The 144,179-nt window shown below is 43.2% G+C and overlaps 1 protein-coding gene across 3 annotated transcripts; it reads left to right on the top strand.

The window, feature by feature from the left end:
• The first annotated feature begins 33,729 nt into the window (after positions 1 to 33,729).
• Positions 33,730 to 128,256, top strand: CNKSR3 (CNKSR family member 3). Of its 3 annotated transcripts, none has more exons than XM_030556615.1 (13): positions 33,730 to 33,954; positions 80,953 to 81,116; positions 86,764 to 86,966; positions 88,315 to 88,402; positions 95,558 to 95,599; positions 97,514 to 97,633; positions 99,457 to 99,516; positions 111,010 to 111,078; positions 111,865 to 112,011; positions 119,412 to 119,536; positions 121,611 to 121,819; positions 122,275 to 122,364; positions 122,933 to 123,056. In XM_030556615.1, exons 1-13 carry the CDS (start codon positions 33,903 to 33,905, stop codon positions 123,010 to 123,012), a joined length of 1,449 nt encoding a protein of 482 aa, XP_030412475.1. In that variant the 5' UTR covers positions 33,730 to 33,902; the 3' UTR covers positions 123,013 to 123,056. The 3 variants fall into 3 exon arrangements, with proteins under 3 accessions (XP_030412475.1, XP_030412474.1, XP_030412476.1); XM_030556614.1 differs by lacking the exon at positions 122,933 to 123,056 and adding an exon at positions 123,806 to 128,256 and having other exon boundaries at positions 33,735 to 33,954; XM_030556616.1 differs by lacking the exons at positions 33,730 to 33,954; positions 80,953 to 81,116; positions 86,764 to 86,966; positions 88,315 to 88,402; positions 122,933 to 123,056 and adding exons at positions 90,390 to 91,053; positions 123,806 to 128,256.
• Positions 128,257 to 144,179: the final 15,923 nt, after the last annotated feature.

Genomic DNA, 144,179 nt, shown 5'->3' with positions numbered 1-144,179 from the left:
TTTTTAAATGAATTGTTACATTACATACATCATTGTTAAACCCCTCTTTTAATAAAAAATAGAGCAGCAGTTGATTTAGAGTGTTGCATTCAAGACAGGAAGTCTCTGAACATTGTGTTAAAAATGTGAAACAATATCTGCTCTGATTTACTCTATAGCTTTTTTTAAAATGGTGTTATACCTGCAGAGTACATTCTGTCTTGGAGTCTGGCCCTTCTGGGCGTCACAACAATCAGCACCTGTGAGATTTCATACATTTCATTCAATCTGTTGATGTGTGGGATGATTTTCTCTGGCTTGTGATCGAATGTTTTTAAAAGGGAATTTTGTGTTTGTAGTAGATAGGCCCAGAGGTTGAAGTTCTTGGCTTACTCCTTGAACAGATACAGGAGTCAGCTGCAGTGCTTCCCCAAGCTACCAGACAATCTTTTCAGGTTGAGTTTTCATGTTCAGGTCCCCATTCAGGAAGATACTTAGGCATATGCGTAAATTTAAGGGCGATTCTACACTGGCGGGGGAGGGGGGCGGTCGATGTAAGATATGCAACTTCAGCTATGAGAATAGTGTAGCTGAAGTCAACGTATCTTATTTTGACTTAGCTCCAGTCCTCACAGCGCAGGATTGATAGCTGTGGCTCCCCTGTCGACTCCGCTTCCACCTCTCGCCCTGGTGAGTTCCCGAGTTGACGGGGAGCGCGGTGGGGATCGATTTATCACTACCTGCCGATCTGGTGGGTATGGTGGACATATCCTAAGTGTCTGTGTAGTCTCAGTGAACTCAGTGGACTATCCAAGTGCTTAGATGCTTTGCTGAATCAGGGCCTCAACTGCGGTTGAGTGGGTTGAACATAGGAGTTGGAGTCAGGAGACCTCAGCTCTGTTCCTTACTCTGCTTCTATCTGACTATGGCCAAGTCAGTTACTGTTTATGACCATACCCGTCTCATTTGAGGTTTAATTAATTAGAGCCTGGGATGAAAGATGTTATGTTATGTCATGACATGACACAGTGAAAACGAAATGCCCTTTGTGCTTTACTTGATAATTTGTTTCTATATCTTACATTGTCTGCATTATAATTGTTTTTTATGACATAATTGGTTTTGTACTTATATGGAAGTCCTAATTTCCTCACAGCTAACTGAAAATAATTAGAAAAGTACTATAACTTTGCCAGTGAACATACATTTTCATAATGTAAACTTCACCTATTTTCAACCTTATAGCAATGCAGTTGTTTTAGCCTTATGTATTATATAATATATGTGGTATGTGGTATACTCTTCTTGTGATGTGTAGTGCTTTGGCTGTTCAGTTTCCATTAGTGCAGAAAGCTCCAGGCATCAATTTTTAAAATATAACCCTTGACCTGTATCTGCACTACTGCAGAAGCATTTGAGAAGAAAATTAATACTGAACTATAACTGATAAAAATCAGTACCTTTTACATTTTAATCTTGAAGCAAACCCAGAACTAAACCTAATGACAATCTATGTCACATGGCCACTAGGAACCCTGATGGACAAGGTGGAACATGAAACAGCCTGGAATTTAGAGACGGTGCAGAGAAGTCACCAAAAAATTAAAATGGGAGAAGTTTTCATTCGTAAAGATGGCTGAACTATTCTTCTACTTTTTAGTGTAAATGAGAATCATGCCTCCCTTGTGGACACAGAGATCCACAAATGTACTTTTAGATGAATATATAGTAGTTATTGGACTCCTTACAACCAGGGATGTGTCCATGGAGGCGGCGTAGTGCAAAAGTTCTAATTATCCACCAGCAGGCAGGCAATGCGTGTAGCAGAATAACTGTCCCATTATCTTATATTACTGGACCTGCATTTATCAATTGGCCTTTCTGTACCTGCATTATATATAAGCTCTTTTTCCTGACCTTTAAGCCTTGGCCAACTCTGCCCCGGCTCCCGGTATACATCTCCAATCTTATTTCCTACTACTATCCTTCATTCCTCCAACACATCATGCCTCACTGGCCCCTTTATATGCTTCCCCTACTCTCTTCTCCGTTCCTTCTTTCACACTGTCCCTTGTTCCTGGAATATTCTCTCCATCCTCGTATAGTAAGCTGCATCCTTTTTCTTTCAGTTCCCTCTTTAAAACACACTGGTTCTGCAAGACCCAAGATCTTTACTGGTCGAAATCTACAGCTCACTAAAACTAAATAACACTTCCCTCCCCTCTTTCTCCAACAAAAAGTGACTACTGCGTCACTATCCAACTCAAGTATGTGCTTTGTGTTTCATATCTATTGCTGTCTTAGACTGTATGCTCCTTGAGGCACAGTTTGTGTCTTACCCTATATTGTGTACCAGGCCAAGCACACTGTCAGTATATTACTAATAATAAGAGCAGGCACAAAAGTCAAGATATCTGAAGATAAGATTTCTCCATTTCAAAATCAATGCTCAAGTACAGGAACTGAGAGTCACACTGAAACAACATAAAGAAATCATGTGAAAGCTTTATTCATATTTATTTAGAAAAATATATTTTTTTAAATAATCCATCTAACTTCTCGCAGCAGAATACAGATAAAATTTATGCTGTTAGTGCCCTCTGGCTTGAATGGTTAGGTCTCCTTCCTCCCCCACCCAAAGTATGCAAATAACTAGATAGCTGGATAAATAAAAATAGAACAATGCTTTTAAAGGCATCTGGATATAATTCTGAACATAATGGAATTGTACAAAGAATTATCTGTCCACAGAAAACTTCAGAAATGCTGTCTCCTATCTGAACCTCCATAAAGAAGAGCTGCCAAGTTTCAAAAACAGCCTAGTAGGGAGATTTGGAGGAGATTGTAAGTTCTTCCTGTTCTGCAGGAAATAAAAAGTGAACGTATAATGCAAATAAAAATACAGTGGCAATACAAGATAGCTGAAACAAAACCAGAAAATTTAACAGACTCGGAAGATTTTAATATCAAAAACAGCCCATCCACAAGTAGACTAAGGACAAGATTTGAAAAGATTGTTAGGTTCCTAGTGGGATTTTCAAAAGCTTCTGGCTGCCTAACACCCAGTGCTTTTGCAAAATCCCACTAGATGCCTAAATACCTTTAAAAATCTGGTCCTATGTGATTACAAAGGAATGGACAACCTGAATGGATCAGCAATGCAGGACCATAATTAACTGATGACAGATGATGGAAGTTTTCCAAAAGGATCAGATTTTTGGCTCTGTTCAAATAAACTCTTAAAAACTTGGCTGTTTATCTATATCTCTTGGGTGGGATACTAAAAAACTGGGCCTATTTTTTCTCCCACTGTAATCAATGGCAAAACTTCTGTTGACTTCAGTGGAAGCAGAGTTATGCCATCATTAAGAGCTGTTGAAAATGCCACCTTTTCTATCTAAAAAATGGAGCAGTATGGTGAATGCTACAATAAGGGCTCGTTGGTTTGGTTTGAATCCACTTTGGTAAAGACAAGACCCAGAACAGAAGTTCTTTATGTTGCATATTGGTTACTGGGGTGTTAGTGAATACATAGGTATAGGGCATATCATGTTAATACTGTATTATACCCAGCATGTGGCAGTTACATTAACCAAATTATATTGTGTTTTTCCCACCACTCTATCCACTTTGCTCACTTATTTCAAGAGATATCTATCCCACAAAACTCTGCAATGCTCATTGTGGCTTTTGACATTAGCAAATATAAAGCCTGTTATAGGCAAAATACATTTGTTGCGTGTCCTAGTACAGGCACTTTCATGGGCAACTGATTTAAAATGTAGTATCCGAAACAGAGACAAGGAAAGGTACCGAATAACATGTTAAGGAACCGGTACAGACTGGTGAGTTGGCTCTTCGGTGATGTACAAAGTACTTTCTAACTTGTAAGCTACTGACCTATAAATATAAATGGTTTTGAGGGTGCCTTTGAAGCACACCTACTGTGTAAGGTGAACAAGCTGTGAGATAAGAATTGCTTCCCAAAAGCTGGGGTATGTGTGTCCCTTTCACATTGTACTACTTTGTCTTAGACAAAGGCTAAATTTTGTTATTCAGTCTCTTGAACATTTTTCATAGCAAAGCCCAAGTGTAGTCAATCAAGTGGCTATATTTTTAGCAACAGAAGTTTCAGAAGTGTTCGCAGGGGTTGAACAAAGAAGAACATACCACATCACCAAGTATCAGAAGCGTCATGAACCACAATGAAACCATGACTTTCAGTCTTCAGTGATAAGCAATTAATTTTGCTTTGAATTTCAGCAAAGGGCCACACACCAAGAACAGGTTCACACAATACCCTGTGGGTTTCAGGTATATATATGAACTCCACATGTTTTGCAGTCTGGTGTGAAAAGTTCACAAAGCTCCAATAATGAATGCATATAGGCAGGAGCCCACTTGTTAGATTCAAATACATTAATCATTTTGGGCATGATTTTATTCCCATTCACTTCATAGGGAGCAGAACTGGGCCCTTTAAATGATTTATTGAAAATACCCTGTGATCGGATAGTCTTCGCCTTATGAGTAGTGGTGTCTAGGGGTTAGCCCACCTCCATCGTGGTGTGGCCCTTTAAGATTTTGAAAAGGGCTGATGTATATACAAAGACCTAGGAGATCTTGATAGAGAAGAAACTGTCCAGGGAATAAGTAGTGTTTGGGAGGAAATCCTGTCACTGTTTCTTTAAGGGCTTGGGAAAATTCCCAAACCTGAGAGGAAAACATTATGGGCCAAGAAGGCCAGTACTAAAACCCTCACAGCTCTAGAAGGAAGGGCCGTTAAACACCCCTGAATTTAAAAGGGAGCTGTATTGAGGAAGGTGGAGGAACTAAATACATTAGACCCCTGAAAAAGAGGAATATCGTTTAAAGACTCTTGAGCAACATTTCTCAAATGTGACCATCGTGGCCGCATGCGGAAACCAGGGGCTTTTTGTGCAGCCACAGCAGCCTTCTAGGTGGTGATGGGGGAAGTGGGGGCTAAGCATTAGCCCCTGCCCCTCCCTCCGTGTTTGCTCCTGGATGTGCAGTGCCCTACACTGCCTCTGGAGAGAGGTGGGGCACAACGCTGCAGGAGCAAGGTGAGTTCTTGACCCACTTTGGGGGAAGGAGGTTTGGGCGGCAGGCTCCAGGGGTGGGACTTCAGGGACCTGGCCTTGCGGCCCCAGTCTCCAACTGTGGGGCAGTGGGTATTGACCCCCCTCGGCTATGGCCATGTGGCTCAGGCCTCCAGTTGTGGGGCTTCGGCCTTCAGCTGCATGGCAGCAGGCGCTTCCCCCTAGCTCCAGTCTCAGGCTCCAGCCACAGGTGCCGACCCCCAGCCCCAGCCACATGGCAGCGGGCTCCAAGCGCAGGGCTCTGAGTACCAATCTCTGGCTCTGGCCACAGGGCAGCAGGTGCTGACCCCTGGCTCCAGCCTTAGAGCTTCAGTCAGCCTCTGGCCCCCAGTTCTGGCTGAGTGGGGATGGGTGCTTGCCCTGGGCTCCAGCCACATGGCCCCAGCTCCATGTGCTGATCCCCTGCCCCAGCTGCCTGGCTGCAGGCGCCAACCCACAGCTCTGTTCCCAGGCTCTGGCCACATGGTGGTGGAAGCTGGCCTTGAGTGTCGATCCCTGGCTGCACAGCAGTGAGCACTGGCTCCAGCCATGCAGCAGCGAGTGCTGACTTCTATTTCCAGACACGCACTTCTGGGCTCTGGCACCCAGCGCTGGGCTCTGGCCATGTGGCAGTAGGCACTAGCCTAGGGTGATCAGAAAGCAAGTGTGAAAAATTGAGACAGGGGTTGGCAGGTAATAGGTGCCTATATAAGAAAAAGCCCTGAATATTGGGACTATCTCTATAAAATCAGGAGGTCTGGTCACCTTACACTAGCCTTGGGCGCTGACCCACAGCTCCAGCTGTGAGCTCCGATCCCTGGTTCCAGCCACACAGTTCCTGTCCGTCACGGTGGGCTCTGGCAGTGGGTACTGAGCCCCAACCCTGGCCACATGGCAGTAGACACCATGCCCTGGCTCTGGACACGCAACAGTAGACTCATCATTTATCCTCATCACCCTTGGCTCCCGCTGCCTCACAACCCAGTATCCATCCTCCTGCCCTCCCCAAGATCCTACTGCCTCCCCCTGCCCTGCATCCATCACTCCATTGCCTCTGGCCCCAGCTGCCTCCCTCTTTGCCCCCCAGCCCCATCCAGGGCTTAATGGATCCTGCGGCTTGCTGAGAAACATGATATCAACAAATGTGCAAGTATCACTTTTCGCATCAGACTTACCTGTGAAAACTGATACTTGTATGTTTGTTAATATCACTTTTCATAGCCTCCCAGGTAACTACTAAGTGTGCTGTGAGATTAACAAAGATACAAAGATCGCTTTTCACAGCAAGCCCCAGGACCCACTAAGCCCTGGATGGGGGCGCAAAGGGGGAGGCAGCATTATTTTTGTATTGAGTCTGCCAAGAAACCCTACAAATACACATTATGATTATTTGGATGTGAATCTGTGCATATTTAATTGTTTTTCCTAAGTTAATTATTTTAGGGGAAAAGTGTCAGTGTGGCTACAGTGAGAGTTGGTGGCCGCATGCTGCGGCTACCAAAAATGTGTTGCAAGAACCTCTGCTGGAGGGAAGTGAGGGGAATGTGCCTGCAGAGACTTGCTCAGTCAGCTGAGGGCACTACAGGGTGGGCATGCCCTATGGCATACCTCAAAAGCGTTACTCCCTATTATGGATAAATGGCCTGAAAAATTATAGTGTTAAATGGTAAAATCATTTTAAAGATTCCAAAGTGCCTGAGAGAAAATACATCTTTAATTAAAAATGCTAAGTGGGTGTGTTTTTGCTTTTTTAAAAATATCTAAATACAGTTCTAACTTTTCATGGCCAATTTCTAACCTCAGAAAAGTAACAGTTTGTATTTTGAAAATCTGACAGTCCCTACACTGTGCTGATACAAGCAGGCATTGGTACAGATATAGGGCCACACAGATGCTTAGTGCAATCCAATAACTTCAGTAGATTACACCAAAGATTAATTTGCCCCGCTGATTCTGTGTGGGGTGGATACTGCTCCCTTTGAATTCAATGGTAGGACTCGTGTTAACTTCAGTGGGAGCAAGATCAGATTCTATGTCTTTAATTCAGAGTGAGACAGACTACAGCTGTAAGATGCTTTGGTTTATTTGGCAAAGGAAGACAGGCATTACTCAAATATGTCTCTTACTTTTGTTTCATTTTTGTGTTCATCTGTATTTTTGGCTTATGTCTGTGTGTGCGTGTGTGTGTGCATGTGCGTGTGTGTATATGCGTGCGCATAAATATTGTCATTGGAAAAGCTAGCTATTGTATATGAATATATATGATCAAAAAGACTTGAGAATGCATTTTTTCTATTTTTAATTTAATTTCTTTCCCACACAGAAAGGAGAAAATATATATTACATGACAATAGCTCTGTATGTGAAAACTGTACTTTGTCCTACATGAAAATTACTAAAATATGAAAGGAAAATGCATTCTCAGGTCAGACTGATCTTGTAACAATTCTCAAATAGTGCATTAGTAACTGTTTACATAAACCATAACAACTGTTCACCAGTTAAAGACTTTACCTTTCTTCACACAGAAACAGCAGGGAAGCAGACATGTGGCAGAGGAGCTTGCTATTCCAAACAACATAACTGATCATTTAAAGGACCATCTGGAAAACTTGCCTACAGATAAACTGCTGATTAAGGCTACAGGATGTTTAACACTTAACCACAATACTACACAATTATCACACAACTTGCAGGGAAAGGGGCACAGTAGCATCAGCAGTTATTGGTTCACCTTTTAGTATTGCTTCACACCATGGGCTTAAATGTTCAGATTTGGTTTTCACTTTGCCTGGCTAAATGGATTGTTCTACTGTATTTTGCATTATGAACCCAACAAAAAGTCTCTCACGCCACTGGTATCAGTGCTTATGGGATTATGTTCTCTTAAATCATTTAATATTATATTATGGAGGTTCATTCTTGCAGATTTAGAGTATACAGTGAATTGAAAGCAGCTCACCTTTGGTTTTTAACAAAAGCAACTATTTAATGACTCACTGAGTGGAAATGTATGATTACTTTCCCCTAAATGAGGTATTCCAGTTGAGAGCAATTCCTCAAAATTAAGGTTTGATTCAGCAAGGTATTTTAGCATTTGTAACTTTAAACATAGGAGTAGTTCCATTCCATGGGGACTGCTCACGTGCTGAAGTACCTTGCTGTATCAGCCCCTGCTTGAACAAAATTCCCAAACTTTCTTATGCTATGTCTACACTAGTGGGTTTAGAGTGGCACAACTGTACCGATGCAGCTGCGCTGTTGTAAAATCTTGCGTGTTGCCAATCTATGCTGACAAGAGAGACCTCTCTGGTCGACATAATAAAACAACCTCAAAGAGTTGCCATAGCTATGTTGGTGTTTTTTTCACACCCCTGAGTGACATTAATTTTGCCGACATAAGTGGTAGTGTAGACATGGCCTTAATCAACAGCATGGCTGGTTGCTTTACATTTTTTAATGTACATTTGTTTAAAATAAAGTCAATGAACAAGCAACTGTGATGAGAATTGTAAAATGAGGCATGATGGGGACCTCATTGTTAGAAAGTAATTATTTTAGAAGACACAAAGACGTGATGTGCCAAACCATCTCATGCCTCACCAAGCGAGTAATGCATTTTTAAACCTGTTTTGTTCAAATACTATACTGGCAGCCTTAACTATGGCCTTCTCTACCATGCACATGCTATCACAAAGAAAGGCGGGAAAAAAATTACATTGAGCACCATAAAGCTAGAATGTTATCAAAAGACAGGAAAATATTACTATAGAAAAGGATTTTCCAGTACAATAACACTGAATGAAAGAGGGACTTGTGAAGCCTTCGGGATATGTATTTTTTCCTATTGAGTTTTTCTCCTTTCAGAAAATAAACAAAGGACTAACAATATTTTCTAGGTAGCCCTCTGCTTTTTCAGGGCAAAAGGTACTGAGATTGCCGGCCATCATTTTAATTTGAACTATTTGATCAATACTCTCAATGAGAAGAGGTTTCTGTTTTGACACAAACATGCTGGCAAAATTGCCAGGAGTGAAGATAAGTTAGGACTTGATCCAAAACCCACTGAAATCAATGTCGACTCCCATTGACTTCAATGGGCTTTGGGGCAGGCCTTTAAAGGCCAACAGTGAAATCCTGACCACCCTGACTGACTCCCATTGACTTCAGTGGGCTTTGGGGCAGGCCTTTATAGGCCAACAGTGAAATCCTGTCCACCCTGACTCTCACTGACTTCAATAGTGCTGGGATGTCACCCCCAGAAATCTGCACGTGCAAAGGGGCTTGTGTTCACATAGTTTTCTTATATCTGACATTAAAACCTTGGGGGCATGGTTTGCAGAGTTCCTGAGCACCCACAACTCTAATTCAAGTCATGGCACCTTTTGAAAATTGGACCCTTGTTTATGTACTCTTGATATGTCTTTTGGGAGCAAGCTCCAGAAAAGATCTTAAAGAAATGTAGAAAAACTAAAGAAAACCAACTTAAAGTTATGTGGAAAATGCTTAAGGAGCCTCAACAGAGTTGTTGCATTTCTTAGCCATTTCTCATGTAATATTAACCTTATAAAGCAAAACAGTCAATGCACATTAAGGGGATGATGTTCAAAAGCCCCTAAAGAATTTAGGAGCTGAAGTCCTGCTGATGTTCAATAGAATTTATGCTCTGCACTCACTTATTGAATATCTCACTCTAAGGCGAACCCAGTCTTAAAAGTGTGTGTGTGTGCGTGTGTATAAGATATATAACTAAATATTGTGGTGAATTAGGTGTTCATGAAAGAGAAGATATATAATAGCTGCACAAGGTACACATTCCCCAATAGCTCTGCTAACATAACATCTTTTATAAAAGACAAGGGGTCTATCCAAAGCAGAGTGAAAATTGTGCTGATTTGTTCTCATAGAGTTGTGCTGTGGATAAATGTCCATCAGGAATCCTCCGGCTGAGCTGGCTGATCTCCTGAAACTGCTACATATGGAATGACTGCAAAGACTAATACCAATACCTTCTCTGTTTTACGGTGCTCTCTACATTAGCATGCACAATCCTCTCACAAATAGGTGGTCCCGCCAGAATGTGGTTGAGGCATGTTAGCAATGCAGCACGGGAAAAACTTCAGGGCCTGTTCCAAAGCCCATTGCAGTTGACTTCACCTCCATGCTGTATCCATTTTGTGGATATGAAGAGGCTTTTAAGTCTTGAACTCTGTCCATTTTCTGAACATGCTTTTTAAAAAAGTGAATTTCATCACACATGCAGAGATAGCTCCCAACTAATAAATGTCTGCGTGGTTCTGTTAATGTGGAAGAGCCAGAAACTCATGCTGAACCACAACTTTGACTCATGCCTGATGCTGACCATGGCAGTACTTGTGTAAGGAGTAATACACTGGATATGCCAGACATGCAATGTTTTAAATATTAAAACAATTCTGCCAATCCCTCTTGGCTCTTGGAAAGAATAAATGTCTGTTGTCTGGCTCGTGCTGCGATAATACATACTACAGACATATTGCACACACAAGAAGCCAAGGACTTCAAACAACTTTGTCTCATTATGGCCTCAGGCATAAGCAATGCAAACGCGGTTGATGTTGATGCTGAAATTTCTGCCCATTGGATCTCCCATCATTAAGCTGTTTTTGATGTTCTTGACCTATTCACATCCTGCAATTTTTCCTTTACGTCTTTCTTGTATGCAGTTTGGTTCTGAGGATTCTGTTACTGAGAGGGAAGTCACTGCTGTGGTTTTTACACAAAGGAAGAGAAAAGTTTCTGGCATCAACTTGATTCCTGCACAAGTATATAATTCTTTCCTTGTCTGGTGGACTCCTTGCCTGTTGTTCAACATTTTAATTATATTAGCATATTTGAAACAATTCCTCTAAGCTTAAGAAAGGAAATATAATTATCACTGCATGGGAGACAGGGAAGACTTGTAGATGTATGTGTTTACTGGAAGTAGTTTCCAAAGTTTTTTTTGCCAGATTTCTGTTATGAAAATTACTGTCCTGAGAGGAGACAGTAAACCTATTTTTGAAGAGTAGATAGGTTTCAAGAGGGACTATTGTACTTCAGATAGTTGCTTTACCCTTTATTATATGATTAATAAGGACTCCCTAAGAATGAACCAACAATCGTTTGTGACTTTTATTGCCCTCAAAGTAGTCATTGATTCAACTGACAGTCTTACTCTGGTCCAAATCAATAGAGCTGTGCAAGCCAGTTCCAGTTCATAGATAGACAGAGACCTTTTTTTCCTGTCTGTCTGCATGGACTTCCTCAGCCAGAGTTTCACTTTGAGTTTTAACTTTGAAATAAGGAAAGAACTGGCTCTTCTGCAAAAGCAAGAAGAAGCTGGAAAAATCTGTGAAACACATACAGTAAAATTACTGTATTTCACTATTGCTCTTCTGATTATTTTATTTAAACAGAGAAGTTTAAACATCTCAATGCTGATAAGTAAAAAAAGAACTAATCTATAAAAGTCAAAACAAACCCATGAGTTTAATTTTAAATTCCTATTTGAAGCAAAAGACAAATGTGTTATGGTAGTGATACTTTCACAGCACAAACAGAATTGCTGGTGCAGACTGATGCGCAAGTCTCATAACTAGGGAGTTCAGCTCCAGGTTCCTAAAGACTTCATATAGGACCTGAATAAGTCATTTAACCTCTAAGGGTACATCCAGACTACCCGCCGTATCGGCGGGTAGCGACTGATTTACTGGGGATCGATATATCGCGTCTCGTCTAGATGTGATATATCGATCCCTGAACGCGCTTCCTGTCGATTCCGGAACTCCACCAGAATGAGCGGCGGTAGCGGAGTCAACGGGGGAGCCACGGCCGTCAATCCCGCACCGTGAGGACGGGAGGTAAGTAGGAATAAGATAGGTCGACTTCAGCTACGGTATTCCCATAGCTGAAGTTGCGTATCTTACATTGACCCCCCCCTCCACAGTGTAGACCAGGCCTAAGTCTTTCAAATTTTCTCTTATCTGTAAAAGGAGGACAATACTTTCCTATATGTCTATATACTTGTAGGGCCCCATTGCTGTAGTACCAGAGTGCCTCACAAGCATGATCAGATTTAAACTTGCAACACCCTTGGTGAGATCCCTTCATTATAGGTGAGGAACTGTGCATAGAGAGATTAGGGGCCTTACTCTGGAAAATCTTGGGGCAAGTCTTCACTACAGCACTACATCGGTGCAGCTGTGCCAATAAGTACTTGGTGATAAGTGGGTGTGGACAGTGCAAGACTTGCATCGCTTGGAGGGGGGCTTTTTCACACCCCTGAGATGTAAATTATATTGACTTAGGCTGTGGTGTAGACCTGCCCTTAGGATATGTCTATACTGAAATTAAAACCTGTAGCTGGTCTGTGCCAGGTGACTCAAGCTAAAGGGCTCAGGCCAAGGGATTGTTTCTATGGTAACCAGACAGCAAGTGTGAAAAATTGGGATGGGGGTTAATAGTCTATATAAGAAAAAGACCAAAAAATCAGGACTGTCCTTATAAAATTGGGACATCTGGTCACCCTAGCTGTTTCATTGAAATCTAGATGTTTTGGCTTCAGTGCTGTAAGACCCTGCGAGGTGGGACAGTCCCAGAGAGAATATCTACACCTCAGATAAATTGACCCTTAGCCTGAGTCAGCTTGCATGGGTCAGTCATGGGTGTCTAACTGCAGTGTAGACATACCCTTGGACACATGCTTCCCATTGAAATTAATGGACCTATTGTCAGACCTCAAGTTAAGTAAGTGTGTAAGATGTTCTAGAATCAGGATATTAGCAACTTGTCCAGTGACTCGGTGGATAATGACAGAGCAAGGAATGGAGTCCCAGTTTAATGTCTTACCCACAGGGCCACATGTAATTAGTGAGACAATTCATTAAATTTGCAACATGGTTCGAGAGACGCTGTAGCAGTACAAAGTAGTATTATAAGAGCTGTGGATTTGCCTTTCATTGTAGTGTGTTTACTGACGTCTAGGTAAACTGTTTATAAACTAGTGGGGGCTTCTATTCTTAGTAATACTGCATTGTTTGGCTACAGTAATCAGTTGTAATATGTTTGTCTTGCGATCTCAATTACACTTAAACACACATCAAACCATGTGAGTCAGTGCAGGAAAACGTCAAAACATCTGCTCAGATTATTTGAAGTTTGTTTTAAATAGGCAATTGAAATATTTCCTGTCTTTCCCTTATGTTTGAATCCCCCCATCCTCATAAATAACTTTTATTTTTCCATGTAAAGCCCCAGTGGAAATAATTAAGTGTTTCCCCACAACTAGCTTGTATTCCAACAGACTAGAGTCTGGAAACAAATGCATAATAGTAAGAATGACAGGCATCTGAATTAAAATGTTTGCTTGCCTACCTGGTTTATCCCCTCCAGAAGAAGAGGAAGAAGAAATATATACTTGCGGGAGTGTGGGGGAAGCAGAGGTGAAGAGAAGAATTCTGCAGTATGTTTGAAAGCAAGCTCCTATATAATTTTAAAAAATCTATCTATTTCTAGCGCTGCCATCACCAGACCATCTCTAGTCACAAATACAAGAATTAAAGAACCATCAGCACTCTCGGTTAGATTGGCCTCCTGCTCTTCCATTAGTGAGACCTATTCCTAAGGTCTTCCTCTGAGTGAAAAAGAAAACAGACCAGCCAGAGATGACAGAAGGTGTTTCTGGCCACTGCTGTAATGTGGGAGCCCTGGTATTCATCAGTAAGGGTTAGGCTGTAGCATGTGCTGCTGTTGCCATTCTGGTGTGTGTAGCATGCTATAGGCAACACCAAGAGATGGCTTGAGTAGTCCCTTGGGCTGCCTAAATTATGCTGGAGGCTGTTTCAGCCCCTGAAATAGCCAATAATTGAGAGGGTGCAAAAGTGGCCTAAAGATATTCCCCCTCTCCACCCCCAGTGTTGTCATCTGTGCTTCACCTCTTGGAGGCACTGGGTCTACGTGGAGGGCAGAGTTGAGTGTGAGTCAACTCTGATAAATGATTGCTGGACAGACATCCCTGACAGATGGAGTAGGCATGGCTTCTGCTATTTTCTCAAGGTATTTCTCCATTTCTTCCAGCTCTTTTTCATCCAGGGGCATAATTCTTCTGAAGCTGAGGAAGCTGGCCGTGATGAGAGTGTCTTTCTTCTTATGTGTGGTCCAAGGGCTCGTCAAGCGACTGAGGGTCATGATGCCAGGGTGAATCCTGGTCCCACTGAAATCAATGGCAACATTCTCACTAACTTCATTGGGGCCAGGATTTTAGCCTAGGCTTCTATTTAAGGCTGATATTGACAGGCTGGCAATTATTCTGTACTGCCATTTATCCACCCCTGAAGGATGCTGGGAGGCTTAGTTAGTTGTAAACAATGTTGAGATCCTTGAATGAACAATGCTATATAAATACAAAACTATAAAAGAAAATGGTTTCTACTCAGTGATTTGAGACTGACTCTCTAAAATAACTCAGAGTTAAGCAATGGAAATAGATTATAAGGCAGAGGCCATTTCTACACTGTTACTGAGGCAATTTGCCATTAGAGTCAAGGGGATTTCACCTTGAGTAAGAAGTGCAGGAGGAGGCCCTCCATATTTTTTAGCTGTGTTTTGCAAAGTTTCAGCAGCCAATGTATCTATAAATAGCTATTGCAGCAAGCAGGTCCCAAAACTCACTACTGGGAGATTTAGTTGTGAACCTGCTGACTGAAACCTCTATTAAAGAAAACTAGGAAGATCCAGGTATAAGACCTACCTGATCCAGACTGCAATGAAGTCTATAGGAAATAAGTAGGAGAAAAACAGTCCTTTCACTGAAGAGCCTGGTAGTTCCATCAACAGCTTTTGATAAACATCACACTAGATTGCTGTGGTTATTGATGGCACACTCATAATTACTGTTCTCTTCATGGTAATAAATATAATTTTATGATCAACTGTAAACCCATAGAAAATGAAACTAATTTAGCAAAGGCAAGAAAAAGTCTGACCAGTCTCTACTTTAAAATCATAACAACACTTGGCACTTAGTCCTCTTCAGAGCATTTTACAAACATCAACTAATTAATTTTCACATTAAATAGGTGAGTGAGGTAAGTATTAGTAACCCCATTTCAGACATGGGGAAACTGAAGGGGTAAGTGATTTATACCAGTCTGTCAAGAGAATCAGTATCAAAATTGGGATTAGAGCTCAAGAGATCCTGATGCTTCCAGCCAAAGGGTCAGTCTAATACATCTCCTCCTTTCTCTTCATTGCATTCAATATTTAGCTTATGGAAAAACCCTTTATATTAACATTCTGATTTAACATGTATATTTTGGTCTTACAGAAAGAAATGTCATAGTTTTATAACTAAATAAGATTCAGGACTTAAAGTGAAATGACTGCATACATTTTGGTCAATTTTATTTTGCTGTTAACATCCCCCTACCAATTTCATTTCACCGTTAACATCCCACCCAGAACACCATGAGCTGAAATCCTCAGCTGTGGCCATATAGTACAAATTGCATCTTGGGAAGAAAGGACACAAAGGTGACTTCTGCACTCCCCAATGCTGGGCTGGCTGTGGGATGAGGCAGTCCCCCGGTTCAGTTTAGATTAACAACCCTCAAATTGCTCTAAATTCTGCCCACTCCCAACACCCCTAAAGGGCTGAAATGGTAGGTTGGGATTTCTGGGGCATAGAGAAAACATGGCCACATTCCCTTTACTGAAGCCCATGGTACCGCACAAACCAGCCACAGAGCAGTCCAGGATATTCTTCTGAACCTCTCAAAAGGAAAATCATTCCAATGGAATATTCCATATTCAAAGTGCAGACAAAACAGAGCTATTGCATGCAGTGTGGAACACTAACATCTTCATGTTGTAGCACATATACAAAACTTCACCGACATAGGGTGACCAGACAGCAAGTGTGAAAAATTGGGTCGGGGATGGGGGGGCAATAGGAGGTCATATAAAAATAAGCCCCAAATATCAGGACTGTCCCTATAAAATCGGGACATCTGGTCACCCTACCAACAGAGCACATGATGATTTCAGATATCAAGGTAGGGAGTGAGATATAAATGCCTATGCAATCTTGTCCCCCTTCTGCATATGTATTATAATACAGTCATTAATTACATGATCACATGCTAGTTTTTCCATAAGGACCAATCCCAGTTCTGAGGCTGATTCACTATGAGTCACTTAATCTCTCTCTCTCAAGTTTCCCAATCAGTAAAGTGAAGTTTCAAATACTTACCTACCTCTAAGGGTTGTTGTGAATGCTAGTTAATTAGGGTTAAATCCTCCTCTTATTCTGTGAGTGGTCCCATGATTTCACTGGGATTATCTGAATGAGTATGACAATGCTTGAAAAGCTCTCTGTAAATGCTAAACTGTTGTTTTGTTGTTGTTGTTATGAGGAGTAATAAATGACATGCTACAGTATGAATGGCATATGTTCAGGGAAATCATTCCCTGATGATAATCATTAATGACAAAGGGAGGCACATGATTTCTATTTTTCTGCATTTCAAAGTTTGCCAATATTTCTGGTACACTGCGAATCCCACATTAATAAATAGGTAAACCCTTTAGACACATGCAGTAAAATACAATGACGCTCTCTAAGACAAAGATTTGCTGAAGGAACAAATGGGATAAGGTCAAACAACTCCTACATGCAAAGATATACATTGTAATATGCTGACCTTTTAAAAAAAAAAAAAAGTCCAGTAACAACAACTTTTCTGTGCTCTGAACTGAAAACATTTACGTTTTTTTAATTTGGTGTGTGATGATGGGCTAGTCACTTAACCCTTAGGTTAAGTATGTCCACACCTCTAAACGGGGATAGTAATGCTTACCTACCTGTCACGGAGTCACCAGGCGATGCTCTGGAACTGCTCCCCACCAAGCCAGGCAGGACTTTGGGGAGCCTCCTCTCCCTTGGAGCAGACTTGTTCAGGGCAAGAAGCTCACACGGCTTCACCTCCTGGGTCTCTCCTTGGAGTATTCAGCATCCTCTGCCCCTCCGTGCGCTTCCCACAGCGAGCCCGCCTCAGTGGGGTCCTGGGGAAGCCACAGGATCCTGCACCCCCACTTTGCAGTCAGACGTGACTCTCAGCCAGCCAGTAAAACAGAGGTTTATTCGATGACAGGAACAGGGTCTAAAACAATGCTTGTAGGTACAGAGAACCGGACCCCTCGGCTGGGTCCATTCTGGGGGTCAGTGAGCCAGACCCCCACGTCTGCCCTCAGCCAGCTCCAGACTAACAACCCCTTCCAGCCCCTCCTCTCTGCTCAGCTCCTTTCCCGGGCCAGGAGGTCAACTGATCCCTTTGTCTCCAACACCTTCAGTTGGCACCTTTGCACGGGAGGGGCCCAGGCCATCAGTTGCTAGGAGACAGAGTGTCAGGCATTTAGGTGCACTGGCCCTTGCTCTGCCAGATACTTAAGAACTGCCATGGGGACACTGAGGCACCAACACAGTATTCAGAGAAAACATTAAGAACATTCCCAGTTCGTCACAACCTACCTTTGAAAAAGGATTTTGAGAGCTAAGCCCCAATCCTGCAATTGGATCTGTGCAGACAAAATCTTACGCCTATGTAGAACCTCACTGATTTTGTTGGGACTCCACCTGCAGGGATCTGATTTCCAGCTTCAGGGATTTTCAGATTACGACTAGATCAGGGGTTCTCAAATGGGGAGTCGGGAACCCCTCGGGGGTCAGAAGGTTATTACATGGGGGGTTGCGAGCTGTCAGCCTCCACCCCAAACCCCGCTTTGCCCCCCACCATTTATAATGGTGTTAAATATATAAAAAAGTGTTTTTAATTCATAAGGGGGGTCACACTCAGAGGCTTGCTATGTGAAAGGGGTCACCAGTACAAAAGTTTGAGAACCACTGGACTAGATTCAGTCTCAGCTCTGAGTATACGGCAGCCATAGCTGTATAACCTCTGGAACAGCGCCATGAAGGATCCAGATTCAGACACACACACAGTTCCTCCCGTGCTCCTCCCTTGCTGTGGCTGGGGGTATATGACATCATTTCACCCCTTTTTCAAGGTGCACTTGACCCGTTTGTTGGCTGTGTGGAGGAGGGAATGGAGCCATGGCTCTGCACTCCCGAGACCCTTCCTGCACATGTGTTTGTGGGTGGGACTGTTAGGCATTTGATGGCTGGGACTCAAGATTCCAGATCGACTCACAGTAAGGGGACCCCCTCAGGACTTGTGAGAATACTGTGCATCACAGCAGCCTGAGTTACAGCAGGCATTCAAAAATTCTGTGGGCACACAGTCTGCCATGGTGTCACTCCCACATGACTCCCTCCCACACCCAGAGCTCCAGTCCAGAAGCCATAATGCAGCTGCATGGCTAAAAGGGAGTCCTTATTCCCTCACACTCCCCTACATAGTCACCTTAGGGTTAGGGTCAGTCTAGCCCTAAAAGTGCTATATATACTAATTATAATTAAGCAATTATTATAATTCTTTTGAGAGAATACAGTTAAAATTAAACCTTACTGGAAAGAGATTAAACATAACTTTTAAATTCATTATATAAACAAGGACGGCACATTTTCAAAAAATTGTAAATTATAAATGGTGTAAATTTGCAAGTTTGATTATTTGCATGTTCAAAATCCCCATGTTTCCACATGCAATCGCAGAGCATACAAATTGGGTAATTAGTTCTCTATGGTTATCTGATCTGTACCCACACTTATACATGCAAATGCTTGCAAGACCAAATTTTCAAATATAGACACTAGGTTGATGCCACTGGGAAACGTGGCTTTCAAATACGCATCCGTCATTGTGGAAAAACTTTTATGAATGAGGACTGGAGGGAGACAGCAGACTATTGATCGGCATGTTTGTCTGAATGAAATCGATGCGATACATTTTGAGTGAAATTCATATAATTGGACAGCCCTTGTTTTGGCCATCACCAGAGGATTGAACTCCATTCTCCATGAATATACCAGATGTAAGCAAAGAAAGAGCACTAACATGTTTACTGACACCACAATGCCCCAAATGAGGTCCTAAAGACCTCCTTCAGCATCCTGAGGGTGAGCAGGTACAGTATGTCACACAGATACAGAGTCAACACAATCCCATCTTGTCTAAGAACACTAAATCAACCATTTAAAAAAACTGTCAGATATACAAGTGAGGAATAATTAAGAACCACGTGGGAATGTACCACCTTGCTTGTCTGCTGACAAGGGACCTGATTTGTATGCCTTAAAACGGGGGGGGGGGGACAGGGACGGGGGGGGCTTGATATCTAAGTGGGATTGGGCCCAAAGTTGATGACAAAGGAGATGCTGCTCTGCAGATGAATGCTCTAAAGCCAACAGAGAGAATCATTTGCTTTTCTTCTTACAATCTGGGGAGCTCAGCACCTGTGTAGGCAATACAGAATCATTGTTACGTTAGGTTAACCATTGTTAAACTGCTAAATGGGCACTGCAAGCCCCATCTGTTTATTCAGTCTTTTGCCTGAGGTGGGTTGGTTAGGAGAGAGTTGCTGTTTTGTTGTTTAAATTTAAATGAAATAGGGGTACTATGGGGAATCTGTAACTTCTGGCTTTTGTACCAATATGTGGATTTTAACTAATCGCATTGTACTCTTTCCAAAGTGCTTGGAGACTAACTGACAGGCACATGGTTCATAAACTGAATAGCAAATAAATGAACCACAACCTAACCGAAAAACTGAGCAAAATGATGGTTCTCTGATAAGTGAAAAATAATTAATATTGATAGGGGTTCACTGTGTTTGTTTGTGTGTGTGTGTGTGTGTATATATATATATTTTTCCTCCTCTCCCTCAAAAGTCTTAACTTTATGTTGTTTCTGTTTTTCAAAACTATATTTCTAAAATACTTTATCCCGCTATAAGCCTCAACAGACTCTGCAGCAGAGCGTATGCATATGGATCTGTTCACATGCATGCTGTTGCAGTAGTGTCTGAAAGCCACAGTCATGGACCACAACCCTATGTGCTAGGTGCTATACAAACACAGAACAAAGAAACAGTCCCTGTCCCAAACAGCTCACAGTACAAGTATCTGACAAGAGACAAAAGATGGATACAGTAAGATAGATGGGGAGGGCGGGGGATCACAAAAAAACAATGAGACATTATTGGACAGCATGATAGACAGTGGGCCCAGCATGTCAGCTGCCTAACCATTGTGAAGACAAAGTGGGTAAGGTAATATCTTTTACTGGACCAACTTCTTGAGATTGACAAGCTTTTGAGACATGCAGAGCTCTTCTTCAGGTCTGGGAAACTTAGGCCTACACTATAGAGTTCTACACTATAGTTCTACCAAGTTCTACACTATAGAGTTAGGTCAATGCAAGGCACCTTATGTCGACCTAACTACGTAAGTGTCTACACTAAAATTTCGCTCCCACTGATGTAATTCATCCACTACACCAACTTAACACCACCTCCATGAGAGATGTAGAGTCAATGGTGAGGTAGTTAAGTCAATGCTGTCTCAGTGTAGACACTGTGTTGCCTACGTCGACAGTTCAGTTGGTGCAAGCGCTCCTGATGAGCACGTGCACTGCTGACACAAGGAGCAAAGTATAGACACGTCACATGCATCCGACGAAGTGGGTATTCACCCATGAAAGCTCATGCTCCAATATGTCTGTTAGTCTGTAAGGTGCCACTGGACTCTTTGCTGCTTTTACAAATGTTGTAATTACTGCAGTGGCTGTCTGCTGACATAAATTATGTCGACTTGATTTTGTGGTGTAGACATGCCCTTACCCAGAGTGTCACAAGGTGGAACAGATTGTTCAGCATAAGTAGTTAACACACGTTTCAAGGGACCATTCAAGGTGAAGTGGCCTGTTAACACCCCTCCTATCATAGGGAGGAAAGAAAGGGGGTGAGTGGGTGGGAAAGCAACTGGGGGAGAGGGGTTGTAGATTTTTGTAATAGGCCATAAATCCAGTGTCTCTATTCAGTCCATGATTTTTAGTGTCTAGTAAAGTTATAAATTTAAGCTCCCAGGCTTATCTTTTGAAAGTGTTTTGCAGGTTACCTTTGAGGATTGGTCTGATAGGTCAGCTACAGAGTGATTGATTTGTAAAATATCAGAGGGGTAGCCGTGTTAGTCTGGATCTGTAAAAGCAGCAAAGAATCCTGTGGCACCTTATAGACTAACAGACGTTTTGGAGCATGAGCTTTCGTGGGCAGGAGCGGCCCCAGGGTTTCTGACACCCTAGGCGGATGGCCATTTCGCCACCCCCCGCGGGTCCAGTGGACCTACCGCAGTCATGCCGACAGACGGTCCGCTGCTGGAAAGGCTCCGGTGGACCTGCTGCAGGCATGACTGCGGTAGGTCTGCCAGAGCCTTTAGACCAGCGCACCGTCTGCCGAAACGACTGCGGCAGCTCCACCGGAGCCTTTCCAGCAGCCGACCATCCGCCGGCATGACTGCAGTAGGTCCACCGGACCTGCGTGCCACGCCGACCGGCAAAATAGCGCCCCCCCAAAAATTCTGGCACCCTAGGCCATTGCCTAGGTCGCCTAAATAGTAGCGCCGGCCCTGTTCGTGGGTGACAAAGTGGGTATTCACCCACGAAAGCTCATGCTCCAAAACGTCTGTTAGTCTATAAGGTGCCACAGGATTCTCTGCTGATTTGTAAAAAGCATTCACCCACAGGTGATCAGTCCTCATCCTCAAAGGAAACTTGCACAACACTTTCAAAAGATGAGCCTGGGAGCTTAAATGTATAACTTTGCCAAACACTAAAAATCATGGACTGAAAAGAAACACTGGATTTATAGCCTATTACAACATCTATAACCCACTACAATCCCGTCATCTGCTTTCCCACCCCCCTTCTTTCCTCCTTATGACAGGTATGTTAACAGGCAACTTCACCTTGAATGGTCCCTTGAAATATCTAACTACTTATGCTAAGCAATCTGTTCCAGCTTGCAAATAGCTGTGACACTCAGGGCTTGGCTACACAGGAGAGTTGCAGCGCTGGTGCTGGGTTTACAGCGCTGCAACTTACTCACCGTCCACACTTGCAAGGCACATACAGCGCTGCATTTCCCTGGTTGCAGTGCTGGCTGTACTCCTGCTCTGCCTGGGGTATAACGATTGCAGCACTGGTGATGCAGCACTGCTCCGCCAGTGTGGCCATCAAAAGCGCTGTAATTGGCCTCCAGAGGTATTCGGAGGTATCCCAGAATGCCTGTTCAGCCACTCCCAACAGCGCTGCAAATGTTACAAGTGTGGCCACACTGCAGTGCTGGTAGCTGTCAGTGTGGCCACACTGCAGCGCTTTCCCTACACAGCTGTACGAAGACAGCGGTAACTCCCAGCGCTGTACAGTTGCAAGTGTAGCCATACCCTCAGTTAAGGGAAGTCTACAATACAGTTGTGCTGCTCTAGCGCTATAATGAAGATGCTCTAAACCAAGGCATAGTTAATCCACTTCCCCGAGAGGAGGTAGCTATGTTGGTGGGACAAGCTCTCTCCCCAACATAGGGCTGTATGCATAGGGGGGTATAACTATATTGCTTTGGGGTGTGGATTTTTCACACCCCTGAGTGACGTAGTTATACCGATATAGGTCTGTAGTGTAGACCAGACCTATGTTTCCCAGTCCTGAAGAAGAGCTCAGTGTAGGCTCAAAAGCATATCATGGGGGAAGGGATAACTCAGTGGTTTGAGCATTGGCCTACTAATCCCAGGGTTGTGAGCTTAATCCTTGAGGGGGCCACTTAGGGATCTAGGGCAAAAATCAGTACTTGATCCTGCTAGTGGAGGCAGAAGGCTGGACTTGATGACTTTCCAGTTCCAGGAGATTGGCATCTCTCCTATTATTATTTTTCTCACCAGTCAAAAATATTACCACACTCACCTTGTCTCTCTAATATCCTGGGATCAGCACGGCTATACCACCACTGCATATACCCATTGTGCAGTTTAATAGTGTTAAACAAGAAGTTTCATGCACACATGCTCACCCATCACATTAAAGTTCACCACTCTGCTTGAGTGGGAAGAGGAGCAGTGAGAGCTTCATGCACTTGACAAATGGATCTCAGGTACGGAGAGCAAGAAGCTGTTGCTGAGCAAGAAAGCTTGGGGATGAACATGGTATAAACACCCAGTTTCCCCTATGTTACTCTAATGTCGGTTAATGGAAAAGTGATTCTGAGATGAGTGACATACTTGGTAATGTGGAATAGTTGAAGAAACTGGGCTGTGCACTAGTTCATACAGACCTCAGAACTTCTAAGTATATTCTGTCAGTCACGGGGGATTTGCTCTGACCACATGGAGTTGCCTTGGACAAATTATAAACATTTCCTCAGAAGACAGTGAGCCTGAAAAACATTAAAAAACTTAATGTAGCTTCCAAAATGAGGGTAATAGTGAGAGAAACAATTTACTGAGATGGATCTCCAAAACCAGGAACACCCAGAACTGAAGGGTTTAGCGTAGGAATATCAACTAGCATGCTAGGGTGCTAACATGGGAAGGGAACAGTCCTGGGGAGCCTGCAATTGCTGCTGATATCTTGAAGAGCAGTTCCATCTCAGGCAATCAAAGATTCTTCCTTCCCTGCTCTCAGCCCAGCATCTACCAGCATTTTGTGGGGAGGCAAGGTCTTTTGTTCTGTGTTTGTACAGCTCCTAGCACAATGAGGTCTTGGTCTTGGCACCTACGATAATACAGCTTCTACTACTACTAAGCATGCAGCAGCCTGCCTTGTCTGATGCCCTCTTCTTCCTTGTTCTGATGTTACCACCTCCAGGCATTTGAAAATCATATGTCAGGTCCCCCCAGATCATGAGACTGTCTTATAAAATCATGAGTTTAAAAAAACTCCCAAAAAACAGGATTCTTTTAATTTGCCTTCTGGGTTTTGAGCCTTTTAGGGTTCATGTTTTCAAGCTTTTCTCTGCAACTATGAGGGCTAAAAATGTACCTTGTTTGTATGAAATCTGAGATTTCATGTAATCACAACTCCAAGAGCCAGGGCTTTAAGAAAAACACCATAAGAGTTGTGATAAAATCTTATGAGTTGGCAACGCTGGGGAGTGTTTCTTGCTCCACTCTTGGTCTTTGTGGTGCTCTTCAATGCAGACAGTGGCTCCCACTCAGTAGTAGGACTCTGGCCACCCAAAACTAAAACTGAAGTGAGAATGGAGAGGGAAAGCCTTTCTCTAAGGCCTGGTCTACACTGGGGGAAGGAATCTAAGTTATGCAACTTAAGCTACGTGAATAATGTAGCTGAAGTCGACGTACTAAGATCTACTTACCATGGTGTCTTCACTGTGATAAGTCGACAGCTGACACTCTCCCGTCGACTCCGCCTGCGCCTCTCGTCCTGGTGGAATACTGGAGTTGATGGAGAGCACTCGGCGGTTGATTTATCATGTGTAGACTAGACGCGATAAATTGACCCCCGCTGGATTGATTGCTGCTTGTCAATCCAGCGGGTAATATAGATAAGCTCTAACACATAGACAATATCCTAGCATAGTCTCAGGCTTGGTCTACACTAGAGCGTTGGGTTGACATGAGGCAGTTTATGTTGACCTATGTCAATATACTGTAGTGTCTACACTACAGCCTTGTTCCCACTGATGTAAGTGCCCCTACTACACCGACATAATAACTCCACCTCCACGAGAAATGTAGGGCTTATGTCAGTGTAGTTGGAGTGGCGCAGTGTCTGTGTAGACACTGCGTTCCTTATGTTGGCTGTTGGCTGTCTTGTCAATTTCATGGCTCTGCTGGATCTGTGAAATGGACAAGAAAGCAGGCTTCTGACTCCCCAGCTAGGTTGCTACCGGGTCTCTACTTCAAGCTGGGTTGCTATCTGGGCTCCCAACCTGGGCTGCCGCCCAGGCTCCCCACTGGGAGCTCTACTGCCCCCCAAGGTCCTGGCTCCTCGCTGGGAATATGGTAGCCGTATGGACTCCAGGTGTGGATCTCCCTGCTGGAGGCGAGACACCCTGGGCAGCTTCCCCCATTTCCAGCTGGGAGCAGGAAGGCAAGAAGCCTGGGGTGCAGCTGGGCTCCGTGAGGAGAACTGTGTGGAGCTTAGAGCCCTGGTCCTCACAGAGAGATCCCCACACTGCCCCTCTTCAGTCAGTAGAAGTGCTCCTGGTCAGGACGCACACCACCGACAGAAGGAGGGTAGTGTGGACATCAGCCACCGCAGTAATTACTTTGCATGACTGGGTCCAAACAGGTTGTGGTTTAGGCACTACTGCAATATAAATGTTAAATAATAAATAATACTGCCAGGTGGCTAGAGATTTTCTTCCCCACAGACCATCAATATCCCCAATTTCTGCCATCAACCAAGAAGCAGAGGTAGGAGTCAAGAGACAGCAAACATAAAAATAAATAATTTTTTCCAAAGATGAAAAATAATCTCCCCTGAATTGTTAACCTGTATGAGTCCCTCAGTTACAGTGTGGGTGGACTATATGGCATTTCTTAAAATGCTTACTGCAACTACTGATCTTGCAGGCTTGGAATTAAATTCCTCCATTTCCTTACATTATGCTCCTGTAAAAATCCCTATGGTATAGCAAATCCTTGCTTGATGATATATTTTGGAACAGAGCAACTGAAATTGTTTTCAGAGCGAGTACCCATTTTAGAGTCCCTGTGCAAGAAATTTCATTTTAAAACACAACATCCAAATACTTTGTAGATGGAAAAAGAATCAACCATTTCCATCTCTAGTCCCATTCAGGGCTTGGCTACAATGCAGAGTTGCAGTGCTGGTGGTGGCTTTACAGCGCTGCAACTCACTCACCGTCCATACTTGCAAGGCACATACAGTGCTGTATCTCCATGGCTACAGCGCTGGCTGTACTCCACCTCGGCCTGGGGAATAACGACTGCAGCGCTGGTGATGCAGCGCTGCTCTGCCAGTGTGGCCACCAAAAGTGCTGTTATTGGCTTCCAGAGGTATTCGGAGGTATCCCAGAATGCCTGTTCAGCCACTCTGCTCATCAGTTCGAACTCTACTGCCCTGGCCTCAGGTGACCCACCCTTTAAATGCCCTGGGAATTTAAAAAATCCCCTTCCTGTTTGCTTAGCCAGGCGTGGAGTGCAATCAGTGAATCTTTCCAGGTGACCATGCCTCCACGCGCCAAACGAGCCCCAGCATGGAGCAATGGCGAGTTGCTGGACCTCATCAGTGTTTGGGGGGAGGAAGCTGTGCAGTCCCAGCTGCACTCCAGCTTTATGATACCTATGAGCAGATATCAAGGGCCATGCTGGAAAGGGCCATGACCGGGACGCGCTGCAGGGCAGGGTTAAAGTAAAGGAGCTGTGGAGTGCCTATTGCAAAGCCCGCGAGGGAAACCGCCGCTTCGGTGCTGCCCCCACGACCTGCTGTTTTTACAAAGAGCTGGACGCGATACTTGGGGGTGACCCCCACCACCAATATGAGGACCACGATGGACACTTCAGAGTGGGGGTGGAGGGAGGAGGAGCAGGTGGGGGAGGAGGAAACCGAGAGTGAGGGTACTGGGGTGGGGGGAGACACCCCGGAGTCCCTGGAGGCATGCAGCCAGGAGCTCTTCTCAAGCCAGGAGGAAGGTAGCCAGTCGCAGCAGCTGGTACTTGCTGGAGGACAAACAGAGGAGCGGGTTCCCACTAAGCGGCTTTTATTTTCAGGATGGAAATTTTTCAGGAGAAGAGGGAGGGTTCTGCATGCATGCATGCCTAGACGTGGAATAGCGCAATGATGTGGTCTATCACGTCATGGTAATCAGCCTCGGTAATCTCTTCAAAAGTTTCAGCCAGAGCGTGGGCAATGCGCTTGTGCAAGTTTATTGGGAGAGCCACTGTGGTCCTTGTCCCAGTCAGGCTAACGCATCCACGCCACTGTGCCGTGAGGGGTGGGGGGACCATTGCAAGACACAGGCAAGCTGCACTGGGGCCAAGGCAGAATCCACATTGCTGTAGAAGACCCTCCCGCTCTTCCCAGGTGACCCGCAGCAGCGAGATATCTTCCAGGATCAACTCCTGTGGAAAATGTTGGGAGAGTGTTCAGTGTAGGTGCCCCCTGCAGCTGTTTGCTTTCCCCAATGCACAGAAACCCTGAGGACAGTACAGCCCTGAAGCAATCAGTCTCCCTTACTCACCATTTCGGGGCTCCTGTGGGTTATGTGCGCTCTCTTTGGTATGGGAAAATTATGCTATTGTGAAGACTGTAAATTCCTTCACTGTGTGGGAATAACTGTCTGATATAAACAATGCTGCCTCTGTTAAGTGTTGCCTTTTTTGTCTTTCCACAAGCAACCTTGAGATCTTGGCTGCCCGTGTTATCAACAGCTCAAAGACTCCAAAACCTCCAGAAGAAGCTGTGAAAAAGCAAAGAAGACATGCTGCAAGCAGTTATGGATCACTCTGTCACAGAGAATCAAAAAGTGCAGGACTGGAGAGAAAGGGAAAGCAGGATCCGCCAGAAAAACGCAGCGGCCAAAAAGAAAAGCACAAAGCAGCTGATAAGCATTCTGGCACGTCAAGCGGACTCTATCCAGGTGCTCGTAGCCATGCAGACAGAACACTACCGCGCCGGCCCCCTCCGCGTCCCAAAGCTCTTTCCCTTGTGCCCCAATATCAGCCCAAAACCCCCTTCCCCAGCATCTAGGTTCTTATCACCATCAGCTGCCTCCAACACCTGTACGTTCACCAACCAGACCCGAGATCTAGGACCCTTACCCTCTACACTCAACCCCCATTACCATGCAGTATTTTCATCCTGAAGTGCAGCAGTCATTGCACAGCACTCCAGACAGGACATATTCAAACCTGTGACTGTTCAGTTCCCCACCCCACTCCCCTGCCCTTTTAGGTTCCCAAAATGTTGTGTGTCTGTCAATAATGTTATTTTCTTTTCAACAAATGAATTCTTGGCTTTGAAAACAGTCTTTATTATTGCAGAAAGTCAAAGATACCTTATCCCAGGAAAGAAACAGGCACTGCAAATCAGCTTAGGAAACACAGATTCCTACTAATATTGTAACCACTGCACTTCACTCCTGTGCAAGGCACCAAACATTACTGTTGGTTTTTAGCCTCAAATTCCTCCCTCAAAGCATCCCTAATCCTTGCAGCCCTGTGCTGGGCCTCTCTAGTAGCCCTGCTCTCTGGCTGTGCAAATTCAGCCTCCAGGCGTTGAAGCTCAGAGATCCATGCCTGACTGAATCTTTCACCCTTCCCTTCACAAATATTATGGAGGGTAAAGCACGCAGATATAACTGCGGGGATGCTGCTTTTCCCAAAGTCTAGCTTCCCGTACAGAGATCACCAGCGCCCCTTTAAACGGCCAAAAGCACACTCCACAGTCATTTGGCACCAGCTTAGCCTGTAGTTGAACCGGTCCTTGCTCCTGCCAAGCTTCCCTGTATACGATTTCATGAGCCAAGCAATTTAGTGTCATACGTGTCAGGCGACTCGCTATCATCGTTGGACTTCTCATCACTTTGGATCTTAAGGAATAGCTCAACTGCCAAATGTGATGTGCTGGCGAGACTTGTCAGCATACTCCTCAGCAGTTCGGGCTCCATTTCCCACAAAAATCATGCTGCACAGAAACCGTTGAGAGTCAAGATGGCGCCAAACGTGGATGGAAAAACAGGGATTGCTGGGATGTGAAGCGATGCATCACAGGGTGTTGGGACAGGAAGCAGAATGACCCGCACCCTCCACCCCCTTCCTACAACCCATGGCACCAAAATGGGAGGAGGCGCTCTGTGGGATAGCTGCCCATAATGCACCACTCCCAACACTGCTGCAAATACTGCAAATGTGGCCACACTGCAGAGCTGGTAGCTGTCAGTGTGGCCACACTCCAGCGCTTTCCCTATGTAGCTGTACGAAGACAGCTGTAACTTCCAGCGCTGCACACCTGCAATGTAAAAGGATTAAATTTTAAAGATTAATTGTTTTGCTGGAATAGTCTCAGGGCTTGGCTACACTGGCACTTTACAGCACTGCAACTTTTGTGCTCAGGGGTGGCTTTGAAATTTCAAGTGTAGCCATACCCTCAGTCTAAAACATTTAAAGGAACTACCTGACAGAATAAGTTAGATTATAATAATCTCTATAATTCCTTCCATGCAAGGATTCAAAATGCTTTAAAACATGAATGAATTAAACCACACAATGCCGCAGTAAAGCTGTTTTGATATTATCACTGATGGGAGACCTGAAGCAAAAACGATGAAGTAACTCACCCATCATAAGGAACTAAGTTAGTCTATGACAGGATCAGAAGCAGAATTTAGCCACTAGACAATACTCCCTCTTATTGACATGCCCTAATTTCCTATGCTAAGGGTTCTTCATTTCCCAAATAACTGAGTGGGTTCCTAAAAGTTTTTATGCTTTAATACTGGGTGACCTTTTTTCTAATATGAGCGCTCTGCAGCAGACTTTTCCTGCATTGCAGCCCCACCCCATAATCAGCTTCTGGGAGAGTGCAAAAGTGTGCTTCAGCTGCACTTTCTCTTGAGCCTAAAATCATTACCCGTCCATTTGCTCCTTGCTGGAGAAACTGACTTTTTGGATTTGTCCAGGTCTCCAGGTTCTGTGGCAGTACACAACGTAGAGCTGGTTGGGGCAGTTTTCTGTTAGAATTATTTTCCAAAGGAAAAATCACTTTCTGACTAATCAAAATTTTCCACAAGAAAATTTCAATTTTGCCAGACAATTTAGATTTTCCATTGGAAAACCATTCTCACCTCTGAGGCCATCCTGCTCTTCAGCAGCCTACCCGGCTGTGGGCAGCCTGTCAGGGGTTTTAGGTCTTTCAGGGTCCTGGCTCTTTGGCAGCCTAAAAACCTTAGCTCCCAAACTGTCTGGCTTCCCAATAGAGCAGGCTCCTGGAACTCTGAGCAGCTTGGGGAACCTCAGAAGTGTTTAGAGAAATACAAAATGAAATGCCCTTTTGATTTTTTTCTAAAATTTTTTTTTAGAATTCCTGTTCCATGGGAAAAAATAATTTTTCATTCCATTTTAGAATGGAAGTTTTTTGAAATTTCAGAATTTTCCATGGAATGTGAATTCCAGTTTCTGACCAGCTGTAATACAGTACAAACTCAGAGTTACAAACACCTTGGGAATAGAGGTTGTTTGTAACTCTGAAATGTTCTTAACTCTGAGCAAAACGTTATGGTTCTTTCAAAAATTTACAACTGAACATTGACTTAATACAGTTTTGACACTTTGCTATGCAGGAGAAAAATACTGCTTTTAACCATTGTAATTTAAATGAAACAAGCACAGAAACAGTTACTTACCTTGTGAAATCTATTTTTTAAACTTTTCCTTTATTTTTAGACACTTACATTTAACACAGTACTGTACTGTATTTGCTTTTTTTTTTTGGTCTCTGCTGCTGCCTGATTGCTTACTTCCAGTTCCAAATGAGGTGTGTGTTTACTGGTCAGTTCATAACTCTGGTGTTTCTTGTTCTGAGGTTCTACTGTATAATGCTTATTCAATGGGCCACAAAATAGGGCTGGTTCCGTCTATAAGTGCTAACCTTCAGAAAGGGAGGCTTGATCTACACCAAGCCTGCACAACTTGTAAAGCAGTGAGGGCCATATTACTCCAAAGAAAACAGCTGAGGGCTGAACCCCCCTGGACCCACCAAAACACCCCCCCAGCACCGCCCAGCCTCCCCCCAAATACCCCTAGCACCGCCCAGCTCCCCTAAAACACCCTGCCGCCCCAGCATTGCCCGGCCCCATGGAAACACCCCTCCCCACCCCAGCGCCACCCATCCCATGGAAACAACCCCCCCTTCCTTAGTGCTGCCCTGCCGAAACAGCGATATTGAACCTTGGTATTATGTTATAGCGGGCCCCTAAGGTAGTATAATTCAGGTAAAAGAAAAATGTCTTTTTGCTAGAAGTAGAATAAGATCTTCCCTCCACTTTGTAATCAATTGCCCTGTTGAATGAATGAGGTGTGAATGAGGAAGGCGCGGAAGGCAGGCACATCCAGACAGCTGCAACCCTCAGAGAGGGGATGGGAGCCAGACCAAGGAAAATCAAACTTGTCAAGTAGGCTGACTAGAGAAGAGCAGACATACTGATGGCCTGGGAGGGGGTGGGTAGAAGTGAGCACCTTCCTTTGGAAACACTTTCTTTGCAGCATTGGGACAACCCCCATCCCAGAGAAAAGCAGCAAAAAGGACCAATTTTTATGAGAGACAAGATCAGTAGAACAGATCAGCCACTGACTTGCCGCTTGCCTCCTCACCCCACCCCAAGTATAAAGCCCCCACCGCCACTGCCTGCCCGGCTCATCATCCCCGTCCCCTGCTCGCCTACTCACCTCCTGCCGCCTGCTCGCCTCCTCAGCCCCCCTCCCCTGGCTCACCTGCTCCCCTTCCACTGCCCACCCGGTTCATCATCCCTGCTCCCCCGCCTGGCTGGTCTACTCCCCCCCTACTGCCTGCTCACCTCATCAGCCCCCCACCCTGCCTCTGGCCTAATTACCCCCCGCGGGCCACAGAGTGAGCCCACGCAGGCCACATGCAGCCTGCATGTTGTGCAGGCCTGGTCTACACTACCAATTTATGCTAGCATAACTATGTCACTCGAGGGGTTGGAACAACCACACCCCTGAGCGACGTAGTTATACTGATTTCACCCCCAGCACAGACAGCACTATGTTGAAGAGAGGGCTTCTCCTATCAACATAGCTATCACATCTTGTGGAGGTGGAGTATCTATGCCAATGGGAGAAGCTCTCCTGTTGGTGTAGGTAGCGTCTTCACTAAGCACTGCAGTGGTGCCACTGCTCTAAGTGTAGATAACCCCCGAGTGTTGAATATGGAAGCATAACTTTTGTTAGTAGACTTCAGGGGAAAATAGGGGGTGAGGGAAGGAGGCTGGTGGTTTGAAATCTGTGAAAAAAATCATAGAATTATTTTTCTGCCTGTTTGTTGTTGAAACTGTGATTGATTGAAAATGTTCCAAACAGCTCTACTCTACTTCAAGTTGAGCATGTGCATGAGTGTTTGCAGGATCAAGGCCATAAATCTTATTTTACTAAAGAGTCTCTTCTCTCCTGGAAGCACATCTGAGCCCATTAGTGAGAGAGATGTGCACTCTAGGGCCCTGCTTTGGCAAAGACTTAACATGCTTCACTTTGGGCAATCCCACTTTGATAGTGCTACTTGCAATGCATAAAGTGGGTTAGGTCTTTGCCTGTTTGAGGCCTAGGTGGCACTTTAAATTCTCCCAGATTATTTTCTGGAGCTGGGGACTTCTGCCCCACAGGGTGTGCTGGGCTCCTGTGGGTTTGAAAATATTTACTGAAGCTCCGCTCCAGATGGGTCTGGCTGAATTTAAGCCCTGGGTCTTGGGTTGAGTATTTACAACTGAACATTGACTTACAACTGAACATGGGGGAGGTCCTCCCCCAACTCCTTGCGGGATCCAGGCCAGTGCTTAATTTGTAATGGAAAAGGTGCCAGGCCTCAAGCAATTGTTTTATTTCATAACTGAGGTGAGGTTGCTGGCAGGGCCGGCTTTAAGAACTGCGGGGCCCGATTTGAATACCTGGTCTGGGTCTCCGGCAGCACTTCGGCGGAGGGTCCTTCCCTTGCTCCGGGTCTTCAGCAGACCCCCCCCGCCGCAGAAATGCCGCCGAAGACCCAGAGCGAGTGAAGGTCCCTCGTGCTGCTGAAATGCCAAAGACCCAGACCGCTGCTGGGTGAGTAAAAAAAAATTAAAAATGCTCCTAAGGCGCTGGGCCATTTTAGGTGCGGGGCCGAATTCCGGGGAATTGGGGGAATTGGCCTAAAGCCTGCCCTGGTTGCAGGGACCAAACCTAGAAGTGCCAGGGCTCAGCCTTGCCTAGGGTGACCAGATGTCTTGATTTTATAGGGACAGTCCTGATTTTTGGGTCTTTTTCTTATAGAGGCTGCTATTATCCCCACCCTATCCCCATTTTTCACATTTGCTGTCTACTCACTCTAGTCCTGCCAAACATTAAGCACCGCTCAGGCCCTCTAGCGGAAAATGAGACCCAGGAAAAGGAAAGAAAAACCCAAGGGGAAACGGGTTAAAGAAAAAAAAAAGTCCATGCTGGCACGGGTGCTGGATCTAGGGCGCTGCTGCTGCACGCTGGCTTGAAGTGGTTTCCATTATACACAGGGTTTACAGTTTGGTTCACTGGCTCTCAACACCCCTCCTATGGATATGGAACGAAGCCAATCCTGGGGACAGTCCCTATGCCCGCTCCCCTCTGGAGCCCGTAACCCGTGCTCTGGAGACCCAGCCGTGCAGAGCCCAAAGCGGTTGGGAAGGCCACCTAGGCGCCGGCCGCGCCCGGCCCTTCTCAGGAGTTTCACTTCAGCCCCCGCTCGGGCTGCAAACAGCTGCACACGCAACCTGAACAACTGAGCCACCGGCCGCTCCCCGCCCGCCTCCGCTGGGCGCAGGCTGCGGAGCCGGCAGAGGGTGGGGGCGGCGCTACAGGGCAGGGGGCGGGGCTGGCTGAGGCCGCTGCAGCTGGGCCGGGACGCGCGGCCGAGCCGGGGGAAGCACGTGGAGGAGGAGCCAGCGGGAGGCAGGCGGAGCTGCTGGAGGGGGGCAGCCCGACCCGCCCAGCCGGGGAGCGGGGATGGGCGCTTGAAAGGGGAATCTGTGGCCGGCGGAGCGGGACAAGTGGCTGGGGCGAGCGTGCCCCGCTGGCGCAGGCTTCCCGGCAGGGACCTTTGTGGCGCGGCTCAGCCCGGCGGGAGAGCGCCCAGCATGGAGCCCGTTACCAAGTGGAGCCCAAAGCAAGTCGTGGACTGGACCAAAGGTAAGAGAGACGCTCACCCAGGCTCGCCCCGCTCAGGGGAGCCCCGGGGCTCGCAGCCAGGAGCCCCACGCGCGCACTTCGCCTGGCACAAACTTTCTGTGCAAGGGAGCAGCTGCCTGGCGGGGACTTGCCGTGTCCAGCCACCCGCCTGTTTGTGGGGCGCTGCCGAACAAGTTCTCCCTCTTCCTCTTCAGCATGCTGTGTGAAGCTCGGCCGCCTGCTAGCTCCCCGGCTCTGCACCTACCCCTTCTGGGGACTTGCTGGAAGCAAACACGCCGCCTCCGGACATGTTGTTCTGCGGCTTGCTGGGGGCGCCTCGGCTCTGGAGTTAATGTTAGTAGTTCTCGTCTCCTCCTGCTTTTGTATATACAAGTGCTCGTGCTGCACAGCTCTGGCCTCCTGCTGGTCTCTGTGCAACGCTCCAGTTGCTGGTGGTTGGCCGTCAGAGGCGTATTGTGACTCTCGGGCGACCCTTTTGAAGAATCCTGAAATGCTTATTAAGTAACACACTCTAGACTCGTAGGGCTCCCGAATGCCCGGCTAAACAGTAGTAGTTCTGCTTTGAGCCACTCAACCCGCCAGAGGAGGAGAGGAGCTGATAAAATGACCCAATTTTGCAACTTGAAGGATATGTTTGATGTTGACTTCAAGTCAGTCTCCTGGGCAGGAAAAGTTATTTTCCATGAGTATGTGTAAGCTTGGCACTACTTGTTTAGGATTTCCAGAATCCTGCTGGAAACCTGGCAGTTTGCTGGGAGATTTCCAATCCACTTACATGATTTGGGTCTCCTAGCGCCATAGTTCAGAAACCAGTGAACTTAGTGTTATTTCTGGGGAGGAGTACATTTTGACCTGGATTTGCTTTGGGTTGAGATTGAGAGCTGCATGGTACTGTGTGTGTGTGTGTGTGTGCGCTTCTTTAATTGGATTCTGTCCAATGCTCAGTCCCTTTGACCCTTTCACTTGTGGTCATATTCTTTTGTTCAAAGAATGTTACAAGTATTATGTGACTCATTCTGCAAAGTTCTAAACAAAGCCAGTTACTCTCAAAAAAAGGCATAGAGTTCGTATAATTTTGATGGCAAACTGCAACTAGCTCTAGTAAGCAAGAATTATTAATCCCAATTTACAGATGGAGAAACTAAGGGAGTTAGTGTTAGATCTGGGTTTGGAATGCTGAGCTCTAGGTTCTGTGGCAATACCACTCATCTCTCTCATTTATCCACCAAAACTCCCCACCCCATTTTGAGGCTTCATCAACATGTTGACACAGCTGTGGGATGCTTCAGTGTAGCTGTTGTATTTGAAAAGAGTGCAGAGCATCTTCAAAGCTGAACAAATGGGCAAGTTTTTTTCTGGAGGATGGGGAGGCAGGCACCTGGAGAAGTCACACTGCAACCAGACAGCCCTGTGTTTGCAGCTGTAGGATGCCATAACTTTGTGATCACTCTGGATTTTTTGTGTGATCGTCTCTAACCCGTTGGTAACACTGTTTTGGAAAGGCAGCTTTAAAGTGTTTAATGCAGAGGTGGGCAAACTATGGCCCACAGGCAACATCCGGCCTGTGGGACTCTCCTGCCTGGCTCCTGGCCTGGGAGGCTAGCCCCGCCTCATCCTTGCTGTTCTCCCTGTCGTGCAGCTTCAGCTCTGGGTGGTGGGGCTGTGAGCTCTTGCCGGGCAACACAGCTGCAGCGCCATGGCCTAACCTGGTGCTCTGTGCTGCATGGTGGCGTGGCTGGCTTCAGCCAGGTGGTACAGCTGTCTGTCCTGGTGCTCTGGGCAGCCAGGCTGTAGTGCCGCCAGCCACCGGTGCTCCAGGCAGCGCAGTAAGGGGGCAGGGAGCGGGAGGGTTGGATAGACGGCGGGAGGGTTTGGGGTGGTGGTCAGGGGATAGGGGTTGGAGTGGTCAGAGGGTGGGGAACAGGTAGGTTGAATGGGGGCAGGAGGTCCCGGGGGGGCAGATAGGAAGGAGAGGGGGAGTTGGATGGAGCGGTGGGGGGCAGTCAGGGGCAGGTGCTCTGGGAGCAGTCAGGCACAAGGGGTGGTTGGATGGGGCAGGGCTTCGGGGGGGGTCAGAGGGTGAGAAGGAAGGGTTGGATAGGGGGCAGGACCAGGCCACGCCTGGTTATTAGGGGTCCCCTAACAGGCCCTCCATACAATTTCAGAAACCCGATGTGGCCCTTAGGCCAAAATGTTTGCCTGCCCCTTTGTTAATGTCTTATGTTTTTTCATAGTCAAATCCTGGCAGCTCTAGTTTGACTTACTTTATGGTCCATTTCTTAAAGACAAAAATCTTGTCACATCATAGAGTATTTTATGAGCTGCTGTTTGTATGTTGCAATATGCTACACAGAGACAAAAATGATTAAGAATTGGGTGAGAGCTTAATTTCCTGCAACCTATCATTTACATCTTTTTTTGAGAGTTTATACGTTATATTTCAGGGTTCACTTGTTAGATGGAATTGGATATAGTGAGATGGATCAAAATGTTCTGTTGGCATCAAGCTGACTTGAAGCTGTGATTACTTGTGGAGAGAAAGTTTCCCATTGACCAGAAGCCCTCACTTAAGTATCTTAATGCTGATTGAGCTGCATAGCTGTGGTCAGTTCTTGGCAACTTTGTCTGAAGACTAAATAGATTTGGAAACTATGCTAGTGTTCTGATGTAGGATGACATGGGTAATTTCAGCATTTGAGTCTGAACTCCATGTAAGAATGCTATAGCACCTATGATGACTGGGCATGCAAGCAGCATCTATGAAAGAGAATGCTGTAGAAATGTGATGTGATGCATTACTTCACAACACAAATAACTTCCATAGAAAGATCTGTTTCTTTCAGTGGTGTTGATTTAAAAGGAGTTCATTGTTTTAATGAAATATGTCTTGCTTTGTCATATGGAATATTTACCTAACACATTCTTTCCTCTTCTAGTCTGTCTCTCCTGCATTTTATCTTGGCATTGAAAGTTTATTGCCTTACTTGATAAAGGCATAAATCTGCTAATCATTTGAAAAGGTTTTATTGTATGCCTTAAGTAAACTTGGTTTGTTTTCTTGCATAATTTATTTTAGCTTGTCTATTCCTTTTAACAGGTCACTCTTTACTTGGGCTCTCACTTAATTAGTATTACACAGAATAATCAAGGTCTGGTTGCAGCTTAATCATCTGATTGACACTAAGACATGTGTGCTTTGAAACGAAGAGGCTCATAGCAGTGAATAAATTAAAGACTCTGTCATTGATTTTCAATTTCACAGTGTGAATTTGACCTCTTAGCTTCACATCAGAAATCTCCTTCTGGTGCCACTCTATGCATGACAATTTTGTAATAAGGAAATAGGCAGGGAAAAAGTATTTCTTTATGGGTACGAGTTAACTTCTGTCATTGTATCTGAATGTCAGAATTGGCACTTAAAAACCTGTAAATAACTGGGTAATAGCCATGTTGGCACAATGTTTCATGTTTAATTTTTAATCCAGAATAAGTCTGCCTTTCAGTCCAGCACTGTCAGATTTTATTTCTGACCGAAGACCAATATTTTAAGTTTTATCCTGTGATTACTATTACTCACAAAGTTTAATTTTCTAGGACTGTTTTCTAATTACAGCATGCATGCACAACAACAACAACAAAAAACCAAAAAAAACCCCTCCAAGCCTATAACTAGGTTTGGAAGGATTAGATTTTTATCAGTAAATGTTGGTAAACATCAACTTCACTGTACACTCAAACTGATGAGAAATATTTCTATCAATCAAAATGTATAGATAGGCAACGTAAGAAAAATGCTACTTGAGAACTTAACATTTAATTTAAGGATTCTTTATATATTTTGACATATGATGTTGACAGTTTGTGTTAATGGTTATAAAGGTTAAATGTTTTGAATCAGTGTCTGCTCTCATTAAATAATTCTGACTTGCCAGAACTTTCACAGTTGTGGGAAATTTAAAATTGATAAAAACAAAAAATGCTTACAAATAAACAGCCATAATATCCATCAAAACTATAAAAGGAATACCTATAGCGTTTGTTTAGGTTTATGTGCGCCACTGAGTAATAGCTAAGGTAATCTTCAGTGTAGCTGAACAGACAGCACTGTCTGAGGAAAAACTGCCTTTGTTTTGGTGCTCTCTTCTACCTGTCCTCAGAACTGTGATGGCATAGAGATGAATCCTGACAAAATGGTATAAATAGATGCAATGGGGGATGGCAGTTCTCAGTGGGGCATTCAGGTTAGCAGATACTGATGCATTCCTGTTAGACAAGGATTAATAAACTTTAGAAAATGTCAGGAATAAGGGGTATAACCATTTAGATCTGGCTAATCCCATTTGGAAGCTCAACAAAGACTGTGAAAGAGGTTTTCTTTTCTACTAAAGCCTCATCAGCTTCCAATTCTTCTAGAGCAGAACTTCTGGAATTCCTTTCTCCTTTAAAAGAAATCCAACAAAACAACCAAACAAAACTTTTAGTAGAAATATCAGTAGCGGCACTTAGTTAAAGTAAATTTGACCTTTCTTTTTAAGGGGGAAGTGTGGCTAGGGTACGTTTTCTGCCTTTTGCACTTGGATTTATTGAAAGGATAACTATTGGCTTAAGAAATGATGATATAGAAGCTTTATATTATAGGATTTAAATTGATTTTGAATATGAGCTTTAGGTGCACACAGTTTTGTGTAAATATGTGTATGGCCTTATTGTTGGGCATCAAAGTTTAACAACTGATACAGACCAGTTACTGTCACTTGCTGCGTCTTGTTGATTAAGATTAATACTCTGTTTCTCCTCAACAAGTGTATTAATATAAATGTTTTTGTGATTAAAGTGTGCTGAATTGGCAGTACTGGACACTGCATGCAGTAAAAGCAGAGAACCATGCTAGCTAGTTAAACCTGTTTGAAAATAACAATGTTTGATACATGTCTTAGTCATGGCTTCATTGTTCAATGTGCACAGATTCTCTGAGCTGTGCTCAAAATTACCCTCTGACAAGTCTGTAGTGCTGCTTCTGAATATTTGTAATGATAGCTGAAAACCATATTACTTTTGTGTTTGCTTACAGTGTTTGAAAACTGTTTGGGGCATGCTTACTGGCCCTAGTGAGGACAGTGCTTCGGACTGCTCTTGTCTGCTTACAAGAAAAAGTCCTGAGTGGCTGGGAAGCTTTTCTGCATTGACCCACAAACTTGCCTCAACCCCATTCTGGGGCCCACCTTTAGCAGTGAGAGCACATTTCATTGTCTAGGTCAGTAGGCCCCTTGATCACTATGGTGACTGCTAGGAAGGGTCATGCCAGTTGTCATATAGTCACCTGTTCACTGGAAACTGATTGGTCTGAGGTCAACAACCCGTCTTACATAGGATGTCTGACCAGCCATTAGATGAGAGTGAATTCTGGTTCCATTGAAGTTGGTGGGAGCTCAGCCACTGACTTCAAGGAACTGAGGATTTTGCTCTCAGGGCTTCACTGCAGAATCAACTCCATGCTCTTAGGCATTGTCCCTAACCTGATTTCTGCTGATAAACACATCCTTTCACCCAAGTGTGGTGTTGCTTTTATACCAAGGGCAGTTGGTCTGCCCTAGCATATTCAAAGTACTGCTTATGCTCCAGCTGGTAACCTGCTCACTTTGCAATGTGGGCACAGGCTGAACCACTCAAGTGCTGATAGTCCTTCAGTGCCTTCCTGCAATTTCTCTGTGTGCTCAGAAGGACAGCCAAGTTTTACCACTATTCACTGTGAAAGAATCATAGCGTGGTTCAACTGCAGCCCTAAAAACTGTGGGAAATGATGCTAGGAGTCCTAGCACCCTCAGATAAATGAGTGCAGCACCTGTGTGAAAGTACTCAGCTACAACTTTGACAACAGCCACACTGCACTCAAGGTAGGCCAACCTGGGTACTGATAACTGAGGCAACTGTGCAGTGAAGGTATACTCTTAGTCTCTTCCAATCTGGGATAGATTTCACCTAGTTACTAGAGGAGTTTACTGGCATAATCATGCCACTATAGTTAACACTAGTATGGCGCTTGTGTGAACACTTATTTTAGAATAAGGCTGTCCATGTGCGGAGTTATACTGGTACAACTATCGCGGTATGATTTATTCTAGTAAATTTCCCTGTGTAGACAAGTTCCCGGAGGCCTCAGATCTGATTTTAGCCATTTTGTATTCATTCTTCAGAAAAAATGTTGCTAGAGAAGAATGTAGCTTTGTTCTCTTCCGACTTTTTTTTTTATGATGTGAGTCTTTTTTTTGTGTAAAAGCATAGTTGCTATTACTTCTTCCTGAAACAGAAAGGAATATCACCTGTATTTTTTTTTATTCTATATAGCCATGTTCTTCTCTCGCTGTTGACATGCCTATGTTAATTGTTGGTTTCAGAGTACCAGCCATGTTAGTCTGTATCTGCAAAAAGAACAGGAGTACTTGTGGCACCTTAGAGACTAACAACTTTATTTGAGCATAAGCTTTCGTGGGCTACAGCCCACTTCATCGGATGCATAGAATGGAAGATATAGTGAGGAGACGTATATACATACAGAGAATTGTGACCAAATGAAACTGCATACAGCAAGGATAGTGTGATATTATACTGGAGGGTAGACTTTTTAATTGTGTATATCTGTTATATTACAAAATAGATTCTATGTTACAAGTCTAGGATCAGGTAGCCCTGAACCAAGATGACATTTCTTTCTTTTACTGCAGTTCAGGTTTAGTTACTCTGCGCATCTACTCTTGGGTGTTATTGGCTTCTGCCCTCTGGTATGTCATAAACTACTCTGATTTTTGTTCTTGCTACCTGTAAATACAGTTGTACTAAATATGTCTTAATGCATTTCCCTTCTCTTTCTGTTTTCTTACTAGTTAGCTGCAATTCATCTTGAGAGGCTCTTCTTGACTATTTAAAGCTCTTTGTGTTTTATGTTGCTTAACTTATGTAACTTGGAAAAGGTTACTTGTACCACAATTGTTTATGCTATTAAGTTGGATACCATAGCTGGAACAACCATGAATGGCACATGGGCACCCATCTTCTCTAAGCCCTCACTTTTTGTAATGCTTTCTTGGGAAAACTGAATAATGTTGTAAGGTAACAAATAATGTTAAGCACAATATTGTGGGGATTATAGATTTTTACTTGCATCTCCAGTCTTCTGACTTAAAAGTTACCTGTAGTTGGGCTGCAGAAGATTTTTTGTTTTTCATCTTTAGAAATAAGAGGTTTTGCGTAATAGACCAGGAAATGGCTTTGAATGGACACTTTCTGTCTATTGAAATTATGAATAGAGCCAGCCAGTAAATGCCCTGTTTGTGAAGGTTGACAATATTTAACAGATCACTTATCTGGATTGAAACTGACCATTTTTTATTTATTTTTTTTTAAAGCTGCACAACCAGTTTCTATTTTTTTTAAAAAGAAAAGTTTTATTCATTTACCTCCACTGAGATCAGTGAATGTGTACCAAAAAACAACTGAAGAGGAGGAACTAGCCTTTGCATTAGTATATTTAGCTCATATTTTCAGATTTTGCTGTGTTGCAATTTCTTGAGCAGCTCAGGGGTTCCATGAATGAGTGGGTTGTGGTGTTTTTTTTTTTTTTTTTTTAAATAAATGTGAGTGTACCCAGTCAGTTCTTTCTGTTTACTTTGCCATCAAATGGCTGATATAACTTTTAACCAAGGATCAGAAGTCTACAGACAAATACTAGCAGCTTATTTTAAAAACATGTTAAACTTTAAAACAGGGACTTAATAGAAAGTTGTTTTGTTTTTAAAAGTTTATAATGTAAATACTCTTTGCAAATGGAAATATGCAGGAGTGAAAACAGTGTATTTAAATGTTTTGGGAGCCAAAGATGTATGCTCAATTTTAGCTTCCTGGAGATGTCAAGTGTCTTAGTTGAGAGAGACCCCTGTAAATTTCCCAAAAGCAGAGAGGTAAATAAACCCAAGCCATAGCTTTTCCCTTTGAAAAGCTTTTCAGTGACAGGATCTATTATTTTATCTGGAGTTGAAGTAGGGGAAGCTTTGTTCCTGTTTTTAAAAAGGGTGCTTGCTCTAGTTAAAGTGATGGGCTCTTGCTTTATGCTTTTACCCTGATGTTTTTTTTCCAGAGTAGAAGAAAGCTGGTCACTTTTAGAATGTAAATCTTTCTGAGGCAAGGACCATACTTCCTTATGCTTGTACAGTGCCTGGTACATAGCAAGGGCTACAGAAAACCAATAGCGTGTCTTGGACAATGTGCTGTCAATGTTGCCACAATCTTGGCTGAAAATAAACAAACAAATCTCTACTTGTAGCTCTTTTTCTGTAACAGATGACACAAGCCTCATAAATACAGTTTGAAAGGGTATGTGTGTATACATGTATATAGAGAATTCCTACAGTTTTGCAATCATGTTTTAAGTTGTTTTTTAAATATCACAGTCCCTGGACCTGTCTGGAGTGAGCTGTTTTCTTTAAGGTGTGCAAGAAACAAAAGCAGACAATGACTACTAGTAACCAATAATCTTAAACTCCAGGGAAGTTCAAAAGAAGTGACTTGACCTCAATTCCCCTCCCAAAATATCAGGTTACCACTCAGTTTTCTTTGTCTATTGTATTTTCTTGTTGCAATAGAACTTGCATGGATAGGGAAATGTCACAGATTACAAGTATTAATGAATTAATCCAAATAATGGCCCTGTTAATTGACTTAATGAATCAATAATACTTGTATTTAATATTCATAATGGTGTTATCTGACCTGATTTGTAGGCCTGTCCTGCAGGCCTACCCCTCGCTGTTTCTCATGTCTTAGATGTTATGGTTTCCTGGTCTGTTCGCAAGCAGGAGAATATGGGTTGCAGGTCAGCTTGGTTGCCACTCAGGAAGCTATTCTTGCTGAAAAGTCAGCTTCTCTGTCTCCTTCACTGACTGTTCTCCCCCTGCTGATCCCAGCCACGTGGGGTGGCAAGGATGTGGCTTAGGCAGGAGAAATGGGAAGCTCTTATGGGGACCAGGGGCTAAAATGGACTGCCTTGAAGCAACCCCTTATCCATCTATAGTACTTACATGGCCCCAATTGTATCTGAGCTGCTCAAGATTTCTTTTCTTCTATTTTTTAAACTGTTTAGGGAGTATTGACAGATTCACAAATCCTTGGTGTGTAAATATTGGAAACAAAACAGTCATTAAAACAGTGAGCTTTTGTTTAGCGACATTATATTGTAAGGTCATGAGATCTTTCCATAGAACAGGGTGTTACCCTGTTACAGAGTGTGCATCCTTTCAACACTTGTCATTTCTAGTGATTTTTATCAGGGGCAGAGATTGTGAGGAGTATGCAGGGGCATTCTCTCCCTGCCCCCCCATGGATACATCACAGGGGTGATGTGTGAGGGTGGAGGCAGATTTCCCCCTTCTATTTGGCTCTGTTTTCTCTCTGCAGAAGAACATTTAGGGGGTGGGGTGTGAGCGGTGACATCGCCAGGTGCTCTGTGTGTGTCAAGGTCAGTTTCCCCACTTGGGTTGCTAAGGGGAAGGCAGGAGAGCAGCACCTGATGCTCACAGCAGAGCTCCAGCTTGGAGCCATTTCAGTTTGGCTAGCCTATAAAGTAAGAGACTTGCTCCAGAAACACAGGCATCTAGACATTCTAATCAGCACCAGTAACCCTTGTAAGAAAGTGAACATAGATCTGAGCTGCTCCCAAGCATCTGAGTAGTGTACAGCATTGAGTGGGTGAAGCCCAGGAGAGTGACAGAGTGAACAGAGAGGGTTAAATGTGAATGCAGTGTGCTTAGGCAGATGGGCCAAAGGGACAGGCTTTAGTGATTTTTTTGTGTGCGCGCGCATTGTATGTTTATGTATCTCTCTAAAGCCAGGCAGACGTTATTCATAGTTAAATGAAAGTGCTCGGTTCTGTTTATTCAAGAATTGGGTTTTTCACTAATGTTGATTTTTAAGTGGCAGCTGGTAGACATGGCAAATAATTAAGGGTGATTAAATAATTAATGTAAACTGTATTTGTGATTTCAAGTACACTAATTTAAGTATCACTAATAATCAATAAATCCAGAAGTTAGATGTATATCTATTATTAATAGTAGTATTAAGCCCCCTGCCCTCCCAAATATAGAAATCAAACTACACCTGTGATTTTTATTAAATTGAGTGAAATCTCTGATAGATATTTAACATGCTATCCCATTACTTTGAATAGTATGCTGTTTTTTTTGCTGGTGAATGTATTTTGAGTATTTGAATAAAAGATGATAAAGTATTTTTGTTCTCTGTTTATTTTGCTGGTTATATAATTGGTGAGTTCGATTTTTCCATAACAACCACCTCCCATACTTCTAGAACCATTTCTCTGCCGTTGGACGACATGATTTTTCTAATGTAATTATCCTCATCATCCCTGTGAAGTAGGGCAATACCAGTATCCTCATTTTAAAGATGGGGAATTGAGGCTCATGGAGACTAAGGCCATGTCTATACTAGAGAGCTTAGAGTGTGCACAGCTGTACTGATGCAATTGTAGCCCATGTAGCTGCTTTATGCTATCGGGAGAAAGCTTTCTTATCAACATAATTAAATCAGCCCCAATGAGAGGTGAGCATGTCAGTGGGAGAGTGTCTTTCACTGACCTAGCACTGTTCACACTGGTTCTTCTATCTGTGTAACTTACCTTGCTCAGGAGTGTTTCTTTTTTCACACCCCTTAGTGGCATACTGACAAAAGAGCTAGTGTAGATATAGCTTAAGTGACTTGCCTGAGGTCACAGAGGAAATGTATGGAAAAGCAGAGAATTGAATGAGTCTCCTGATTCCCAGGCTAGCACTCTTCACTGCTGGGCCACGCTTCCCTCCCACCCAGCAACTGTTCCCCCTCAAATCCTCTGATTATCTGAGGCTTCCCATAGACCTTCCCCTGCCCATCTCTTAAGTAGGGTACACACACCTGCGCCCATTTGCTCCCTGACCAGGCAGAGGAGTGTTGCAAGGGAAATCTGGTGTCATCTTGACTCTTTACTCTGGCACTAAATCAACAGAGTGTTTTCAAAACTGATGTTTATGGTTTTAGGCAAGCTATTTGCACACATGTAAATGAGCTAACTTGCATTAAATGTCGCGCACAATGCTGGACAAAACTTGGAAGCTATGAGTTAGTGATTTGACAATGGCTAAACTACACTTGTATGGGTCACTTAGGGTATGGCTACACTTGCAGCTGTACAGCACTGCTGCGGGAGCGCTCCCGCGGCAGCGCTTTGAAGTGTGAGTGTTGTCGCGGTACCAGCACTGGGAGCCCCATGGGGCACTGTTTACACTGGCGCTTTACAGCACTGTAACTTGCTGCACTCAGGGGGTGTTTTTTCACCCCTGAGCGAGAAAGTTGCAGCACTGTAAAGCGCCAGCGTAGCCAAGGCCTTAGCTGTGTACTGAATCAGGCTGTCGAATAGTGTGTACGATCTTACTGCACCAAACAGCAGGGTATGTGTCAGTGTAATTACTCATAAATCCCTTTACATGAAGATGGTTTCCTCCCAGTGGCACATCAGTGATTGATCCTTCTTAGTGCTTTGTTGGCTTTGTTTATACCTATACCTGCAGTTATTTGTACCTAAACTGGTGCCTGAAAGCACAGTTGCTGTCATTGTGTCTTCAAAGTGAACTTGCTCTTCATTTGCTGCTTGATCAATGGAAAGAAACCTGTTAAAATCTCTCCTGCCCCATATGCTTGATGTACACCAAATTAAGATCGTTCCATTGAATTAGACTGCAGTATACACATCCATGCTAGCAGGATCCTGATTCCTCTGTCTCTTTCACATGCAAAATGAGTAACAACTGGGTTGCCATCCCATTAATATTAATGGATAGGATTTTGTTTGTGGTGTTCTCCTCCTGTGCCACCCAGAAAACCAACCTCCATGCTACAGGAGTGAAACTTCCTTCACTTCAATCAGCCTTTTATATAACAGCTCCCCAATGCATCCCCTCCCCTCCCCTCCTTGCATGAGGATCTTGCCCTGCAAGGACAGAAGCTTGTGCTCACTTAAAGGACATGTCAGCTCCACTTTCCCACTTTTCCCAGCTAGCCTGGGACTGCAGGGGCAGGCCTACGAGTGTGGCTGCCGCCCCATCATCCCATCCCCTCCTGACTGTCTTGTGGCAACAGTAGGCCAGTGAGGCAGCTCCTTCAAGAGAGGGATCTCATTAGGTGATTGAAGTTGCATTAGCAGTCTGGGTTTGTTAGCTGGGGTGCAGGGCAGTTGGTTGTGGAGCCCAAAAGGGATTTGCCCCAAATTTGCCCTCCACTGCTCAATGCTGGTCCAAGATACTCCTGTTGCTGCCATTGTATTTCAGAATGTGCATATGTTGTGACTCAAACATAACATTTTACTCCCACTAAACTTGCTTATCAGATTAGCAGTCATTCTCATTATCTGCTAATCGCCCCCTTGAATGGCTGGTATGGACCCTTTGTTAAATCAGTCTGTTTCTGGAGAGAGGTAGTATTGCAGCTTCAGCTAGCATCTTGAAAAGTTAGTTTGAAAGTTGGCTGCTGTCACGTTGCCCAAAAAGAGGTACTGTGGTGAAGTGCTGTATCTGAATGGATAACTTGCACTGTCTGCTCAATAATATCCTCGTTTTCAGTATTTACTTTGGCACACGGAACTATAAGTTTTCTGTGTAGGACTCCCCCCGTGAGGAACTCCAGAAGGCAAGAAGGAACAAGTTCAGACATGCCTTAAGAATGTGGAAACAATACAGGGAGACCCCTTTTGGAAGATGAGAGGATGGTGCTTAGCCCGAGGCAGCTTATGAACTGGGGAGAAAAAGCAAGAGTGCAGTGAAAAGCACAAATCTGAATTCTGATGTGAGATTGTTAGCAAAAATATTCAGGAGAAAAAGGTGTTAGACTTTCCCCAGACCATTACCTTAACTATAAAGTGTCAAGATATAACGTTAGAAAGAATTGTTGTTTGCTCCAAACTAACAATATAAAGACCAAAAAACTGCGTTGTTAATACATTTACCAACAATATGAAACACACGAAAGATGAAATTTTCAAAGACAAGAGCTCACCAGTGCTACTGGCCCATTAGTTTGCTCCCCTGGTAACTTTTGTTGAGAATGATTTTAACAAGCTATATCTGTTGACTGCTTAACTTCTCTTTCCCCTTCCAACCCCCCAGAACAAAATTCCTGTTCCTCAATCTCTAGAAAGTAGTAGTTCAAAGTCAATTTTAAAAGAACAAACCACAAACAGAACTTTTAAAAATTCCTTAAGAAAATAAGAGTGGGACTTCAGATGAAAGAAGAAATAAGACTTGATGTACTGTTGTAGAGCGTGTGTTCGCGCGTGTGTACAGACTTGTACTCAGATTCATACTTTCACCTGTGATGAGTGCTCAGCTAGATGTAAAAAGACTGACTTAAAATATTTGTATTTAATAGCCATTGGGTATATTTTAATGAGATCTAATTAACATTGGATGAAATGAATTAGGTATATGTAAATATATACAAAAAATGAACAAACTCTGTATACAGTAACTCCTCACTTAACATTGTAGTTATGTTCCAGAAAAATGCGACTTTAAGCTAAACGATGTTAAGCGAATCCAATTTCCCCATAAGAGTTAATGTAAATAGGAGGGGTTAGGTTCCAGGGGAATATTTTTTTTGCTAGACAAAAGACTACAAACACACACACACACAGAGTATAAGTTTTAAACAAACAATTTTAATACTGTTCACAACAATTATAATTGTGAAGCTTGGTGGCGAAGTCAGAGGATGGGATGTTTCCCAGGGAATGCCCTACTGCTAAATGATGAACTAGCACTCGGCTGAACCCTCAAGGGTTAACTCGTTGTTAATGTAGCCTCACACTCTACAAGGCAGCACGAATGGAGGGAGGGGAGACAGCATGGGAGGCAGACACACACCCTGTGTGTGTGTGAGAGAGAGAGGCGCATTTCTCCTTTAAGTACGCTGACCCCACTCTTAAGTACATTGCGTTGTTAAGTTAATCAGCAAGCAGAAACACAGTTGCTGCCAGGAAGCTCCCTCTGTCCTGAGCCCTGTTGTGGTGTGTCCTCCCTGCTCTATGGAGATGGGCTAAGTGGGGTGCAGAGGGGAGGGGCACAGCCTGACATTGCTCCCACCCCTCCCCCGCCGCATAGCAAGCAGGAGGCTCCTGGGAGTAGCTCTGAGGCAGAGGGCAGGAGCAGCACATGGCGGTGAGGGGAGGGACAGGTGAACTGTCAGCAATTGATAGCCTACTGGGCGGCTGCTGTACAGGGAACTTGGGGGAAGCGGGGGGTGGCTGCAGGTCCACCCTGGTTCCAAGCTCCCATCAGCTAGCTGCAATGGGCTGCTCTTCCTGCAAGCAGTGGACAAAGCAGGCAGCTGTCGAACAACGTTATAAGGGAGCATTGCACAACTTTAAATGAGCATGTTCCCTAATTGATCAGCAACGTAACAACGAAACAACATTAACCAAGATGACTAAGGGCTTGTCTACATCAGAAAGTTGCAGCGCTGGTGAGGGAGTTACAGCGCTGCAACTTTGAGAGTGTCCACATCTGCAGGGCATCACCAGCGCTGCAACTCCCTGTTTGCAGCGCTGGCCGTACTCCCGTTTTGTCTCGGGTGTAGAGGATCCAGCGCTGGTGATCCAGCGCTGGTAATGCAATGTAGACACTCACCAGCGCTTTTCTTGACCTCCGTGGAAGGAGGAAGCCTCTGGTAATCAAGCTGGTTTCCTTTCCCGGTTTGCTCTCTCGGTCCCGGAGCCAGCCAGCAAACCGCAGGGAAGGAGACCTGCTTGCTCGGGGTTCCGGGACCGAGAGAGCAAACCGGGAACGCCGCGGTTTGCTCTCTCGGTCCCGGAGCCAGCCAGCAAACCGCGGGGAAGGAGACCTGCTTGCTCGGGGTTCCGGGACCGAGAGAGCAAACCGGGAACGCCGCGGTTTGCTCTCTCGGTCCCGGAGCCAGCCAGCAAACCGCGGGGAAGGAGACCTGCTTGCTCGGGGTTCCGGGACCGAGAGAGCAAACTGGGAACGCCGCGGTTTGCTCTCTCGGTCCCGGAGCCAGCCAGCAAACCGTGGGGAAGGAGACCTGCTTGCTCGGGGTTCCGGGACCGAGAGAGCAAACCGGGAAAGGAAACCAGCTTCGCCGCGGTTTGCTCTCTCGGTCCCGGAACCCCGAGCAAGCAGGTCTCCTTCCCCGCGGTTTGCTGGCTGGCTCCGGGACCGAGAGAGCAAACCGCGGCGTTCCCGGTTTGCTCTCTCGGTCCCGGAACCCCGAGCAAGCAGGTCTCCTTCCCCGCGGTTTGCTGGCTGGCTCCGGGACCGAGAGAGCAAACCGCGGCGTTCCCGGTTTGCTCTCTCGGTCCCGGAACCCCGAGCAAGCAGGTCTCCTTCCCCGCGGTTTGCTGGCTGGCTCCGGGACCGAGAGAGCAAACCGCGGCGTTCCCGGTTTGCTCTCTCGGTCCCGGAACCCCGAGCAAGCAGGTCTCCTTCCCTGCGGTTTGCTGGCTGGCTCCGGGACCGAGAGAGCAAACCGCGGCGAAGCTGGTTTCCTTTCCCGGTTTGCTCTCTCGGTCCCAGAACCCCCCTTGAAGCCGCCCAACAGCGCTGCAGTGTGGCCACATCTAACACCACTTGCAGCGCTGGTTGCTGTAAGTGTGGCCACTCTGCAGCGCTGGCCCTATACAGCTGTACTAATACAGCTGTAACAACCAGCGCTGCAAAATTTTAGATGTAGACATGGCCTAAGTGATGAATTACTACATAATCAAAATATAACAATCTTGAAAACCAAACCCACAGATAAACCTTTGAAAGATATTTTGTGTGACTCTCTGGAGTGCAGCTTTGCTCAGTGGTACTTACACATGAATAAAGCTAAAAGACTATTTTTAATTCCCCCTTTTCTGGGACTGATTACCGATCAACTGTAATCTGACTGTAATTAAGAGAGCGTGTGATGTCAGTCTGTCCTGGGTGATGAGGCTCATCCGTTGGGGGAAAAGCCAATAAGTAGGAGATCACAGCAGTGCCAAGCACAGAAGAACCCTGCCCTGAATATTACATAGATAATTGCCTGGCGGGGAGGGAGGGAGTGGCAGGTGGCTCTTGTAGTGGCATAGCGGATGCCCTTTGACCTTAAGGTCACTAAGTTGTGAGGACCTGTTGTTAGTCACATTTGAGAGAGGTTTTCATACTTGTTACTGTCTTTTCTGTGATTTCCTAATCACTTTCCCAGACATCTGTGGTAACCCACCAAAGCATATGCATGTGCACGATCTGTCTGTGAATGGTGGGATGCTGGCATTTGTTTAGTCTGTTTAAAAAAAACCAACCAACCAACCAACCAAACAAAAACAACCCCCCTCCACCAAAAAATAGGTAACAATGTAAAAAGACTCTACAAACAAACTTCTTGAGGGCAGGGCCAGTGTCATCTGTGTTTGCACAGTGCCCAGCGCCTATTGTAGGTATTTATATGGTCCCTCATTACTGTAGCATGTGAGAACCTCACAATCTTTATTGTCTTTATCCTGACGGATCATTGTGAGTTGAGGAAAGACTGTTACCCTCATTTTACAGACAGGGAGATGAGGTACTGAGAAACTAAGCAACTTGCTCTAGGTCATACAGGAAGTTTTGGCAGAGGAGGAAGTTGAACCTGGCTCTCGTAAGTCTCTGGCTACCATCCTAACCACTGGATCAGCCTTCTTTTTTGTGTTAGATCTCTAGGTCAGGGTTCGCCAGAAAAAAAAAAAAAAAAAGATCCACTTTCACATCACAAGCCTCTGAGTGCGACCCTCCCCCCTAAGTTAAACATACCGTTGAATATATTTAACACCATTATAAATGCTGGAGGCAAGCGGGATTTGGGGTGGAAGTTGACAGCTCATGACCCTCCATGTAATGACCTTGCAACCCCCCTGAGGGGTCCCAAACCACTGCTCCAGGTGCTGCCATAATACTGTATATAAAGAGTGACATTTTGTCCAAGCCAGCCAGGTACTGTTGAGTGTAAAGAACTTAGCGTGACTGCATGTAGGACAGGTGAAATATTGCTAATTGACAGACCTCAAGTTGGCCTGTAAGAAGGCAGGAAAGCAGCTGCCGAATAGATTCAAGGATGACCTACTATACAGAGATGCTGTCAGGTGTTTTCTGCTATCAAGTTTCTGTTAATTCTAAAATGTGTAGGTCTACTTATACTTTTCAGAATGTTTCCCATTTTTACCTTGATGGTATTTGTTGGACCCCCTTCCAGAGTTTAATTTTAATCCATGCTATATCTAAACTCATGCCTATTCTACAGAATTGGCCATAGACGTGGAACTAGTTGCAACCTGGTTATCCCTGGACATGACAAAAACATAGTCAGTGAAATACCTTCAGTTGTATGCTTTAAAAAGTAGCTTTAAAATGTATCCTGTTAGAGAACTCTGTTAAATTCTTGATCCACCTGTTTTAAAAGTAGTGCAAATCTTGTATTTCTAAGGCTCTTCTCAACTTGGTATCTAAGATAGTGATCGTAGTAACGTGGCAACATTTTTTTTTTAAATGGCAGAGGTTTTAGCTCAATAAGAATTGTATTAAGCCAAATCCCAAGGCAGTCTAATTGGAGAGGAATTCCAGCTCTCTGGAGACAAGTCACATGCCTGACATGCTTTGGGGCCTTTTGTTCAGTAGTCATTCACATAAATATTTACTTCCCAGATCCTGAACTCTTCTGAGAACTACGTATACTTCAGTTAATAGAACTTGGTTACTGGAGGAAATGCTGGATGATGAATGGTCTGTCCATGTGTCTCAGGCCCATCCATGTATGTTGTACATTCAACTAAATTCTTATTGGTCAATACTGTATCATTGTCAGGTTTCCAAGGATTAAATGTGTTGCAGTTACAGCCAATGGTGTAGCCAGGTTTTAAGTGTTGGGAGAGCAAACATAAAAAAGGTGCCCGCCCTTGGCTCCTCCCCTGGCCACGCACCCCCTTGGCTCCTCCCATTTCTTCCCCAGATTAACCCCGGGCCTGGTTCAGGACTCCTAGGGGCTTCCCGGGGGTGCGGATACCCCTGTCCCCCCATGGTCCTGGGAGAGTTTCTCCTGTCCAGTGCACTCTGCAAGTGTCCCCCGCCGGGCTACAACACCCAGCCCCACCCGCGGGATCCCATCCCTGCCGCTTCAGGCTCCTGCGCCGTGCCAGAGCCCCACATCCAGATGGCGTGGCCTGCGCCCCTGCCCTGCGGCCCCGCGGAGCCCCTCGCCTGGACCCCCCCAGTGCAAGGTACCGGACACCCGCCGCTCACCTTTCGTACTGTGCCGTCGCCTGTCCCCAGCCTGCTCCCGGTGCTTGGTGCGCTCCACGTGGGGCTTGCCAGCTAGGTGGCCTTAAAGGCGCAGGGGCCCTTTTGCCTTCCCCTGCCGCATTAGCAGGGGGCAGGGAGCGCTTGGCTCCTGAGCCGCCGTAGGAGGTGGCTGCGGCGATGTTGGGGCCATGCTGAGCATGGGGCGCAATGGCCGAGGAACCGGCCACCTCGCTCCTCCTGCCGCACCCCCCACCCCCAGTGTCTCCTCCAGCTGTGCTGCCGCCAGCCCAGCCCAGCAGGCGCCGCTTTTTGAAAATGTGCTGAGGGGAAGCAGCTGCTTCCCCTGCACCCCGCTAACTATGCTACTGATTACAGCATATTAACAGTTGGTAAATTCTGCTAAACACCTGTTGTAGCTATACTAAAGAGCAGAATGAATTTTGGTAAAAATGGCTTAAAACCAGGGCTTTGGAGCTGTACTCCAGCTCCAGGCAAAAACCTGCAGCTCCACTGCTCCACGCTCCAGTTCTGGGCTCTGCTCGAAAGCCCTGCTTAAAACCGTTGTGCCCTCACACAAAATTGCTAACTTCTGAACTCCATTTACCTTGAGTGCATTCCCAAGAGGTGCTCAGCATCTTGCAAGATTAGCCCTTTCGAGCTTATTACCTTGTGTGTGTTTGAGTGACTATTTTCTGCAAACTTCAGCATCCCACTGACTCTAGAACACACACCACTAAAGAAAAATAATCTATGATAAATGTTGCCAACGTAACGTGTTTAAGCACGAACTGGTACTAAAGAAAGTTTATTACAACAGTAACTGCACATCACATAAGTAAAATTAACCAGGCTTCCAAATATTTGATATGAATTGGTGTTTTAAACATTTAAGTCACAAGTCAGCTTTCTTACAGTTAACAGCATTGCACATGTGCTTGTATGCAGGCAAGTCTTTGGCCATATTGAGAAGTAACAATCAATGTGCACCTCACCTTGGCTTTATGATGTGGAATAATTAAAGGATAGATTGCTAATTATTTATAGCAACTATAAAAATATGGGAATGAGGAAAGATTTGTACAGCTCTTGTTTGATCTCAGAGTCAAACACAATGGAGTCTAGTAAATCAAATTTCTAATGCTGTAGATGCTAAATTGTACTGTGATGGTTTGCCTCCTTTTAAGGTGCCTCCTGATGTACTGGGATACCCCGCCTGGGCCCCTTTTGCCCTGTGTTGATGAGCCAGATTCTTAAGCCTCCTTTAGTACACACACAGGCAGGGCAACACTCAGCTGCAGAAAGACAGACACTGAGATCAGCTCTGGGAAGACTCCGCTTAAGGGACTTGCTCCAGCACTCAGATGCCCACCTCCCTTGGAGTGCAGACCCAAAGGTATATTGTCTTGCTCTGTATAGAAAGATCCGCACAGCACAAGCTCATAAAATTTACCCTCTCCCTCAATGTGAAGAGAGAGATGCACAGATTCTTGCCACCCCCTACTCAGATATGGATTGTTATAAACAAGAAACAAGTTTATTAACGACAAAAGACCGATTTTAAGTGTTTATAAGGGATAGCAAACAGAACAAAGCAGATTACCAAGCAAATAAAACAAAGCCCACAAACTAAGCTTGATTCACTAAAGAAACAGGTTACAAAAAGTAATTTCTCACCTTAAATGTTGTTTTAGGTAAGTTTTCGGTAGCTTAGAGTTCCAGTTATTTCTTCAAACAGACTGGACCCCTGTCTCACTCTGGACTCACCCATGCCTTTCTCTTCAGGTTCTTTCAGCAGTCGTCCTTCTCAGATAGGGAATGGAGGAGAGTCAGATCAGCCCCCTCCTGCCCCCAGCCCTTAAAAAGGATTTACCTTTGACCTCCATCTCCCTTACAGTGGGAAAGTACCAGCAGAATTCAAGGGGATATTTTTCATTAGGTGACATTATCACCTGACCTTGTAGTGTCAATGCAGCATCCCAGGAAGCAGCTCAGGAAGGTGGGAGACTAGTATCTTCAGAGTTCTATTGTCTTTCTTAATTGGGTCATTCTGGATGATAGCCTACTGTCTGGTGGGCATTTCCCCAAGTACATAAACAATTGTTACATAGTCAATATTCCTAACTTTTTAAATTCAGAAATGATACATGCAAACGAATGGTATAAACACATTTGTTAATCATAACCTTTCCAATGATATCTTACGTGAGCCATCTTGCATAAAGTATATCTTAGTTATGCCATATTCATATCATAACCATATTTTTATGAAGAATATGGGGTGTAATATCACACATACATGTCTTAGCATGTCAAACTTATCAAAACTTAGCATATTGCACCATGCCATTTTATTTTTGTCAACATAAACTACTGCTCTGTTGTGGTGTGATTTAAAATGTTTTTCCAGCATGGTAAATTGTAAATAGATTAGTAACAGCATGGCTGGTTCCAGAACCTTGCATGTTGATGGAGGGCTTTGAGTCAGATGCAGAGCAGTGGCAGGTGGCTCTTGTTAAATCTCCTATTTGGCTGAAATTGAGGTCTGTCTCTGCTGCAGAGGATTTAAGGAGCTTGACAGAGGGGTCCTGCAGGGAGAAACCCTAGGAACAAGCCTGACTCAGAAGGAAATTTAGGTTGACGATTGTTTTGTTGTACAAGTTAACACTAAAAGCAACCCCCAGAAAAGGGATGAACTTGGAACAGTAACCTGTTCTGTATTGAGGGCAGAGTAGGGGCTCTGTGCTTGTGGCTATAATTTATTTATAATTTATAAAGGTCCAGTTCTGTAGCTATTCCATGCATTGAGCACCTATATAATCTGCCCCAAAGGGAAGTTTTGTGAAGAAATAGCTTTGGAGTGCAGACTTGGATTCTACAGAGGGACGGTAGTTGTCAAAACTCCACAGCACAGAGACTCATGGCTACCCTTTGGCATTATTTCTTTTTAAGCAGAGTCTTTAAAAATAAGCTAAAATGCTTAAAGTACACTTCAAAATCCCAAATCATATATGTCTGTGTAGACTTAAAACGGCAAATACACTTCAAAGCAAAATACTCAAACACTTCAGTTCCTCTTTCTTCCCTGCTGAGAGAGAAGTTTCTAGCATGATTTGGGAATACAGTTTGGTTCAATCTGGGCCACAAGACTAAACTGAAAGCTGTGAACCCTGTTTTAACCAGGTTTCACAAAACGAGTGTTCTGTAGTAGTGGGATGACTGAAGACTGGTCTCTGTGCAAATTAGGATAGGGATTGTGATATCACATGTGCAGGAAAAATGTACTTTGCTGCAAAGATCATTTTCCTAGCCCATAGCTATGACCGTGCATCCCTGGCTCCCCTTCTCTATCACATCAAACAGGAGCTACTTCTCCATTTTCAAAGCCCTTTACAGCCTATGCCCTTGCTACTTATCCTGGTCCTTGGCCTAGTTTTCAATCCAATCCTCCATTCACTTACACCTCTACATATTTCTAGTCACTTAAAAGAAAAAAACTTATTTCTCTTTGTTTCTTATACAATTGTTCATTTATTGTTCTATTTGTTTAATGACTAGGGGGTTTTAGTGTCATTCATAATTTTCTATTTGATTTAGCCTTCTGTTGGTGCTCAAAGGTCCTACATTGTCCATTAATAGTTATCCCAAAATACTGAGTTACACGTACAGACCTAGCAGGAGTGTAACTTGAGGGGAGCAGTATCCCTAGCACCATGTAAGAACTATCTACTTAATCTATAAAAGATGCACAATTCCCTAAGAAATCAATGCAGCGTGATCTTGGATGAGAAATAGCAAGACACAGGGAGAATGGAAGGTAGACAGGTGGGAAAAGGAGAACCATGTTGCATATTTACTATTCTAAATACTTACAGCTTTGTTCTCTTTTTTGTAACAAGCCTAGCTGCCTTTAACTCTCCTTAACAAAACAATATTGTATCTCTAACACATTTTCCAGGTTGAACAATGCTGCTAGAACAATATATTAAGCTCTCTCCTTCCCCCAATCTTTTATAGGAGTAATATTCACATCTATCACAGAGTGGTTTTATTAGTGCTACTAACTCAAAACAAGTAAAAAGCTATAAAGTCCCTAGCAAAATTAGAGTGTTGGTTTTGGGTGTTTTTTTAAACCTGCAAACTACACATCGCTTTTTAAAAGGTTGCATCTGTTGGTGATAAAGTCTGTATAAAACTTAAAGGCATGGAAACTTATAGCAACTGACGTATCTGCTAATCAAAAGATATTACGTTTGAGCCAGAAATTTTGTGAGCTTTGTGAATTCGAACAATATGGAAAGATTTAATTTTGACGACCAACTTTAAGACTGGACTGTTTCCTCATTACCCACTTTGTCTCAGCTAAGCATTAGAGGGCCTTATATTTTCCATCTACTCGAAAAGATGAAGAACCCAAGGTAACTAAAATCTAGGATTTATTTTTGGATAGTCACCTGTACATTGGTGTGATCATATTAAAATTTCCAGCCTATGTTCACATTTTCACTGTTCCAAATCATGCAAAGTGCTCATCATGCCAAATGGCACACATGTACCAGTATAAACTCAAAGTAGTACTTTGGTGCAGACATACGTGTTACTTTGGGAGAGAAGAATTTAAAACCAAAGAGAACTTCAAGGTTAGAGGACTAAAGTCACTTTGACATTTAAGAGGTTTCAGGATTCTTTGTTACCTCATATTTAGCACCTGAATTACATGATGATTGATTTTATGTAGTTTCTGGACACTGATCACTGAACAGCTTTGTTCTCCCATGCACTTATTTGCCCTATAGTAGCCTTCTTTATATCAATATAACTTCTATTTGTGAGAGGTCATGATTTCTAGGGATTTTTAGTGGCAGTTTTAAAAGAGAGAGGAATGTTTTTGCAAGATGCCAAACTGACAGCTCTGGAAACTGAAGCCTCTACCCACAGGACAGCAACAAAGCAGCAGTAATATATGCATCCCACAACCCTTCCGTGATGAGCTTCAGCACCAAGTTAGAGAGACTGCCACTAGGAGCATCATTCAGTTGCCATTCCCACTACGTCCTTAGCCTCTCTTCTGGCAGGTTCAGTACGGGTATCAGTTGTGATGCTGGTTTCTGCAAAGTGGATCCCATTCATTAGAAAGGGGACATACTACTAGCTGGTTTGAGAGTTGTCGTCATAACAGCAACCACATAATAATGAATTTGGCCATCACCACCTGCGGAATGACGAAAGACACTCAGTCCATATCAGCAGTTTCCAAACCATGTTCACTCCATGAACCACTGCTGTTCCACAGAGCACTTGCTAGTCACGTGGCATTCCTCCTCCCTTGTTCTTTCTCGCTGTCTGGGTTCTTCACTGCAAAGAGCTTTGAAAACAACTAGGAGGCAGCCAGGCTGGCTCCTAACTATGTAAAAGCAAAGAAGAGAGGGAACAGGAATTACTGCTTCAATTACAGGAATGCCAGTAGAGAAGGAAATAAGATAACTGGGCAGTTTATTCAATAGAATAGAGGAAAAGATGAAAGCTATATATCTAGAGGGAAGCAGCAGGGAAGCTTGAGCATAGGGAAGAGGGTTGGGATAAGGAAAAAGGGGAAGCATGTTGAGAAAGAGGATTAGTAGGCAGAGATGTGTTCAGGAACAAGGTGGAACAACATTAGGCGGTGTAAGACTTTAAAAATCACATTACATTGAAGTTTGATAAAATGCATTACTTCCCTCATCTTATTTTTCCTCATTAGCAATTGATTTGATTGCCAGAGATAGCATGATCAGGAATGGCAAGAGAAGCTGCCCACAAGACAGAAAATGAAAATTTTTATAGAATATTGCCAGATCACTTTATCCATGTACAATCCTTTTAACTCATTGTTTTCTCTCTCAGTGGAAATCCACCTCTCCCACTTGAAACAGGAAACAAGTATGAAATTTCCCCGCATCCCAGAAGTTTACCATTCTGGGTTTAATGGAATTAGAAACAACCAATACTTGGGAGTATGCAGGAACTAAATCTCTGCAATTAACATTTTTTTCTCTCAACTTCCACCCCTGCACCTTCTTTGCATGTGTGAATTTAGTGCTTGTCAAAGACACTGAACTGATACCCCTAGCAAATCAAAGTCTTCCATTTACTCATATACAGTGATGGCAGAGCATGCTTCACTATACTCTGACCTGGAGGGACCAGTTCTAGGACAGAGGAGATAGGTCAGCTTCCAACCCATTCAAATCCTTCACTGCTTACTCCTGGATGAATTCTGTGCCAAAAAATTAAAAATCCTGCACAATTAAAAATTCTGTGCACAGTATTTTAAAATTCTGCATATTTTATTTGACAAAACAACAATATAATCACTCTGGTTTCAAGTATTTTGGTAATTTATTTACAATACAATGGATGGAGAAAGGGAGTGGGGAGCAAACCCTCTTGCCTAATAGTAATGTAGCTAGGTTTGACCCTTTATTTCTAGTTATTATTCAACAAATATGTGCAGCCATGTGCTCAGTGTTACAACATAGGCAACTGAAGAGCAAATGAGGGCTGGGGGATAAAACTCACAATTTATACTGGCTACTGACCATCTCCAGAAAGGTCAGTAGCGAACAGTTCATAGAGTACATTTTGACAGGAATTTTTTTCAGTCCAAAAATGTAGACTAGTTAAAATCACTGAAGCACCGTAAGCATTTATAAAGCCATACTGTCTTTTACACCACTCTGGCAATGTAAAAGAGCCTTAAACCTGTTTTATACTCTGGAGGAATTCACAAAGATATTGGGAATAATTCACTAAGCAGGTAGGCTGCTACATTCTGCTTTGCCTGAGGCAACAGAGCCTGCCCCACACCTAACTCCTCAGAAACACCCCAAAACACTGCCCCTCCACACGGCACATGCTGTTTATAGCAAGTGAGAGGGACACAGTGTCTCCCTCTCTCATGCACAACTGCCCAGCCCTCCCCCCCCCCCGGTGGTGATTTACATCTCTACTGGCTGCTTCCGGTGCCCAAACAAACCTGCTTATGCTGCTGGGGAGGGGCACATGCCCGCTCTTGTAGCTTCCCCTTGCTTCCCTGTCAAAAGTAATTTTTCTGCAGGGAAGCAAAAAATCTGCAGGGGACATGAATTCTTTGCGCACAGAATGATGTAAAATTCCCCCAGGAGTAACTGCTATGCTGAGACTCCCAACAAATGAGCAACTTGTGGCAATGGCTTTTGTGATATGAATACCTGGTCACCGACAAATGGACTGAAAAAACAACCAACCAATTCCACTTAGGTCAGTTAGGCAGACATCCGTGACAGCTTCTGGTCATAATAATGCATCCCATTTACCCAACCTCTAGCAATCTGGTTGTCCTTGCTCATCATTGCTTATAGAAGAACTTTAACTCAAGGCAGTTCTTAATTGCCTTTAAGAAAAAAAATGAGATGGAGAAGTGTGGAATTCACCCGCTTACAGTGCCAATACTCTTTGGTAACATACGGGCTACTGAAACCAAAAATGTTCCCTTTGAAGCATGTTTCTGAGGGATTTACCTTCATGGCTGGTCAACTAATACTTTAATATTTCAGGCTCCAGCTACACGGCCCAGAGAAATTAGGTCAACACCTTTCTTCCAGGAAGAGACGTGTTTATGCACTTTGGCAAACGTAGCTAGGGCCTTTGTTGACCTTTTAAAAAAATAAATAGTAAGTTTATACAGGTCAAGCCCAAATTTATTTTGTTTTAAAACCTGTATTAGTATACTGTGTGTTACTTGTTTGTATTTCTCATACATCAGGTTTGTGTGCTTGGTAACTTCATGTAGTTACTGTGGTGCAGCAAAATCCCTGCTCTAAGGCCTTCATCTAAATCATGCAATTAAGAGCTTATTCTGTTCAAAAGGGTATGTATTTTTATGGTTTAAGAAGTAGTTCATTAGTCACAAGAGCTCCTTTTCCGAACTCCAGTAATGAAGGCTCTGATGTCTTGTTCCCACATTGGAAGCAGGAGTGAATGTTGCAAAACTGTTTCTTGGCTCCCAGGAAGAAATGGGGCAACCTCCTCTCGTGCTACCATGTGGAACTGTTCTGGTTGATTGCAACAAGGTCTATTACTCACATTTCCCCCCCCTTTATGTATGCACATATGAATAATGTACATATGTGGGAATCTGCCACGGCTATTGTTACATCCATGAGCTAGTCAAAGAATATGATGCAGTAAGGCAAAAGCTGCTGAAGTTGACAGATAACCAGCCTTTGAGATAGCAATCTAGGAGATGATGAAGAAATGTCATGAAACATATATGAGTAGCAACCCTACAATTTAGTTATCACCAGATGTTTTGTTTATGCTCCTCCTATAAGAATCACTAGCTATCAACCGCTGCTAATCACTTAAATATGGCAGAGCAAGACTTATGAAAATACTGTTTGAACTTCCAAATTAAAAACAAATTGTGGATACATTCCTGATGACAAAGAGACAAAGGTTTTCACTTACTAGAACCAGAGTTCTGACTCCAGTGGACGGTTGTTATTTGTATTACTGTAATGTCCAGGAGCCCCAGTCAGGGAGCAAGACCCCCATTGTGCAAGGTGCTGTACTGAGACAGAACAAGAAGACGGTACCTGTCCCAAAGAGGTTACTATCTAAGTATAAGACAAGAGACAACAGGTGGAGATAGACTGAGGAATACAAGAAAACAGACAATACTGGTCAGCAACAAAGGCAGTGGTCTCAACATACCAGCAGCCTAAACCATTGTCACGTTATTTGTAGGCATCACAAGAGGAAAGTTTTAAGGAGATTGCTGGAGAACAATGAGTTAGTTTTGCAGCTATTTATGAGGCACTTCTCCTAAGCATGAGGGGCAGCATGGTAGAAACACCAAGAACTTTGTTAAAAAATGTTACAGGTGAGCAATGGTGGCTGGCATTGTTGGCTGATCAGACAAAGGAATCAACATCTCAGTAATGAAAGACCCAGACCCCTTTCTTGTTTTCAGTGCTGATTGGCCTATGCTAGCTCTGTCTGGTTCTTACCTTTGGGATAAACTACTTCTGTTCAATGCAATGCTGCCCCCCCCACCCCCTTACTCTCTCTCTAACATAGCACTAAGATATGAAAATGGAGAATTCTGTTAATGTTATTAACGTGGGTAAATATGACTATGTAAAAATTCTTGTTTGCTTAAGCCATATTCTGGATTGGTAGTTATCCATGTTCTGAACATTAAATTGCTTGAAGGGCTTCCTGCAGTAATTGGCACTTTAAAAGATGGTTCTGTATTAAGTTACAAGTGAAGCAGACTGAGGAGAGCAGTTAGATTTGAGAGAAGCGACTGAAACGCTGCCTGTTCCTGCAGTGCTTAAGTTAATAGAAAGCTTCTCTTCCACCAACAGAATTTGGTCCAATGAAAGATACTACCTCACCCACCTTGTCTCTGTTAAGTGAATAGATGATCTTTTGGTGGCTGCTGCAACATTAGAATGAGCAGAACTACTATTACACCTCTATCCTGATATAACACTGTCCTTGGGAGCCCAAAAATCTTACTGCGTTATAGGTCAAACCACATTATCTCGAACTTGCTTTGATCTGCTGGAGTGTGCAGCTCTTCCCCTCTTCGCCCCCCCCACTCCGGAGCACTGCTTTACCGCGTTATATTTGAATTTGTGTTATATCGGGTCGCATTATATTGGGGTAGAGGTGTATTACTAGTACTTAACACTGAGGTTGCAGTAGTGGCAAGTGGCTCTAGTCAGGATCAGGGCCCCATTGTACACCACAAAAATTCAGGAGGTCAGGCATGTGATTAATCAATCATTTATAGGATACTGTATTCCCTCGTACATGTGTGTAGTTAAGAATTCTGTGTTTGCACAAAATCTTAGAGACACTGCCAATTAAAATGTTAAAATGACTATCCAAAAAAATTCCAATTTCTAAAAAAGCCCCTTTTTAAAGTAATACCATTAAAAAAAAAAAGTTAAAAAAAATCCTGTTTGCATAAAGATCTTTTTAGCAGATGAAAAACAGACTCACTATACAGAGAGAGAGAGAGAGAGAGAGAGAGAGAGAGAGAGAAACTGACTAGACACAAACTGTGCCTGTGTTCTCCCTTTGCCCCCAAAGATGGCTCTGTGTGTGTGTGTGTGTGTGTGTGTGTGTGTGTGTGTGTGAGAGAGAGAGAGAAATTCAAAACTGTGGCAAGCCTTCCCTTGTATTAATATTATGGTGGTGACTCGAACTGGGTGTTACAAGTTTGTTTTAAAAGGTAATATTAACACTTAAATTGTTGCAACTGTGATTTGATGAGAATATTGCATTAAGCTGTATAGGAGAAGGGTGAACCTTCCTGCTGCTAGTGTTTCAGTCTGTGGCTGTATTTGTAGTGATTTACTCGAGTTTTACTTTCACAATCAGGCGAGCTGAGAGAATTAAAATAGTAGAGGGTGGTGCTAAATGTGTTTTAATTGCCTCTTTCAGCAGGTCTCATTTTAAATGTCACTTGGTCTTTGCCTTTTCAGCGTAAAATCAGAGCACTTGGAACAGGGAGAGAGATGGGCTCATTTGAAGAGCTACTCTCTGATGATGAGGCATAAAAGTGATGTTCCACCTCTCTTTAGTGCAAGCTGAAGGCAGGCTAAATGCCACTTCACAGTGTCCTGACTGACCTATTCTTCCAGTAACTTGGGAATCTAAGGTGTGAGGCTACATGATTGTATATAGTGCATAACATGCATCTGATATCTAGCTAATTGTTTTATATTATCTTGAAGAATGTGACACTGTTTGACCTAGAATTCACCTCAGGTGGTGGCGACAATGGTGTAGTCCACAGTGTAGACTTGAATTAGGTGCTAATCTGTTGGCAGCACTTTTGGTGGTGGTAACGCAGTGATGATAAGGCCTGAGCTCTGTGTGCAGTTTCTGCCACTGGAATTATAGGGCCTACCATTCTTACTGCAAATAAGGCTTCAATGTGATGTGATTCACTACAGGAAACCAAAGCCTGTTTGTTCTGTAGAATTTTTTTTTAATGGAAAACAATGCTTTGGTTTTCATAACTATGGGAGTAAATTTCTTTAGTAGGACCAAATTAATTTGGGCATAAGCTTTCGTGGGCTAACACCCACTTCATCAGATGCATGGAGTGAAAAATACATTATGCAGTATAGCATCTGATGAGGTGGGTGTTAGCCCATGAAAGCTTGTGCCCAAATAAATTTGTTAGTCTCTAAGGTGCCACAAGGACTCCTCATTGTTTGTTTGTTTTTGCTGATACAGACTAACATGGGTGACACTCTGAAACGTTTCTAAGTAGGGATGGTATTTTGAGCTCATTTTTGAAAGTGAAATGATGAAATATTTAAACATCACTCTTGAGGGAGGAGAGTTCTCTTTTGAGCCTTGTGCATATGATAAAAACTGAGTGATATGAAAAGGTTAAATTTAGTATGGTTATGGGAGCTGGAAAAATGTGAGAAAAACTGAATTCCCTGTAGGTTATAGAAGTTTTGGCTAAATTGAAATATTTGTTAGTTGTAGGAGTGACATCTTCTCCCAAACTTCTTTGTGAGGCAGTGACTGCTGCTGGCTTAGGGAATGTTTTCCAGTGTAGCAGAATCTCGCATGCTTGGCACTGGCGACTGCCATGGTCTCCAGTTGTCGTGGACCCACTGCTTCGAATTTTGGGAAATGTTCACTCTGTGACAAAGTGCTAGGCTTCATATTGTATGACATGGGCTATGTATAATGGACTCTGAAATATATATGAGACAGATTTGAAATTTGGTTACAGAGAGAGTTTGGCAAAATTGTGAATGTTATTGCACTATTTGTCCAAGGAGCTCTAAGCTGATGTTGGGGTAGTCAGCAAGCACCACTGACAACCTAGGAAAATTCCTAGTAAGTTTCCTGGGAAATTCAGCAGTCTAGGAGATACAAACACCCTGGGGCGTTCTTTCCCCACTGCCCTTGTGGCACATGCGCAGATCGTGCAGTGAGGGGCGGGTAAGAGGCAAGCTGTGGTAATTGTGAACGGGTTGAGGTGCTCCTGGATTCACCGTCCTAGCCTGCTTGGACTATGTTAATGCACTGTAGGCACTTAGAGTGCACCATCAGGGTCAGTGGGGCAGTTAGAGCGTAGCCCATGGCTTTGCCTCCTCTCAGATAGTCACTCAACAGTCAGGAGCGGGAGGGGTGGATTTCCAAGCAACCTCCATAATTTTTTTTCATAAACTTCCTTAAAATTCTGAGTGAGGTGTCATCTTGGTAGAGTAGGGGTAATTGTCAGTTTAAAACTTAGTTTAAAATGTGTTAACTAACATATCTTAAAATGCAAGCTATTTTTTTAGTCTAGACTCAGCCTTAACGCAGAAGCGATGCCAATGTCACTCTGTTCCTGTGCACAGGCTTCTATTTTCTGCTTCTAGCTGCCAGGGGAGGATCCAGTAGCTCTTTGACCCAACTCACTTGGGAAAACCCTCTCTTCTTCTTCTTGGATAACTGAGTTTTCAAGCCCTCTGTGGAACAGAGTTCTTCCTGGCAGTCTCCAAAATAATAATAATAATAATAATAATAAAAAGATGGAGAATAGGGTTGGGTCCTGATATAGGAAGAGATCTACGAAAAGGCATCTCTGTTGCTGAACGGTTCATTGAGTAAAAAAAAGCTATAATCAAGATCATGCATTACATTGCTGAAGCCAGTAGAGAAGATCATGCTGATGTTCAGACATGCTGAAAGTAGTGCACTGGGACTTGTAGCCTTGTTGATTGTGCCTTGTATTTCAGGTAAATTGGAAGGGTCTTTTGAGGTGAAAATCAGTCTACATACCACATAAAACTGAGGAGGTATGTGGGTTTGGAGAGAACTCCCATGTGGTTTAGTCTGAATGCACAAGCTGCACTGAGTTAACTAAAATCAGTTTCTTTAGTTAAACTTGTATAATTTTTCTGTGTAGACAAGGCTATAGTTAAATCAACGCAACCTTTTCTTTAGATATGTTACCAGTCTTGCTAATTGTTCTGACTGGGTCTTGTTGATCATGGCGCAGTCTGTGAGGTCTTGTTAGATATATCTATATGATCATTATCTATATTACTTCTGGCATATCTTTTAATAGAATATTTCTGTTTTGCCTCCCCTTTATAAAACACATGCATAAAATTGCTTTTGATAATTGTTCTGTCACCATGCTAAAAGCTATTTATTTGCAGATAGTTTTTCCCAGCCATGTGTTTTCGGTCAGCCAGATGATTTCACTAATAGGCTGTGATAAACAGTAGGCTACATCACAACAATTACTTGAGATGATTACTGTTGGAAGAGCTTGACTGAAATTGTTAATAAGTTCTTCACCTAAACTGGGTGTTCAGCATGCAGAACATTTTTGTAGGGTGTAATGTGTATATGGGTAGTTATTGTTTTTGTTTTTCTGGGGAAATGAGTGGAATGTTAAATACAAGTGATAATGAACTGGGCAAAGATACAGAATGTAACCAGATCTGGGTCACATTTTTGGCTTGATGGCAGTATAACCATGTCAGTGGCACTAGTTATAATGACTCATTTAAACACGACCTTTAATTATGTTAAAAAAAATGGAAAGGGATGTTTCTTACTTTAAGAGGTAGTCTCCCATTTCCCTTGAGCTCTGCCTCCCCCACCCGTCATCCCCCTTTGCTGTGAAGAAATGTTTGGGTAATACCAACAGTGCTGCAGTTGGGGCTTACATCACCCCCGGCCATCTAAGCAGCACTGTATGGCCATGTCTACATCTAAAATTTTGCAGCGCTGGTTGTTACAGCTGTATTAGTACAGCTGTATAGGGCCAGCGCTGCAGAGTGGCCACACTTACAGCAACCAGCGCTGCAAGTGGTGTTAGATGTGGCCACACTGCAGCGCTGTTGGGCGGCTTCAAGGGGGGTTCCGGGAACGCGAGAGCAAACCGGGGAAGGAGACCAGCTTCGCCGCGGTTTGCTCTCGCGTTCCCGGAGCCACCCTGCAAACCGCAGGGAAGGAGACCTGCTTGCTCGGGGTTCCGGGAACGAGAGAGCAAGCCGGGGAAGGAGACCAGCTTCGCCGCGGTTTGCTCTCTCGTTCCCGGAACCCCGAGCAAGCAGGTCTCCTTCCCTGCGGTTTGCAGGGTGGCTCCGGGAACGCGAGAGCAAACCGCGGCGAAGCTGGTCTCCTTTCCCGGTTTGCTCTCTCGTTCCCCGAACCGCCGAGCAAGCGGTTCTCCTTCCCTGCGGTTTGCAGGGTGGCTCCGGGAACGAGAGAGCAAACCGGGGAAGGAGACCAGCTTCGCCGCGGTTTGCTCTCGCGTTCCCGGAGCCACCCTGCAAACCGCAGGGAAGGAGACCTGCTTGCTCGGGGTTCCGGGAACGAGAGAGCAAACCGCGGCGAAGCTGGTCTCCTTCCCCGGCTTGCTGTCTCGTTCCCGGAACCCCGAGCAAGCAGGTCTCCTTTCCTGCGGTTTGCAGGGTGGCTCCGGGAACGCGAGAGCAAACCGCGGCGAAGCTGGTCTCCTTTCCTGGTTTGCTCTCTCGTTCCCCGAACCGCTGAGCAAGCGGTTCTCCTTCCCTGCGGTTTGCAGGGTGGCTCCGGGAACGCGAGAGCAAACCGCGGCGAAGCTGGTCTCCTTTCCCGGTTTGCTCTCTCGTTCCCCGAACCGCCGAGCAAGCGGTTCTCCTTCCCTGCGGTTTGCAGGGTGGCTCCGGGAACGAGAGAGCAAACCGGGAAAGGAGACCAGCTTCGCCGCGGTTTGCTCTCGCGTTCCCGGAGCCACCCTGCAAACCGCAGGGAAGGAGAACCGCTTGCTCGGCGGTTCGGGGAACGAGAGAGCAAACCGGGAAAGGAGACCAGCTTGATTACCAGAGGCTTCCTCCTTCCACGGAGGTCAAGAAAAGCTCTGGTAAGTGTCTACATTGGATTACCAGCGCTGGATCACCAGCACTGGATCCTCTACACCCGAGACAAAACGGGAGTACGGCCAGCGCTGCAAACAGGGAGTTGCAGCGCTGGTGATGCCCTGCAGATGTGTACACCTTCAAAGTTGCAGCGCTGTAACTCCCTCACCAGCGCTGCAACTTTCTGATGTAGACAAGCCCTATGTCAATTTAAGTAAAAAGTCTGGAAATGCCTTAATAGTGCTGGGATGTGTGCCCATTCATTTGATTTTTGTCTCATTCATGCTGTACACTAGTTAGGGATGCAGGTGAATTTATTTTGGCACAAATAGGGTTGGTCGGTTTTTTGTTTTTGTTTTTTAATCTACAGAGTCATGTGTAATGCTGTCAGCAATGCCACTTTGTGGTGTTAGTCATGAGACTGCCTGGGCTTGCCTATGCAGTGCAGATATACTTTATTTTAATGTGTATTGCATGCATTTGCTGAAAGCTGGTTTTGTAGTTTTTGTTGAAAATAGAAGTGCCAGGTGTCTGCAGTGAACATGTGGACACGCTTTGCTTTCATCTGATTTATTACGTTTGTTAACCTTTCCACACATTAACAAGTTTGGTTTAAGATTTAGCCATATGTAGCAGATTAGAGAAATGCCAGAGCAGCCCATAAAGCCGCTTCCTCTAGTGACATTTAAATTCGATGCAAACACTAGATGCAATTTTTTCCTCGTGTCATGTGCATGTGTGTTAGTACAAACTGTGTGTAGGGGGAAATGGAGGAACATTGAGGGGGCGTGTGGTGGGGCCTGGGTTGGTGGGAAGGGAGTGCCACCTAGTGTTGTTCTGCCCCCAGCCCACCTTTGACTCCAGCCTCTGCCCCCAGCCCACCTTTGTCTCCAGCCTCAGCTCTACCCTGACCCCAGCTCTGGCCCCATTTCCCCTCTGCCCCAGCTCCTCCCACACCCCCAGTTTAGTTCCCAGCTCCACTTTCAGCCCAAGCTCCTCTGCTGAGCCAACTATGCAGTAATGGAGAGTGGGGTGGGGGGCCTGGGCAGATTCCATTACTGGGGACAGGGGTGCGACAGGAAAAGTTTGGGCACCACTGCTCCAGTCAATTCCCCCGATTTTGGCAGAAGTAGGAATTAGTGAGGAGTTAGCATTGAAGAGCTGCCAACAGCACATCCTGCTGCCAGCACTTTAAGACCTGGATGTGGGCCTTGTTTATAATTCCTGTGCTTCCACCTGTTACAAGTTGAGTATTCAGTGTCTCAGGGAAGAGTCTGGCTACTAAAGTTGGAGTGCTAAATCCTTAAAGAGGGGCACACTCATCTTTTCCATCTCACTGAGCCATTTTCAACCTTGGTGGCTAAAGCTATTTAAAGGTGAAATCAGTGGTTTTGTCTTGGCTAGGAAAAGTGGCCAACTTTAAGTCAGACTTAGTTAATGTGTGCTAGTTAATCCTGACTTAAACTTTCCTACAGCTGCTCTAGGAAAAAGGTTGAGGTTAGATTCGCTTTAGTTAGCATGTAGTAACTAAGTCCAGCCTAATGAATCCACTTTTCCCTAGACAAAGGCTATGGTTGGGTGACTATATGCTCTGAAAATTAGGCCACATAATAGGCATCTAAAGTATGGTGCATTCAGGTGCTTAATTTTATTCGACTAGCCTTGACAATTTTGTCTGTATTTGTGTTAAAGTAATTTAATGAGGGAAATAATGCATATCCCCAAGATTATGCTATCCTTGCTAGCTGCCTTCAAACCTCAAAAGGGGAGAGAGAGATGTGGGAAGTAACCAAGCAACGTGTAGGGCCTGGCTGTGTTTGCAGAAGTAGAGCACTTTGAGTTAAACCAGCCTTTGTAGAGCGCAGTAGGGAAAGAGCTGCAATCTGTCCACGCTGACAGTTGCAAGCGCACTGGCGTGGCCACATTTGCAGCACATGCAGTGGCATTGGGAGCAGTGTGTTATGGGCAGCTATCCCACAGAGCACCTCTTCCCATTCTGACACTGTGCTTTGTGGGAAGGGGGCAGAGAGTGTGGGGCAGTCTGGGTCCTGTCCCAACGCACCATGATGCATAGGTTTGCATCCCAGCAATCCCTCTGCTTCCGTGCACATTTGGCACAATCTTTCCATGTTTTTTGTGCTGAACACTCTGTCTTCCCTTTTGGTCTGCGGAAATGGAGCCCGAACTGCTGAGGAATATGCTGACGAGTCTCATCAGCACATCACGTTTGGCAGTCAAGTTACTCCTTAAGATCCAAACTGACAGTGCGGACTCAGATGATGATATCGACTCAAGTAACGCATACAACACGGACTTTCACGGACATGCTCACTACTGCATCCATCTAGGGATGCCGGGGTGTCTTCCTCCACCTTAGCACCCTTGCTCTCGCTTTTCTCCTCATCCTCTTCCTCCTGGCTTGTTGGACTGGGCTCTGAAGTGTCCATGGTGGTACTCAGAATGGAGGTGGGGTCACCCCAAGTATTGCGTCCAGCTCTTTTGTAAAAATGGCAGGTCGCGGAGGCAGCACTGGAGCTGAGCAGCAGTTTGCCTTGCAAGCTTTGTGGTAGGCATTCTGCAGCTCCTTCATTTCAACCCTGCACTGCAGTGCATCCTGGTCATTGCCTCTTTCCATCATATCCCTTGATATCTGCCCAAAGATATTGTAATTCCTATGGCTGGAGCGCAGCTGGGACTGGACAGCTTCCTCCCCACAAACACTGAGATCCAGCACCTCACCGATGCTCCATACTGGGGATTGCCTGGTGCGTGGAGGCATGGTCACCTGGGAAGATTTGCTGAGAGCCCTCCACACCTGGCTGAGCAAACAGGAAGGGGATTTTCAAAATTCCCCGAGAATTTAAAGGGTGGGTCTGATAGTTACCTGAGGGCAGGGCAGTAGAGTTCAAAGTGATGACCTGAGTGGCTAGAACAGGCATTGTGGGATACTTCTGGAGGCTGATCAGAGCGCATTAACAGACCAGGGCATCCACACTGGAGCCGTGATGCTCCAGCGGGGGTGCATCAAACGAGGTGTAGTACCAGAAGCGCTCTAGCCGTGGAGTCAGAACACTCTGTGTCTTGCCAGTGTGGACCGGTCGTGAGTTAGAGCGCACTGGGCTGCATTAATGCACTCTAACTTGCAATTGTAGTCAGGCCCATAGAGTTGTCTTTAGTTCTCTTCCTGCATAATGCACAGGTCTGATGCTCTTGATGATCCTACTGCAATGCTACATGGTGCCGCATCGTTGCCTTTCATGTGACTAATGTAGGTAACTCTGGCCATCTTTATGTCACTGTGTACAACTTGTAACAGGTAAATACAGTCTTATAAATGTGTGTGATACAGATTAATATATATTAAGGTCAGACAGGATTATTATTATTATCTAGTTTGATCTTCTACATAACAGAGGCCATTTCACCCAGTAATTCCTGGATCATGCCTAAATGTTACCCACAGTGCGTGTTAAACTGATTGGGCTGAGGAATAAGATGAATAGCATGGCATGGCTTTTAGAAGTCCTTGCTGTCTCATACTGGAAAGCATGTGTGTCTCTTTTTCTGTGTACGCACATGCTAAATAAAACCAAAACAAGCCAACATGTGCAGATATAATGATTGGGGATGATCTTTATGCAGAATGCATGCAATTGACAGGTTTTTTGGCTTCTGAAGCCCCTGGGAGATGTATGTGTACTACACAACTCTCTCTGCTAGCAATGTTTATATTTTCAGTGTATAGCCAATGGTTTCTTGCAAACGTACACAGCTGCACTTTAAATCTTGTAGTATTACATTTGTGGTGGTGTTACGACCTATTTTTCAGTGTCAGGTGTGACGAAGGTTCATGGTTGGCTCTTAATTGATATCTTCATGCCAAATAATGTTTTTATTAAGTCATTCTGGTTAAAGCCAAATTAAGTTACATCGTTACTTTTTAAACACTGATGTGACAGTACAGTTCATTTTCTATTTATATAGCTTTCCAGGTAATAAAAGTTCTATTTTGCTTGTAATTCTAAATCTTAAAACTAGGCCATAAATAACAGGAAAATCCCTATGGAAATGACTTACAACTCTAGCTGAAGATAACGAAAGAAAGATCCAGGGCTCTCATAGTGTTATGTCGAAGATTTCTCTGAAAGTGAGCAATTTTAAAAATGAATTTTGATTGAGCTTTAGCCAAGGTTTCCCTGGGAATGGGCCACAGGTCTTTAAATCGTTATTTCTCCCAGGGATATCTTTCACTCAGTACAGTATTGTGCTCTGATACTGTCTGCCTCTATTGAATACATGTTTGTCTTGTTGGTGAAAACTCTGCAGTTAGAAATCATGCTTCAATCTGGACCTATAAATCTGAGCGCATTGCTGCTTGCTGTCTGTATCACAACCTGGATTAAAACCTGCATGAACAGCTGTGCAGTTCACCCGTCTGTGTTTTTTCGTACCATTATTTACAGGGACTGATGTTTACTAGCCTTTTTCGCTGGAGTGTGAAACTATGGCTCTATTTTTCTCATTAAATTGTCATGCTACAATTCAATATTAAACCTTTAGCCTTTTAAATAAATTATTTGAGATTATGGAAGGATCTTATGCCACTGTGGTGGTAAATTTCCACATATTTAGTTCTGTTAAATAACAAAGCTATGAAAAGAGTAAATAGCTTATTTTTTATAACAACAAAAAAGTTGATGTTTGCTCTGCATTGTCAAACCTGTAAATCAGTCCTATAGGTACAGCATGGAACATAGGAATGCAAGTTTCCCTCTACTTCCCTGCTAATGCATGCTATCCAGAAAGACTGCCTCTAACTGCTACACTACCACAGATGCTGCTTCACCAGTTGTAGCAATGGTTGTAGCACCAGTGTAGACAGGACCCATGCATTCTTGCTAGTGTGTTGGCTAAAGCTGCTTGGTATAGATGCAGTCTAAGGGGCGAGAGGTAATTCAGTCTGGATAGACATTCAGTTAATTCAAAATAACAAGTATGCTAATGCTGGTCAAGGTGATAAGCTTTGTCAGGGGTGGCCAAGCCGCATGCGGCTCTTTTACAGTTAAAGTGCAGCTTGCGGAGCTCCCTCATACCGCGCCCCCCTCTATTCTTCACTTATCAGACTGGAGAGAGAGGGGAACTTGGGGCTTTTGCCCTGCAGCAGGGTAGTGAGTGCAGGGGCTTCTGCCAGAGACAACTGGTGCCTGCTGTGTGTGGGGGAGGAGTACAATTTAAAGGTTTGCCCCTTTAACAGCTTGAGTCAGGCCCCCTTCTTACCCTCAGCATTCCCTCCCTGCAGCTCCTGTGTTAGCTCTGCTTGGAGAGGTAGTGGCAAACGGCTGGGAGTTGTAAGGAAGGGCTGCTGCTTTAGCTCTATGGAGAGAGGCATTAGCAAAAGTAGCACCTCTCCCCATGGCTGCAGCTCCCAGTTTGCTGGCTCCAGCACCTGCCATACAAGGAGGGGGCCCAGTGGCACCATTTGACCAAGTGGGGCCAGCAAACCCTGACAAAAATCTGAGGGGAGGCATGTGACCTCCACATACTCCCCGCTGACCCCCCCGCATCGCTTCTGGCTACTGCACAGTGGGGAGGGGTGTCTTGGGGTTTCATCCCCATGAGGCACACCTGCCAGGGCTCAGGGCTTCAGCTGCAGTGGGGCTGGAGTCCCGGCACATGCACCCTGCTCTTGAACTTCTGAAGATTGTTTCATGAGGTTCAGAGGGTCAGTAAATTTGGCTACCCTGTTATGTACAAAGCTTTTAGTTTTATCTTGTAAAAGGGTTATGGGTGAATGTGGATTCTATGGATGTAATTTCTGGGAAAACTTTTAATAAATAGTATTTTCAGGTCAAATATGTTTATGTACAATACAGTATCCATCATATTCAAGGCAATGATTGTTGCACAAGATGTGTCCTGGGACCTAGTGGGACAGGAGGTGTCCATTAGCAAAGCCGAAGATTGGATACCTCTTCTATCCCTGTTGTGATCTGCGTGACGTGAGGAAATGAAGAGGGAGGCATTCTCCTACGAGTGGTCAAGCTGACAGGCAAACACTGGCAGTCCTTCCAATCCCATCTCTGAATGACAAGGAGAGAGAAGAAAGAACCCATACACCAGGTCATGCTGTTCTCTGCAATGTCAGCAGCTAGTAAACCCAGACTTAATCATACAGCACCAGACCTTGTTTGCATCACCAAGACCTACTTAAATGATTTGACAAAAATTTGGAGGAGCTAATATGCCCATAAGTAAACTTGACCGTGTAAGGTATAGGAGTTTTATAAAAATTATTTTTATGCAGCAGAGAGTCTATTATGTTGTGACCAGACTCTTCTTTTGCTCCTAGCTTTTTTGTAATGTGATACTTAGGCCTGGTCTACACTACGGGGTGGGGGGGGGGGATCGATCTAAGATACGCAGCTTCAGCTACAAGAATAATGTATCTGAAGTTGACATGTCTTAGATCGGCTTAGAATCACTTACTTCGTGTCCTCGCGGTGCGGGATCTATGGCTGCCGCTCCCCTGTCGACTTTGCTTCCGCCTCTTGTCGAGCTGGAGTTCAGCAGTCAATGGGAGAGCAATCGGGGATGGATTTATTGTGTCTACACAACACATGATAGATTGATACCTGATAGATCGAGCGCTACCCGCTGATCTGGCGGGTAATATAGACGTTCCCTTAGGATCAGATAATGACTGTGCTGTGACTGACTGTGAAGCAATTTACATATACAGCCAAAAGCACCTTGAAAGAGGTTTGTTCTACCTGATATGCTGGAACGGGGGTCAGCAATCTGTGTTAGAAAATTTGTCAAATGTCTCCTGGAAGCTTGCATCTTCTTTTAGCGAATCCAAAAAGCCCTCTAAGAAATGGCATAATCTGATGATACTCGAAGTGAGAGAATATTTTAAATAATTCAAGATGAATGGTAAAGCAAACATAACAAGAAATACCCAGAAGCAGGTGCTGAATACCTATTGCTAACTCTGATTTGGGGGTGGGGTCAGGTGGGGAGGGAACATGAATTAACACGGAAATTAGTTTCAGCTTGCTCCTTTAAAAAACAAAACAAAAAGCCTGTCAAAGGAACTTGAACTTTTTGGTTTGCTGAAGATTTCTGTGGCTGAATCATTCCCTGACATTCCATGGGTTGCATATGGCTTATGGTATCAGTGATGTCACTCTATAGGGTCCTACCAAATTCAAGACCATGAAAAATGCGTCACGGACCATGAAATCTGCTCTTTTGTGTGCTTTCCGGCTATACAGATTTCACAGGGAAGACCAACGTTTCTCAAACTGGGAGTCCTGACCCAAAAGGGAATAGCGGGAGGAAGGGGAGGGAGGGGTCACAGTATTGCCACCCTTACTTCTGCTCTGACTTCAGAGCTGGGCATCCAGAGAGCGGCAGCTGCTGGCCAGGCGCCCAGCTCTGAAGGCAGCGCACTGCCTGAAGCAGCGCGGAAGTAAGGGTGGCAATAGGATGGCATGGTAGTATTGCCTCCCTTACTTCTGTGAGGCCGCTGGTGACAGCTCTGCCTTTAGAGCTGGACTCCTGCTGCTCTCTCCAGCTGCTCAGCTCTGAAGGTGGTGCTGCCACCAGCAGCAGCGCAGAAGTAAGGGTAGTACCGCAAACGTCCCCCTACAATAACCTTGTGACTCCCCCCCCCCCACAACTCCTTTTTGGGTCAGGACCACTACAATTACAACGCTATTAAATTTCAGATTTAAATAGTTGAAATCATGAAATTTATGATTTTTTAAAAATCCGATGACATTGAAATTGACTAAAATGGACCATGAATTTGGTAGGCCCCTATCCATAACATAGCACCTCCACTGTGCTGCAGCCTGCCTATATTAGAGCCGGCTGACACTCTCCTGAGCTTGCTGTGTAGTACCTCCCTCTAATGTACACCTCTACCCTGATATAACGTGATCCGATATAACACGAATTTGGATATAACGCGATAAAGCAGTGCTTTGGGCAGGCGCGGCTGTGCACTCTGGCAGATCAAAGCAAGTTCGATATACGTGGTAAGATGTTTTTGGCTCCCCAGGACAGCGTTATATCGTGGTAGAGGTGTATCTCTTCAACCCTACAACACTCAGCTACTTCAGTCTGAGCTGCTTCTCTAGCTTCACCGAGCTAGCTTGCAGCTTTTCTAGGTCCTGTTCCCTTTTCCATCTACCTGCTATGGTGCCCCTGTGCCTACTTGCTGCTTTCCTACTGTCACCCCCACCTACATTAATGATGCCACATGGTCCTCCTAACCACTACAACTTTCTTTCCCTTCAATGTTGTAGTTAAGAAAATGAATTAATGGGGTTAAATAACAATAATAATTAATAATGAAAACATCATATCAAATGTAAGAATCCAACATATACTATCACCAAACATGGGATTGGTGAGGCCCTTAGCCGATGATTGACATTCTTTAAAACAAGTAGAGGATTGGGTTGAGAGTTTTTTTTTATTTTTTCTTCCTCCAGGGGTGGTTTCCCAATGGTGGGTGTCAGTGCTGCAGTAAATGCTGAAGTAATCGAGCAGAGAAAGACTGTAATAACCTCAGTTAGGAAGGTCAGATTTTTACAATGTCAGAATGTTTGCTTGAGAGTGACAAGGAAACAGATAAGGCTTTGGCAGTCAACATGAGAACTAAAATGCTATCCAAATGTCAACTTAATTGGTTTCTCCAATTAGCACTAGAGTTTAGCTATTCTTTTACAGTCAGATGCTATATTGGTGTTAACGACTTTGGCAGATCAGATAATTTGTTTTACAGAAGGGAAACCAGGTACTGGTTTCTAAGTTTTCAGTCTGTTTCCATTCCATGTCCTAATTTAAATTGTCTGATATCAGCCCAGCATATAGATTAGGCAAAACAAATCGCTGTTGCATATATGTGTGTTCATGTTGTGCTGACAAACCTTTTTGTCCTCTATTAATATTGAGTCAAATTTTCTTTCTTTCATTGCTGAGTGACTGGTCTTTTAAATAGTGGGAATTTTAATTCCTTGTGCACAGTGAACTGTTGGCTAAGGCTGGAACCCAACTTTATTTTTTTCCTTTCAATAGTTCTGTTTGTTTTTATGATTCAGAATGACCTCCTTAATCATGACAAAATGAGACTGGAAACTAGCTATAATTGTCTAATGACTGGTATCAGTGTGAATCCATAGACTCAAATATTGTCCTAATTTTCTTTCACTGATACAGAATATCAGGTAACTCCTGGGATGTTTTGAGTGGTGATGAAGGGCTATTGTAGACAAGAGAGTCTAGACTGTTGTAAGGATCTGTTGCATATCCCCATTCTCCAAAAGTGTAAGGGGAGAGATTTGTATGTTTTAAAGAGACACTTTGGGATTCCTTGGAGGATTTTCCTGATATTAGTAACATGAAACTGACTAGGATTCTTTTAAATAACTGGAAAAGAGGTTAGCTCTTATGGCTAGCCTCTTTGGTTTTTAGTACACACATTATAAAGCTATATCACGTATAATCATTTTCTATTATAAACCCTTTTTCCATATCCCATACCTTGCTGACGTTCTAGAGCAGTGGTGCCCATACTTTTCCTGTCCCCCCTCTTCCCCTGTAGCGGAATCTGTCTGCCCCGCTCCATTATAGCACAGTTGGCTCAGCAGAGGCACTTGGGCTGAATGTGGAGCTGGGGGCTGAACTGGGGATGAGGGCAGAACTGTCCAGCAGTTGTAGCAGGGGGTGGAGTGGAGCTGTAGCTGGGGGTGGAGCTGTGGCGTAGCCTAGAGTTGGGCTGGGGATGACCTGGGCCCCATCACGTGCCTCCTTGTCCCCTGTGGTAGCTGAACCAGACCCTGCTGCGTGCCCCCGAACGTTCCTCCATTTGCCCCCCCCCCAACCCCCGGTGGCATGCCCCATGGTTTAGTGACCACTGTTCTAGACACACATTTGAAGTGGATTTATAACACTGAATATAGACTCTTTCAAACTTCATATTTTGAATTGGATTTTATGAGACGCAAGAGGAAAACTAGCTTGCTTTTCTGAATGGGCTACATTTTTTTCTAAATTACAGTGGTATACATTTCGAGTAACTCCATTGAAATCAATGGAGCTAACTATTTACAGCAGTGTGACTGAGATCAGAATCTGGCGCTGGATGTGCTACTGAATGATTCATTAATTTGCCAGAAGCTAGTCTACTTTTATTTTTCCATTTAGTTGTTTTTTTTTTAAAAGTTGCCTTACCACATACCGTACAGGTAGTGGGTTGCCCTTCCTACTAGAAGCACATATATTCGGTGTAGCTTTGATGATACTGTCCATTGTGTAAATCTGCTGAAATTGAACTGGAAAGCAGGAGATAAAATATTGTATTTCTTTTGAAGTGCTCTGCATCTAAAGAGTATCTGAAGAACTAAGCTTTCTGGAAAATCCAAGTTCTCTGAAGCATCCGGTTTCTGCAGATGGAAAAAACTGAAGTGTATAAGAGAATCTCTGCATTGCACAAACTACATATATAAACTGATAGAATCTGGAACATTTCAGGTAGTTGGAGGAGATGGAATGTTGCTGATGTATCAAGATTCTCATCACATAATGCATTTTGAGTGCTGTTTTTAAAAATGTTTTCCAAATTCTTTTGTTAAGCAGACTTACATGAGTTTGTTTGAAACTTCTTTTGCCCTATTACGGGAATATGAGCTCTTTTGGCTTACATACTATACATAAATATTTCATTCACACTATGGGAAATTAAACAATAGGCTATAAATCTGGTTGCAATTTCAATTTAAAATATAAAAAAATCTCTCTAACATATGTTCCTTAGTGCCAAAAAAAAAAAAAATTAAAAAAAAAATCAGTGTGAATCCTTGCTATAAAAATGCTGGGTTTCAAGGTCTTCATTTCCTGATTTCTTTTTCATAAAAATTATTACCTTTTCATGACTTTGGTCTTAAACATGTTTCCCTCCATGAATAATCCTTGTGCCTTGGCGTTGACTGTTTTGGATTAATAGCCACATAATTTGGTAGCATTATTTCAGTTGACAAATATTCTCATATAGTACCATGAAAGTATTGTTCTTTAGGGTTATTTTGAAAAGCACAGGATTTTTCTTTTAAATACATATTTTTCAGAAATAGATGTGATTGTAGAGGTTCAAGAAGAGGAAAAAATGAATAGGGAAAAGCCCCAAGGAAACTGAAAGGCACAATTGTATTTCTCATGGGGATGTGCACATTAATACGTCTGGTGTCTCTTTGTGTAGAGTTCATTTAAAAAAAAAAAGTCAAAGAATCAGTCAAGAAAACCGGGTCAGCACCCAGGACAGATACTAGGAACATGAATATTATGTCCAAGAAATTAAAAAAAAAAAAAAAAAAGTTTTAGTAGTCCAAGTAAAATGTAGTTGCTTGAGGTGTCTGTACAATTTGTAATGGAAACTATGGGCTTCCAATGGGAAGTGATGGGAAACAGTGGTCTACAGAAGAAGCATTAAAAATGAGGAATGCCAAATATGTAATGTATATTAGCCTTTTTGTTTTTAAAAAGTGAATATTTTAAACAATGAAGGCCAGATTTTCTGGGAAAAGAGTTTGCATACCCCAAAGGGGAATTTGGCACACATGAAAGAGAGAGAACACTGGACTCAATTTTCAGAACCCTCAAAGACTCGTCAAAATAGACTGCAATTTTAATAAGTGACAGTGCACTAGGAAATTCGTGCTTAGCTAATTTGCATCTGGGCACTAATGCAGGTGGTGGCAGCACATAACAGCTTTTTTTTTTTTAAGCAAATGTATGTCAACAGTCATGTGTATGGGTACATCCACACAGGGTTTGACCTATCACAACAACTAAGCGTGCATAATTCTTGGAAAGGGGCAGACTGCCTCATCCCACTGGTGCTTATTGCTGCTGTTCATTGCTTGCAGGGGGCTATCAGAGCAAGTTGAGTGCATTAAACAAGTTCCAGTCCACATGAGCTTGCAGTCTGCAAGGATCCTGTCAGGGGTGGCTGTAGCTTTTTTGCCGCCCCAAGCACGGCAGGCAGGCTGGCTGTCTTCAGCAGCTTGCCTGCGGGAGGTCAGCCGGTCCTGTGGCTTCAGCATACCCGCCGCTGAATCCACGGGACTGGCGGACCTCCCACAGGCAAGCCACCGAAGGCAGCCTGACTGCTGCCCTCTGCAGCTTGCCGCCCCAGGCATATGCTTGGAGAGCTGTTGCCTGGAGCTGCCACTGGATCCTGTGGCTAGAAATTGTATGGCAGTAGTCACTTTACACTTTGCTGCTATTGTGTGAACACATTGCATTTGACTTGCAAAGTCCTCTTTCATTTTCTCACAGATATGGGTGTGGCAAGCCTATATTTCTGGAACACTTGGTTTTCTGTCACCTCTGGCAAGTTGATGAGTTGTACTCAGTACTCTCATCTTTCATCGTTTCTGTTCAGGATATTGTTACTGTTTCCATTGGTGATATCTGGAACCCCCACTCCAAACTCTGAAGAAGGAAAAATAAATATTAATACTAAGCTTTTGAAAACATATTGATACATTCTTGTCAACTTTTTTACAATATATGTTGGATATTATACAATTGTCATGTATATGGGCTATATTTCAAACATGTAGCTCTCATGTCTAGCTGTATATTTTGTCAGTCACAGTGATGCATTTGTATAAAGCTGACTGATTTGTGTGATTTGTTTTCCTTTGTTCTGTTTAATTATGTCTACAAATTGGAGAAGGGCATTAAGAGGACCGCAAACACTTTTTTGTTTAAATATTTTTTACCTTCTATTCTTATAACAATTTTAGATGTTAGTGCTAATTGTAAGGGATTAGAGAAGAGATTTTTCTTCATTTGATTACACGATGTATAGTTGCTTTTCATTGGTTCCTTTTCATAGTCAGTTTCCTCTGTTTTTAAAGATCTTGCATGCAGCACCAAGAGATGGAATTTATTTATTTGGCAAAACTAGGAAAATTATAATTGTAAAAAATCAACAAGGGAGCTCAGACAGCAGGTGTATTATCTGGAACTACTTTATATATACATACAAAAACAAAGCTAACTACATTTCATGGTGACTCGGGGGCCTTCAGCTTTTGCAGTGAGGAATGGATGATTCAGGGAATGACAGTAAATGCAATTTGTCTCCTATAAATCATGGAAATATTGAGATGTGAAACATCTTGATTACTTTGACTTTTTATTGTGTCCCTTCCCTTCAGTGTGGTGGTCTTCTGTTTTTTAAACTGGACTTTTTTTTCCAAAGTACACGCCTCGATTTTTCTTGCTTCCTATAAAGCTCATCGCTTATCTCGTCTGCTAAATAGTACAGATTGTTACTTGCTGTGTTCTTCTTCTGTAAGGGTCTTGAGTCAGTCCTAATAACCGATTTCAGGGTGGGCTGAACAACATTGCAGCAGGCCTTGTTCCTTAATTGAAAAGATCCCAATAAGGAGTACAGTCCCCCACAGTGCTACACTAATCTGAAGCTAAGGGGAGCATATTTATTTGGGCATACTCCTGGAGTGTGCACTCAATTGAGAGCATGTTCCATGTTAGGCATGTCTCTCTGTTTTGTAGACCAGGCTAGTTGGTGCGCTTATTCCCTTATTTGCCAATATGCACCCTCATGTTAGGTGGTGATTGCTTGATAACCTATGTTGGTGACAGCATTTCTTTGGGCTGTTTACAATTAAACAAAAATTATAATTGGTTTGTGTGTCTCACTCTCTTGGTAGGCTTGGATGATTGCCTGCAGCAGTATGTCCCCAAATTTGAACGGGAGAAGATAAATGGTGAACAGCTGTTACAGATTTCCAATCAAGATCTTGAAGAGTTGGGTATCTCTCGAATTGGACACCAGGAACTGGTTCTGGAGGCCGTGGATCTTCTTTGTGCACTGGTCAGTTATACAGTGAACATACAGATGTGGTTTAAGAAACTTCTTGTACTGAAAATGAAACTGTAGAAAATTGTTTAATTCAGATCAGTGCCATCTCAGTAGTTTTTTGCATCTTTTTCCCCCTGTTAACATACTAAGTTAAGGGTTGTATTTGAAGAATGAAGTTATTTGGGTGGTAAAATCATGTGGTTCCTGTCACTTTACACATTACAGAGAAAAATAAGTACAGTGCATTGGTCATAAAAAAAGACATGGTGAAAATGGCACATGTTAATTGTTGATACGAACTGAACTAGGCTAGCCGCATCCCTTCTCCATAAACTAGCAAAACTATACAACTCTGTACTCTTGTAGCTAATTATAAAGAGGCTTTTAAAAATGATTTAAAGAATTCTTTGATGGTAGGAGTACAGAACAGGAGGACTAAAGTCATTGTATCTGAAATTTCAGCTATTCCCTCCTTCCTATTGCATAATTGTATGGGTTTTAAATATAGACCTGCTCTGGAATTAATGCATAAATTGCTGTCTGTGTTGGTGGTACAGTGTTAGATACGGTTTATTTAAAAGCCATGATTTGGACACACTTTGAGTATGTGTGTGATGTAATGCTATGAGCTAGAGCCAGAAATATATACAATTACATCACTGAGAATGGTGGGAAAGAATTCTCAACAATTCTTTTGCCATTACTGGCCTACGTTCCATTCATTATGTAACATTTGTTGCACTGAGTGTATTCTTCTTAAAATGGACAGAGCTTTTACTTCGTATGAAATGTGCTATTCTTGTTTGAGAAAGGTGGTACAGAGATCATTTGTACTTGATTAAAAGAAAGACAAATGGGATATCCTATAACAAAGCAACTGTTTCATCAAAAGAATTTATAAATATTTTGTTCAAATACTTCAGCCAAAACATTTGTACAATAGCAAAGGCTTTTTTCCTAATTATTTTTGTGTACCAATATTTTTTTAATGTTAAGTGAAGATTAATGGAAGAACTGAAACATCATTCATGATGTAGGGGTGGAGTATAGTGTGTCAGGCGGGGGGGGGGGGGGGTCTCTAATGAAGTAGTAAATGTACTGTATACTGGCTTGAGTGAAATAATGGATGTGGCAGCCACCCTAAGGCATTTTTTCCCTTACTATTATAATATTAGAATAAAACAAAGCTGGATGACTGCCAGAACCTAAAGCTGTGTTTTATCTCCTACAATTTCCTCCTAATTTCCTTTGTAGACAAAAGTTTTGACCTCAGACCAATTTCTGGAAATACTTTGTGTAGTACAGCTCAAGTTAATGCATTAGACAGAGTTCATATGCTGTAACTGAAATGTCCTTGTTCTTTTTTTGGGTGGAGGGAGTTTTGGGGGGGACTTGGTTCCTCTGTTTTAGTTGTGTCCTTTGTCGTCATCTTAATTTCTTTTTTGAGTTTTAGGAAAGGCGTTGTATCAAATCAGTATTCTTCCCAGGCAAGGTTACGCTCAGGCCGCATCCAAAGTTCATTCCTAAGATAACATCCTCATTTCATATGAATCCGTCTATCCACCTTCCCATCTTCTACCCCAAGCCTCATCGAGACAATAGAGAGGCCATACTGTATACCTTAGATCAGTGGTCCCCAACCTTTTTGGCTGGTGGGTGCCAGCTGAAGGACCACTGCAGCGGTGGAGCACCCGCTGAAATGCCATCGAATTTCGGCGGCATTTTGGTGGTGGCGCCTCTCGATGACGCCGCTTGCTGTCGACAAGCGGCATCAGCGAGAGGCGACCCCACTGAAATGCCGCTGAAATTGGGCAGCATTTCGGCGAGTGCTTTCCCGGGGGCCGGAGGCACCGTGTTGGGGACCACTGCCTTAGATGTTAGGAGAGCCCTTGCATTTTACCTTGATGAGACAAACACCTTCAGGAAGTCCCCTAAACTGTTTCTCTCCATGGCGGAAGGATCAAAGGGCTCAGTAGTATCAGTCCAAAGACTCTGTAAGTGGGTCTCGAATTGCATGAGACAGTGGTACCAGATTCGTAACATGATCCCTCCAGATGCTATCCATACACGTTCCATAAGATCGATCTCCTTATCTGTTGCCTTCTTTAAGGATGATCCTATTGCAGAGATCTGCAGAGCGGTGATTTGGGTGTTGGCCCACACCTTCACAGATCACTGGGGACTCCACTTCTGATTCCATCTTTGGCTCCACAGTACTGTCATCTGTGACTGACCCAACTCCGAAGTCCCAGCCCTCCAAAAGGGCTGCAGCTTTGTAGTTACCTACAATGGAGCATCCATACGGACACTCCTCGAAGAAGTTGCTACTCACCTTGTTCAGTAATGATGGTTCTTCGAGATGTGTGTCCCTACGGGTGCTCCACAACCCACCCTCCTCCCCTCCACTTGGAGTTCTTGTTTATGACTCTGTGGTAGAGAATGAACTACATGCGCTGACTAGCCTCGTGGCGCAGCACAAGGAAAGAAAGCTCATGCACGGGCCCAGTGGACGCTGCTACCGAAGTACTCCGATCAGCAGTGCAGGGAAGCAGTACCCGTAGGGACCCACATCTTGAAGAACCATTGTTGCTGCACAAGATGAGTAACTTCTTTGAGTGCAATAGTGATAACTGTTTGCACAAATTAGGCATGCAGTTACATTCTCATTTTTATGCATGAGTGCATGCATGCCTGAGTGCTTGAAACTCAAGCCTTGGGAATTCTGCAGTTGTCCCGCACCCTGCCTCATTTGAAAGGATCACAGCTCTTTATAGAGTGGTTCTAACCACCTAATCACTTGCTGTCCTTGAGGGTTGAAAGGGCCTATAACATTTTCAGTCCCTAGTGAAGGGATATTCTGTGTGTCCTCTCCTCTTGCCAGAGTAATTAGGCTTTCATATTCTTCTGGCACACTGCTATTTTCACATTCTTGTGGCTGCAGGAGCTGGCTCGGCACTCGGAGCTGGTGGTGAGGAAGCAAGCACTCCAAAAACAAACTCTTGCAGCATTGTGTAAGAGAGGATGAAAAAACTTGGCTGCAAGAAACTCGTCAGAATGATGTTCTCCTTTTGTTTTTCTTTAAATCGAAAGGTGGCAAGTTTATATGGCTACAGAATGTAATGCTCAGACTTTGTTTATTAAAACCAAAATTTTTCCTGCTCTAGGATGATGGAAAACTTAAGGATATCCTCTGCTCTTGGAAGGGTGTTGTTTCTTAGACCACATCCTCTCTCATTTCAGCAACACATCTCTAGCTGTAGTCTAGATACTATATGCTCCCTTGTCAAGTGCTTGAGTAGACTTGTGCAGTGTATACCCGGTGGACTCTGGCCAGAAATGGGAGGCAGTTTTAAAGGCAATTTGGTGGCTGAAAAATCCCATTAAGTTTTAGCTTTGTGGATTCTTGTGGGGAGTTCTGTAGACGTTTTTGGGGAGGAGGATTTTCATTTTATTTTAAAAGTTCCCGGTCATTTGTGCTAGTTTTTCAGTCCAAGGTATCCCAGACTTCGTTATGCACATTTGACCGGGAAAGCCATAGAGTACATGAAACTTGAGCAGAGTGGAGCACAATCTGCATAAGAGATCCTACATCAGGAATATTGCCAGCAAAGCTGGAGCGCGGGTCAAGTAAGCTTAATGGAGTGGGAAGAGGCGTTTTTGAAGGCCATTGAAGAGGGCTGCTGGGAGAAATGCTGTGATTGAGGGGAGGAAGAGGAGGAGGAGGAGGACTGAGATTTGTACGGGGACAACTGGTTTGTTGTCTCTCTCATCTCTTACAAATCAGTATATTAGCACTTAGATACAGAGTGCAGTTGAAAATCATCGGAAGGTTTCCCCATTCCCAGCATGTGTTATAATCCATCATGTTCCTATAATTACTCTTGAGTTGCTGTGTAGGTTTTTCTTTCTTCTAAGTGATCTTTGTGCTGGAGTTGTGCCCTAGGGCTGTGTTTAAACAGAGGTTTTTGTAAAGTCCATTGTTGCCATGGCATTGGTGTAGCTCCAACTCTGAGCATAGCTAGTCTACAATGCTAGGAATGGTGGAAATTCATCTGGGCAATAGCATTCATTGTTGGGAGAATTTTCACAAAAATCTCAATACAAACAAGACCTAGAGACTAGGGCCAAGCTTTTTCAAACATGACTAGTGATTTTTGGATACCCATGTTTTTTCGGTTCTCAACCTGTGATGCCTTAAAGGGACTTTTTTTTCAGAAAGTGCTGACGGACCTGTCTGCCTTCTGAAATCAGAATTCTTTGTCGTCTCCAGTGAGGTATCCCAAATTATTAATCACATTTGAAAATCTCGGCATTAAACTCTGTCTACAGAACAGATACAGCATGGGTTTTGTGACTGACATTTGGACTGAGGCAAAATGATTTTGTATAAGCCAGCTGGATTTTAATTTTTGTTACTAGAGACTTGGGCTGCATTTGAACTCGTGACCTAGATGTTGCAGGTTTTCTATGTATTATTGCTCTCCTGAGCCATCTAGTATTACATAGGTTTTGCCCTTTGTGAGGGGAAAGGTGTAAGGGATTTCAAAGGCAATTTGCACTCATGCATAGTGTTGATGCTGTCCATACACTTGCAAATAAATGCCCTTCCTAGTAGGGGGAACACTTACTCAGAACTGTGAAATTATAAGCCAAAACCCTGGTGTAAATATTTAATCACATCTGTTTCCTGGTAGTTCAGCTTTTGTCCCCCAGCAGGTTTAAACTCCCCCCTCCACTCTTTTTTGCTGGAACCTAGCTGTGCTCCTTCTGGTTTTCCACCATAGTCCTGGGAGCAGCCAGACTTCTGTTCCCTTTAATGGGAGAAAAGTGAAATCAATGCTACTGTGTTCCAGTAAGAATCAAGTGATGTGATGGGATTTGGGGCTCTAATATTTTGAGATTCTGAGTTCCCCTCAACTCCCAGTGACTTCAGTGGAAATTGATGAGGTTTGTTGCATAATAAAGTCAGGCCTTCAGTGAGGTAGCTTGTGATGTGTTTGCGTGGCATTTTGCTGCTGGAAGTCGAACTCTGCTACATCTGAATGTTCAGAAATCTGTGGACTGCTTTTCAAGTCCTTGCATCTGGGACAGCACCTACACCTGCTTTCAAAACCAGTTACCTACACACCCACAACAGGATTTGGGGATTTCCTGCGTTATCTAGGAGTTAAGAGTTTTGAGGATAACTAGGATTAATAGCATACTTTCAAATGTCTAATATAGCTCAGATTGCATTTCACAAGGCAGGTTGTCCAATGTGTCTAGTTCAATCAAAAACGAGGAGTCTTGTGGCACCTTAAAGGCTAACAGATTTATTAGAGCATAAACTTTTGTGGGCTATGACCCACTTCTTCAGATGTAAGATTTGAAGAAGTGGGTCGTAGCCCACAAAAGCTTATGCTCTAATAAATCTGTTAGTCTTTAAGGTGCCACAAGACTCCTTGTTGTTTTTTGCTGGAACAGACTAACACAGCTACCCCTCTGAAACTAGTTCAATCAAGTTACTTTTTTCCCAAGCAACTTTTCTTTTCTCAAGAGAGAGAAATTATAGGCAACTCTCTGGATCCTCCATCCCAAATAATCTGTTTTATGGTGCAGTTAGCTTAAATGGGATCTCTATAATGACTTAAACTATTTAAAACAAATCTTTTTCTTGCAGAATTATGGCCTTGAAACAGACAATATGAAGAACTTGGTTCTCAAATTGCGAGCTTCTTCCAACAACCTGCAGAATTATATCAGCAGCCGGAGGAAAAATTCAAAGTATGATGGAAAAACATCACGCAAACCCCCCAATGAATTCCTCACTTCAGTGGTGGAGCTCATTGGTGCTGCTAAGGCCTTGCTAGCATGGTTGGACAGGTATGAGATTGGTACTCGCATTTAAAAAAAAAAAAAGAAAAAGAAAAAAGTCCATATGGTCACTTGCATTAATGAAATGAATTATTTCTGTTTGCAAAGGCAGCTTCTAGAGTGATGTCTGGATGTAAATATCTTTGTTCCCACCCAGACCCCCACTTTATTTAAATCTTAGATGTCAGTAATTAGCAAGTTGAATTGCCAGACTGTTGGTGGCTGCGGGGCATGGGGTGCTGATATTGCTAAAATCAATGGCTTTGACCAGTATTTACAGTGGTGGAAAACTTCCCCCTCTCCTCCAGTTTCTCTAGCGCAGACGGGGCTTTAAAACAAATTCTCCCTGCTCCCCCTATACAGATGCAGCTTTCTGCTCCAACCTCTCACACAAAATGATTGTTTAAAAACCAGCCATTTTTTAACCTGTCTCTAATTTTTGACTGAATTTGCTCTTTCCCGAATGTGTGCTTCAAGGGCCTGGAACAAGACAGGCAGCAAGAGAGACTCCTTTGCTTTTCCTTACACGGGCTAGGGTTGCTCTGTGACAGCTGCTGCGGAAACAGACAGGCAACTGAGCAGATAGTGTCCCAGCAGTGATGCTGGGTCAGGATAATAGATGATTGTAAATTATCTCGCGTGTTGCCAGCTTTCCTAAGGACCCAGCTTGTTGGGAGGGAAGTCAGGAGGAGATCATGGGGAGGAAGAGCTGTTATCTCATGAATGGCCCTGCTGTCACTGTCAGGTGCTGTTCCCTGGCAGTAGCTTGCTCTTCTCACTTAGTCCTTTCCTCTGGTCACGGTCAGCCTCCACCAACTTTCCTGTCTGCTAGCCCCAGCAGCAGGATGGCTGACTTATCTAACTTTGAGCCCGGTCAGTGTTTTGGAACTTTTTCCCCTTTTCTCCCTGCCCCTCATAGAGTAGCGGGGGTGGGGGGGCTGAGATGCCCCTCAACAGCTCTCTAAAGCTATCTCCTTTAAGGGAGGGTATAATCACTGAACTAGACTTGAGTCCTTTGTAAACAGTGCTGAAAGGTTAGCAGCTGTTCAGATTTACCTCTTAGAGCAGAGCAAGCCATTACAGAGGCTGATCTTGGCTGAGATATTTTTCATGATCGAGAATACACTTGTTATAAGGGTAGTTTGTTCCTCACCATGTTAAATGGCACTTTAGTCTATTTACTGCGGCTATGTTATTCAGATAACATTTTTACTGTATTAACGTGAGAGTTCCAGCATGTCCCAGGTTTGCTACTGACATGCAGCTGTGTAAATCTATGTGCTATGCCCATTAACAGCCAGAGTTGGAAGCTGAGAGGGCTCTTCATTCATTCTAAGAGGATTTTGTCTTGTTACAGGGCCCCATTTACAGGGATTGCTGACTTCTCAGAGACAAAGAACAGAATCATTCAGCTCTGCTTGGATCTCACCACCACAGTTCAGAAGGTCAGTTGACTTTTTCCCTCCTCCCCGCTTTTTTTTCTCACCTCTCCAAGAAGGAAGGAAGGTGGGTGGCTGGGGAAGTAACTGTGCACTAGTTATGTACAACTTGTTAGTGAGGAAAACCCATGCTGGAGTACCATACACATAATGATAATGAGCAGGTGCATACTGGCTGCTACCAACTTTGGTCACTCTGTTCTCCTGCAGTTGAGATTTTTGTTCAGTTAATTTCAAAACTTTTCAGCAGTGTTGAGCTAGCTGTCTGATCTGGCACCCATTTTAAAGTCCATTAGTGTTTTCATTAACTTTAAGAGTTGGGTTAGGCCCTGGGATAGCTGCTTTGAATTTGAAAACCTGCGAGCTGCCTTTTTAACTCCAGTTAGAATCAACATTGGTAACTTGTTTTAATAAATACAATAGCAACTCGAATTATACCCTGGAAGAGAGCAATAGCCGCTGGGTGTGGACTGCAACAGGTCACTGGAAGAGCTGCCTTTCCCTCATGTTTCTGCTTCCACCAGGCTGGCTTCCACAAAGTTATATTACAAATTAACTGTTAGTTGTGATTGGCTTTAATCATAATGGCTGGAGGGGCATTTGGCATGTAAGTGACTTTCAGCAGACCAACTCATTTTCATGCTTTGGGTATAAGCTAGGGTCAGAGTGGCTGGCTCCCACTCTCCTTTGATGCCTCAGTATGTACCATACTGTGATATGCAGCTCCCACTGATGCCTGCTGGAGCATGGAACTCCCTCGTAGAAGGTGGACAAGTAAATGATGTGTGTGACTGGGGATTTTATTGTGGGTTTTTTTGTAGGTGGGGTGAAATCTATGGCATGGGCTTGTGCACTTCTTTGTGTGTGAGAGACTTCCTGCCCAAAAGCTATGTCATTTTCAAAAACTTTTCAAAACCATGCATATATTGAAAGAAAAAGAGTTAATTGCCTCTCCCCTTTTGGGATAACTCCATGCTCCTGCAGGTGACCTCAAATGATTCGTGCTGGAGTGTCATAGAAAAAACAGGAACAGGGTTTTATTGCTTAGTTGCTCAATGGCCTTCTTACCCTTGCTCTAGGGCATTCTGTGCATAATCCTGTAGCTAGCTAGCTAACTTTTAACAGTGCATTTGCAGATCACTATTCAAGGCTTCTCAATCTACCTCTGCTTCCTTCCCTCCCTCCGAATCCTCTCCCCAGCAAGTTCACAAGCTTCCCTTTTTAACCAGTGTGTGGAAATTAATAAGATGCTGCTGCTTTTAGAATTGTTTCTAACCATAGGGAACAATCAGTGTTGGATCACATGTATTAAACAGGCCAACTCAAATTGAAATAATTGGGAATGGGGATTGTGATTTGATTGTGTTTGGTGGAGGAGGAAGGAATGGAGACATGGGCCCATCTGCCTTATCAACTGTACAGTTTGAGAGTCATGTTTAGAACATGAATTTTAGTAACATGGTTAAAGCAGGGTTAGTCACTGGCAAAAATTAATTCCTGCACTGCTTGCATGGTTTACAGGGGCTCACTGATTAGTTATGTTTTTCAAATAGCCAAAGGAAATTCTTATTAAAAAATTTACAACTTTGACTCCGGTATAAAGTTATTTCTATCAATTACTGAAGAGACAGCCCTTTCGGGGAACCTGGTGGTTTTCTCAAAAAACCTTTCACAACTAAGTTTTTTTCCAAACTTTCTACTATTTAAGTTACACTTAAAACAAAACCAAATAACGCAGGGCATAGTTAGGCCTGGTCTACACTAGAAATTTAGGTTAACACAAGGCAACTTACATCAACCTAGGTGTGCAAGTGTCTTCACTTTAAATTGGTTTCCCACTTACATAAGCACCCTCTTATGCCAACATAGTGACACCATCTCCCTGAGTGACACAGTGCAAGTGTAGAGACTGAATTACTTATGTTGAGCATAACTGTCCTCCAGCAGCTGTCCTACAATGTCCAACGCTGACCTCTCAGATCATCATTATGAACTCCACTGTACAGGCGTCATGGAGACAGAGACTGGAAGCCCTCCTTCCCTTTAAAGCCCAGTGAATTTTTGAAATTCCTTTTCTTGATTGTCCAGCTTGATGAGTGCACCTAGCAGCTCTCCATTGTTGAGTACAACTACCCAGCTGCCCACGTTGGCTACATGCTCCAGAAACACTCCAGCTTGGAGTAGACAGGAGATACCCTAGGTCTCCTGGGCCTGTGGGAAGAAGAGGCTGTGCAGGCACAGCTCTGAATCAGTCATAGAAATGTTAACATCTATGAGCAGATGACTCAGGGGATGCGGAAGAACTGGTACAATGGGGACCCAGCAGCTGTGCAGTGTGTGAGCCCAGGAACTGCAGCAGGCATACCAGAAGGCCAGGGAGGCCAACAATCGATCTGGTGATGTGCCACTTGAACAAGTAGCTACAAGCCATACTAGGTGGAGGACCCCTCCCAGTCCACAGCACTGTGGATACCTCTGACGAGCCCACTGAGTCACAGGCCCCTGCTGTGAACAGCAAGGAGGTGGATGAGGAGGAGCAGTAAGGGGGTCAAATGACCTGGGATCCAGGTGCGCAGCAAGCCAGGACCTGTTTTTGACTCTGCCACAGTCTCACCAGTCGATCACGGGCGAACCCGATGCAAGGAAAGGAATCTCAGGTAAGCATTTAGGTAAGCTTTCAATTACAGGGATGGCAGGACATATCTTTTGACTTTTTTCATTAATTTACTCATGCTAGAAGAGGTAGTAGTGCAACAAAGATGTTGAGTTGCTATTTGCTTTTCATTCCTATCTAGAGTTAGGCAGGTGCCACACAGAGCAGTTTGTTTATGTATGCAGGGGTGTCCCTTGAATCCTCCTGAGAGATCTCCATGAAACGTTCATTGAGATACTTGACATTCCTGTCCTGAAGGTTTCTAGGGATGGCTGTCCTATTTCATCTTCTGTGGTAGGCCATTTTCCCACAACACTCAGCAATAACTTCAGTAGGCACCATTGCAATAGCAGTACAGGCTAGCAGCATACGGGGTTGGGTAGCTTTAGGACACCGCAGGAGCTGTGGGGTCTCTTCCTTTGTAATCCTCAGGCGTGAGAGATCAGCTAAAATCTCCACTGCCTGTGGAAAATGGTGCCAGTAATCAGTGCCATTGCCCTACACTACTTTAATCATGCAATCAAGCAATTGCTTCTCATTTTCCCAAACCCTGGTGGGCCGTACTCACCATGGCTGGTGCTGTGACTGGCACTGTGCACAAACAAACCCAAGCAGAAGTGAGAATGAGAGGGGAGCAGGTTTCCCTTTCTGTAATGAATATACTGACAATGGTACCTCTGTGTGTTTTATCTTCAGCTGTTGTCATTGCCACCTTCACACTCCATTTCACACCTGCAGAATGCCTGAGCCAGATATAGATGAGAAAGAAGAGGACTCAGGATGACATGTTCAGTGAGATCCTGCAAGCCATTGCCGCATCAGACTGCGAGCACAGGGCCTGGAGGATGAATATTGCGGACAACTTGAAGAAGGAAAGAGTGGAGAACAGAGAGCTCCAGCAGGAAGAGGAGAGGGAGATGGACCAAGACATAAGAGCTTCTAAGGCAGAGCAAGTAGGTGCTGCAGACTGTGGTGGACCTGCAGGTTCAACAGTCCCAGGCTCACCTCACTCTGCAGCCCATTGAGAACTCCATATCAGGACTGCTCTGTACCTCCCCCCTACCCCTGCAATATTCCATGTGGCATCAGGGGCCTCTTCACTACCCCTGCCATGCCACCTAAGGGACATTCAAGACAATCATAGCTAAACATATCTGAAAGCCACAGTTGGTGTATGTGTAGCTGAAATAAGCATCAGTGTTCTTTCCCCTTCATAAGTTCTCTTCTCTCTATTAAATTTGCACTGATTGTGTTTTTTGGAATATACTTCATCTTTATTAGTTGATACCATATGCTGCCAAATACTCAGCCGTTCTGAAAGCAGCGAGTTAACTATTATTGCACAGTGCCACGTAACTCAAGAGATGATTCACAAACAAAATTAATAAGTGCCTTGACAATGTTATATTCCTACACGTACAGCAAACACCAAATGACTTCTGCAGAGCCAGGCAGAGCACACTACAACACACACTGTTCTTGCGCAGGGTTAAAATGGTCTTTCAAAGCCTCCCGGAGCAATATAGCTCTGCACTGAGCTCTTCTAATAACCCTTGTGTCTGGCTGTTGAAATTCAGATGACAGCTTCTCCACCTCTGCCCTGCAGCCCGATGGAAACTTCCCCCTCTTCGCTTCACATATATTATGCTGGACACAGCAGGCAGCTATAACCATTGAGATGTTTCTCACTGAGGTCCAATCTTGTGAGTAAACTATGCCAGTGAGCCTTCAAACAACAAAAAGCATGTTCAACTGTCATTCTGCACCTTCTGAGCCAGTTGTTGAATTGTTCCTTGGTGCTGTCAAGGTGGATGGTATATGCCTTCATGAGCCAGAGGAGCAAGGGGTAGGCTGCGTCACCCAGAATAATTTTTGACATTTCAATATTTTCAGTGGTAAACTGCTGATTAGGAAAAAAAATCTTGTAGCTTTCTCAATAGTCCTGTGTTCTTAAAGAGGTGAGCATCCTGCATCTTCCCTGACCAGCCAACACTGATGTCAGTGAAGAGTCCCCAGTGATTCACCTGTGCTTTCATAACCACAGAAAAGTAGCCCTTCCTGTTTGGTGTACTGAATGGCAAGGTGATTTGATGCCAAAATAGAGATGCAAGCCATCTATCGCACTGCAGTTCAGGAGCAGCACTGGTGCAAATCCATCTTCTATGTCCTGCACATTGCTGAGAGTCACAGTCCTGTGTACTGGCCCTGTACACTTGCCTTGCAACAGCCCTCGTGGTGGATTTCCCTAATTGATTGCCGACTGGCCAATAGCAATTTGGCATTGCAAGTTTCCACAGTGCGATTGCCACTTACTTCTGCACAGCAGTGCAGCTCTCATTTTGGTTTCCCTGTGCTGGAGGGCTGAGGCAGGATCACTGCACAGATCCAGGAATGAGGCCTTGCGCATCCGAAAGTTCTGCAGCCCTTGTTCATCATACCAAATCTGTATTATGATGCGATTCTACCAGTCAGTGCTTGTTTCTTGGGCCCAGAAGCAGCACTCCACCATCTGCATCTGCTCCCTGAATGCCACTAACAACCTTGAATTGATTCTCACCATGTCCCACAGCAGTCTGTCCTCCAAGGAATTGTTGTTTCTTCCCACTTTATTTGGTGGTTCTTGTAGCTCTGGAAATATTTCAGGATCGTGCAATCTGTGCTTGCAATGCTTGTGATGATAGTGCAGGCTCCATGCTTCTTTCAGGAATGGTGGACAGAGGTGGCCATGCATGTTTGTAGGATTTAAAAAAGGCATGAAAATTATGGGATACAGATGATAATATGGGATGGAGACAGTTGCAAAATGGGACATTGACCCCATGCTTCCAGTCACCCATGAGTGACTCATTTCAGCCCCATCATACATTGACAAAACTTCCCAAAAGGTAGTGTGCTGTATAGTGGTGAGCTGCACAGTGAGATACCTACCCATGGTGCACTGCACTCTGCATCAATACGAGTGCTCCTGGTGAGCACATACACTGCTGACACAAGGAGCCAAGTATGCATGAGCACAAGCGATGTACTAACTGTGGCATCTGTATGACAACATAACTTGAGTCAACTTAAGTTTTGTAGTGTAGACATGGCTTTAGTCACCACACAACCTTTATTCTATCCCTGTATGGCTGTCTACAGAACAGCCAAAATTCAGAAGACAATTCTACATGGAAACAGTGCATATTGTCATTACTTCAGTGACTGAAAATTGAGAAGTGATCTAAAAGGCTTTTTAGTATCTTACTCTTGTTGATATATTGTTGAAGCACTTGAAGTACATCTCTCTTTACATTCGTATAGCAATATACTATAGCAACTGTCACCAGAAGAAGTGAGGTTTCTGTCTGTTCGCTAAAAGTGACTGCCTTTTGAAGCAATTTTCAGGAGAAGTCTCAAAAGCATATGGAGTATAAAATGTAAAAGTGTGGTCAGACTTGGTATAGATAGGTATGCCGTGGCTCTAGCCCCCTTAAGAACCAGGTCAAAAATTAACTTAATGCTAAGGACTCAGAGTATTGAGCTCATGCTTCCAAAACATGTACATTTATGTACAAAACCCAAGTTGTGTGCTAAGTTCTTTGACTTTACGGCAAACTATATAAAATAAATAGACTTAAAGATTTAAGATACCTGCATATGCAGACTGAATACTTAGTCTTCAGCAAATCCTTCTTCATGAAATCTTTGTTAAAATGTTTCAATCTTTTATAATGAGATGTGATAGTTGGCTGGTGTGATATGGGTCAGTGTTAAGATTGTTCAAGTGATTTTTGTAATGTTTGTTTTTTCTCCAAATATAAATTTTTCTAACATCTTATTATTTTTGAGAAAATAACAGTGTTAATGTGGGTTTCTTAAATAATTGATAAATATTTACAAACGTACCTGTAGTTTAACCTTTCCGCCCCTTCTTTTTGTCTGGGAATGTATTGGTGTATTCCAGTTTTGCTGTTTTTTTCAGAGAACAATGGTCTCTTCTGTAATCTACTAAATGAACTCTTTTTCCAGTTCAAAGTCTTTTGTACCTGGGCTGTGTAAATAATGCTTTGTGTGCCATTCCCTTGCCTTCGTGAATGCCATCAATAGCATATTTTAAAAGCACTTCTGAAGCTATTTTTAACCAATTTTTTTATCCATTTTGAAATGTTGAATACAGTAATAGCTGGCTCAGTATTTGTAGCCATCTAAAACAAGCTTGTATGGTTTACCTTAACAAAGTCCATCTTTATTTGTGCATAACTCATTTTTCCTGGAAAATGTTTCTGCAGTAACTGAAGGCTTGTATTCTTTTGACATTTTGAACGTCTGTATTCTCTTTTAGACTAGGTGTCAGAAAATTATTGTTCAGTGGTACATTTGATCCCTAGAAGGCGAAGCAGATGTCTGTTAATCCCTGCTCCAAAGATACTGCCCTTTTTGCTTGATGTCGGGGTAGCTGTATTTCAGTATTTTGCAATCTAGTTTGTTTACACAGTTCTGCTAATTTAGTGCTTGTTTTCTCTTTTTAGGATTGCACTGTGGCTGAAATGGAAGATAAAGTTCTACATGTAGTAAGTATGCATTTCAGTTACAGCCTAGTTATTTGCATTCCTATTTATTTCAATGACTTCTTGATTACTCAGACTGACAGAGCTGAAATGTAAAAACCCTGTTGCAGGCTGTTTTTATCATTCATTATTCTCTCAGAAGGGATAATGGTGAGTTTTTAATGGTATAGAAGTCAGCACTGCTATATACAGTAGATGATCCGTAAGGTTTTATTCCATAGGTATTTCTTCAAGTCCGATATCTGGCTCAGATTTTAAGGGGAGGGGGAGGAATGTAAAAGGATGTTAGACCAAGTAAAGCAAAATGTCCATGATTCACAGCGTGGGATGTATCACTTTATTTAATAGATAATGTACTGTGTGGTGGTCCTTGTAAAGGCACTCCTGCCTATGGACCTAGAAAGATCTATGTCTAATTATACTTCATTTTGAAAGCTCTGACTTTTTAAAATCGTTTTGAAGCAACCTTGTGACCAACAGTGGGATGTAATGAAATGCTTTTAATATTTTGTAACAGTTAATCATCGCTTCCTGCTTTTGACATGAGCCAGGCTGTGTTCTTTGATAAGGCCTTCCGTTTGCTGATAGATGCTTAGGCATTCAGTAGCACAATAGCTAAAAATAATTTTGTCCATAAATAAGGAAACCAAGCAAATAAGAGTTTTCAGTTTCTCATTTTTCCACACCCCATTCCATATATGTACTGTTGTTTGGAATTCCCTTGTTTTAGCAGTTCCTTGTATTCATGCTTAGGCATTGTTTTGATTTTATTTAAATTGCATTATTTCAGTTCTATAAATCTGGTTTAGAATAAAAAACCTTGAGAATATTTTACCCTGTGCCCACTCTGATTCAACAGAGCTATCTTTATACAAAGCCGCATTTTGTGCGGCTCCTTAATTACATACATCTCCAATGAGTGAGACGTCCCAAGGGCACTTGGACATATTTACTGTCTCAAGTGAGCTACCTTCCAGTTTCACAGCCAATTACAAATAAATGCTATCCTGAACATTTTAAGGCCTTTTTTTTTTCTTAACTGTTGAAAACAACTTTAACTTAAATACACTGTATTTTGTGTCTTGATATAAATTTAAACAATGTGGAGTGTATGGGAAGAAAGTAGATGTTTTGACCATTGCATTTTCTCTGATTAAAGAGTCATTTTTCCTGTTTGAAACTTTCAGAATGTAAAAGACAAATTACTCCCTTCTGATACATAAGCCTGACTCTCACTGACTTCATTAGTCCGAGTTACATACATGTGTTTAAGGTCAGAATGTGTCCTTCGAAATGGTATTGGTGGGATTGGATATATTTTGGTAACAAGCAAATATAAGTTTGTAAGGATCCTATGTAAAGATTCCAGCAACTGGCACAGAGGAGATAAATAATGCTAAAATACTTAATTGTTAAATGCCTACCCACTCAAAAGCTTGGTGTAGAGTACTCATCAGTTGTCATTGGCTTCTTTAGCACCATCCTGACTAACCCTTCTTAAAGCAGATCTAAGTAACTCTTGGCAGCTGTTGGCACTAAAGATAGCCAAATGTTCTGGATTTCAAAATAAAAATTCCAAAAAAATATGGACTAAATTTTTGCAAGAGTGTGATGGTGTCATAGTTGCCTTTTTTCCAGGCAATTGTAGTGGCACCTTGTCTACATTAACTGTCCCAACGTTCCTGTCACTGGTGGTAGCAGTAGTGGCAGATTTTTACCACAGAAGCCTAGAGTAGACAATGCCATAGAGGAGAATTCTCTGAACGTTCTCATATTCTGCTAGCTGCTCTATCAAGCTTTCTTGGTGGGCCAGATTTTATAATTTAAATAACTTTTGCTTTATTGAGAAATGGAGGTAGGGTGTGGGAGAAGAATTCTAGAATATGGCTTTCCTAATTAATTTTTGTTCATTTTCAGTCCAAGATTTTAAATGGAATTTGTGATAAGATGATCAGATCAACTACAGATCCATTGATGAGCCAGAGTGCATGTCTGGAGGAGGTTCATTTAACCAACATTAAACCTGGGGAAGGCCTGGTAAGAACACAACTGTGTCTGCTCCTCTGGCTATTCTGTGGTTACTATGTCTGCATTGTTAGTGCCTGGTGCTGCAAGCCGTTACACTTATGAGTATTGTTTACTCCCATTAAAATCAGTAAGGATTCAGCGTGTGACTAACTAGACTCATGGGCAAAACTGTCTGGAGGATCAGTCCCTTGTTCATAAAGCCACAGCAGAGTGTGTGCTGGAGTGAGAACCAATGGTGGGAATAAAAGTGTGTTTAAGGCATTGAGGTGGTAATATGCTGAGTCCACCTGGTTATTGGTGGGATTCATTGATGAAGGTGAACAAAGTGGTCCCTTACCTTTGCTGGTCACTTAAATCAGCGACACAGAGACTTTCTGAAGGACTTATTTATTTTTTTTCCCCTTGGTCTGTACTTTTGTGAGTTTTTGATCTATAGTTTTGGTTGGGTGTGGGATGTCTTTGGGGGTTCTTTCTTTTTAGCAGGGGTGTGTGGTAAACCTTTGACCATGCAATGGCATATCGTGTAATTTCACTAGCTGGATCTCAGCACTGCTGAATATGGTTGATCCAGTTGGATGTTCCATTGAATGGTGTTTACAAAAAATGGGACCTTTCTGGTTGGAATGGAGGTGATTCACATTTAAATGCCTTAAAGGAAACTGAAATATTTATCTGAAATTATTTAACTTGCTCTTAAAACTAGGAAGAAGTGAGAAAAATCTTTTGTTGAACAGTTTTTAAAAAACACTTTGGGTGCTATTATGGAGAACCTACAGTGTTTTGAGCTACATTATTGCAGGGCTAACAGAAGAGATACAAATGAACTAATCATGTTCCAGAACTATGGCAACCTCTTCAGTGAGATTTTTGGGTATCAAATAAAGGCATTCACAGAATAGCAGCTTTGATAGCTCGTGCTCTGCTAGAAATGGGGGGATGGCAAAGGAGGGCAGGGAGGATAAATCTTTGCATATGGAGAAGAAAATCAAGAACAAAAAATGTTGCGTTCATGTTTCTAAGTGCCTAAATTCCTGGCACATAAATAGCACTTGCATGGCACTGCATAGTTAAAAAGCACAGCACAGACAATAAGTAATCTTAAAAACCTCTTACAGGAAGGAAAACTACCGGTTACCTATATGAAAATTGATATACAAGTCTCCTATGCTGCAGAAGTCTACCATATGTAATTACAGTGTTAGTGTTGGCCCATTTGCAGATGGTATATTAGAGAATTCACACGATCTCAACTTATTCCATTAGCACTTATCCTTGCATGCACACCCAGTTGTATAGTAAAGTGGTGCTAGTGCATGGTTTGCCTGTGCTTCTGGTTTATGCCAACACTATTATGTTACAAGATGGCTTGCATTAAGAACAGAGATTATTTGAGCTTGATTGTCTGTAGAATATTTGTAGCACACTTGTGAGGAGATGCTTGGCATGCAAGGGACTCTAAATGACTTTATCTAAAATTCTCCAGGATAGTCAAAGCTATAAAGAAGTTAAAATATTTTATTTTTAAATAGTGTAACTTAAAGATCATCTGTGAAGGGTGAAATATAAAATTCCAATCTCTTTAACTTATATGTACTGAATGCCCAAGAATTCAGGAAGAGAGGAACATTTTAGCACATTGATACTAGATCACACTACTTACAAATGTGAGTCCATGAATTTTCATATATTTGATGTTTTTTACACAGAATGAGTCTTAAGTTAGTAAGATGTTGCTTAACCTGTTATATAATTAGTAGCAAGTTTTTATTTTTGGCACTGCCGTTCTTAAATTTGACTCTTTCAATTTCTTCTCCCCACCACCACCACATTAGGGAATGTATATCAAATCAACTTACGATGGATTACATGTAATTACTGGAACTACAGAAAATGTGAGTACGTTTAATTCAATTTGAAGTAGATGTATGTTTAATTTAAACTATTCTGGATGAAGCTATGTTTAGGCAGATTCCTGAGGCTTTTGTTTCTGCCATCTATGGGTCTCAAAATCCTATAGCGTGCGACTGTGATATACACCATTGGTTTGGTTTATCCTGGATTTGTAAAGAATATGCATATGTATATGTTTTAATAGAATAACACAAGGACCTCGATCTTCTGTTGACATAATAGCTTGGTCAGGTAGTCACATTTTGTAGGAGACAGCCTTCTACATTGTGATGGTGTATATCTAGGTATGGTCCTATGTTTCTCTTTCGATGATGGCCCAGAGAAGGGCCATTTCACTTGACTGTCACTTGAGATGCTTTTTAGACTGTGAGGCCATCGATTGCTGTTCGGTTCCCATGTTGATAGCATTGGTTATTCCAAAGCACTTCACAAGAGAGACTTATTGTATAATGAAAAAGCATCAAAATGTGTAGCATTACAGAATAACATGTAGTGAGGAGCCAACAGCCTCCAAAACACGAACTGGCAACATTTGAGAGACAAGCTCTGGAAAATCTGCTGCATGAACTTGAACTCTTCAACACCATATGTAATCACAAAGAGAATCGGTGAGTTTGCGATCCCCAACGTCTGTAAGCCACCAATGTCTCCTGTACCACACAGATTTTTACTGAATCACAACTACCCTTTAATATGGGTTGGAGACTCAATAGCCATCAGACATCTTGGGGTTACAAGACAATGATACTTCAGATGAACAACTTTGAGTGGGCTTCAAATCAAGACAAGCATCTACTGTTCAGTTCCAAGCAGCAAGAAACCTTCCGTTCTGCCGGACAGAGACAAGACTATTTGCTGGACGCGTGGTTTGTGTTCTGTGGCCAGAACACGTGGCCTCTAGTTGTGGAACGAACTGTCCTTCACAATTTTATGCATAGCGAGCACCCTCCTGTCGTCATATACATTGTTGTCCAAATCCCCTTAATCACATTACTACCAAGGCCGTGTTGGAACTTTAGGAAGGCCTATGGGAACAGCTACTCAGAAACCACAGAAAAAGTGGTGGCACAGGATACCTGCAAACATAGCCAGCTACATCAGGTTCATCAGCCTTCTTAAAGAGGGCACAAAATGGAACATCACTCTCCCCCTCCCCACAGCTACAGAAAAGCCACAATTCTTGTTGGTTGACAAACAGTGAGGCATTCCTAAAGGAGTACTGGATAACAGGTGACCCTGATGCTTCAACTCCTGGAATCACTGAACTCCACGTAGCTTTTGCCCATCACCTTCATCTAGCAGAACCTAGATTCCACTCACTCAAGCAGGAAAGCCAGAAGCTGGAAATAAGTGACAGGAGATGGATCACTGGGTGATTACCTGTTCTGTTCATTCCCTCTAGGGCACCTGGCACTGGCGACTGTCAGAAGACAGAAAACTGGGCTAGGTGGACCTTTTGGTCTGACCCAGTATGGCCTTATGTAAAGCCTGGAGGCATCTCCGTAGTCTGGATGGTGTGAACTCTTCCCAGTGTAGAATGCCACATGTCCAAGCCAGTGCCATCACCACCCAAATGTTCCCGAATTCAGAGTCTGAAACAGATTGTCATCACAAAAGGAAAGTGAAAAAAGAGCTTCGTTGCTCCTTATCTGATTTCCCAGTAATATCAAAGTCATTCATGAGAATATGTGGACAAGGCCATAACACTATCAACTGTGTCAAAGCTGCTGGCATGCAATGGTATCTTCCCACAATTTCTGAAAAAACCTAGGTCAGCATAGCTGTGTGCATGCCCTTTGCCAAAGGCTCAAGGTATGGCAACAAGCAGAGGTCACTGGCATCCTAAAACTGGGGAGAGAGTTTTTTGGATCGATCTTATTATGGATAACATACAAGCTCTTGGAAAGCATCTTTTGAGGTCTACGTCCCTAAAGAGCAATCTGTGTTTCAACCAGGACAAAGCACCTGTGATCAGGTAAACTGATAACTCGGATCAAAGCTGGCTGTCAATGCAAGCTCACAACAGCAGTGGCCTCTGTGGACCTGTTGTCAGCATATAACACAGTTTGATGGGACGGGCAGCTTCTGAAAGTGTCGAAAACAGTGCATTGCAGAACACTGCTCCTACTAACAGTTATGCTCACCAACTGCAAGTTTCGCATATATCTAATAGAACAGACCCAGTAGATCTCATCTACTGAACAGCAGGCTCCTGCAAGGTTCTGTCTTGGCACCATCGCTCTCGTTAATGTTAATATCAGCATTATGCCATCAACCCAGTCATGGAAATTTGGCTTTGTGGAGGATCTCGCGCTCATCATCCAATCGAGCACTTTCACTCCAGTGGAATGCATCCTCGCAGATGATCTGAAAAAACTGCAGGAGTTCTAGTGGCGAAGGTGACTCAGACTGAACCCTAAAAAAAACCCCAAACAATACTTTGCATTTCACCTGAGCAGCTGCCATGCGAAGAATTGCTTGATTGTCACACTAAACTCAGGGGCGAGGATTTCCCACAATATCTTGGAGTGGATCATAGCCTCACATGTTGCCAACATCTGAAATGACTGCTGCCAAGATAAAGGCTAGGAACAATATAATCCACAAACTTGCTGGACCAGCTGGGGAACAGATGCTCATGCCTGGTGGACATTCACATTCCCCCTTGTTTTTCTCAGCAGCTGAATGTTGTGCACCAGCATGCACAGGTAACATACGTATGAAACACTGCTATGAGAATTGTCACAGGAGTGCTGATGTCAATCCCAACGATCTCTCCATCCTCACGTATATCTTAATTCCATCCCTCTGAAGAGAAGCAGCAATAATATGATTGGATGATAACAAACCCAAGCTTGTTCATCTACAGACCTCCAGTAGCCTCGGAGATGCTGCCTTAAGTCCAGGAACCCTTTCTGGTTAGCGGCCAAAGGACCCCAAACCTGAAGACTGTCACCAAAAGACAAGTGGCGTAGATTGTGGCAAAATAGCAGGATGAAGAATCAAGACCTGATCACTGATCCCACAGCCCAGCCACGTGGCTTCACCACGTAAGATATGGATCACAGTGAACCACGTCAGAACATTGCTGCGGCACTGCAATTACCTACTACACAAATAGAAAAACAGCCTGTATTTGAATGTGGAGAGAAGATATTCAAATTATTTAACATCCAGTGAGCTGCTTCCCACTAAGATCTTTCTCTGGTGGGATAGCCTTGATTCATTCCATGTCTCTCGAAGCTATAGCTGGAACAACAGTCTTGGACATTGACCCTGATGGTTGCTTTTCAAGTTGCCAGGCTAAAGACTACCATAATAGTCACATAATGGCTTCTGTTTCCATCATAGAACTGGAAGAGACCTAGAGAGATCATCTAGTCCAGTCCCCTGCACTCAAGGCAGGATGAAGTATTATCTAGACCACCCCTATTTGCCCAACCTGCTCTTAAAAATCGCCAATGATGAAGATTCCACAATCTCCCTAGGCAATTTATTTCAGTGTTTAACCACTCTGACAGTTAGGAAGTTTTTTCCTAATGTCCAACCTAAACCTCCCTTGCTGCAATTTAAGCCCGTTGCTTCTTGTCCTATCCTCAGAGGTTAAGAACAATAATTTTTCTCCCTCTTCCTTGTAACAACCTTTTATGTACTTGAAAACTGTTATCATATCCCCTCTGTCTTCTCTTCTCCAGACTAAACAAACCCAATTTTTTTTCAGTCTTCCTTCACAGGTCATGTTTTCTAGACCTTCAGTCATTTTTATTCATGCAGATATATAAATGCCTTCAAAATACCATTGGTATTAGAATATTTGCCTTATGGAATTACCAGAAATTATTGTGCGGTGACAAAGTTTTTATGGTATCTTGTGTAAACAAATGCTTGCTGAGCAAATATGCTGTTCTGTACTTTGCTCTTATTAGGACAACTTCTCTATACCAAAGGAGATCAGGGAGGGTAGTTTAGACCAGGAATAAACTATGTGCTTCTCAGTGGCAAAGTAACAGCAACTAAAAGTTTTTTTTCCTCTTGGGTTTAGGATGGTGCTGTCTAGATACTAGTCCACTGGTGTGCTGAAACTGCTGCCTATTTATTGTGTGCTTGTACAGCACCTAACACAATAGGGTTCTGGTCAATGACTGTGGCTCCTAGGTACTAATATAATCCAAATAGATAATAGTAGTAGGAACATACCTATGTGGATGGTGTGGTTGCTAAAAGGAAGAACCTGTGAAGTGCAGCTTGTATGATGCTCTTTACTAGTTAGAGAAAGGCCTAGTTATTCCTTCTGGACCCTTGCTAAGTTATAGTGATTAGGGAGGAGTGGGTGGAAATCTGTACTTACCATTTATCATGAAAACGGTTATCTTTTATATCTGCCAATTTTAATCTTACTGGTTTATTTGGCGTAACTTGTCACAATAGGCTGAAAGACTGAGTCTACTGTGCAGCAATGTCAACATTTGATGTGAAAGATTGTAACTTGAGTCGCCACTAACTTGTATAGCTAGTTGAGACAAAGGCTGAAAGCTCTGAGTGAGATTCTGCTGCAACCATAAACCAAAAGTCTGAACCCAAGTGCATCTGTAACTACCAATTCTTCTCTTAGGGAAACCACATTCTCCTTAAGAGCAGCAAAGAATCCTGTGGCACCTTATAGACTAACAGACGTTTTGGAGCATGAGCTTTCGTGGGTGAATACCCACTTCCTCAGATGCATGTAATGGAAATATCCAGGGGCAGGTATATATATGTGTGCTAGCAAGCAAGCTAGAGATAACGAGGTCAGTTCAATCAGGGAGGATGAGGCCCTGTTCTAGCAGTTGAGGTGTGAAAACCAAGAGAGGAGAAACTGGTTCTGTAATTGGCAAGCCATTCACAGTCTTTGTTCAATCCTGAGCTGATGGTGTCAAATTTGCAGATGAACTGAAGCTCAGCAGTTTCTCTTTGAAGTCTGGTCCTGAAGTTTTTTTGCTGCAGGATGGCCACCTTAAGGTCTGCTATAGTGTGGCCAGGGAGGTTGAAGTGCTCTCCTACAGGTTTTTGTATATTGCCATTCCTAATGTCTGATTTGTGTCCATTTATCCTTTTCCGTAGAGACTGTCCAGTTTGGCCGATGTACATAGCAGAGGGGCATTGCTGGCATATGATGGCGTATATTACATTGGTGGATGTGCAGGTGAATGAACCAGTGATGGTGTGGCTGATCTGGTTAGGTCCTGTGATGGTGTCGCTGGTGTAGATATGTGGGCAGAGTTGGCATCGAGGTTTGTTGCATGGATTGGTTCCTGAGCTAGAGTTATTATGGTATGGTGTGCAGTTACTGGTGAGAATATGTTTCAGGTTGGCAGGTTGTCTGTGGGCAAGGATTGGTCTGCCACCCAAGGCCTGTGAAAGTGTGGGATCATTGTCCAGGATGGGTTGTAGATCCTTGATGATGCGTTGGAGGGGTTTTAGCTGGGGGCTGTATGTGATGGCCAGTGGAGTCCTGTTGGTTTCTCTCTTGGGTTTGTCTTGCAGTAGGAGGCTTCTGGGTACACGTCTGGCTCTGTTGATCTGTTTCCTTATTTCCTCATGCGGGTATTGTAGTTTTGAGAATGCTTGGTGGAGATTTTGTAGGTGTTGGTCTCTGTCTGAGGGGTTAGAGCAGATGCGGTTGTACCTCAGTGCTTGGCTGTAGACAATGGATCGTGTGATGTGCCCGGGATGGAAGCTGGAGGCATGAAGGTAGGCATAGCGGTCGGTGGGTTTTCGATATAAAGTGGTGTTAATGTGACCATCACTTATTTGCACCGTGGTGTCAAGAAAGTGGACCTCCCGTGTAGATTGGTCCAGGCTGAGGTTGATGGTGGGGTGGAAGCTGTTGAAATCATGGTGGAATTTTTCCAGAGTCTCCTTCCCATGGGTCCAGATGATGAAGATGTCATCAATGTAGCGTAGATAGAGAAGGGGTGTGAGTGGACGAGAGCTGAGGAAGCGTTGTTCCAGGTCGGCCATGAAGATATTGGCATATTGTGGGGCCATGCGGGTGCCCATAGCAGTGCCACTGATCTGGAGATATATATTGTCATCAAATTTGAAATAGTTGTGTGTAAGTATAAAGGCACAGAGCTCAGCAGCCAGTTGTGCTGTGGCATCATCAGGGATAGTGTTCCTGACAGCTTGTATTCCATCTGTGTGTGGGATGTTTGTGTAGAGAGCCTCTACATCCATGGTGGCTAGGATGGTGTTTTCTGGGAGGTCACCAATGCATTGTAGTTTCCTCAGGAAATCAGTGGTGTCGCGGAGATAGCTGGGAGTGCTGGTGGCATAGGGTCTGAGTAGAGAGTCCATATATCCAGACAGTCCTTCAGTGAGAGTGCCAATGCCCGAGATGATGGGGCGTCCAGGATTTCCGGGTTTGTGGATCTTGGGTAGTAGATAGAATAACCCTGGTCGGGGCTCTAGGGGTATGTTGATTTCTTCTGGTGTTAGTGTAGGGAGTGTCCTGAGTAGATGCTGTAGTTTCTTAGTGTATTCCTCAGTGGGATCTGAGGGAAGTGGCCTGTAGAATTTGGTATTGGAGAGTTGTCTGGCTGCCTCCTTTTGATAGTCAGACCTGTTCATGATGACAACGGCACCTCCTTTATCAGCCTCTTTGATGATAATGTCAGGGTGGTTTCTGAGGCTGTGGATGGCATTGCGTTCTGCACGACTTAGGTTGTGAGGCAAGCGATATTGTTGTTCCACGATTTCTGCCTGTGCACGCCGGCGGAAGCATTCAATGTATAGGTCCAGGCTGTCATTTCGACCCTCAGGAGGAGTCCATTTGGAGTTCTTTTTCTTGTGCTGTTGGTGGGAGGGCACCCGTGTATCAGTGCACTGTTCAGTGTTGTCCTGGAAGTATTCTTTGAGTCAGAGACGGCGAAAGTAGGCTTCCAGATCGCCACAGAACTGTATCATGTTGGTGGGGGTGGCAGGGCAGAAAGAGAGTCCCCGAGATAGGACAGACTTTTCTTCTGGGCTGAGTGTGTAGTTGGATAGATTGACGATATTGCTGGGTGGGTTAGGGGTACCACTGTTGTGGCCCCATGTGGCAGGTAGGAGTTTAGACAGCTTACAGTCCTTTTTCCTTTGAAGAGAGGTGAAGTGAGTAATGTAGATCTCCTGTCTTATTCTAGTGAAGTCCATTTGTATAGAAGTTTGGTTATTAATGAGAGTCTCCAGGTTGGAGAGCTCTTTTTTGATGTTTTCCTGTTTGCTGTATAGGATGCTGATCAGGTGGTTCCTCAGTTTTTTTGATAGAGTATGACATAATCTCTCACTGTGGTCTGTGTAGTATGTAGATAGCAGTGGATTTTTTACCTTTAGTCCATTTGGTATGATGTCCATCCGTTTGCATTTGGAAAGGAAGATGATATCTGTCTGTATTTGTGCAAGTTTCTTCATGAGGTTGATGGATTTCCATTCCATACGGCTAAATGCAGTGCCTTGCATGGTGTCAAGTATCAGAGGGTAGCCGTGTTAGTCTGGATCTGTAAAAGCAGCAAAGAATCCTGTGGCACCTTATAGACTAACAGACGTTTTGGAGCATGAGCTTTCGTGGGTGAATACCCACTTCCTCAGATGCATGTAATGGAAATATCCAGGGGCAGGTATATATATGTGTGCTAGCAAGCAAGCTAGAGATAACGAGGTCAGTTCAATCAGGGAGGATGAGGCCCTGTTCTAGCAGTTGAGGTGTGAAAACCAAGAGAGGAGAAACTGGTTCTGTAATTGGCAAGCCATTCACAGTCTTTGTTCAATCCTGAGCTGATGGTGTCAAATTTGCAGATGAACTGGAGCTCAGCAGTTTCTCTTTGAAGTCTGGTCCTGAAGTTTTTTTGCTGCAGGATGGCCACCTTAAGGTCTGCTATAGTGTGGCCAGGGAGGTTGAAGTGCTCTCCTACAGGTTTTTGTATATTGCCATTCCTAATGTCTGATTTGTGTCCATTTATCCTTTTCTCCTTGGAGAAATAACATCAACTAGGAGATGAAAGTGAGAGATCTACTAGCAATAGTTAGACTCTTTCCTTCCGTTCTTTCTGATGACAAAGGATGTAGTTTATATCTGGCTACAGATTACCTTTCTGACAAAAGTGGTATCTGTATTTTATTTACTATTCAAAAAATTATTTTTAACATATGTGAATGAAACCTTTTGCCAGGTGGCTGTTATCAGAACTCTTGTACTGCACCAACCACACTGAATGGTTCCAAGAAAGCAATACACTATCTAATTTCAGTCAGCTAACAGGACAGGATTTCGAAGGTCTTCCTGCCTATTTGTGATTTCCTGTGTTTTATGAGAACACACTGGCCAAAACAAAACTTTCCACTTTCTTCCATGTTGTCCATAGGAGTGGAATAGCTAGCTGCCTTGTGAGCTGAAGAATACTCTGAATTCAGTGCTCACTGTTTAATGAATCTTAAAATCACAGAAATGTAGGGCTGGAAGGGACCTTGAGAAGTCATCAAGTCCAGTCCCCTACACTGAGGCAGAACCAAGCAAAAACCTAGACCATACCTGACACCTCTTTTGTCTGACCTATTCTTAAAAATCTCCAATGATGGGGATTCCACAATCTCTCTTGAAAGTCTGTTCCAGAGCTTAATTTCCCTTACAGTTAGATTAGCTATTAGGGAAAAAAAAAATTAAGTCTTCCTGGCTGCTGTTTAAGCCCATTACTTGTCCTACCTTCAGTGGACTTGGAGAACAGCTGATCCCCATCCTTTTTATAACAGCCCGTAGCATATTGGAGACTGTTATCCAGTCCCCCTTCAGCATTCTTTTCTCAGGACTAAGCAGGCATAGTTTAACCTTTCCTTATAGGTCAGGTTTTCTAAACCCCTTATTTTTTTTGTTGCTCTCACCTGGACTCCCTCCAACTTATCCACATCTTTCCTAAAGTATGGACACCGTACTCAGCTGAGGCCTCACCAGTGCTGAGTAGAGTGAGACAATTGTCTGACTCTTACATGTGATGCTCCTGTTGGAACATCTCAGAATATTAACTGTTTTCACTACTGCATCTCATTATTGCCACTCATTCAATTTGTTATCCACTATAATCCCCAGATCCTTTTCAGCAGTACTGCCACCTAGCCAGTTATTCTCCGGTTTGTAGGAGTTCATTTGATTTTTTTTTTCCCTTCCTAAATATAGTACTTTGCACTTTTTTGAATTTCCTCTCATTGAATTCAGTGTCAGACCAATTCTCTAATTTGTCAAGGTAGTTTTGAAATCTAACCCTGTCCTCCAAAGTGCTTGCAACCCCTTAATATCTTACACAGATTTCTGAGCATACTCTCCACTCCATTATCCAAGTCATGAATGAAGATATTCAGTAGTACCAGACTCAGAACTCACCTGTGTGGGACCCCCTTAGAATGTTTTCTGCAAGCATAATCACACCCTAAAAGATGCCATTAGCCTTGGTTTGGACAGTATTCACCCCTCCAAACAGACATTTCTTTGATGAAGAAGCAAGAGGACAGCAAAGAAATGTGATTACTCATAGTAGCTGGAGCCTCCGTTACATCTACAGCATCGTCCTCATTGCACAGTTTATTCCTGTAGTGGCCCTCTATTGCACTGAGTTTTGAAGGTCTGGTGGTGATGAGAAACTTCCTTCCAGACTTTCAGTTCTTCAGTAGCTTAGGGGTATTGCCTGGCTGTCCATGTTGTTTGAAGAGAGAGTGAGGCTTTTGCTATGGTGAGTAGCCCTCCCTGTGTGAATTGCACTGTGGACACGTCTATTAGTGTATCTCTGTTCTGCCTGTGTTGCCACAGTTTCATCAGAGTTGATATGTTGTTATGGTAGCAGGAATTTTTTTTTAAATAACTGTAGCAGAAACCTGTGCATGGCACCAGCTTTAGATAACTCAAAGTAAATATTTACATGTTTAACAGCTGCTTGGTAATATCTAGCTGAGCATGTTGTCTATTTTGGGAGGAAATTAGTTTTTAAATGTTTAACACCTATATCTCAGTACACATCATGCACATGCATAATGTTGTCCTTGTATTTAAATATAATTTGATTATTTTTTTTGATGCAGGCATTTGGATTAAATGACTAAATTAGGGATTTCAAGTTAAAACTTGCAGCTTTCATTTAGTAAGCAGTGAGGGGGAGAATGAAATGGCCTCAGCTGTACTCATTACTTTTCTGTCATACATCTTCAGTATTTGAGACTTAAAGCTTTTAGTGAACACACTAAATGAAACCAAGTTATTGTGTTTAGATTCAGTTATAACAAATGGCAACATAAATAACAGTGTCCATGTTGTTTCTTAATAGGATATGTTTAATCTTTTATTATCTACTTCAAAGCTGTTTTCTCTTCTAAAACCATTTATTCAGTGTAGTTTGGGTAGGCATTTTGTTTTTAAATCAAATTTAAAATAGCATAGAGTTAAAAACTCTTTGCAATGTAGCTAACTATTCCATCCGTGCAAAACCAAACAATTTGTGATGCTCTTTTTAGTGCATTCCTGGATTTTCTTAGCACTTACTAATTGCCACTTTTTCTTTACTTAGATTTATGTTGCTATTGATGATAGCTAACAGCAGATCAGATAGTTAACACAGACTCTAGAACATTCAAATCGAAGTATCTGAGATGACTGATGTGTGTGTGTTTGGGGGGCGGGGGAGACATCCAACAGGAGAGATTGAGATCTCAAAACAGCCGGTGGTTAGGGCACTCTGCTGTGATGAGAGACTGATGTTCAAGTGTCTGGTCCGAATTAGGCAGAGCAGGGACTTGAAGTCCTGATTCAGGCCAGGAATTACATCCTAGACTTGAGAAGCTGTTCCTGATAGTCCTGTCAAAACTGGTACATTCCTGCAAAACAATACTATTTTGATTAATTGATATTTTCCAGTGAAAAACCATTTTGTCAGAAAATTCTCTCCACCTCCAGTAGTAACCCCAGAAAAGCACTATTTTGGTAATTTTTTCCTTTATACACACCCACACAAATGGATGACATGTACAATAATTCCACTGTAACTTGACTTCTCCTGACCCTCTGATGTATATGAATTTTATGGATCTCAACTATCCTATTTTCCTTCTCTGGTGAGATGGAATACTGCTATGATCCTTGAAAAGACTCCCAGGTGTAGTCCATGCTGCAATGGAGCTAGTGCTGTGCTTGGTAGGGTTTGCAGGATGAGGACCTGTGAGTTTACTTGATGACAGAATGTGTTTTAATATCTATGGGCCATTGTTTGTCACTTAACCACATGGGTACTGGGGACATAATACACACTTGAATATATACACATACACACACACATTATCTGCTGCTGCTTTAAATATTCCTTTCACAACCTGAGTTTTGGCATAAAAAAGCTGGGGTTTGGTTTTTGTGTTTTTTTTTTTTTTTTTTTTTAAAAGGGAAAGCCTATTGAAACGCATGCCTCTTATTTACTTCTCTGTAGTCCCCTGCTGATCGATCTCAAAAGATTCATGCTGGTGATGAGGTGATCCAGGTTAATCATCAGACTGTAGTAAGTAATCAAAAGCCCTATCAACATTTTCCTAAGCCTTGGTGGTTCTGCAAGACTTTTCCCTCCAAGATAATAAGTGGGTAACAAGCTATGTTGTGTTTAGGGTTTTTTGGTGTGTCCTTATTGCAATGTATGTAAAAATGGTTTGACTTTAATGTAGAAGTCATTTCTCAAAACACTTGAAAAGTTTGATTTTTATCACACATTGTTTTTCAGTAAATCCTTGCAATATTTTTGGATAAAATGATATCTTATTTAGGGCCTATGTTTAAAGTGAAATGTTGCATTTATGTATGTTTAAAAAGTTGGTATTTTTAATTAATTTTTTTTTTTTTGGCAAATACCTTTTAGCCCCTCGGAGAGTTGAGGGATTCTCCCTCTCGCCCCTCATTTTAAGTTCCCTGTCCCATAAACAGTCACGTTTGCATTTAACTTCACACACAAGAGCAGACCCATAGAACTCAATGGCTTTAAAGATTAGGTATAATTATATTGGAGTAATTCAGTGTGATTGTTCATGTGTTCGAAGCTGAATATGCATAAGCCCATGCTGGACTAGAGCCTGACCTATCACAAATGATGTGCACTTGAAAGAATTGTGGTACATTTTTGAGACACCTCCTAAAGAAAAGTTAGCATTTCAAGTTTTGTACCCTTTTCGTCTGCTTCAGTGGGTTTCTTCTGTTTTTTATGTGTTCATTTGTGGTGTCTGAGAGAAACAGTCTGACCTGGTTATAGTCTGTTCATTTTGAATGCATGTAAGAGGTACTTTTTATTCTTTTTAAGGTGGGATGGCAACTAAAAAACCTGGTGGGAAAGTTGCGAGAGAATCCTTCTGGAGTTAAATTGCTACTTAAGAAACGTCCTACAGGCTCTTTTAATTTTACTCCAGCCCCACTGAAGAACCTACGCTGGAAACCACCACTTGTACAGGTGATACACTGACGGAAGAATTGTGTTTATACATTAATGGTTGGATATGAATTACTTAAAATCCCCCTCAAAATAATTTATTCTTTAATATCTGACATCAGTCAACATGACCATATATCTATGGACTTTTGGAAGTGTTCATTGTGAAATGGCTGTCCCTTTTGGATCAAAGTTAAAATGAGAAGGGATCCTTTTTTAGCCAAATAATCTCATCTAACATTCCAAAACAATAAGAGTATTTAACGTTGGCTTTCATAATCCAAGTTATCAAGGCACTGATTTTAGGAAAAAAACAATTTGAGGCTGAAAGGCTGATAATCTGCACTGATGAATTTTGTCAGTAAACAATAAATATTGAGATTGGTTTGGAGAACTGATACGAGATTATTTTTGCTGGATAAACTAATGCTATCCAATGTATACTTCCTTTTTAGTTTGCAGAAGGAAAAATAGTTCAAGCACTGAAAGAAAAGGGAGTGAGCTTCTTGTTTGATATGGATGTTGAGAAAGCCAGGGGTTTTTAACTTCAAAGTCTAGTTTTGGAGGACAGCACATTGTAGCAGAAAGCAATTTGTTTAACAGCTACAGGAAGAGACAATTAATTACATTCTCATCTAATAAATTACCTATGACTACAGGTACTGTTTTTTCCTTTGTTCCAACCTCTGTTCTGGCACAGGATCCCTATATAGCTATGGGGGTGGTAGTTTCTCAGCAAAGTGTTTAGATGGCTATCTGGAGTGCTTGAGGGGTGTGTGTATGTGCATGCATGCTCCAGAAAGCCGTAAATCTTAATTCCCTGCTACTTTTGAATGAGACTATCAGGTTACACCTGTGTGCTTTGAGCAGCATTATTTTACGTGGTTTACAATGTGTACGCTATTTATAGTACAGTCATTTAAAATGTGACCAAAGATCTGGCTGCATATACAAAATACTAATAAACGAATCTATCCAATATACAAACTGTCCCAGTGTCCAAAACTAACCCCCTGCCCCCCCACACACCATGTTCTCTCTAGCACACCCTCCATTTCAGGCACTTGAGTGCTATGGTGACAGGTTATAAGAAGAACCAGATAGTCTCCCTCCTCAAGAGAGAGAGAATAATTTGAAGCTTTCCCCTTAAGGACATCAAATCCAGGGTCTGGCAGACCACAGGGAGAGAAGTTTACTTCAAAGCTTAGGAGATTCTGAGACTGTTTGGCCCCTCCTGCAGCTTGTCTTGTTAAACCAGGGCCTGTTAGCTTGAGTGCGTCAGCTGATCACAGTTCAAGTAGATGCAGAGGTTTATTCCATTTAGGTGTGTCTGTGCCTATCACGCTGGAGCTGGAGACTTCTTTTAGAAGTACCCGTAGAGGTGGGATGGTCATGCCTCGTGGCTGTGGCCCCTCCCCGGTTATATGAGGTGCCGTTGCCCTGACCCCCCACCGCGTTCCTTCTCACTGCCATTGGATGGAGTCAGACTCTCAACCTCGCATTAAGTTTTAGTCTAGTTAGTTAGTTAATTGCTAGATTGTGTCCTTGGTGTAGCGCTTACCGAGGTTTGAACACTGTCCTTTGTGTGTCTCAGCGAGGCTTACCTCAAAGAGCATTGTGCAATCTGTAGAAGTGGACTCAGGTGTTGTGAGACTGTCGCATCAAACAGCACTTCCTTGAACAGGTCATGTAGCCTGTTCTGGTACTGAGGTCCTCCTTGGGCTGAAGATCATCCTTGTGCCTGGAGAGTGCTGCCATCTCTGGTTCCAGGGCAGGTGCCTCTCCAAAGAGGCAGAGGAGCCATTCTCCATAATCAGTGCCAACAAAGAGATCTCATAAGACCAATTGGGGCAGCTCTAGGTCACGAGATGACTCCTCTGCCTCCACCAGGAAAAGAGCTGTCTGGCCCGGCACCACTTCTGACATGCAGGATGACACGGGTACCTCTGACCCTTCTCTGGTACCAAGTGGGAAGGGCAGACACCCTGTACCATCTGGTCTGGTTCCGGCCTCTGAGCATCCATTGAGTCCAGTACTGACGAGAGAGTGCCAGTACCCACGGTGTCCATTTCGTTGGCATACCAGGCAGCCACGGATCTACTCTGCCTTTTGGTCCAGGACTTTCCCAGGGCTGCATCACCTACATCCCCTCTGATGGAGTGAGCCACTGAATCCTTGTCTGTCAGCACCACATCCAGATGCTCCCCTTCCCATGATGGGGAGAGAGCCGATGTGGGAACTAGGGATGCTGTCACACACCCAGCTTGAAGGTTTCCATCATATACAGGGTTTCGTTCACTGGCTCTCAGCACCTCCATTATAAAAATTGTTCCAGTGCCTGGATCAGAATCCATACAGGGACCTCGGCACTGGGAGCATTTTTGTCCCTGTTACATTCAACATTGCAGATACTCCCATGGCGGCTCTCACCACCCTCCAACGTCAAGGCACTTGGGTGCTCTGGTACCAGTGTTTGCACCAGGAGCAACACTGCCTGCAGCACCAACATGCTCGGCCTTCACCGAGGGGCATGAATTCCATTCTTCTACAGGATGATGGATGAATTGGATTGCCTGTTGGCTCCCTTGGGCATCACTCCTCCCATGTCTCCGAGATCTTGGGGCTTTTCTGATTCTGAGGCAGCTTCGTCATCGTCTTGCCCTGCATCACATGATGGGCTCCGAGAGCCACCAATGGACCAATATGACTCCCAGGGTTGGCATATGCTCAGACTGGGAAGAATTTCCCAGGTCTTGCTCCTACTGGCCACCAATATCATATCGTATCATGTATCGTATCTGGTATATCATATCAATCTCAGTGACCTCCTTGGACTCAGTGGGATGCTCCTCATTCGCAGTGATCTCATTCCTTGTCTTGTTCAAACCTGCCAGGTCAACAGTAGTGACTGCAGATCAGCCGCAAGCCTAGGCATTGGCAGTCTTCCTCCCAACAGAACCTCCAGACTCCTCCATCCCTCCTGAGTATGCCTTCCTGGGAGTAAGAGCAGGTTTGTCACTCAGCCAAGACCACCATCCTCATTGCTGGACTATGCTGTGCTGCTTGGTTCTGGAGGACTTGTATGCTGTGTAGCCTCATCCCTTGATCTCCAGGAGAACATACACAAACTAGTAGATATTCTACAGTTCAACTTCCCTACGAGAGTGGCCCTCCCGATTAATGCACTCCTCGTGCCAGTGAGACACCCCTGGAGTACACCTGCCTTCGTACCACTGATGGCTTAGTATATGGAAAAGTGCAATTTTGTCCCCAAGCAGGATTGGAGGGGATCTGTTTCTGCCTGGCTCTACGCACCCCCGCCTCCATCCCCAGCTCCTCCATCTCTCTTCAGGGGCCTCTCTCACAAGATACTGCTCATCAAGCTAGTCAGCTCTCTGACATTAGGAGCAGTAGATGAAGTTCTGCAGGAACACTGGGCCACAGCTTTTTCTCCTGGTATTTCCTGATACTGAAACCGAAGGGCAGGATGAGACCCATTTTCAACCTTCATGGTATCAACAAATTCATCAAGTACATGAGATTCCTCATGGCCTTTCTATTGGCTATCCTCCCTGTGCTGTCTCAAAACAACTGGTACGCTGCCCTATCTTCAGGACGTTTATGTTCATGTGGCAACTCTGCGAAGCCACAGAGTTTCTCTGTTTTGTAATAGGAGAATGTTACTTTCAGTACGTGGTTCTCCCGTTTAGTGTCTTTTTTCTGACCCTCGAGTCTTCACCAAATGTGTGGTGGTGGTGGTGGTGGTGGTCATGGCATATCTCAGGAGAAAGGGAATCCACAACTTCCTGTACCTCGATGACTGGTTACTGACAGGTGGCTCCAGAGAGGAGGTTCTAGCCCACATAGACACCGCATAGTGTTTGCTCAACCATCTGGGACTCATTTTAAACACCACAAAGTCAACCTTGGCTTCTACTCAAAAAATCAAATTCATTGGGGCCTTCTTAGATTTTGAGGTCAAGGGCATTCCTGCCAGCTGACTGCTTCCAGGGATTTCAAGGGCTCTGACTCAGTCTGCAATCTCAGTCCTCCATGACAGTCCGCATGTGTCTGAGCCTGTTGGGTCATGTGTCTGCTTGCATGCAAGTGGTCCAGTTTGTCAGGCTGTGCCTTCGCCCCCTTCAGATGTGGCTCAGGACAGTTTACTGCCCTGCTCTGCATACTCTGGATAGGTTGGTTCACCATCTTTCAGTAGTCCTAGATTCCTTGTGCTGGTGAGAGTCCCCACTCAATGTGTGCTAAGAAGTCTCCTTCGCTCGCCCATTGCCAGCCAAGTCAGTGGTTTCCTTCTAGATTGGGGGAGGGAGGGGCAGACATCAGGACTCATTGAGGGTGCAGGGTCTGTGGTCAGGACAGGAAGCCTCACTCCGTAACAACGTGTTGGAGCTTTTGGGCCATCTACAATACATGTTGTTGTGCCTTCCAAAACCACATCAGACACTCAGTGGTTCCCTTACTCACCAACAATACCATCAGGACATAATATGTGAACAAACAAGCGCATTCCATGTTACTCTTTCTCTAGGGATGAACGTGTAACAATTTTGTATTGAAGACGTCACTACGGTAACAGTCCACTTGTTGGGAGTGGAAAATTGTGTTATGGACCACCTCAGCAGGGTTTTTCCCCTGAGCCATGAGTGGTCTCTGAAGGAAAGTGTCTTCCAGGTTGTCTTTGGAACATGGGGCATCTCCACAGTTGACCTGTTTGCAAGAAGGGAAAACAAAGTTCTACTATTTTGTTCTTGGCGAGTCCCTCAGCACATGCGCTCTCTCTCAAATACCTTCCACTGCAGCTGTTGAACAACTCTTCTGTACGTCTTTACACCTATTTTGGTCATTCCTCAGGTCCACCCTCAAGCTTAAGGTGGATTGGGTCAAGCTCATCCTCATTGCTCCAGCACAGCTCAGACAGTGCTGTTTCTCAGGTCTCCTTGCTCTGTTAATTCAACTTCCCACCCACTTTGTCTCCATCCTGACCTTGTCACTCAGAACCACAGCTGGACGCTGCATTCTGTGATCAGCTCCCTGCATTTTATGCCAGGGCTGCGGCATGGCTGAATGAAGAGGAAGAGCAGTGTTCAGAGGCTGTCCAACAAGCCTACTCAAAAGTAGGAGGAAGTTCTCCAGTAGGGCGGCCTACTTAGTGAAATGGAAGAGGTTCTTGGTGTGGTCCTTGGCCCATGGGATCCAACCAACAGGGACTTCCATCCAGGGCATCTTAGAGTACCTGTTACATCTTCAGAAATCAACCCATGAGCTCAGTTCACTGAGAGTGCATTTGGCCGCAATATCAGTGTTTCATCCCCTTATTCAAGGGAAGGTTGTTTTTTTCCTAATGCCATGGTGATGAGATTTCTGAAGGGGCTTCTCCACTTGCATCCTTTGGTCCAAGATCCAATTCTGTCATTCGACTTAAACATTGTTCTGTCGGCTCTGATGGGCTCTCTATTTGAGCCCCTTGTATCCTGCCCACTTCCCCTCTTGTCTGAGAAAACTGTTCCTGTTAGCCTTCACTTCAGCAAGAAGGATATGTGAGTCGCAGGCCATAATGGCCGAGTTGCCTTACACTCAGTTCTCGAAGGGCAAGATAATGCTGTGACCACACCCAATTTTTTTTATCCAACGTGGTCTCTTTCATCTGACTCAGCCAATTTTGTATTTACCTGTGTTTTTCCCTAAACTTCATTCTTCCCTGGAAGAACAGCGCCTCCATGCTCTGGATGTCAGGTGATGTCTAGCCTTCTATCCAGACAGGACTAAGCCATTTTATGTCATATGCGCACGCATGAAGGGGCGAGTAGTCTCTGCACAGACCATCTCTAGATGGATATCCTGTAACAAGACTGTCTATGAGATGGCATCGGCTATGCCTCGTCAGCAGTCCACGAGAGCACAAGTGACATCCATAGCATTCCTCAGTGACATTTTCCAGATTGGACACTTGCAGGGCAGCCTAGTGGTCACTCATAGGTATGTTTACAGACCATTATGCTATTATCACATCTTCCAGAGCGGATGCACACCTCACAAGGGCAGTCCTGTGATCCCTATTTCAGTAGACTTCGAGTCCCACCTCCAGATTGGGGTACTACTTGTGAGCTGCCTATGTAGATTACGTGTTGGCATCTACTCAAAGAAGAAGAAACAGTTACTTACTGTAATTGGTTTTTCATGATGCAGATGTGGATTCCACAACCTGCTCTCTGTCCAGCCTGCATCAGAGTCTCCTCATGGGCTTTTGGTATGATGGAACTGAGCAGGGTTGGGGTGGTGCTGCCTCATATAGCCAGGCTTGGGGCCACAGTCACGAGGCTCAAGTGCCACCCCTCTATGGGTACTGCTAGGCAAGAATGTCTGGCTCATCATGCTGGGTGTGCACACCCCTATGTGGAATATATGTCTGCATCACATCTCAAAAACAATTATACTAACTTTTTTCTTGCTGTGGTATCACAAAGAGAGAGAGGTGGTCTCTGTGGTAGTCAGAAGCCAAACTATTTGTTGGCTTTCTAGGTCAATCTGAAACTTCACAGAGAAATCAACTGGTGCAGCTTTTATGTTTATCCCTTTGGAAAATACCACTTGATAAATGAGCAGTCACTTAGTGCACTAGCAACTTGGGTTTCAAGGTGTAGCTTTATGTAAAATGGGTACTATTGATCTAACCACAAGATGACAAAATCATGGATAGCTGTGGAAAGGTCTTCATTCGAAAGTAAAGGATACAAGCAAAGATTAAAACACTCCTTGTAATCTCTGCTGCACTAGGAGGTTGTGAAACTGAGTAAAAGGTGGTAGGGCAAACCTTCCAAATAGTGGGGCAAATATATTCCATGCTTTTCTTCCTCTACCCTAACAACGTTACCTCAGTGTTACCTACATTGTCTGAGATCTTGCTCTCATCCGTGCCCCTTAGACATAGGGTAAATTGTTCAACCATGCCAATGGGTTGAATGAAATATTTCTTCAGCATACTGAAGACATCCATCACAGTCCCTACATCAGCAATAACTTCTATAATCTCATATACACGTTGAATAGTCTGTTTCAACAGTGAATTCCATAGTGGGTAAAATATGGTAACTCTGATGATAAGAGAGGCTTCTCCTGGTGGGTGGTAGGAGATGCTAGAGAAGATAATTTCTAAAATATCTTACAGGTATTTTATTGCTTTAAAAGGGAGGAGGGATATCTCAGTGGTTTGAGCATTGGCCTGCTAAACCCAGTGTTGTGAGTTCAGTCCTTGAGGGGGCCACTTAGGGATCTGGGGCAAAATCAGCACTTGGCCCTGCTACTGAAGGCAGGGGACTGGACTCAATGATTTTTCAAGGTCCCTTCCAGTTCTAGCAGGTAGGATATCTCCATTTATTTAATTTATTTTAATAATTTAATTTCAGACCAGTCCTTCACCAACTACAACTCAGTCACCAGAAAGCACCATGGATACCTCAATGAAAAAAGAGAAACCAGCCATCCTGGACCTCTATATACCTCCACCACCAGCCTTTCCATATTCTCCTCGGTATGCAGATACGCATGCACTACTGAACAAAAAGCTCCTGCAAAACTCTGTGCAGATTATCTTGAGGAAATTGCAGATCTTGCAGACTTTCTCTGGGTTTAGTAAATGCATAAGCCACTAAGAGTATAACAGTACTACTTATTGTTGGAGAAAACAGTTTTGTACAGTTTTAGAAAATCACTGTATGCTACATAGAGCAGAATTGCCCAAAAAACATTAACGGATGCTATTATAGCATGTGAAAAACCACTGAGTAGCAAAAAATAGCCATAGTTAATCTTTTTCATGACATACTTTTTTTCCAATGTTCTGTTCTTATCAGCTTCAGTAGCTATTTGGAAGAATTTTATGGTTGGAAAACTGGTTTTAAATTTGTTAGACATGAAGAACCCTAAAACTCAGGAGTACTCTAGGCAGAGTGAAAGAGTCAGTTGGCAGGCTGTATTTTTGTCTTTGAGGATCTAAATCCATAATAAAATTCAGACTTAGTCACGGGAGAGAGAGAGAGATCGGGGGTGGAGATCATGCTAGCTTTAGGCTGTTCCCAAATCACTGGTGATCTGACCTACCTAGTCTCTCATGGTAATACTCCTGAGAAGCTGCTGGGTGCTCAGCACTTCTGAAAGTCAGGTCACCTGTACATAAATACAAAACGTAAACGTAAATAAGTAAGTATTTAGCAGCCTAACTGAGATGCTCGGATTTTTAAAACATTGGTCTTCAGTTCTAAAATCTGTCAGACTAGATATGCTTTGACTAGCATTTGTAAACAGTTTTAAGGTTTTTTGGGACCAGAATAGCAAATCTAAGCCCAACTGCCTGCACCTTGAATGAGTGTTTGTAGGGATAGAGTTGGAGTTAGGGGATGGCGGGGGCAACGAAAGGAGTAGCTAATTGTGTGCTCATTTTGTTCCCTTAAGGAAGTAAACATGAGAAGCTTTTGGCAGCTTTTTTTTGTATTTTTTGTATGCTGTTGTCATTTCTCTCCTCTCATCCTTAGAGTGAAGAGAACCATGGGCATTTGCCCAGCGTGATTCAGTTGCCTCTTGCATATAGTGGTGACATAGCTGAGCTCTCTGTAGGCCAGACACTCACTTCAGTTCTATGTAGCTCTGTCTTTGAATCCCCATAGATATGACTGCACATGTGGCTCTTAGGCCTCATGGAAGTCTGGATAGGCCTGGAATTATATGAATGAGGGTTTGGGGGCCCTAAGGTGCATATGTACTCAGAGCCTGCTGTTAGTTTCACAGCTCAGCTGGCTGGCAGCTCCTTCAGATGGTCATATAATAGTGGGTGTTAAAAGTGGGTCGGATCACAGCTGTGGGGGGGGGGGGTTGGTTTTTTTATTTTTTATTTTTAGAATTAAACAGGTGCTTCTGGTTTTCATGAACATATGGTCACACTAGGAAGGGAAGTTCATGCAGAAACCACCGTAGAACATGTAAAAATCTAATTGGAGTATTTATTTTTTTAAATAATTAAAAACTCTAAGAGAATCATACTTTGGTAAGTGGGCAGGGAAGGTGATATATTAGCTAATGGGAGCATCATTTGTAATTACTGAAATACCAAACCTCGCAAATAAGGATACACACCCAAAACTGGAAAAGAGAAAAAAAAATCATTATTTTAACCTGCACTTTTCCCTTCAAAGAATTTTAATGCATTCACAAGAGAACCACGGTATCCAAAGTACTTCATCTGCTCTGTATGTTTGACCACTAGAGGATGAGTGCCCTGATGTCTTTATGATAGAACTTTCAGTTCTGGTCCCTAAAGTTTTGTCTGTAGGTGTTTATAAGGCAACGGCTAAGTTTTACTTGTGTTAAACTACTAGCTCATAACTGATTTTTTTTGGAGGGAGTAACTTTTTCTTTCCTCCTTGATAAATTATGTTTAATGAAGTCTTCCCTCTCTAAACATGCTGCATTTTCTGCAAGTTCTCGGGACTTTATTTGCACAGCAGTCAATTGTAAGAAGCATGATTATCAGCTAGAATAATCATTCTGGACTCATGACTGCAGTACTAAAATACCTTTCGCATTGCTAATTGAGGCAAATGTCCTTTCAGAGATGAGAAGGAGAGCCTCGTTTATGGAGGAGGTAATAAACCTAAGCCGCCATTACCTGGCTCCAAGGGTGCAGAGTCTCCTAATTCTTTCCTCGATCAGGAAAGCCGAAGGCGAAGGTTTACTATTGCGGATTCTGATCAGTTGCCTGGGTATTCCATGGAAGCAAATATACTGCCAACAAAGATGAGGGAAAAAACACCGTCTTATGGTGAGTTCATGCCTCTTTTTATTGTTGCTCTTCAGGATTTAAATGCTTCGGAGAGTGTGAAGAAACAATGAGTGTGAGAGAACTGCTGGCTGAATTTTAAGATAATCTGAGGAAAACATAAACAACAAAATTCTAAATTTGAAACCACTTATTCATTTCACTAAAATTTAAATCCTGTTGTTTGTTACTTTAATGACTAGCATCAGAGCCCCGCTGGATGAGATCAGATTTTGGTTTCCCATTTGTGCATTGGTTGTAACTTTTGGTGGTCATTTTTAGTAGAGTTGGAGATAAGCATTTTGTGTAGCTGTCAGATCTCCTCATAATGCTTCCTTGTTTTATAAGCCAAGTGTCTTGAATAATTTGTGTTCCCACAATACTGTGATGAGATGAGATTATGTTCTCCTAAACTTAATGGTACATTCCTCTTATAACCTTCTCCATGTTGCCCTTAGGAAAACCTCGCCCTCTGTCGATGCCTGCAGATGGGAGCTGGCTGGGAGCTGCAGATCCTTTCTTGAGGCCCCGAGCACCAGGGAGAAAAGGCAAGACTATTAAAACAAACAAAAACTTCCTTCTGTCAGGGGGTGAATGAGAGAGAAAAAATCTTAAATTTAGGAATAAAGGATTGTTATTTACAGATAGATGTTCAGCACTGATATTACTGTTTTATGCTTTAATAAGTATTAATAGCACGAGGCAGTGGTTGGACAACTCAGGCTTACTTTGCATTGAGACCAAAACCTTTATGTATTCTGTCTTGCAGTTGACTTGAGCATTTGTGGTGGGTTGGACTGATTAGGGCAGATCTGTACTTGTATTTGTTTCTGCTTTCTGTTGCTAATGGGACATGGTTCCATTTGAACAATTATTTTAAAATGAAGCCAGGAGAAAATCCAATTTTTTTTTTAACACATACTCCATGCTGGAAAACTGATTAGTGATTAAGCATTAAGGCTTGACCTGCTTGGCACTTTGGGGTCAATTAGGAGGTGATGAATCCTAAAGCAGCAGGCACAGAATGGGAGAGAAACTTAATATGATGATGTTGGATGCTAGCTTCTGGTTCGTGTGTTAATTTAGCATGATTCCTATTGTTTCTCCAAAATTCAGGTACTGTAGTGATGGGGGTTGTACAAGAACCTGTGCAGAATAGGAAAGCAGACAGGATGAATATGGTTACCTGGTCTTGAAGTCAGTTACAGAAGTCTCTGCATTTCCAAGAAAAGTCATTGCAATATAAAGAAGCTCATTTTGAGGTTTGCAAAATGCTGAAAACTGACTAATTAGCCAATCCAACAGAATGATCAGCAGGTGGCAGGGCTGCTTTTTGTTTCGATTTTAGGAGGTTTTTAAATGTACCTGAACTGTTAGTACAATATAAATGTACAATCAGAAATAAAGAGCTTAAATTTATATCTTTAAAATATTTGATTTCAAGTGTCCAAATGAAATATTGTGGCTTTAAGAGGGTTATAGCATGTTGAACTTATCATTCAACAGTATGAAAACAATATTATTTCATTCACCTAACATGCATCGTCATGGTACTAATTAATGTGAAATGTTGCTTTACAGCAGGTCTGCCCTGTTTGAGTCTTCCACTTAACCTTCAAACAGTGTTCCATGTTTATCAATTTTATTTTGTTTTGGGTATTGAATAACCTTGCCATCTTGCCCAAAATACCTCTTATTGGCTAAGTGTGCACAGATAGGGCAGGTGGTTGAATACCAGCTCTCCTAGGTTCTGCCACTGACTTCATGGTCTAAGCATGGGAAAGTCACTTAAACCTCTATAGACCTCAATTTACCCATCTGTAAAATGGGAATAATATTTATCCACCTCATAAGCACACTTTGTTCCTTAATTGATATTTGTATCATGCCTTGAGATCCTCTCAATAGTTATAAAAAAGCAAGACTGTTACTTAATAATGAATTTTAGATGCAAAAACTACGTGATTTCCACCTTCTGTTTTACTGCAGGTGAAGATGTCCTCTGCAGGTACTTCAGTAATGAGAGGATACCCCCAATCATTGAAGAAAGTTCCTCCTCGCAGCAGCATTTTTCAAGGCCAGTGGCTGACAGGCAATTAGTGAGGGGCGCAGACTACATCAGAGGCAGCAGGTGCTTTGTGAACACAGATCTTCATAACAGTGCGACTATACCTTTCCAGGAGGAAGGCGCTAAAAAACTCTCTGTTACGTCACCCACAAAATCTTCTTCCACAGAGCCCTCACTACTGGTCAGTTGGATCACAAGACTTAAACTGTTGACTCACTGATTGTTTGATAGAATGTTTTCTCATCTTCTGTTACCAAGTGCCTTTGTTCCTCAGTCAGACTTCTTGCTTTTCAGCTACAGTATTACATAGTGACTGGTGTGTTGATCTATTCCTGGAGAGTTGTACACATCTCCCCTTTTTTGGCTCTAATATAGTGGAATGGAGAGGATTGGATAATGTGAGATGGAAGTGGGATAAAGGTCTAGTTTGTTTTTCCTGCCCCAAAGTTGAGGGAACTCATTCCTCTGGAAACAAGTAAGGCTCTAGTGAATCAGAGGTCATATCTGGTCTGAAATCTGTATGAGCTGTGCAGAAGCAATCGTTGCATTAAAATGAGGTCCAGTGGCACTTCATTTGCTAAAATGCGCTGATGCTGCACGACCTACTGGCTTGCCGAATATGTAGGGCTAAGCAAAAATCCAGAGCTGTTCTCCTGACCCGAAAGGCAAGAGGGTAAACATCTATTTTGTATAATAATGTGGTGTTGTGGCAAGTACTGCTGCAGCTTTAACTTGTTAAGGAATAAAGGTAGCTTCTTCTCTGTGATAACTAGAGAACTGTGTTAGGAATATATTAAACCTGGTTTATAATCCAGTTATTGAGATCTCCATACAGGCAAACGAGTGTTCTCTGATTTGCTGCAGTGCTCATCCATGAAGATGTGGATTGCTACAACATGCCAAGAAAGAGCATTTGTAGAGGTGGTAAAAGAAATGTATTTTTTCCTTCATTGTTTAATTTGCTGTTAACCAAAGTATCCATATAAGAACAAACCCTGTTGGTTTTATGGAACCTCTACGGTGGTTCAGTTTTTGAACTGACAGATGTGTTTTCAGAAAGAAAAATATGCTGTGATACGTTACAATAGTAAGACACCTGGCTATTTTTAAATGTAGCTCCAGTTTTTCACCTTTAAAAGTCTCAAGTAGCAGCTGGTATTTGGGAAGGGAGAAAAAGCTTGTAAAATTATGGTTATTAAAGAATCATTGTTTAAAACTGAATGTACAAGAGGTTGTTAGTATGCAAAAAAAAGTGTTTAATTTAAGTGTTAAATATAGCTGTATATTTTTTTTACTCTTAACCATATGTAGTTTGTATATTCCTATCTACACCACTGTGCACTAATTAACCAGTGCCAAAAAACATACTGTTATGTTCTCCATTAAATCAACTGCCAAATGCTGCACTGGGTGATCTTGCAGTAATGACAGAGCCTCCTGTGTTCCATCTACATTAAAGAAAGGAAAAACAGTTTAACAGTTTTTAGTGTCTTGTCTGTTCTATGGATTTTAGCATGTTGGGGTACTGCCCTGACTATGTTATGACATAGCATGGTTTTGCCTATGTAAGTGTGACCAAGCTGATGTTATGAAACTCTGTTATGGCCCTCTAGAGACCAGGTGGTTAAATTCAGGTCTCTGGTAAGTTAGTGCAACTTTGACTTCAATGGTGATTTATACTAGGTTGGAATTTGTCCCTAGAGCTGTAACACCGTTCTGTAACACGGTTATAACACAGTTTGGTCCGATCTTCATAGGCATGACCATACCATGTTATAATGGAGAGCAGTGTAGTAGTATCCTCACTTTCAACATGACAGAACTGGTAGTGCAGGCAAGGCCAAACTCACTTGTAGTTCAGTCAAATTCCACCTGTGTGGATGGGGCAGAGCTGAGTGCAGAAACTGCTTTGGTATAAACAGATCTAGGCAACCAACTCTGTGTGTTAGACGCCACTTACAACGTAGTCCAGCCCTGTGCACATAGGCTAGGCTGGCTGCTGTTGAACTATGGTCCAATTCAACAACTGCTATTAAATTCAGTGTAGTGCATAGTACACAAGTTCTGCTTGCCTTTGATAGCCTATGTTTGATAGGCTTAAAGGTCTCTGTAGAAGCACATGTGTTTGAACAGACTCTACGTGTGTTCCGATGGGTGGAATCAGAGATGTGTGCTGCTTTTTGTTGTTGCAGGATTGCCTCCAGAGAACACTTTGCTCCTCCTGGGTCTGGTTATGGTGGCTCATCCAGTCTGACTCTCTGGAAGCCACACTCGGTCTAACAAGAATAGTGAGAAAAGCTTGCTCTAATTTAGCCAAACTGTAAAAACTTCGGTAGCCATTACAGCTTAATCTGCGCTGGCTTTTAAATTGTGCTGAAAATGGTTCTTAACCCTAGTTTGTATCTTAGGTTTAGTTTACTCTGTTCCAGCGTTTGTACTGATCTGATTTGGCCAGTTAGCATCCCTATATTTTGAACACTATTATAACAGTTTGGTCACTTCCACACCTGTCAGACAAACCATATTAGAAATCTAAAAATCTATCTCCCAGCTATTCCCTCTTCCTCCTCTCTGCCTTTTCTTTAAAGTTAGGCTGCAAAGCAAAACTAAACTTTCGATTTTGCTCTTTACTGCATATAAAACATAGCTTCAGACTTTTAATAAAAACAAATTATATTGCAAGTCTCATACTTCTTTCTATTTTTTGGAGCAACCCAAAAGTGATGTCGCACACAGCTGTAGCAGCATTGATCATTCCCCCAGTGAGAGGTGCTGTGACACTGATTCTAGGGGACAGATTTTTAAAGCTATTCAGGTATCTACAGATGCAGCTAGGCACCTAATAGATTTTCGCAAATGCCTAGGTACCTAATTCCCATTGATTTCAATTTTGACCTCCCTTTAATTTCAATGGGAATTTAGTGCCTAGGCACTTCAGAAAATCCCACTAGCCCCTAACTCCCTTAAAATATAGTTCTTGGCCTTAATTTTTTTTCATAAACATCATGAAATGTAAGGCCTGAAGATGCCATTAGATCATCTAGTCTGACCTCCATATTATCACAGGTGATTGTGTGTATGTCTGCACTACAATTAAAAACCTGTGGCTAGCTTGTGCCAGCTGACTGAAGCTTATGGGTCTCAGGCTCAGGGGCTGTTAATTGCAGCATAAACGTTGGGGCTTGGGCTGGAGCCCGGGCTCTAAGACCTTGCAAGGTGGGAGGGGCCCAGAGCTTGGGCTGCAGTGTGAGGCCACTGCAATTAAACAGCCCCTTAGCCCGAGTCCTGCTGAGCTGTGGCAGAGACTGACACTTTTAATAGCTAAAATCATGGTCCTACTAAAGACACTGAATTTATGGCATATTACAACAATCTGTAACCCACTCACCCCCCTTTTTCTGTCCTATGACCACAGGGGTGTTAATGGGACACTTCACCTTGAAGGGTTCCTTTAAAACGTGCTAACTACTTATGCTGAACTATTCGTTCAACCTTGTATTTAGCTGTGACACTTTTGGTATGGTGTACACCAGACTTATATCACTATAACAACATCCCTTAGGCGTGTGAAAAATCCACATCCCTGAGCAACATAGTTATACCTACCTAACCCCTTTTATAGACAGTGTTGTGTCAAAGGGAGGGCTTTTCTTGTTGACATAGCTACTCCCTCTCTGGGAGGTGGATTAACCAGGCTGACATAAGAGTTCTCTCCTGTTGGCATAGGAGCATCTTCATTAAAGCACTACAATGGTGCAGCAGCGCCAATGCAGGGTTTTAAGTGTAGACCTGTCCCTAATACCTTTCGCAGACCTGAGGATGAGCTCTGTGTAGCTTGAAAGCTTCTTTCTCCAACAGAAGTGGTCCAGTAAAAGATATTTCCTCACCTACCTTGTAATAGCACTCAAGCTGCACAAGGGGGGAAAGAATGAATGCAATAAAAAAAAACCCAGTTCTGCAAGAAACTGAGTTGGAGGAAGCTGCCTCTGCCAATTCCAGCACAAAGAAAACTGCTTTTCGGAGAGCAAGTCTGCAACACCTTCTTCCTAAACATAACTGCTGTGAAATAATAGATCACCCCATATCAGGTCCACCAAGGTTAACAAGCACCAACAGGCATACACTGGTAGCAGAGCACAATGGACTGGCTCCAGATGCTGGAAAAGGCACATGCTTATCAACCATGCTTTAATGTGTGTTTGAGCAAGCTGCCTGAGCTTGCCCCTCTCTTGGGGAATAAGTCTCTTAGCCCCAGGCTTTGCTTACCTTGTTTCAGTGCAGATTGCAAGCTCTTTTTGTACTATTGCTTTCTTTGTGAAGCTGGCATTTTGCAGGCTTGCTAGGAGGTGACTTTATTTAAAAAAAAAAAAAAGTACTAGATTGCCAGATGGGGAGGCTACACCATATTTCTTTCCATGGGAGCTTCTGGGGAGTTTTCATTTGAGGAGGGGCTGGCAGAGGATGTTGGAGAAGAAAAGAGACACTAACATCTTACCAGCCCAGCGGTTTCAGTTTGTAGGCATAAACTGCCCAGCACAGAAGTACCTAAAACGCAGCCCTGCTTTTGGTTTTCTGTATCTTAGAAAAGACTAAACTTACTGCTGTTCTGACATCCTTGTGAACGGCCTACACTGGCTCTTTGTTTTCATTGCTGGTAAATCCAGTTAATAAGGAACGCAGCATATCACAGAAGCTAGACATATCACCAAATATAATGGTTGTGTATGTTTATATATTTGATAGTGTATGTAAATTAGACAAGGCGGGTTCCTAGGAGTCTGCCACCATGGCCTTTTTGGTGCACCTGGCCTACCCTTTTGCAAGTGTGTTCCCTTCCTGAGGACCCAATCTTAATTTTCTGCCCAGGAACATGATTAACAAGTAAAGCAATCACTGAAAGTTTCTGATCCAATTTTAAATTATTGGTGTATATCATTAAACTGTTTCTGGGAGCTGGGGTTCTGCAGTGCAGTATGTTACTGCACAGACTTTTTACCTCCGGAGACCTGGGTTCAGGGTGCAAGTGTCTTCTCCTAGAGCTACAGCATGGGGAAGAGGCTGAATAGGGAGAACAAGGGGAACAATGCTTCAAACTGGGTTGGGTTACAGGAGAGACAACAACCTTCTCATCGTGGCGGTGGGCAGGGTGTGGGAGAGGAGGCTAGTAAAATCCTGGAAAGGGGTGTAGCTATTAAAACATCTTCAGTCCAAGAATCTAGAGAAAATCCCAGGCCCAACCTCTGAACACTTGTCCTTTTTTTTTTTTTTGCTCTGATTAAGGCTCTTCCATCTCTTGGGCAGCATGGCCAGGTGTTCACTTCCCACAGTAGCTGTGCTCTTGCTTCCTTGGGGAAGGGTAGGGAAAGCAGCTGGTCAGGAGTTTGTGCAAGCAATGTGGTTAACTTCTGGCTCCACACCTGCTTTGCTAGGAAAACACACCATGTTGCCCCATGGTCATCTCTCAGTTCCATGAGCCCACGCTTTATGTGGAGAGGCTGCAGTTGTTGCTCTGAGAGCATTCTGTTTGTATCCTGGCCCATGATTCATGTGCAAGTGATCTCCCCCACACCAAGGCAGGGAACATTTAGCCCTTAATACCTTGTTATACCTAAAAAATGGACATACAGCTGGAACTCTGTACTGAAGGAGGACTGGAATGGCAGAGGGGGTAGTTCAGGCTGTAATTGGGGGAGCCTTGTCAGAGCTGTGAAGGAGAAATGTACACACTGGTGGCCTGTATTATTGACACTGGTAGAGCAGTGTACTAGGGGCCTTAGCGTAAATGACAATCCAGCCCTACATCTTTTTTCAAGCCAATGTCAAGTCTCTCTCACTTTTCATGAGCATTAAATGAATGACAAATCCCAAAACCAACTCCTGGGGAAATGCACAGAATAAAGAGCAGGAACATGAAGATAGCGTAGTGTATCATCATTGCCCCAAGCAAGGTTATCTGGTGGTTACTTCCCTATCTGATCTTCCTTTGCTGGCAATGAGAAATTAAAGCATAGACAAGATAAGTCTTACTTGAACAGCTCTCTACCTCCACCTCAAGCTTCGGTATTAATTCCCTGATGTTTAGCAGATAGCAAGATGATACAGAACAAATGCAACTACTGGTTTAGCTAGAAGTATTTAAAATACAGAGAAGAACCTGCAGCAATGAAGGCCAGATTACGGCAGAGTCTGGATTGTTTATTCTGTACCATGACTGCCTTTGTTAAAAGTTCTAACTTTTTAACAATGTTTGTTTGTAACATGGAAAAGTATTAAAAACGTGACTTATACAAAACATTCCTGTCCCTTCTTAGTTCTCAGCTGTAGAAGGGAGCCTCACATCTGATGTGTATGTATGTCTATGTGACTAACGTTTTTCTCTTAGACTTCCATTATCTGACACCACCCACCTTATTCAAATAACTGAGTCTGACTCAGAAAGGGAAACTTCTGAATGTTTTTTTCTCTCATGGGTTTAATGCACACATGCTGCAAGCTTAAGTATATTTCCTGACCTACATTTGTGTCATACAGCCTGAGAGGTGCTGACCAAATGTAACAGCCATTGACGGCAACAAGTATTGTGGGTGCTGTGCAGCTTCTGGGATACGGACAAAACTTGGGAAACATACAAGTTCAAGTTTGTCTGTTAGTACGAGCTTGGCTGCCATGAGTTTGACTATTGGTACGAAGGCTGTGTGTATGGTAGTAAGTTATACCTAGACTAATTTTACTAAAGACTACAGCAACAGTTGACCTTTGTGTATGTAATAATACTAAATGTACAGGAAGTTGGTAGTATTTATTAGCCTGTTGTGGTACAACAATGCAGACTCACTGCATCTGTTTGAAATATCATTCTGGGGGATGGAACATCACATTTTGATGGAACAACATTAGACAAATCAGTTACCATTCCACAAAAAAGGCTCGTGTTCTGAATTTTAGCATTAGTGACTGGTGTGTGTGTGTGTGCGCATTGTACATTGAAGTTGCAGGAGTGTTTACATCAAAAGCAGTGGAGAGGGATAGCCAAGCCAATAGAAGTCTGCAGAGTTGAAGTGAAATAAATGAACTGGTAGAATGTGGACAGTCTGTAATGCTATAGTCAGGACAATGATAAAGCAGTTTTGGTTTTCTAGTATTAGGGATGACTAAATTTATAAGTGTTCTGGACAACTGCTGTTTGGAAATGGGCTGCCAACAGTGACACACATACAGGGTAAATTTTGTGTGTGTAGTTTCTTTAAACCTAAGATTAAAGGAAATTAACAAGATGTTTCCTCTTACTAAGCAAAACTTGCTTTAAAACATTATTCTGTGTAGACTTGTGTGTTCCTTGAATGCAACATGAAACCTAAAACTCAACCAAATCAGGAAGGAGATGGTAAAAATTGGACAGCTTTATATTTGGAGGAATGACTGGACTTCTCTCTGCGGGAATATGATTTAAGTGACTTGTTTTTCAAGTACAAGTTGTAAAGTCATGGGTTTTTGTTGCATGCGATGAGCAGGTGTCCTTCCTCTACTGTCCTACACTCACATCCACTCACATAGAGTCCAATTTAAACCAAATTCTGGGCTTCAGTTTTAACCAAGAATTCAATAGTAAGTTCAGCTCCCACCTATTTTCTGGTTTTGCTGCTGGTAGGATTCCTTCCTAAGAACTGTTCAACTTTCATTCTAGGTCCTCTTTCAGTTCTTCTGCCTCCCTTTTATCTGAGTAGGGTAATGATACCTGGACCTATCAGTCATCAAAATGTACCTTCTAAACAGCCTTATTGCACATGGTTTCTAGATTTTTTTTTTTTTTTTACTTGTTTATCTAACTTTCTCCATAACTAACAGCTTATACAGTCTCAGAGCATGACTTCAACATCAGGTACTCTGATATGGAAGTGAAGCGTTGGCTGGATTATTTGATTCTGTACAATAAGGAAGGCTCTCTACTTTACTTTACCTTCCTCTTTTTGGCCCTGATCCTGCATCAGACTTGCTGTGCCCATGCAGAACCTAATAAAAGATCTGTGCAATGGTATGGATGTGCTCTTTTCTTCTCGTAGCCTTTGAGTTGTATAATGGGCTAGAATGCTTAAAGCGCGTTTGTGAGTTAATGCTGGAGCCTGAGGCGGCGGCTGTTCACAGAAACAAACATCTCTCTCCTGACCTGGAAGGACCCCCTCTAGTGTCAGATTGTAGTTCAATTCTTGTCCTCTGATAAGGCAACAAGTTTGCCAAATAATGGTGGTTTGGAATGAGGAAATCTTCCCCTTGGGAACTGGATTGAAGTCAACCAGCCATCACATGGCAATCATTTAAATTCACTAACAGTTTAGGCTGGGTCTGAATTGATAAATTGGTTACCAATCACTCTTTTAATGTAAATGAGCAATAACATTTCACATGTGAGTAAAGTCATCCTTCAAGACTGATCCGTAAGAGGAAATGTAGTTAAGAAAAACTCGCTATCTAGAACACACTTGGAGAGTCTAGTGAACCCAATGGACTATTCCAGCTGAAGGCAGAGCTGCTGTGGCTTTTGGATTGGTCAGAAAGGGTTTTTGTTTTTTAAATGGTTAATAGGCTTCAAACAATTCCTCTGCCGCTTTAAGAATTTTCCATTGTAGAGAAATATTTATATTGGACTGAGGTATGTTCTGTGGTGCTGAATAGAGATTCAAGTGTCTGTTCCTACACTATGACCTTTCACTTTTCTGGATATTGCTGGTCCAATGATCAGTGATAAAGTTCATGCCAACAAGTACGCATAAACTTAGGTTTTAAAGGAGTCCAGAAGCTGGAAAAAGTTTTTTGAGGTGCCATACACTATTGTCCAAGGATATATGCACCTGGCAAAGTGAATTCTAAAGCTGTATCCCAAAACATTTATTTGGGTTCATTTATTGGATGATCATGGGAAACAAGACTGAGTTTATTACAAGTATTTATGGCAATTATATCTATTGTATACAGGTTCCCTCCACGTAGTTTAAAATAATGCTAAATATCTTTGCAATGGCTCTGAATATAGCACAAGCCTATACCCTCTTATAAATTAATTTCTGGCGGAGAGAGAACATAGCTCACCTCTCACTAGACTGTAATGAGGTGGTGGATGGAGAGTCATCAACCAGCCTCATCATGTAGCTCTGAGAGTGTTGAGTGGTTAGTAAGAAATCTTATCCTCTTACAGATGGGGGAGTCATTTATTCTCTTCTGCCTCCATTTCCCTCAGTTTGCCAACATCTAGTGGCTCTTAGATTTGTCTACTGGCCTAGTTCTGCAAAAGTCCTCCTGCCTCCTAGATCACAGTGTCTAATGTGATGTACATGTAACTGACTGACTCACCCATGATCAGAGTAAAGCATGCCATGGCCTGTATTAGAAATTAGGTCTTCTGGTTTAGAGGTCTGTACTTAAAATTCTACACTATTCCTCCCTCTCATGGTACTTTTGTAAGAATAAGTTCCATTCATAGATGTACAAATGAAGCTTTTTTTTTAAATTAGCTATGGGTTTGTTTTAGATGAACTTTTCACAACCCAAAATCTTCTACAGAAGTACATTCCACTCAATATATTGATGTTTTAGAATAGTTTGACATCAAAGTTCTTGATTAACTGCTTCACATAAGCATCCACCATTTTTTTTTAAAGTGGAACCTGAGTACAAGAGAATCTGATGTTGATCAGAACTTCCTGCAAGCTAGAATTATATTACATTAATTCCAAATGGTCTCCTTCCAAGAATTTATTACACAAACAGTTAACTATAAATTCTATTTTAATTTATAGTGTTTATCCAGCCATTTGTTTTACTGCCTAAGATAACATCAGCCAGAGTCTTACTGTTCTTTTCAGTAATAATAGCGTTGCCTGGAAAACAGTGTTTCCAGGAGCAATCCTCATTTCCAAGCCTTTGATTTTTCTAAAAATTCCTCTCATACTTAATAAGCAGTCAGTTTTGACTCTGCTTAAGAATTGCTTGGACCACCCTGAGTAGCTGTTGTGTCTGGAAGCTTGGCCCTTCATCTTGAAACACACAGGTCTCTACGACTTGAGCCAAAGGAAAATCTGCTTTTTTCTTGGTTGCTGAACTACAAATCCTGATTGCAGCCCCTGGTAGTGAAAGGAGGTGGAGCTATAATCCTGATCTCTCTTCTTTCCCTTTTCTGAGTAACAGCCGTGTTAGTTTGTATCCACAAAAAGAACAGGAGTACTTGTGGTACCTTAGAGACTAACAAATTTATTTCAGCATGAGTTTCAGTGAGCTACAGCTCACTTCTTTGGATGCATAGACTGGAACACACAGACAGGAGATATTTATACATACAGAGAACATGAAAAGGTGGAAGTATGCATACCAACAGGAAGAGTCTAATCAATTGAGATGAGCTATCAGCAGGAGAAAAAAAATTTTTTTTTGAAGTGATAAATATGATGACCCATAGGAGGTGTGAAGAGAACTTAACATAGGGAAATAGATTCAATTAGTGTAATGACCCAACCATTCCCAGTCTCTGTTTAAGCCTGAGTTAATTGTATCTAATTTGCATATTAATTTGAGTTCAGCAGTCTCTCTTTGGAGTCTGTTATTGAAGTTTTTTTGTTGTAAAATTGCCACCTTCAAGTCTGTCACTGAGTGGTTAGAGAGGTTGAAGTGTTCTCCCACTGGTTTTTGAATGTTATGATTCCTGATGTCAGATTTGTGTCCATTTATTCTTTTACGTAGAGACTGTCCATTGGCCAAACCGGACAGTCTCGGCGGTTTATCTTTATTCACTGACCAACTGACACAATTTCCATAAGAAGGACTTAGAGTGTTCAGCCCTCTGACAGAGTTTATATTTTGTATGTTTGTCCTGAAAAACAGTACTGAGAGTGAGCAGTTAGTCTGGCGCTGAGTGCTTTCCCAGAATGCACTGGGCCTGATTCTTCTTGCACACTGCTTTTACACCAACTCCATTGGGTTTAATGGAGTTGCTCCTGGTTTACACTGGCACGAATGAGAGGAGAATAGGGTGCAGTGTGTTAAATTGAAGGTTTCAACAAAAGGGCACTGCAACTAGAGAAGTAAAACAGGCACTTCCTCATGTTTACTGAGAGCTTACTGCATGCACGTTTGTATTAGCTAGCAGTTCCCCGCTGCCCAGAAATCTTCAGACTTAATGCTGCTCTAATAGGCTATAATATTAACACTTTCTGACTTCAAGCATCACAAGCTTTCAAAATGCTGCTATGGAGAGGGAGAGAGAGCTTTCAAAACAGCGCTGCTTCTCAGCTTGCTGCCTGGTAAGTATGAGTCTTCACTGTCTTCTGACAGAGAAACAGCCTGATGTGTTTGTTTTTTTGTTTTTTTCCTAAAATCAACCCATGTCACAGGCAGCTTTAAAATTGGTGAGCCCTCAACTGGATCTTCTTTTATACATTTTTATTTTATTATGCATGTTTTAAAATAGATTTCTATTAAATAAGTCCACTACCCTACGTATACACTACAATGAGGGAATAACTCAGGGAAAAGGTTATTAAAAACATTGTACAGCAAGAACTGTAGCTGTTGGCAGCCACTGATCTGAATGTGCTACTCTCCAGATAATTAAACATGCCCTTCCTCTGTTTCTCAAATAGAGATTGTGTTGATGTGTACTACTTAGACTATTAATTATGGACTTGATTCAGAAAAGCACAATGTATCATTTGTGCATTTTCTGCAAAGTTCACTTGGAAAAACTGAATAAGCAGAGTGGTCTGAATAAGGCATGCTCTATTGGACTGCTATTTTCTTCTGCATGCAGCTGGAGATACCTCCCCTCCTTTTGTCACCCAGGAGGGAGTCAAAGGAAAAAGTGCCGTGCTCTAGCTTCAAATGCAGACTAGTTAGAATCAGTGGGGATTCTCTCTGGTTCTGGTAAAGTAAAAAAAGTATCCAGTGGAGTGGAGTGTGTGGTACGGTTCTGAGCTGCCCCGAGGAAGCCTTCATTTATAGTTAAGAAGTATTTCTCCGCCTTGTTTTTTGTTAAACATGGGTATACCTCTAGCAACCTTCCTTGGTCAAGAGCCTCAGCTTCACTCAGGCCGTGCCTCTTTGAGCAATGGGCATGTTCTGCGCTGAGCCTGGGCCACTTTAGAGTAGCACAAGAGTTGCTGTAAAGCAGAGGTTTTCAAACAGGGTCATGAGGTTATTGCCTGGGGGGTCACGAGCTGTCAGCCCTGCCACCCTGTCAGTGGTGCTGACTGCCAAAGTTAAAATAAATGAAAATTTAATTTAAAATTAAATTTGAAATCCCCATTTTTAATTTATAAAGGTGGGCGGGGGGGTGCTCAGAGGCTTGCTGTGTGAAAGGGATCACCTATACAAAAAATTTGAGAACCACTGCTCTAAAGTCAGCCAGAATATAGCGGCCCCTAAACCAGGAAGTGTGAGAGTGCAGCATGCCCCACCTCCAACATGCCCTCTATATTAAGAGGTGCAGTGGGAGGGGACGACATAAAAACTGTCTGTGCTGGCTCTGTATCAACTGGAAGTATCAGAGGGTAGCCGTGTTAGTCTGGATCTGTAAAAGCAGCAAAGAATCCTGTGGCACCTTATAGACTAACAGACGTTTCGGAGCATGAGCTTTCGTGGGTGAATACCCACTTCCTCAGATGCATGTCACATGCATCTGAGGAAGTGGGTATTCACCCACGAAAGCTCATGCTCCAAAACGTCTGTTAGTCTATAAGGTGCCACAGGATTCTTTGCTGCTTTTATCAACTGGAAGTGCACCATGCTGAGGGAATCCCACTTGGATGGTACAAGAGATCAAATTATGTGGATGACTAATATTCCAACTCTGAACTGATTGGGTCTCCTATTGAAACAGGACAGTAGAATGGGAGGCCCCAGGAGTAGCAGCCTGAATTTCCAGCAGATTTACTGCAGTTCCACACACAGGCTTGCAGGACCAAAACCCACAGAAGGAGATGTAGTGAGGGGGAACAAATAACATCTTGTGTGAACTGATCAGTGAAGAGTTTCTGCTCCTCACTGAGTTATTCACACATGATGGGGATGAGTAGGTCAATCATCTGCACAGTCTTTTAGTGAAGTTAGTAAAGCACTTTGAGCTCCACATGGATGAAGGATGCGATAAAAATCTTCAGTTCACTATAGCTTATTAGCAATTGTCATAAACAGATAAGAAAAGTTAATAGCACAGAAGTACTTTATATCTCTTTGACTGTAAAGGGTTAACAAGTTCAGTAAGCCTGGCTGTCACCTGACCAGAGGACCAATCAGAGGACAGGATGCTTTCGAATCTTGAGGGAGGGAAGTTTTTGTGCTGTGCTGTTAGTTTTTGTGATTGTTCACTCTGGGAGCTCAGAGGGAGCAGATGTGCAACCAGGTTTCTCTCCAATACAGGCTCTTATAAGTTCAGACTAGTGAGTACTAGGTAGATAAAGCGAGTTAGGCTTATGGTTGGTTTTCTTTATTTGCAAATGTGTATTTGGCTGAAAGGAGTTCAAATTGGTATTTTGCTGAAAAGATTTTAATTTATACTTGTATACTTAGGCTGGGAGGGTGTTCCCAGTGTCTACAGCTGAAAGACCCTGTACCTATTCCATTTTAATTTACAAAGATAATTTTTACTGTTTTTCTCTCCTTAATTAAAGTTCTTCTTGTTTAAGAACCTGATTGTTTGTTTTTTATTCTGGTGTGACCCCAGGGGACTGGGTCTGGATCCACCAGGGAATTGGTGGGGAGAAAGGAGGGAAGAGGGAGAGAGAGGCTGATTTCTCTCTGTGCCAGGATTACTTTCTCTCAGGAAGAGTCTGGGAGGGGGAAAGAGAAGGAGGGAGGAAGGTGAATTGTCCTCTCTGTTTTGTGATTCAAGGAGTTAGAATCACAGTGATCTTCCAGGGTAACCCAGGGAGGGGAAGCCTGGGAGAGGCAACAGTGAGGGAAAGGGTTTACTTTCCTTGTGTTAAGAACCAGAGGGTCTGGGTCTTGGGGGTCCCCGGGCAAGGTTTTGTGGGGACCAGAGTGTACCAGGCACTGGAATTCCTGGTGGGTGGCAGCGCTACAGGTTCTAAGCTGGTAATTGAGCTTAGAGGAATTCATGCTGGTACCCCATCTTTTGGACGCTAAGGTTCAGAGTGGGGAATTGTACCATGACAGCAAAAAAGAAGGATGCCTTGGGATAAAGCAAACTTGCGAGATGCATTGTCAGAGCACCAGTTTACTTTGAAAAACAACAGTCATCTGCAAACTACCCATTTTTGTAATTTGACAGCTTGTTAGACTAAAACCCTCATTTCCTACGGGCAGAAATATTGCTCCAGAAATGACTGTAGCCGAGGCAAGTGAATAGTATTTTCCTTAAGAGCTACTTAAGTTGTTTGCACAGAAAGGGGAGGGTTTGGGATTAGATGGATCCTCTAGTGAAGAAAGATAGACAGTGCCAAAATGTTGTGTTGCTTTGCTTAAAAAAACAAAAACCTAACCTCTTCCCCCGCTTCCCCATATTTTTATTATACTGGCCTTTTAAATCTTCTTTTCATACACTATAGATACCATTGAAGATCATCCTTCATACAGAAGTGATCAGGCAAGAGAACATTTTTTGCCCACCCCCATTTTGATTCTCATTCTTGTCTAAGTGGGGAAATAACACAGAGCTTTGAGGGCAGCTAGAATATTAGCCTTGCGTTTCTCTAGATGCCTTATCAGTTTTTACAGCTGTCATTTAAAATGAATTAAGGTCAGGGCTGCCCAGAGAGGAGAGGCAAGTGGGGCAATTTGCCCCGGGCCCCACAGGGGCTCCGAGAGTTTAAGGCCCCTGGAGCGGGGTCCTTCACTCTGAGCCCCCGGAGCTTCTTCCGCTCCAGGTCTTCGGCGGCAATTTGGCAGAGAGAGGCCCCCTGAATCCTCTGGGCAGCCCTAATTAAGATTCTATCCCCTTTGATTATTGAGGGGAAGAGAACTATCCCATTTGGTGTTCCAAGAGGAGAAAATATATGGCCCAAGATCCTGACAAGCAGTTGAGGAAACCTGAATTCAGCTCAGGAGTGTGCATGCGAAGGTGGCTTTAAATCATCTTTGGGCTCCCTCATCCTAGTTGGTTGCTGGTAGCCCAAAGGGGAGTGAGTTGTAGGGGTGCTGCTATGGTGGCTCCATGCAGGATGAATCCATTCCTCAGTAACCAGAGTCACTAAATTTAGGGCAGCCTCATTCAGATGGAGCAGCACAGAGAAACCCAAGTGGGCCTTTGCTCAAAAGTAATACAAGAGTAGCAAGTGAAAGAACCCTTTTATCAGGTGGCAAAAGCACCCCAAAGGCATCAGAGGCCTGAAATTTTATTTCACTTTAGCGAAACAGGTGTGTTTCAAGGTTCTTTGCAGCAGTAGTGGGTTGAGACATGCCTGGAATCTAGGATCGATCATATTTGCGTTCTACTAATTAATAGACTAGGCCAGCCTTCCTTTGAGAATCAGTGAAATTACTGAGCAACATCCAGCAATGCCCTCTGCTCCTACACTCTTTCCACAAAGTAACATGTATGCCTCTTCAGGCCTGTCATCATCACTCACTAGGCAGATTGTAAGCCAAGGGCAATGCACTGATAAAGGGCCTATTTCGTTTAGAAGGCAATCGTTAGGTGGCTCTGTGCGTTAATGCACATTCACCTATAAGAACAATTTCTTTCAAAATGAAGATATGTTTTTGGGTAGCTTTTCAAATAGGGCATTTTAAGTGCAATCAGCTTGGAAAGTGCTTTGATGATGAAAAAGCTATGTTCATGCCAAGGACTGGTTACGCAAGCAAAGAAGTGGAAGATTCATTACAGCAATTTAAAGCTGACTTGTACAGGAGGAAGGAGGTCATATTACACGTATTTAATTTGTTCTTTGTCACAGTGGCTTGTGATTGGGGGCTTGTATTTTAAACTTCGTACATACACACAAAACCAAGATGCAACGCAAACAACGTTTTTAAAAGGATTTAAAAATCAAGGCCCAAATTCTCAGTCTCACTAGGTTCAGATAGGGACAGGGAGCTGCAAAGCAGCTGGTTGGGGTTCCCTGATCTATGCAAAGTCCAGCATAGGTTCGTACAATCCCAGGGTTTCTACAGTACAATAGCAACTGTGGCTTTCAGCTCTTGCCAGGTGGAGATTATTGGAGCACCATAGTGCTATGACTAGCGGGAAGGATAGCTCAGTGGTTTGAGCATTGGCCTACTAAACCCAGGGTTGTGAGTTCCCTCCTCGAGGGGGCCATTTAGGGATCTGGGGCAAAAGTCAGTACTTGGTCCTGCTAGTGAAGGCAGGGGCCTGGACTCAATGATCTTTCAAGGTCTCTTCCAGTTCTAGGAGTTTGGTATATCTCCAATTATTAAATTAAAACTACCCTCCCTTACCCCTCTTCAGGTACTCTGCACTGGGGGCTATAGGGAAGCTGGTGCTGTGTCAGTTCTATGCCAATAGAATCATTAGCTGGGACAATCTGCAAACTTTCCAACCCAAAGCAGCACAGAGGTGCCAGACCAAAGAAGAGAATCTGGCCCCATACACCTTGTGCAAAATGCTGTCAAAGTATAATGGTAGCATTTTCCAACCACTTTACACAAGCATACAAGACACCTCATTACACCAGTGTAAAACTGGGGCAAAAAGTAGAGAGTTAGTACCCAAGTTTCTCCCTTTCTTGAGCACAGCCTCATCCTGTGACCAATGAAGTCTATGGCAATGCATCCTGGCCCCCGGGAGAGCACCCGCCTAAATGCCGCTGAATTTCAACGACATTTTGGCGGGGATGCCTCTCGATGACTACGCTTGCCGCCAACAAGTGATGTCATCGAGAGGCGTCGTTCCCAAAATTTGGCGGGGATGCCGCTTGTTGACGGCAAGCGTCGTCGTCGAGGGGTGTCCCTGCTGCTGCAGTGGTCCTTCGTCTGGCGCCTGCCAGACGAAAAGGTTGGGGACCAGTGAACTAAGTAGTTACAGTAGAAGTGTGACTGAATACACATTTGAACAGCCTGCCATACCCCCAGCACTGTCCAGGAGTGTATGCACTGAAAAGCTTCTTTGCTATTTGATGTCAGGTGCCAGCGCTTGATAACACTGGAGCTTGCTTGAGTGCAGCCAGATGTCCACTTAGAGACCTGTAGCAGCAGTATCTAGCTTGATCTGAGGTCAGGCCCATCCAATGTCTCAGTTTACCTCTTCCAGTCAAATGGCCTACAACAGGGGCTTTTGAATTAGTTCACCATATTGGGGTCTAGTTTATTCATATAAACTATCAGCTTACCATAAAGCAGATCTCCCAACCCTCATCCCCAGGCTCACTAGCTTGTATTAGGACTTTACCATACTTTATAGCCAAGGTTCAAACTTTTCCTCTAGCCTGGTCAAATAGACCAGAGAAAGCACTTCCTAGATGTTTCTCTTGCTTCCTTCAGAAAAGAACTAAATCCCCTGCTTCCAATTTTTCACCTTTATTACATCCCCTCCTTGCAGGCTTCTCCTCATTATATACTGTAGCTAAGTCACATGACTGTCAGGGGACCCTTGGACTCAATCCCATTACCAGGGAAGCAGGTTAAACCAGCCACAGCTCATCTTGTGACATACTTCAATTACTATTTTAAAATGTGTGAGGGAGGGTGAAACTCTTTTGTTTTGGAATATACAACAAATATTCTTTATAATAGTTCAGATACAATGTTCTGAAAGTGTTTTAATTTTTGGTCACGGCAGCCTAATAGTATATACAAGGTTCAGTGCAAGAGTTTCCCATCAATCACTATTTGGCATTCCTATGCAAAGGATTTGCTTCTCTGTGGCAGCTGTCTGACTTTAAAAATGAGTCAGGTTGAATGTTGACCTTGCTAGAGTCTGCAGATTTACACTTTGTTTTGAGTTCTGCTTTGGAAATATTGGTATCCTGCGCATTTTAAACACAGAGTTTCACGTGAAGGAATTTACAACAGGTTTTCCTTTCAGTCCTTCACACTTAGATCCTGGCCTCATGCCAGAATTTAGAAACTAGATTTGTAATCACTTTATTTACAAGGTGAGGTTTTTTCTTTTCTTTTTGTTGGCTTAACCTGACAGATTGTAGACTATAAGGCGCCACTTGCGCTTCTTAAAATATGCTTTATTTTGCCTCCTTTGGTTGTATAGATACATTTATCCTCTGGCTCAACCCCCCCTGTCTGTGTACTTGGATAAGGTAAGGCATTTCAGATTTAATGTAATGTTACAGATAGTTTTTTCACCAGGAAAAACTATTTGGGAGACCCCCAGTTCCATTCCCTTTCTGCCTGAGGAGATTGGAACAGGGCTTAGCAGGAGAGAGGCATCCAGATGCCTAGAGTGAGGCAGCCATGTGCATGCAAACAGGCAGAAAGTTAAGTGCCTAGGGAACCTTTATAACAGAAATGTAGGTGTCCAGTGAGTGTAGGCACCTACAGGGTTAGGCAGCACCAAACGAGGGTTGTGTGGATCACAGATATGCTTAACATTGGGACTTAGGAGCTTAAATCTGGGGTTTATTCACCAGAGCCGGCGTTAGTTATAAGCAGACTGAGCAATTGCTTAGGACCCCGTGTATCTCAAGGGAACCCCCTGTTTGCTTTTTATTATAAGAACTTGCCTATTTCAGTTGTGTGGAGAGCAGGGAAGGGTCAAAAATATTCCTGTTTAGGGCTGCAGGTGGACTAGCATTGGCTCTGCTGTACACTGAAGTCCTTTTGTGGATCTGGCTTTCTGTATCTCAGTTCCTCATCTGTAAAATGGGGATTTCAATACTGTCCTACCTCATAGGGATGTTGTGAGGATAAATATTATTAAGGATTCTAAGGTGCTCAGAGACTACACTAGTGGGGAGCTAAGTAGATCTTAGCTGGATGAGTATTCCTGTTTGAAATCAATGGGACTACTCAGCATGTGTGTAACTTATTGCAGGAGCAGGGCCTAAGAATTATTGAGAATAAAGACCCTTGGATCTTATAGTGAGGAGGTGATCTCAGTGCATTTATGGCCCTGTCCATACAGGAAAAACCACAGCCTAAGCAATCACATTTTAAAACGTGGAGCTGAACTGTGACTGGATCAGGTTTAGACTCCATTTGTTGGACTGTGTGGACAAAGCCAAATTGTATTATAAACACGTTTAAAAAAATATGATTTAAGTTCAGTCACAGCCAAGTTTAACAACTATTCTTAATCACATTTGTTTTGGCTATGCATTCAGGACCTGTCAGAAGTGGCTTCTTAACAGATATGATCTGTACTTTTCCACCATAATTGCTGCAAAATTATCAAATTTCACTTGTTTCTTCAGGATTTTTTTTTTCCAGGTTGGGTATTTTTTGGATGCTGTGTGTATTATCTTACTTAAGTTTTGAGTTTACAAAATACTGATAAAAATAACACATGATTGATCCCTAATAAAGTCGCAGGAAGTGATTAATAATAAGAAAAGATCGTGAGGGAGAACAGGAAATCTAATCTTCAGTTTTTCTATATATAGAAAACACCTCAAGGACAAGCACGTAATGTTTTTTGTATAAATACATTTAAGATGTGTTTTGTAGGCACATATTTTCTACATATTGTCATGATCTGAAACACATGTAGACCCTGAAAAATTATGTGAAATATGCTGAGCCCTTGCCCATAAGTAAATGTTATGCACAGTGTATGTGTGTAAATATTTAGCTAACAGAATGGCCACATGAAAACTCCTTCAGAATGATCCTGGAATCAGGAAGCCACAAATTATAGCTCAGAAATTTACCACGCTTGTGTCTCTACATAAATAAAACCAACTGGAACAACTGAAAAAAGTTCACAAATAGCGGCATTTCAGAGCGTGGAAACTGTTGTTTTTTTTAAACTATTTTCTTGGCTCTGATCAGAAGGCATACGCAAGAACATAAACAGCATCCTCAGTTCTGAATTTGATTCCTGATAGATATGCAAACACACTCAGGTTTCTAAATATTCCTGTTCATTTCATTATTATTTTGGCAGAGGCCAAAAGTGGGCTAGTTAGGTGGCTCTCTTGGGGAAGGCTTTGCTTCTAACCATTGCAAAGACATCAGTTGATGGTTATCTCACTTGTTCTTGCAAGCTCATCTTTGTAAGATCTTTGGAGCAGGATGACATATTTCTATGTGTTTGTCCAGCAACTAGCACAACAGGGCCCTGATCCTATCTGTGGGTTTTGGATAATAATGTGATTTCAATGTTTGATGCTGAATTAGGAAACAGTATTAGGAGGGCTGACTTCTTGTTCCTTATTTTAGCTG

Source organism: Gopherus evgoodei, chromosome 3 (assembly GCF_007399415.2).
Source record: "Gopherus evgoodei ecotype Sinaloan lineage chromosome 3, rGopEvg1_v1.p, whole genome shotgun sequence".
In the NCBI taxonomy this organism is placed as follows: domain Eukaryota; kingdom Metazoa; phylum Chordata; order Testudines; family Testudinidae; genus Gopherus; species Gopherus evgoodei.
Note: the sequence above shows the minus strand (reverse complement) of the source record. Positions and strands in the feature narration are given on the sequence as shown.

What these genes read in the sequence shown, in the direction of transcription:
- CNKSR3 (XM_030556614.1), top strand. Translation starts at nt 33,903, where the DNA reads ATGGAGCCCGTTACCAAGTGGAGCCCAAAGCAAGTCGTGGACTGGACC. An exon ending in AAGATAAAGTTCTACATGTA is followed by an intron (nt 95,600 to 97,513) that starts GTAAGTATGCAT and finishes GTTCATTTTCAG; the next exon opens with TCCAAGATTTTAAATGGAAT. An exon ending in GCCTTTCCATATTCTCCTCG is followed by an intron (nt 119,537 to 121,610) that starts GTATGCAGATAC and finishes ATGTCCTTTCAG; the next exon opens with AGATGAGAAGGAGAGCCTCG.